This window comes from Rana temporaria, chromosome 8 (assembly GCF_905171775.1).
Source record: "Rana temporaria chromosome 8, aRanTem1.1, whole genome shotgun sequence".
Lineage (NCBI taxonomy): Eukaryota > Metazoa > Chordata > Amphibia > Anura > Ranidae > Rana > Rana temporaria.
This window is the reverse complement of record NC_053496.1, coordinates 135,250,811-135,371,656: the sequence shown is the minus strand read 5'-3', so window position 1 is coordinate 135,371,656 and position 120,846 is coordinate 135,250,811. Positions and strand designations below refer to the sequence as shown.

The 120,846-nt window shown below is 43.3% G+C and overlaps 1 protein-coding gene across 1 annotated transcript; it reads left to right on the top strand.

Annotated features, from left to right (window-relative positions):
• The first annotated feature begins 39,812 nt into the window (after positions 1 to 39,812).
• Positions 39,813 to 119,328, top strand: LRIT1 (leucine rich repeat, Ig-like and transmembrane domains 1). The gene is made up of 5 exons (XM_040320729.1): positions 39,813 to 40,169; positions 71,310 to 71,776; positions 102,538 to 102,843; positions 112,563 to 112,739; positions 118,106 to 119,328. Exons 1-5 carry the CDS (start codon positions 40,048 to 40,050, stop codon positions 118,873 to 118,875), a joined length of 1,842 nt encoding a protein of 613 aa, XP_040176663.1. The 5' UTR covers positions 39,813 to 40,047; the 3' UTR covers positions 118,876 to 119,328.
• Positions 119,329 to 120,846: the final 1,518 nt, after the last annotated feature.

The window sequence follows — 120,846 nt, the reverse complement described above, 5'->3', positions numbered from 1 at the left end:
AGAGGAGAGAAAAAAAGGGTCCAAGGGGTCTGTGCAAAAGAATAGAAATCATCTATGTAGCTTCTAATTGGACAAGATATTTGGTGTTTTGGGAGGGTTGTTGTTTGTTAAATAACAAGCACTGAAAAGAAACACAACAGGAAAATTATAGTCACATTTTTTTTCCCTTTTACAGGAAATAATGGAGTCTGAAATACCCAAATTAAATGGACAGTATACTGTATTTGCCGGTGTATAAGGCAAACGGGCATATAAGACAACCCCCTAATTTTACAGTTGTTTTAAGATGTTTTGCCTGTACTCACCGTCAGTGGCAGCTGGTGCTCAAAATTTTTGGGGGGGCGCAGACGAAAAAAAAAATTGCAGCCTCACTGTGCCCATCAAATGCAGCCACTGTGTCATCAATTGTCACCACTGTGCCATGCCATCAAACGCAGCCACTGTTCCATCAATTCGCACCACTGTGCCATGCCATCAAACACAGCCACTGTGCCATCAATTGTCACCACTGTGCCATGCCATCAAACACAGCCACTGTGCCATCAATTGTCACCACTGTGCCCTTTAATTTTCACCACTGTGCCCTTTAATTGTCACCACTGTGCCCTTTAATTGTCACCACTGTGCCCTTTAATTGTCGCCGCTGTGCCCTTTAATTGTCCCCACTGTGCCTATTGTCGCCACTGTGCCCATTGATGTCGCCGCTGTGCCCTGTAAAGTGACCCTCCCGCCCGGCACTTACCTTTACTGGAGTCAGCCATCCACGTCCCTCGATGTCTTCTACCGCCCTCGATGACTGACAGGCGTCTCAGCCAATCAGGTTACCGGTAGCCAGAATAGGCCAACCTGATTGGTTGAGACGCCTGTCAGTCTTATACAAGGAGCTCATCCCTAGTGCGTTCCTTGTATAAGCTTCCGGGACCCGAGGGCTGTACTCGGAAAAGCCTATCAGGCTCTGATAGGCACTTACGTACAGCCAACCAGCTGCCGTTAATCAGATGGCCGGACATGAGCGCCGACCATCTGAATAGAACAGCGGCAGCAGCGATAATAACATAGATTTGTGCAATGCATGAATCTATGTTATTAGACTCAGTGGCGGTGAGAGCCAGAGGGGGCGGCGCTCCAGCGCCCTCTATGGACGAACCGCCACTGCCACCATTTAAGACGACCCAGGCTTCCGACGCTTCATATTTCTTCCTTCTGGAGCCATATTCTTCTTCATTCTTGCTGGAGTTGGAGCCAATCACAGCGAGCGATGGATTCTTTTAATGAATACAAAGCCTGCTTGGATTGGCAGAGGCTGTAACATCATTAGCCCACGCCTCTCTGACTCTCAAAGCCAATCCGAGTAGGCTAGCAGAGGAATTGGCAGAGGTTGTTACTCCAATCCGAGCAGGCTCTGTATTCATTTGAATATGTCGCTCACTGGAATTGGCTAAGCGGTATATACTGTATGTAGCCGAAGCTACATACAGTATTACCACACATCCAGCAGGCATCCGAGCAGCTGACCCGGCATATAAGACGACCCCTGCTTTTTGGCCATTTTTTTTTTAAGTGTAAAAGGTAGTCTTATACGTCAGCAAATACAGTATGTGAAATAGAAGATGCATTATAATGATATTTTTTAACATTCATTGCATTATAATGATATTTTTAAATATTCATTGCATTATAATGATATTTTTTTTAACTTGTTCTTTGGCTTGTTCCTTGACTATGCTTCTGCTTGATCCAATCACAAATAAACAAAAGATTTCCCAGCACACTTACTACTAACTAGCCTACAAAAAACAACCAAACTGACCTTAAAGCGAAGTTCCGGCCATAATTTCACTTTTTAAATATAAATACCCCTGTAATACACAAGCTTAATGTATTCTAGTAAAGTTAGTCTGTAAACTAAGGTCCATTTTGTTAGGTTGTTACAGCATTTAGACACTTTATAAAATAGAAATTGACTGGGGCCATCTTAAGTGTGGGCATCATGAAGCCAGACTGTATGACTTCCTGGATTTCAGCCTTGCAGATCTCGCACATGCTCAGTGCTGCACAAGCAGTGTAATAGGTTTCAGATCAGGTTTCAGCACCTGTACTGTCCAAGTCACATGATTCTTCGAGACTGGGGAGTGCACAGACTCCTGAAAAGTTACACCCACTACATTCCCAGGAGTCAGTGCGGTGTAGGTTAAGAAGCTTAAGCACCTAGGTGCAGGAAGTGGGAAGATTAACTATTCTGCCTAGCAACAGTACTTTAAAGGCATCTAAAAAAAAAAAAATTCTTAAAGGACTAATGACATTTTTTTAAAACTACTGATGTAATGTTATATTTATGGGTGGAACTTCACTTTAAATAACAGTTTACATTAAAAAAAAATAGGTCCCTTGATGTGGGCATTGTGACTTATGTGCAAACAAAACCCTCTTTTTTGGGTGGCACTGTCTGCAGGTAGCACATGTGTTATGGCCCATAACGCATGTGCTACCTGCAGACAGTGGCACTCATGCCACCAATGCCATAATGTATTGATGCTGGCTGCTGCAGTAGTAAGGAGTAGTAGGAGCGGGCGCGTAAGAGAAGAGACATTCTTCCGTGCCCGAAATAGAAAAAATAGTCCCTTCCAGCTGCCATCTATACGAACGAAACACAGAAGGTAGTGTGCTATTAAAATAAAATAAAACGTAAAAAGCAATGGGGGGGGAGGAGGGGTGGTCATGGTGTCCTGGATAACGATGTTCGATCAGGGCTGTGGAGGTTTTTTTTTCCTACATTAATTAGTTCTCTGTGGAGGTTGCCCGGGCCCCCCTGCTGGCTGGGCCCGGTGCAGCAGGGCCAGTTGTACTGGCCTATCAGCAGCCCTGGGTCAGGCAGCTAAATAATTCACCAAGATTTTAATCAGAATTTTGGCTTGGCAATCAATACAATTAATGCACCCCTTAAATAGGGTGGAAAGATCCCTTTTTGTGAACCACTATCTATCCAGTCCCAGGGTTTTTTCCAATTTCCTCCTTCGTAATGGGAGAAGGTGGGCTAAGATAGGTAAAAAGGTCAGCAGGTTCATAGTGGACCTGCATTTTGTAGAGCTTTCTGTATACTGTACAGGAAGACACCCGCCATATTCTCATTAATGGTTTGTACGTCATGGTTCGCATCATGAATTCTAGGTATGTGACAATAATTTGTTCTGCTTTGGCCAGAAAAATAAGGAGGAGACCATTGTTTTCACTTCCAAAATGTGCTGCACTTGATAAAGAATGTGTTTTTGGGTCCCTCTTGCAAGCTTAATATGACCTCTGACTGTACCTCCATGACTGCAATGCAGCTGAGGACAGTGTTAGTATATACACTTTATTCACCTGCAACTGTGCTCATCCTTGGTATATTTTATCTCTATTGCCCTTCCTAGAAGCACATACTGGTGACATGAATAAACCACATATTGTGGCATTTAAGGCCTCCCAAAAATGATCAATGCCACATTTATAGTTAACCGTAGTATAATTTAACCAACAAACAGGGTTCCGCTCATCAGCTGTGATGGAAGGACATCTGGAACCACCATGGAGCATGGAACAGAGAGTGACGTCATGCCCGGGACGATCTATTGCCTAGGTAACGTGTTTTAGGGTGCCAATCAGCCCCTTTGTCAAAAGAGGTTTGACAAAGGTGGTTCTGGGTGTCCTTCCATCACAGTTGATAAGCAGCACCCTGGCTCATCCACCAATGCAGTTCTGCTACTGCCGCTGACATCCCAGCTCATTGTGAGGTTCAGGTTCTTTTTGTATAGGGATTTGTTTCAATCTCCTTGTGTATCTAGATATTAGACATGTACACACTGAAATATTTCATTTCGGAATTTCGTTTTCGTCAAAAAATGTATGATTTATTTTGTTTAGTTTAAAAAAAAAATTGTCTGAAAATACGAATTAATTAGGGTTGAATCTGTCATTGAAGGCTGACGGTGTCTGTCGAATGTTCTAAAAAGATTCACGGAGCAGCTAAACCAGGGGTCTCCAAACTACGGCCCGCGGGCCACATCCGGCCCGCCAGGCCATTTCTTCCGGCCCGCAGCGTGACTCCTTAGTCCACCTGTTAGTTGTGGAATCTGCGCTGCATATTCGCCCCAGGCAATATGCAGCGCAGGTCCCGCAATCCCTCCCGGCATCTCACTGTGTGTGTTGGCTGCTGGGACCACGGCATCCCAGCAGCCAATAAGGTGTTTAGGGCAGACCCGTTGCCGCCTCCCTGCTCCCGCCTCCCGCCTCGCTGTTAACCAGTAACGAGTGTGCAATACCAGCGGGGCGGGAGTCGGGAGATGCAGCAGGTCTGCACAGCCAGTGACGGAGAGTGGAGACGCGCTGGACACATGCAAGGAGGGGGGCTGATACACTTGAGTGGGGGTGGGTTGAATGGCGCTGATGGGGCACAAACATCTGGGGGCTGATGACTCTGATGGGGACACACGTGGAGGGGGTCTTCAGACCGATTTGGACACAAATTTTGGGGGGCTGATGACTCTGCTGGGGACACACGTGGAGGGGGGGTTGTAGACTGATAGGGACACACATTTTGGGGCGCTTATGACTCTGATGGGGACATACATGTGGGGGGGGGGGGCTGATGACTGATGGGGACATAAATGTGGGGGGGGGGGGCTGATGACTGATGGGACATAAATATATATATATGGGGGGGGGGGGGGTGATGACTCTGATGGGGACACAAATATCTGTGGGGTCTGATGGGGACACAAATGTGGGGGGCTGATGATTTTGATGGGGACACAAATATCTGTGGGGTTTGATGGGGACACAAATGTGGGGGTGCTGGTGGCTCTTATGGGGACACAAACATGTGAGGAGGGGGGCTGATGGCTCTAATGGTGACACAAATATGCAGGCGGGGGTGGGCTGTGATGGGGACACAAATGTGCAGGGAGACTCGGATAAATGATGGGGGGGGCTCTAATGGGGACACCAATTTGTGGGGATAGCCTAATGAGTGATGGGGACACAGAAGAATGGGGACACAGATGAATGGGGAGACTGATGGGGACACAGATGAATGCGGAGACTGATGGGGACACAGATGAATGGGGAGACTGATGGGGACACAGATGAATGGGGAGACTGATGGGGACACAGATGAATGCGGAGACTGATGGGGACACAGATGAATGGGGACACAGATGAATGGGGACACAGATGGATGGGGACACAGATGGATGGGGACACAGATAAATGGGGACACAGATGAATGGGGACACAGATGGATGGGGACACAGATGGATGGGGACACAGATAAATGGGGACACAGATGATGGGGTCACAGATGAATGGGGACACAGATGGATGGGGACACAGATGGATGGGGACACAGATAAATGGGGACACAGATGAATGGGGACACAGATGAATGGGGACACAGATGATGGGGACACAGATGAATGGGGACGCAGGTGGATGGGGAAACTGATGGGGACACAGATGAATGGGGACACAGATGGATGGGGACACAGATGGATGGGGAGACTGATGGGGACACAGGTGAATGGGGAGACTGATGGGGACACAGATGGATGGGGAGACAGATGGATGGGGAGACAGATGGGGACACAGATGAATGGGGACACAGATGGATGGGGAGACTGATGGGGACACAGATGAATGGGGAGACTGATGGGGACACAGATGGATGGGGAGACAGATGGATGGGGAGACTGATGGGGACACAGATGAATGGGGACACAAATGAATGGGAAGACTGATGGGGACACAGATGAATGGGGACACAGATGAATGGGAAGACTGATGGGGACACAGATGAATGGGGACACAGATGAATAGGAAGACTGATGGGGACACAGATGATGGTGACACAGATGGATGGGGAGACTGATAGGGACACAGATGAATGGGGAGACTGATAGGGACACAGATGAATGGGGAGACTGATGGGGACACAGATGATGGTGACACAGATGGATGGGGAGACTGATGGGGACACAGATGATGGGGACACAGGTGGATTGGGACACAGGTGGATGGGGACACTGATGGGGACACAGATGAATGGGGACACTGATGGGGACACAGATGAATGGGGAGACTGATGGGGACACAGATGATGGTGACACAGATGGATGGGGAGACTGATGGGGACACAGATGATGGTGACACAGATGATGGGGACACAGGTGGATGGGGACACAGATGGATGGGGACACAGATGGGGACACAGATGGATGGGGAGACTGATGGGGACACAGATGATGGGGACACAGATGATGGGGACACAGGTGGATGGGGACACAGGTGGATGGGGACACAGATGGATGGGGACACTGATGGGGACACAGATGAATGGGGACACAGATGGATGGGGACACTGATGGGGACACAGATGAATGGGGAGACTGATGGGGACACAGGTGGATGGGGACACAGATGGATGGGGACACAGATGGATGGGGAGACTGATGGATGGGGAGACTGATGGATGGGGAGACTGATGGGGACACAGATGATGGGGACACAGATAAATGGGGACACAGATGAATGGGAAGACTGATGGGGACACAGATGATGGTGACACGGATGTAAAGCCTCATGCACGCTGGAAGTTTAGCCCCGCTGCATGATGCTCCAGCGTTTAGGTGCCAGCAAAGAATATAGGAGCACCATCCAATCCTGCTGTCAGCAGTAAGTCAAATTCTATTCTATTCTTCTTCTGTGGATTTATTTATAAATTATGTTTCCGGCCCGCGAATATGTGTAAAATATAGAATGTGGCCCTCGAAGTAAAAAGTTTGGAGACCCCTGAGCTAAACTGTACCACGCCGCAATTGTACATTTTCGGTCGAATGTTCCGCCTACAAGCTATAGAAGAATTCTAATGTTGTATGACACTAGTAATAACAATATTTATAAATTATTATTACTAGTCAACCAACATTCGAATTCTTTTATAGCCTATGGGCCGAGCATTTGACCGGAAATGTACGATTGCGGTGTCGTACAGTTTAGCTGCTTGTCGAATCTTCTTAGAACTTTCGACAGACATCATAAGCCTTCAATGACAGATTCAATGTTTGTATGTTTTTCGCTGCTTCGTCGAATTTTTGTCGTTCATGTCGAATGGTCTACCCCAATACTGTCTCTCTATGTCGAATCTTTCCTCTCCATGTAGAATAATCTTTGACTAATAGGGTTAAAGTTAGGCACATTCGACCACAGGTTCGATAGACACAGATTGCTATTGTCAGCGTCATGTCGAATCTCCTATCTATATTGAACTGTTGTAGCAACGAAAACGAAAATAAAGCATTTTTTAAGTCGGATCTTCCGGATTTCAGATTCTTTGCGTTCGTTTTCATTTGTTTAAACGATAACGAAAATACCCCAAATTTTGACGAAAATGCATTCGGACGAAAACTAATGTACACGTCTACTGGATATACCCTCTCCAAAGCCAGAAAAAAAATACCTAAGGGATCTTATAATTATGAGAATACTATTATTAGTATTTGGTTGATAATAGACTGAAGATGTGGCAACAGGCTTTTTATAGGTCAGATTGGGTTTTGGTATGTAGTATGTTATAATGTACCTTTTGGTAAGACATTGGCCTGTTGTTCCTTGTGGTAGATCATTATGAACTTTCTACTGTTTGTCATAACCGATCATGTATGATCTATTTATAATCATAATGCAGACTTAACTGTGTGCTCTGTGTATTTTTCTTCCATTCTACTATACAAGCTTTAGCATGTACTGGTGCCATATAAATATTTGATGTTAAAACACTTTTGCACTTATGCTTTCCTAGATACAATGTTTTCTGCCATACAGAATACGTGCTTTTATGCTTTTTCCCACATCATCTTGTAGGCATTATTTAGCCCTCCTAATGTGATAAAAATCTGCTTTACTATGGTGCAGTTTATCATTGTGTATCAATTCTTGTTTATCTTCTATTATATTAGGGCACTAATTATTTATGACAGTTACTATTATAATGTAGGATGTATGTTCTCACAAATACCTTAGCAGATTGGCACTGCTTCAAGCCTGCAGTATCAGTCTCTCGGGTTTACACTCTTAGGCCTAGTACACACGATAGGTTAAACAGAGGACAGCGGTCTGAGGGACCGCTTTCATCGGTCAAAACAGATCGTGTGTGGGCGCCATCGGTTATTTAACCATCGGTTAAAAAAAAGCCAACTTGTTTTAAATTTAACTGATGGATTCCTAACCGATGTGAAAAAAACGATCGTTAGTAGGCACATCCATCGGTTAAAAATCCATGCATGCTCAGAATCAAGTCGACGCATGCTTGGAAGCATTGAAATTAGTTTTTTTCAGCACGCCGTTGTGTTTTACGTTACCGCGTTCTGACACGATCGGTTTTTTAACCGATGGTGTGTAGGTGCGACGGACCATCAGTCAGCTTCATCGGTTAACCGATGACAACGGTCCATCAGACCGATGTCCTCTGTTTAACCTATCGTGTGTACGAGGCCTTATTCAGGTGTTGGCAGAGATAGAGCACACCATGCTCCAAGATTAAATATAGCATACAGGTACCACCGCACACTGTATTCAACTCCAGTGTAAGGTAAATGAATGATAACTTCAGCTTCAGCTCATATGCTGAATCCTGTCTTTCATTTACCTTACATTGGAGTTGAATACCGTGTACGGCAGTGCCTGTATGCTATATTAGGATAAATGTTAGTGGATGCACTGTTGATGCAGCTAATACATTTCTTCAGGGAAAGAACTATATAGCATTCACCTTCCAGTTCATACTGGTGCAATCTGTCACTAAGGAAAATTCCCTTTTGTTCCTTCAAAATTCCTTTTTACCTCACTACAAAAGCATCAACTTTTCAACTTGGGATAGTGTTCATCCCTTTCCACCTAGCATGTCCCTGTCCATTGAGTGTGCCTTATTGGCTAGCATGGCACTTTCATTGGATAGGGCCGGTGGACTGGAGGAGTTTAAGGTTCCTCCAAAAAAAAACAGAAAATGATACCAGAATGGGCACAGCACAGAGCCGAATTAGGATCAAGCAGAGCCCTAAGCCGAATTAGTTTGGGAGGGGCCTTCCAAGCCACCTTCCATATGCATACACAATAATATATAAAAATAACAATACTGGCTTGCAAATTTACTAAAGACTCCAACAAATACAGCAGGTAAAATATGTATTGGACACCACCATTTTTCAAGGTAAATATAATCCTAAAGGTGCCATTGACGTGAAATTGGTAACAACCCATGCAATCCATACATAAATAGAAACCAAAACAAATAAGTTCAGAAATTAAGTTATGTGTAATAAAATGGAATGACACAGGTAAAAAGTACTAAACATGCCAACTGCAAGTTATTTAATACTTCTTGCAAAATCTTTTGTTGACAGCTTCAAGGCTCCTTCTGTATGGAGAAACTGGTCACATGTATTGCTATATATATAAATGACACTATCATCCGTGGTGTGTATATTAGAGAAAAAAGAAAACAAAAACTCGGACTATAAAACATGGAAAGTACAAATCATATATATATAAATGATGTGCTTATGGCTGAGATAAACCATACAAGTTTATACACCAATAATTGTTGACAATATTTGCTAGATAATATAGCTACAGGTCATCATGTGCCACTGTGTTTATCCGGAATTGCTTCATCGGGATACATGAGACCACCACAAAAATATATCTAAAGAAGAACCACAGCCCCTTCCTCCTGCCCCAGAATATAGATCTGGGGTGGTAGGAGGGAATCGTTTTTTTGCGGTCATTCCAACCCCCTTGCCCCCCCCTTTTATTTTTTTACATATAGGACAAGTAGATAATAGTTGCCTATTTTGGTACATTTTGGGATAAGGCCTTCTCCATGCCTCCTTGTTTTTGCTTTTTTGGATGGCATTGGAGAAAGACAGGGAGGGCGTGTCTGTTTGTTGGTTACTTATACACATTGGCCCAGATTCAGGTAGATTTGCCCATTACTTACACATGAGCTGCTCAGCTGAATTTCTCTGCGCTGGGGCAATTTTGCCAAATTGCCACCTGATTCAGGAATCGTTTGTTCATTTAATTTGCTCCTGTTTAAGGCAAAGCTTAGGGCGCAAGGCCGCGCAAGTGAAAGTGGGTGTGCCCCTATGTAAATGAGGATTTTTCGGCTCAGCAGAGGTTTGCGCCGGGCGCGCGCATGCGCAGTTATAGCGCTGCCGTCTGCGCATGCGTCAAACTGCGCCTAGCATACTTTCAGGGCAAATCCTGCTCAGCTGCTTGCACTGAGCAAATAAATAGGAGCAGACTTGCGCAGGTTCTTTGCTGAATTTCATCCTGCTTTTTCCAACCCCCCCTGAGCAAGGAAATTCAGCCCATTTTGAAGAGATGGCACCTCCCAAAGGAACTAAAAAAAGAAAGGCAAACTTCGTGGCTGCGGAGATGGACATCCTAATTGCTGCACTCCAGCAACATAAAGAACTCCTATATGGTGCCCAGCGGGCAAACACCACCATTGCCCAAAGGAGGGCTATCTTTGAAGCCATAGCCCTGGACATCAATGCCCTGGGTAATGAAGATCGTTCCTGGGATGACATCCAGAAAAAAACTGAATGATATGAGGCGCAGGGTCCGGGATAAACTGGCTCTTATCCGAAAACATACCGGTGGCACGGGAGGTGGACCACGATGTAAGATCCGCCTAAATCATGAGGAGGAGCTTATTGCCCAAACTTTTGTGCAGGAGCAGGTGGAGGGACTTGCAGGGTACGACTCCACTGTTGGGAACTTGGGGACTGGTAAGTTATTTTTGTTTCATATCTGCTGTGCATCATGGGAGGGGGTAGAAGTGAACATATTTGTGGGTAGAAGTGAAGATGGAACTATTATTTTTGTTTCATATGTGCTGTGCATCATGGGAGGGGGTAGAAGTGAACATATTTGTGGGTAGAAGTGAAGATGGAACTATTATTTTTGTTTCATATCTGCTGTGCATCATGGGAGGGGGTAGAAGTGAACATATTTGTGGGTAGAAGTGAAGATGGAACTATTATTTTTGATTCATATCTGCTGTGCATCATGGGAGGGGGTAGAAGTGAACATATTTGTGGGTAGAAGTGAAGATGGAACTATTATTTTTGTTTCATATCTGCTGTGCATCATGGGAGGGGGTAGAAGTGAACATGTGAGCAGTGTGTTGCACCAGCAAAATCTTTCGTTTTGGTGTCATCCACAGGTGGTGATGAGGATGATGAAGCTGGGCCGTCTTCGGCTGCGGGGCGACCCACGCCATCCATACCTGAGCCAGGGGTCCAGTCAGGCCCCATGGACATTATGGCAATGCTGGTCCAGGAGGAGATCCTACCGGGGCCAAGTATGGTGGAGGAAGTGGTTTTGGAGGAGGATTCATCCCCCTCCAGGGCAAGCCCCTCCAGGGCAAGCCCCTCCATTGTGGACCCCTCCCCTTCTCCCTCTGTCCGTGCCCGAGCCTCTCCTCCCAGGAAGGCTCTGTCCAAAACCAGGCATATATCCTCCAGCCTCCGTGACGGTCTGCTGGAGGAGCAGGCCCTGCAGACCCGCCATATAGGGGCCATGGTGGGAGATGTTAGACGTCTGGCGGACAGCATGGCATCCACCTCCACCTCTGTGCAGCATGCCCTCACCCTGCATGCAGACCGGGACAAACATGTCTCACAGAGCCTGGCTGAAATAAGTGGCAACTCCAAGGCCATAGTCACCTGCTTGGTGGCTCAGGAGAACGCCCCCGCTTTATTAAGCAGGATGGCAGCTGCGGTGGAGGCCAACACCGCTGCTGTGCAGGCCAACACCGCTGCAGTGCGGGAGGAGGGGAGAGTTACCCGCCGTCATCAGCGGGACACCACCACCCGCCAAATGCGGATGTTGGCCCAGACCAACACCATCCTCGCCCGCCTGGCCAATGCCATGGAGGGCATGCAGCCACCACCTGCGAGGAGTCTGGAAGTAGGGGTTGATGCTCCTCCCCCCCTCCATCCCCACCCCATGCCTCCTCCGCACCACGGAGATTGAGGAGCCAGAGCCGGGGCACCCTTGGCCCAAAGAAGAAATCAAAAAAATGATATAATTTGAACAATTATTATATGCTCAGAATATGAGTTTTATTTTTTTTGTTAGATGCTCAGAATATGAGCTTTTATATTTATTTGTAGTCCCTACACACGGTGAGGAGTGTATACTACAGTGTGACTGGTGTGTGAATGGGGGGGGTGGCACTCCTGCTGGAAAAGGGGTGTCACCCTCTGCCATGTGAAAGGTGTATGAATGGACAGCAACATAATTGGAGCCTTGACGCGGCGTTGCTGCTCCCTAATACCATGGGGTATTGTTGGGTCTAATCCAATTTGGGGTGCATGTGTCGTGTGTGTGCTAGGGACTACAGTGGTGTGCATACATGCATTATACTTGTGACAAGATCAGGGTGTGTTTAATGTGCAAAGAGACGTTCCACAAGACCATTCCGGATTGCTCTTCCCTCAGAAGATCCGGTAGTGTTTATTGGGGGGGGGGGGGGTTGCGTGGTTCGGGGGTAAGGTCATTGCGTAGCTCAATGTGCATGCCCCTTCTCTCAGCAAAATTGTGGAGAATACAACATGCCCCGACGATTTGGCACACAAAGTTGGTTGAATACAACAGGGTCCCCCCTGATTTATCCAGACATCTGAATCGAGATTTAAGGATGCCAAATGTGCGCTCGACCACCGCACGGGTACGTGCATGGGCTTCGTTAAATCTTTCCTCTCCTGGTGTTTGAGGGTTACGAAATGGGGTCATCATGTGAGGTCCCAGGGCATATGCAGAGTCACCTGGAAGGGAAAAGACAGGAGGATTTTAGTCGTGCATGTGCCCCTTGTGATGTCTGCATCATGGGGGGGGGGGGCAGTCATACCTGACACCCATGTCACTCACCAATCAGCCAGCTGTCTCCATACATGTTCTGGTCAAACTCGGTTGGGATGGGGCTGTGTCGGTAAATAAAACTGTCATGGCTTGACCCTGGGTGTTTGGCACGGACATGCCATATGAGGCCATGTGCATCCACAATCACCTGCACATTTATCGAATGCCAATGCTTCCTGTTGCAGTAGATATGCTTGAGGAGCCGGGGGGGCGTAGTGCCACATGGGTACAATCTATTGCACCCACAGTGCGTGGGAATCTGGCTATTTCATAAAAATCACTGATTGCCTTCTGCCGCAGGTCAGCCGTGGTTGGTTTGATAAATTGTGTGCCCATGCTTTTGAGTATTGCAGGGATCACTTGGTGCACACACCTGCTCATGCTGGATTGGGACATCCCCACCACCATTCCACCTGTGCGCTGAAATGAGCCACTTGCCAAAAAATGAAGGGTTGCCACTACCTTCACCAGTGGCTGCACTGCCTGTCCCCGATGGGTCGGGCTGCTGATGTCATCCTGCAGGATTGTTACCAACTCAAGGATGACTTCAGGGCTGAAGCGAAACATGCGATACACCTCATTATCACTCATCTCAAAAAGGTTGTAGCGCCCTCTGTAAATCCTCTCCCGTGCCCTCCTACGAGTCGGCTCAGTCAATAGAATATCAAGAACCATAGCTGCCCCTGGCATGTTGGTGCACAGATGTGAGGTCCCGAAAATGTGGGTGCTCTGCTTGTTCAGCTCGTCTGTCTAGGTGCTGCTGAAGTTGCGCGCTCCTGCAGATGACATTTGGCCATCTTTTGCTAACTTGCCCCTGCTTTTAGCAGGAGCAAGTTTGCCCGGGGAAAAAAGCTTGCGCGCTTCCAGCGCAAGATGCGCATCACACGCACATGTTTCTGAATCATCGGCAGTACCTAATTTGCATATTCGCTGAGGGAATTCCATGAAGGCGCAACTTACACCCGCGCAAAATTGCGCAATAATTGCGCCGGAGCAGCGAGGCTGCGTGCGCGGGAAAATGGCAGAATTTCAGGCTTAACTGGTTTACAGAATCAGCCGCAAATTTGCCTGGGAGCAAATCACTACTTGCACGGCGCAAATCACACTTGCTCCCGTGCAAGTGCTTCTTGAATCTGGGCCATTGTGTCTTTTTTACTTATACAAAATGTGTTTATTCAAATGTTTGCTGCTTTTAAGATCCATTATTTTACAATGCCATCTATTATTTAAGCATTAGGTTTTTTACTTCTTGAATGACATCACGTGACAAAGAAGTTTTTTCTATCTTTCTTGGAATGTCTGTAGCCTTAATTCAAAATTTAAGAGAGCACTGTTATTTAGATATTTGAAAACATATTCTCCACATAAGTTCTACTTTAAGAAACCCATCTTATGGGCAGTAAGCTTTTGGCACTTAAGAAACCTTGCGTGCAGAAGGCTTATCACGCTACATATTCTACGTTCTCTAGAGGGGTCTCGATGTTGATTAGTAAATCTTTACCATGTTTGGTGGAAGATGTATTTTCAGACCCTCAAGGTAAATATGTTTTGGCTTTGTTTCTGCTGTGGGACCAGAGATATATATTTGCCAGTGCATATGTCCCACCTACTTTTACAGGGACTTTATTATATAGTCTCTCAGAAAAAATCTCTTTGTATGGTCCAGCTAAGTTACTGTTAATGGGAAATGTCAATGCTATACTTGAATGAATGAATGAATGAATGACTTGTATAGCGCAACTCATGCGAACTGTATTGCCTCTGGGCGCTTTTTCCAGCCAGAGTCTGCTTGGCTGGTGCGGTCATTTTACCCCGTAGGATCGTGACACGCTTGGGACACACAGATATACATATATATTGACCCTGGTTTGGATAGACCAATCCCTCCTAAGTATTTTTATGGAGAGCTCTCGACCTGGGCCCAGACAGTAGGCCTGGCTGAGGCTTAAGCGATGGAAAAACCCATTAACTAGATCATATTCTTGTTTTTCAACCTCGTATAAGACTGCCTTCCATATAGATCTAGCTTTCATTGATTTGGCTATATTAGCAGACATGGTAGATATTAAATAGATGTTAAATATTTGCATGGTGGGTTATCTGATCATGCTCCGTTAATTCTCACACTTCATCTCCATAATTGTCGGGATCCAGGCCAGTAGAGATTGGGAACCCACTGGATTTCAAATTTAGATGTGGTTAATAAAATTCCTTCCCTTCTAACAGAGTACTGGGAATTTAATGCAAGGTCTTCCACTCCATCAATAATGTGGGATGCTTTTAAGGCCTATAGGCCTGCATGGCCTACATAGGCCTATAGGCCTCCTTTAATATATATCCGTTATTAAAGTGGTTAATAGGGCCCAGTGAGCAAACAGTGATCTTTTGCAGGTCACAGTTGATGAAACAATAGCCCAATATGCTGTGGATCCTTCAGAGGCTAATTTCAATGCTTTACTCCATGGCAAAAGGGCCTTTCATTTGTATATGGCTGAGGTTACAAAGAGGGATCTATATAAAAATAAGCATAAGTCTTTCGAGTAGGGGGATCGTAATGGCCATTTTCTGGCCATGATGGCTAAATGTGAACAGTCTAATATTCCAATTTCGGAAATACGTGCCCCCTCAGGAGATATGGTTTCTACACAGCCCAAAATTCTTGAGATTTTTTGTCAATTCTATCAGAAATTATATACATCCCAGTTGACTCCTGATTTCCAGCCAACTGAGTTAGTAGCTTAGTAGCATTGGCTTGGTTATCAGACAAAGTGAGGGAGACATTTGTAAGCCGGGACCAGACAGCCTTCCAATTTAATTCTACAAGGCCCATGGGGATCTACTTGCTCCTTTATTGGCCACACTTTTCTCGAATTGTTTAAAAGAGGGAGCTTTGCCGGACTCAATGAGCCATGCCCATATAGTCTTAATTCATAAGCTCCCAAAATATCCATCCTCTTGTAGGCCTATTACTCTCTTGAATGTAGATTTCAAGTATTTGACCAAACTTATTTCCCAATGATTACAATCTATGATGTCTAGCATTATTGATCCAGACCAGACGGGGTTCATGGCTGGTAGAGCCACTGATGTGAATCTGCGAAGATTATATACTAATATCGGTTCTAGGTTGGTTGCCTCTCTTGATAAAGAGAAGGCTTTTGACACTCTTGAATGCCCCTTTCTGTGGGAAGTGCTCTGCAGAATGGGCTTTCCAATAGTATTCATAAAATGGTTGCAGGTCCTGTATAGACATCCCACAGCAGTGGAAATACGGGGAGGATTGTCAGCTTCATTTTTATTTTTTAGGAGAATTAGGCAGGGCTGCCCTCTGTCTCCAACCCTCTTTGCTATTGCTATAGAACCTGTGGCAGAAGCTCTTCAAACTTCGTCCAATATTAGAAGGTTGCAGATTGGTTGGTTAGAGGAGAGGCTAGCACTGTATGCAAATGATCTTTTATTATTTTTGAATGATGCTGGACCCTCTCTTCAAGGAGCTTTACACATATTGGATTATGTTTCAACCGTCACTGGACTGAAGGTAAATTGGGCTTGTTGTTCCCAATAGATACCTCGGTACCGTAGTATGGCTTCAAATGATAATCCATTGCAGTGGGTGGAGAACTTCAAGTACTTAGGAGTAATAATCTCTTGCCAAGCCTCTGAATTTATTTCCTTGAATTTCACTCTGATCCTAGGAGATATTGGGTTAAAGCTTAAAGTCATTATTCTTATTGGGACGTATTAACCTTTTAAAAGTGAAAATTATACCAAAAAAAAAGTACCCTTTTAGACACTCTCCTCATTGTCTCCTCAGGCTCCTTTTTTTTTTACAAGATTAAATCAACTTTTTTTCATCTTTCATATGGGGATCAAATGAACCCCCGATATAAATTAACCACCCTGATGCGTCCTTGTGATCAGGGTGGTTTAGCGTTTCTGGATCTACATAAATATTTTTTGGCCACTCGGCTGGTTATGGCCGCACGGTGGTTGAGCCCGGATTTAACCAGCTTCTCCACCCGGTTAGAAGCGGCGATGGTAGGCTCTATATAAGCTCTTAAGGTACTTGTATTTAGGGGGCATAGGGCACCCTACCAGTTGACTGCTTCAATGTTCAACACTATTCAAGCTTGGGAGGCTGGCCTTAGATGTGAACATTTTCCCAAAGAAGCGATTTCTTCAAATGCCCCTTTATGGCTAAATCCTACCCTTCCTCATTTTTATAAATTATCAGAGCCTATCACAGGGACTAAACACAATGTCCAACTACTTTCTCAGGTGGTTACTGATCAGAAAATGTCTCTACACTATCCTCAACTTTTAGCTTGCCTGGTTCTCACTTACAGTATTTAGATATTTACTGCTTTCTCCTGCATTTCATGCCCAGTTTCCACAAGATAATTTAATGGTTACACAATCCACTCTAGAATCAGTGCTTAGGTCTGAATGCATGGAGAAGTCCACCTCCAGGTTGTATTCGCATCTTAATCTAATTTCCCTATTGCCATTGGAGGGTCTTGGGGGGAGGGAAGTGGGTGGGAGACATACCAGATCTGGACATGGAAGATTGGTGGAGTGTGTGGAATTTTCCCTTGCAATCTTTGGTGTCTTTGAGACACCGTATGATCCAATTTAAATCAGCACATAGAGCTTATCTTACACCATCCCGACTTTGGAAGATAAATCCTGAGTGGTCTTCTGAGTGTTGGCAATGTGGAGCAGTTCAGGAGGATTTCTCACACATATTTTGGACCTGTCCACATATAGCTATTTTTTTGTGAAGAAGTGTTAGATTTGCTAAGTTCTATTACCTCTGTTCCCTTGCCGGTTTCAATGTCTGTATGTCTGTTAGGTCTGGTGGAGGCTATTCTTCCTACAGTGTCAGAGCAAGTGTTTGCTAATATTACATTTTTTTATGTGAGAAAAGCTATTGCTTTGTATTGGAAACAACCTTCTCCTACGCTCTTATACTGGAAACAATTGGTAAATAATAATCATCCATTGTATAGAGATACCTACATGAATAGGGGTTGTCCTAGTGAGTTTGATAAAGTCTGGACAAAGTGGCTGGATAAGCCATATACGACATCTAATGCTTATGGGGGGGGGGGGGGGGACTTAAGTTTATTGCTGAATGGTTCATTTGATAAATGGTATTGTTGAGATCTGAACCAAAATATAATTTTTTTTAATTTTTAATTCTTCTAATTTGCTATTTTGAATTGATGGCTACTCTACCATGTATGTAATGTGAGTGGATTTTGAAGCTGCTTTATTATTTTGATTCAATGTGTATGATGTTTTATTTTGTCTTTTTTTGCCAAAGACTTGGGGAAAAAAAGAAGAAGGATAACAACAATATTTAAACATAGTAAAAACAAAAATATTGATCTACTGTGCAAATATAGCTCAACGCCACAGCATCTACGCACAAAAATCCACCCGGGCGGGCACAGAAAGTAGGTCACCAGGATATGGAGCATTAGTATTAACTCACTGGTATACGGTATCTATATGAATGAGGAGGGGACTGTCAGATGACGCATGACAAAAACAGGCAAAAGCTAGCCAGACATAAGGAAAAACAGTGAAAGAAAGCTACTTAGTTTTCCCTAAAATAGGAACCTGTGTGTAACAGGTAAAGGAGGTTCTGATTGTCAGTTCAGATCTATTGTGCTGGAAAGGAAAAGAACTGAGGAGATAGGCTTAAAATATATAAAATATTAGGGGCTAGTATCTGCTATCAATGCAATATGTGACTAATATAATTAATATGACCAACAAAGTACCTCAATAGGGACAGCTCACATATCCATTTTCCTTTAACAAGAGATATATCCATGTACATTTGTACAACGCGAGCCAGGTCCCGAGATAGCCATCAGCTGAGAATAGATCAAAAGCCCAATAATATATCAAAGCCCAAGACACATACTGTAGATCAGGGGCATCAAACTCAATTTCATTGTGGGCCGCACAAGCATTATTATTGCCCTTAAAAGGACTGGTTGTATCTGTAAGATTAGATGTCCAGTGCATCCTCTCCCCTTACATTAGATGTCAAGAGCCACCCCACCATCAGAAGTTGTGTCCGCCACTCTCCCTTACATCACAGTGCACCCCCCTTTCCTTATGCTGCTGCTGGGAAGAAGCTGAATGCATTGCTTGAAAGCAGAAAGTAAGGGTCTGGAGTAGGACAAGAGGAGGGCTTGAGCTCTCCTGCAGCTGCAGCAGAGGTGTGAGGGCCACATGAAATGGCCTAGAGGGCCGGATTCGGCCCGCGGGCCTTGTGTTTGACACCTGTGCTGTAGATGGTTAAAGAAGAGTCATATATAGGGCAGACTGACCAATTATATTGAGTACTACTCTAAGGTAATAAGCTTACTTTATAGTATAGATCCAGGGTCAGTTATAACCAAGGTTATGAAGAAGGAGCTAACGCGCATGCTCTAAAATGTATCACTGCCCCCTGTGTCGCCACTTCTAGGTATCTGCGTTCCCTGTTGGTCCTGACAGCGTGGCTGCCCTTTCTGGATTTCTACACACAGCTCTCCACTGCTGGCCGGTCAGGTTATCATTGGTGGCTGTCACATCCTAAAGGAAACCCTCCTGCTGGATGTCATACACATATACTGTATTGATGAGCTTGTATACCTTACACATCTTTGAAGTGTTTTTCTACTAGAGTGCTCTTCCCTCTTATGGAGTGCTGCTGAGGTGCTTTACCAGACACCACCTCCCCAATTCATACCCTGCCTGGGCCACACCATTAACTTTTTTCATGAGAAGGTCCACCTTACACAGAGCGCCCTATTATCCATGCTCTCTGCCATCATTATTTATGTTACCTGTCTCTTAAAGTGATACCGATGTCTCTTTTCTTTTTAGTTACAAAATGTTATACTTACAGGCCCTGTGCAGTGGTTTTCCACAGAGCAGCCCAGATCCTTCTCTTCTTGGGTCCCTCTTTGGTGCTCCTGGCCCCTCCCTCCTGCCGAATGCCCCGACAGCAAGCAGCTTGCGATGGGGGCACATGAGCCAAGCCATGGCTCCCTGTGTCCATTCAGACACAGCCACGGCCTGGCCCTGCCCTCTTTCTCTCCTCATTGGCTGACTGACTTTGATTGACAGCAGCAGGAGTTAATGCGGAGGGGAGTTCCATGCAGCCAATGCACTTCTGCAACATCGCTGGATCTAGATAGGGCTCAGTTAAAGGGGTTGTAAAGGATTTTTTTTCCCTAAATAGCTTCCTTTACCTTAGTGCAGTCCTCCTTCACTTACCTCTTCCTTCAATCTTGAGGGGGGGGGCAAGCAGGAGTATCAGGACGCCCACTAACACACAGCTCCTTTCTCTATCTGCAAAGTAGAGAGTGTCCTGACTTGCCTGCTCGCTCCCTCCCCCCTCAAGAGGCTTTCTCTACACCAGAAAGAAAGTCTCGCATTACGGTGGTGAGTTACAGACAGAAGAACAGGAAGTAAGGATTTCTCAGAAGAAATTTGGACATTTAAAAGCAAAATTGAAGGATGAGGTAAGTGAAGGAGGACTGCACTAAGGTAAAGGAAGCTATTTAGGGGGGAAAAAATTCCTTTACAACCCCTTTAAGTATCCGAGGGGGCTGAGGGGGGCTGCTGACAGAAGGTTTTTTATGCATTAAGATAAATAAATCTTCTGCCTTTAAAATCACTTTAAGAATTGGACACAGTATTCTAATTGGCCCAGATTCACAGAGAGCGGGCGCACATTACGCCGCCTTAGCGCAAACAATGTACGCTACGCCAACGCAGCGCAGAGAGGCAAGCATGGAATTCACCAAGCCAGTGCTCCCAACGCTGCGCTGGGTTTCAAAGGCGTACGCCGGCGTAGGTTGAAGTGGGCGTGAGCCATGCAAATGAGGCGTGACCCCATGCAAATGATGGGCCGAGCGCCAGACAGATACATATCACGAACTGCGCATGCGCCAAGATGTCGACGCATCCCCCTGCGCATGCTCACAACCACGTCGGAACAACTGCCTAAACTACGCCGGATCACTGCGTACGGCGTGAACGTAACCTACGCCCAGCCAGACACGTCCAACGTAAAATACGCCGGCTTGTGTTCCCTGGTGCAGACCTTTGCATGTCTGCTGCTGGGTTGCACCTCCTTTATGGGGAATAACTTTACGCCGGACATAAAACTTATGCGCACTGCGTCGGGCGCACGTATGTTCGTGAATCGCCGTATTTCACTCATTTGCATATTTGAATGGCTAATCAATGGGAGCGCCACCATGCGTCCAGCCAAAATGTGCGCCCACCCTACGCCGGCGTAGGCAAGTTACGTTGGCGGGATGAAGCCTGTTTTTAGGCGCATCTTAGTTTGTGGGTCCAGCGCATAGCTACGACGGCGCACATTTGCACTTACGTCGGCGTATCTTGTTATACGTTGGCGTTAGTGCTTTGTGAATCTGGGCCAATGAGTTCTAACTCTGTATAGCCAAATTCAGGCCCCTATCCCTTTTCATGGTGATCCCAATAGTGATGTTTTTCAGAAGTGTATTTCCTTCTCCCAGTGCCTGGTCATACTTTTTGTGCATTTTGCAAATATCTGAAATGAGCAATCCCTAATATCTTTCTTCTGTAGCTTTGCCCAACACTGTGCCCCCAAAAACTTTATGAGAGGATTTGTTTTCTCTAGGTGCATTGTTCTGCATTTAGGAACATCAACCTGCAGTTTTCACTATGCAATGCTTAATAATGGTTTTTGTTACAAACACGTGCATTCAATTAGTTCACTGGGGCTAACAAGAGCTTATAAATATAGATGTGGGTCTGAAAACATACATAAATAATAGATTTGAAAATATCAACACAATATGATTAATAAGAGAAAAAAAAAGACACAGGTTGTAGTGCTAGCTAAACAATGTTGGATTTCTCATTACTTTCTGTCCCCATGACAATGGTTAACTAGACAAATAGGGTAAATCTACCCAGCAGGGTCACACACAACCCCTTGACAGGGTTTTTGAAGCATACACACTGTATCCATGGCTTAAAATCAAGTTTTGGTCTTAAACACACTTAATGCGTGCAATTTCAGGGAGCTTTTTCTTTAACCCTCCTGGCGGTAACCCCGAGCGTGACTCGGGGTGGATTTTTTCTGCTGCGATCGGTATCCCCGAGTCACGCTCGGGGTAAGCTATGCAGAGCCTGCAGCGTGCGCTGGCTTACCTTGTCCTGGATCCAGCGATGTCACTGCGCTGTGTGAGCGAGCGGGACCTCGCTCGATTCACACAGCGTCCTCCTGTGCCGCCGATCTCCGTTCCCTGCGACGTTACGACGCACGGGAGCGGAGATCGGCGCCAAATTCAAAAATGTAAACAAACACCTTACATACAGTACTGTAATCTTATAGATTACAGTACTGTATGTAAAAAAAAACACACACCCCCTTGTCCCTAGTGGTCTGCCCAGTGCCCTGCATGTTCTTTTGTATAATAAAAACCTTTTTTTCTGCCTGCAAACTGTAGATTGTCCATAGCAACCAAAAGTGTCTTTTTATGTCAAAAATAGTTTTAGATGAGCTAGAAAACAGCGATAATAAATTATAATCACTTGCAGAATTGTGCAATAGCGATTTGTGGGGAAATTCGTCATACAAATAAAAAAAAATGACAGCGACAATTCTGCAACTGAGAAAATTTCAGTGATTTTGAGTTGATTACATTATTGAATAATTTTTATTAGAATTATATTATTATTTGTTATAATTATTTATAATTATTTATTATATTATAATTTATCATTTTGTTTTTAAAAAAATGTCATACCCGGGATGCCTATTAGATTCTTGTTTGGTCAGATTTAAGTGAGTTATTCCTAAAAATTACAGGCCTACAGTATAAAACGCCAAATTTCCTTGCAAATAATTGTACCGCTTTTGGTACGTAATTCCAGACAGAATCATACCGCCAGGGAGGTTAATTAACTGTAGCTACAAGCCACATACCCCCCACCCTCAACAGATGTCTTGTCTCTGTAGAGCTCATAGTCCCGGATATTCCATTGATGTGTTACCTGCTTTTGAAGAACTACAAGTCCCAGCAGGCACCCCACTTATTACAGTCTGCATAGCAAGTGTGTAGGTAGGGTAACCCAAATTCAGGTGGGAAGATGATGGAAGCAGGGTAAGTCCTTCGTATCTTTTTTAAGTTGATGACAATGAAGATTCATGCATAGAATGCCCTTAATAATTACCTGAGAGCAGCTGGTAAAAGTAAAGAAGGGTTAGCAGATGCATAATTATATGTTGCTGCATGCTTGTCGATGAGTTATTGATGTACAACATTCTGTCCAGTTTGCAAGTTAGATTGTAAGGGACGTTGCTACATTGGCTCTAGTTTTATAGAATTGCACCCTGTTGTGTAACCACCCAGCTTTATCCTTCTGACCAGCATGCTCAGTAAACAATAATTTATTCAGCCTTGTACTGCCCAATACATTAATATTTGTTTCTACATAGTTAGAATTAAAAAAGACAAACACTCTATCTAGTTCATCCAATAGAAAAAAAAAGTATACATATATATTAAAACCACCATATATACAATCCTATACCCAGTTAATCCTGAGAATTGCAAAAATAAAATAAAATAATAAACTGCAAATCTAGGAAATGAAAAAAGCTACTAGTGTCAAAGTGAGAACCTTGGTAACTCTATAAGGGAGGTCCAGATGATAGCCCTTTAGGCCAGATTCACACTTGTGCGTTGCGTTTTGGAGCTCTGTTTTCTTTGCCAAGTTCTCAATCAGCTGTTCAGCAGTTCCTTTGCATTTTAGCTGCGGATTTGATGACCTTGGAGAGGGGAGGAAAGTCTTGCCACTGTTATCATGAGGGGAAACTCCACGACAAATTTTAAATAAAAATCCGGCATGGGTTCCCCTACATGAGCATACCAGGCCCTTAGGTCAGATATGGATTTTAACGGGAACCCCTATGCCGAAGAAACGCCCCCCCAAATCCATACCAGACCCTTATCCGAGCACGCAGCCCGGCCGGTCAGGAAAGGGCCCCCCTACTGAACCGTACCAGGCCGCATACCCTCAACATGGGGGGAAGGGTGCTTTGGGGCAGGGGGTGCCTTGCGGCCCCCACCCCAAAGCATCCTGTCCCCATGTTGATGAGGACAGGGCTTCTTCCCGACAACCCTGGCCGTTGGTTGTTGGAGTCTGCGGGCGGGGGGCTAATCAGAATCTGGGAGCCCCCTTTAATAAGGGGCCACCAGATGCCGGCCCCCCACCCTATGTGAATGAGTACGGGGTACATCGTACCCCTACCCATTCACCTGGTGGAAGAAAAATGTAAATAAAAAAACACTACACAGGTTTTTAAAGTAATTTATTAGGCAAATCCGGGGGTCTTCTTCCGACTTCGGGGGTCTCTTCTGAATCTCCGGCCTCTTCTTCCGCTCTCCAGTGCCTTCTCCGTGCTCTCTGGTTTTCCTCCCGCTCTCCTGTGCTTTCTTCCTTCTGCATTGTTCAAAAGCCGCGCCTCCTCCTCGTCCTGTTCCATGATAGGCGGAACACTCAGTTTCCCAGCAGAGCCTGTGTTCAGTGTTCTGCATATCACGGACATCCTCGGCCTCGGACAAGAGGACGTCCGTGATAGGCGGAATAGTAAACACAGGCTCTTCTGGGAAACTGGGTGTTCTGCCTATCACGCAACAGCATGAGGAGGAGGCATGGCTTTTTAATAATGGATCGCCCGCAGTCTGACTGGCTCTGCATCCTGGCGTAAAAGACGACCCCCGATTTTTGAGGCATATTTTTAAGTAAAAAAGGTCGTCTTAGGCCCGGTACACACGAGCAAACATGTACGATGAAAGCGGTCCGTCGGACCGTTTTCACCGTACATGCCTGCCAGAGGGCTTCTGTACGATGGTTGTACTAACCATCGTACAGAAGTCCGCGCGTAAACACTACGGGGGGCGTGTCCGCGTCGTCGCCGTGGCGACGTGGGCGGGCCTGCCATTTAAAGGCTTCCACGCATGCGTCGAAGTCATTCAACGCATGCGAGGGACGGCAGGCGCTCGGACATGTACGGTAGGTCTGTACTGACGACCGTACATGTCCGAGCGGGCAGGATTCCAGCGGACGGTTTTAAAACACGTCCAGGAATATTTGTCTGCTGGGAAAAGGCCCGGCGGGCAAATGTTTGCTGGAATTCGGCCCGCTCGCGCCTACACACGACCGAACATGTATGCTGAAACTGGCCCGCGGACCAGTTTCAGCATACATGTTTGGTCGTGTGTACGGGGCCTCATACGCCGGAAAATACGGTAACCATTACTATTTATTAATTCATTAATTATTTATCTGATTGTTAATCATTTAGTTTCACTTGCTAGACCAGTTAGCGCTCTTTTGATCTTGTTTGCAACTATACCCATATGTACATGACTTTTGATTCCAGCATTACTTGGTGGGATTTTAATACATTAATTTGTAAACAAAACATTTGTACTTTTTTCCTTTGTGTGTGTTGTAAAACTTACTTTGTGGGTGCTGGAATCAAAAGTCCTGTACATATTGGTAATTTATTTGGAAGTTATTGCGTGGGATGCTAGCATTCTGTCAGGAAAGACAAAATATATCCAGGCGCATAGTTATGTGCAGTCAGAGAATTCCTATTAGCCAGGCCCATTGTCAGGAAAGACCAAATGTGCATAGGTGCATAGTTATGCGCAGACGGAGAATTCCTGTTAGCCAGACCCGTGCTTGTACAAATGCACATGTGCACACACCCGTCTCTAGATTGGCAAGTGGGCTTATTAAGCACCTCTGCTGCACTAGGACTTTGCCTTATGGTCTACAGCATTTTGCTACCTGCTACTTATTCCTAAGCTTGATCTCTTGTTGCTGTTATGCTATCTGTCTGACCACGCTTAAACGCTGCCCGAACCAACCACTGGCTTGCTCTTTGACCACATCCCTACCTGATCCTTCTGCCTATCTGCTTTCTGCTTACCATTGCCAATTCCAGCCTGAACCTTACTACTCTTCTGCCTGCTGCTCTGTTCCTGACGTGCCTGCTAGTTACTGACCTTGCTTGCTTGACTCTGCTTTGTGTCCAGCCTGTGGAGGGCATCTCTGCTCCAACAGCCTGCCAAGTACCTGCTGTCTTCCACCTTCCAGCCTGCCAATTGCTTGCTTCCTGTGACCTTCCAGCCTGCAATGCCTGCTGCCCTGCTTCACGATCCAGCCTGCATCCAAGTGCACACAGACCTCTCTACAGCTGCCACAAGAACTGCCAGGCACTCGTGCCACTTCAGGCTATTGTGCCTCCTGTTACTCAGAGGTACTGAGCTGGAGGTGTAAGAGATCGCCTTTCTCACATCAGACTCCATCACCAGGTACATGACACATTCACAGAAAAATTTGTGATGATGTGATTTACTTTATGTAGAGTATTTTTTTTATAAAACGTCACTAAAACAGGGGTCCCCTAAGGCAAGGGATTCACCTGAATCGAGAAATCTACAAGTACTAAAAGAAGCATCAAATGATCATCTCAAAAGTACAAAGGTCCTTTATTAAAGTTTACAAATATGACAGTAGCACAAAAGGAACCAATGCATTTCAGGAGTCGAAACGCCCCCCTCCTTTATGGAGACTTGGGACAATATAGCAACACATATCTATTGGACTTAAAACATGAGCTCTTTAGTAGAAAACTCAGACAGGAGTGGAAGTTAATATGGTGATACTTCCTGTATCCACAGCTGAGTGATAATGGAAGTCTGTCCTTGACTGACAGGAGAAAAACATTGCATAGTCTTCTGATAGTCTTCTCCCTTCATTTGCATTGCCACTGTTGTCTTTTTTCTCATATGTGAAAGTGGCAAATCTGTGACATAATTTAGTACATGGCTGGTGTATTCTGGACACTTCATTAATGTTAGAGACATAGGGCCAGATTCAGGTAGAAGTGCGGCGGCATAACGTATCGTAGATACGTTACACTGCCGCAAGTGCTTGATTCACAAAGCACTTGCGATGAAAACTACGCCGGCGGCCTCCGGCGTAAGCCAGCGTAATTTAAATGGGCGTGTGCCATTTAAATTAGGTGCACTCCCGCGCCGGACCTACTGCGCATGCTCTGTTTCGTAACTCCCGCCGTGCTTTGCGCGAAGTGACGTCATTTTTTCCGAACGGCGACGCACGTAGCGTAATTCCGTATTCCCAGATGGCTTACGCAAACGACGTGAATTTTTCGATTTCGACGCGGGAACGACGGCCATACTTTAGACAGCAATACATTTGCTGTCTAAAGTTAAGGCACCCAAAACGACGACTAACTTTGCGACGGGAAACTAGACTAGTGGCGACGTAGCGAACGCGAAAAACCATTGTGGAACGCCGTAACTCCTAATTTGCATACCCGACGATGGTTTACGACGCAAACTCCCCCCAGCGGCGGCCGCGGTACTGCATCCTAAGATCCGACAGTGTAAAACAATTACACCTGTCGGATCTTAGGGATATCTATGCGTAACTGATTCTATGAATCAGTCGCATAGATACTCTGAGAGATACGACGGAGTATCTCAGATACTCCGTCGTATCTCCTTTGTGAATCTGGGCCATTGTACTGCTTCTTTTTGGTAGCCCATAAGTCAAGACTCCTAAATACATGTTGAGATTCTGATTCATTCTCTGCTCCCTCACTCCATCACACATATATTGACAAACCTGTAAATCTTACAGACGAAAAAGGGTGGGGGCAAAGGGACAAGTGATGGTGACTGATGCTGACCCTATGACATTCCCTCCCCCGAGGATTAGTGGACTATCTCGGTACTTGGTAAAGAGTGACATACATATTGAAGTAAAAAATAAATAGCTATTTCTCTCTGCATTATCTTCTTTTATGTTTTAAAACGGCTGTTTGAACTACTATGTATGCATAATATTAATTATATTGTTTGCTTTATAGAATATTCCTCTTGAGGAAACTAGTCGAGGCATAGACCAGTCTATATGTTTGTAATAACAGATATTGCTTGGGCGCACCCTGAGTCTCTGTTTTTTTCAATTTTAATCATGTAATTTATGTATAACAAAATTTTATGTAATAAAATAAATTTTTTACTTCAATATGTATGTCACTCTTTACCAAGTACCGAGATAGTCCACTAATCAACGGGGGGGGGGGGGGGGGGGGGGAATGTCATAGGGTCAGCATCAGCCACTGTCCCTTTCCCCCCCACCCTTTTTCGTCTCTATTTCAACCTGGATGATGGTACGTTTTTAAGATTAGCTATTTTGTTTATATGAGGCCATACTCAACATCTTTGCTGTATATGTTACACATCTTGTAATTGTTTTTAATCTTATTTTGGGCAATTAAAGTCTAGTTTTTATTTCACTTAGAAGCACCTTCTATTTGCTTTTTTTCTACTAGAGTGTGCTTCCGTCTTATGGAGTGCTGCTGAGGTGCTTTAATCCATCCCCTCCCTGGACCACACCATTAACTATTTTCCTGAGAAAATCCACCTTACACAGAGTGCCCTACAATCCATCTTCTGCCAACATTATTTTTGTTACCTGTCTCTGGATTCTATATTTTTAAAAATGTATTTAAGTGAGGTCTTAACAACTGGAAACAGTATTATGAATGAGGTCTAACTCTGTATAGCCAAATCTGGGCCCCTTTTCATTTGCTGGTGATCCCATTATTGATGTTTTCCAAAAAGCTTTGGCCAACACTGTGCTCCCAATAACTTTATGAGAGAATTTGTTTTCTCTAGGTGCATTGTTCTGCATTTAGGAACATAAAACTGCAGTTTTCACTACTTTTACCAATTTTTGAACAATGCTTAATAATGTTTTATGTTACAAACACCTGCAGTCAATCAGTTTACTGGGGCTAAAAGAACGTATAAATATAGATGTGGGCCAAGAAACATACATAAATAATACGTATGAAAATATCAACACAATATGATAAATAAAAATTTAAAAAGACACATGTTGTAGTGCCAACTGAAAAATGTTGGCTTCCCCATTACTTTCTGTCCCTATGACATTAGTTAACTGGAGAAATAGGGCGAATCTCCCCAGCAGGGTCCCATATAACCCTTTGACAGGAGTTTTAAAACTTACACACTGTATCCATGGCTTGAAAACATTTTTTGGTCTTAAATACACTTTAATGCATGCAATTTCAGGGAGCTTGTCCTTTACTTAACATTCTTAAAGGTAGCATTCTTAAAGGTAGCTACAAGTCACATCTTACCCCAGCCCTCAACATCTGTCTTGTCTCTGTAGAGCTCGTCCAGGATATTGCATTGATGTGTTACCTGCTTTTGAAGGACTGCAAGTCTCAGCATGCACCCCATTTATTACAGACTGGATAACAAGTGCTTAGGTAGAGTAACCAAAATTCAGGTGGGAACCCAGATAGCAAGAAGAATTTGCCACACATGTGTGGCAGTGTTGAATTGTATGTAAAAAAAGCAGTGCAGCGCTACTAACAAAAATGATGAAAGTCCAAAAAACAAATAATTAATCAAAATGAAGAGAGGATAAGGGTGATTTCTGGAACCTCAATAAGGTGATCGGATGAAGACTCCTTATAAAACAGTCAAGTATCCTTAGATAGAAGTACAAACCGCTCACCTTAGCAGATGGACCTGTGGGTGAGCAGCAGGTCAAATGCGCTGTCCCTCTAATAAGGGGGTATTATAAGATGATAACGGTGCCTCCTCGGTCGATCCTTTTCTTCAAACCGACTTTCAGTGGCGGATGGTCATCTGGTATACTCTCATGTAGTTGAATGGCATGAAAAAGTATAAAATAGACACATAGTGCTCTCCGTATAGTAACCAAAATGCAATAAATTTATTTAAAATAAAAGTACTCACAAAAGAGGCACTATATCCTAGTGCATAGAATATGAGCATATATCGATAAAATACCAAGTAGGTGGCTGTCCTGACATCAAAAATGGAAGCCCCCCGCACGCGTATCGTCCCAAGGTACAGAACTTCTTCAGCGGATGAGTGTTGAATTGTAAGTCTTGTTAATTTGCTGCACATTTTTACTTGCAAGTTGTACACTTGCAGAGCACTTGAAGCACAAGTGCTAGTTGACACTTTTACAATTTGTAGCACATTTGTGTGGCAAGACTCTAGCAAGAGTAAAGTTACAGTGGTGAGTCTACTGAAAGAGCTTTGCAAGTCACAGTGATCCCAGTGGTGGGATGACTATTGCACAACATAACTGAACCAGAGCTTGTAGCAGACTTGCAGAATGTTTGCAAAGAAAGTTGATCTGGAGTCATGCATTGCCGAATTACTGCAATTGTGCTACAAACTTGTGAATCCTGGCAAGTCTAGCAATAGCTCAGCAAGTCATTTTCAAACTTGCAGCTCGATTGCTTGCTATCTGGGAAGATGATGGGGGAAGGGTAAGTCCTTTGTATCTTTTTTAAGTTGGTAACAATGAAGATTAATGCATAGAATGCCATAAATAATTACCTGAGAGCAGCTGGTAAAGATAAGAATGGTTAGCAGATGCATAATTATATGTTGCTCCATGGTTGTCGATGAGCTATTGATGTACACCATCCTGTTGAATTTGCAAGTTATATTGTAAGGGATGTTGCTGCTCTAGTTTTGTAGAATTGCACCCTATTGTGTAACCACTAAGCTTTATCCTGACCAGCAAGCTCAGAAAACCCTACTTTATTCAGCCCTGTACTGCCCAATAAATTAAGACAAACACTCTATCTAGTTCATCCAATAAAAAAATAATATATATATATATATATATACACACACATATATATATATATATATATATATATATATATATATATATATATATATATATATATATATATATATATATATATATATATATATATATATATATATATATATATATATATATATAAATAGATAGAAAAAACACTATATAAACAATCCTAGTTAACCCCACAAAACCCAGTTAAGCCGGAGAAAGGCAAAAAAAAAAAAACATTCAAAATTATGGTCCAGTTTTCTCCAGTTGGGGGAAATAAATTATTTCTTGATCCTCCAGTAGCCAATCAGATGTTCTCTGGATCAACAATATTTTTTGTTATTACCTATAAAATATTTTAAAGAGACTGTATACAAGTAAATGTGATCACACAAGCCAGTCACAACTCTTAAAAATTAAACAGCATCAGTAAACCTTTTAAATGTTCAGCTGAAAATAAAGTGGAAAGGTTTGAATTTATTTCAAGGCCTTCCATTAAATATAAATCTATGGGTGTTGGCTGCTAGTTCTTGAAGAAAATGTTTAAGTTATGATTAGCATATGGCATTGTGCTGAAAAAGCAAAATAGGGGTTTCAGGAAATAATTCTGATTATAATTTAAAAAAGCAAATATGTAACATGGATGTGTATGTGTGGTAAGCCAGAGAGAAGTATTAGACATAGATGGAACAATATTCTTTTGATGCCTTAAATTTTGTCATGTTACAACTAAAAACATAAATGTATTTTATTGGGATTTTATGTGATAGACCAACACAAAGTGGCACATAATTGTGAAGTGGAAGGAAAATGATAAATGTTTTTTTTTTACAAATAAATATGTGAAAAGTGTGGAGTTCATTTGTACTCAGCCCCCTTTGTTCTGATACCCCCTAACTGAAATCTAGTGGATCCAATTGCCTTCAGAAGTCACCTGTGTGTAATTTAATCTCAGTATACATACAGCTGTTCTGAGAAGCCCTCATAGGTTTGTTAAAGAGCCTTAGTGAACACACAGCATCATGAAGGCCAAGGAACACGCCAGACAGGTCAGAGATAAAGTTGTGGAGAAGTTTACAGCACGGTTAAGATACAAAAAAAATATCCCAAGCTTTGAACATCTCACGGAGCACAGTTCAAGCCATCATCCAAAAATGGAAAGCATATGGCACAACTGCAAACTTACCAAGGCATGCTCGTTCACCTAAACTGAGAGACCAAGCAAGGAGAGCATTAATCTGAGAAGCAGCCAAAAGGCCCATGGTAACTCTGGAGGAGCTTCAGAGATTCTCAGCTCAGGTGGGAGAATCTGTCCACAGGACAACAATTAGTCGTGCATTCCACAAATCTGGCCTTTATGGACGAGTGGCAAGAATAACCCATTGTTGAAAGAAAGCCATCAAAAGTACATCACTCTAAAAAAACATCCCCACTGTAAAATGTGGTGGTGGCAGCATCATGTTGAGGGGATGCTTTTCTTCAGCAGGGGCAGGGAAGCTGGTCAGAGTTGATGGGAAGATGGATGGAGCCAAATAAAGGGCAGACTTAGAATTCTGTAAGAGTCTGCAAAAGACTTGAGACTGGGCAGAGGTTCACCTTCCAACAGGACAACGACCCTAAACACACAGCCAGAGCTACAATGGAATGGTTTCGATCATGGGTCTTCAAACTACGGCCCTCCAGTTGTTCAGGAACTACAATTCCCATCATGCCTAGTCATGTCTGTGAATGTCAGTGTGTTACAGTGACTCATGGGATGTGTAGTTCTACAACAGCTGGAGTATAGGGTGCCAGGAGTATAGCTGGAGTATAGGGTGCCAAAATAGCTACTGCTATTTTGGTACCCTATACTGCTTTTTATTTTTATTCACGTGATTTTATGTACATTTTTACTTCAAATAAAACCTTTCAAGGTTTAGTTTGATTTGCACCATCTGGAGCACTCTTTTTTATTTCCATGTCCACGTATATCCTGCCCTTTGCGGCTCGCCATCAGACCTGCATCCATAAGCCACACCCGCTTGGTTCCTGGTTTTGGAGGTATTCGTTCGATTGGATTGATACAGCCACCACCGCCCGGACTGACCATCCATGCAGAGTTCCAGGTCTGTTGAGACCATTACGCCTTATAGACTTGCTGTTAGTAATAACATGTGAGTCCACACCTGTTGGTAAGAGTACCCATTCCATTTACCTTGATGCTTTGGATAATTACTTCAGACAGCCATCTACCATATGAGAAAATATCCATCTATTACTCATTTTTTTGAACTGTGAATGCACCCACTTGTTGGAGTGATCCATTAACCCTTTTGGAGAATCACCATTTGGACTTCATTTATTCACCATTGGTCATGTTTACTTTACATTGACCATCATTTATTAGCGCTGCACTTTTTGTTTCACTATATAAAGGAAGGCCCGTAGATCTGGATTTTGCAAAAGCTTAGATACAGTCCCACATAAACGTTTACTGTACAAAGTAAGGTCCGTTGTCATGGACCATAGGGTGAATACATGGGTTGGAAACTGGCTACAGGGGAGAGTTCAGAGGGTAGTGATAAATGGGGGGTAATCAAAATGATTCGGGGTGGAAAGAGGGGTCCCCTAGGGTTCTATCCTGGGATCAATCCTATTTAACTTATTCATAAACGATCTGGGAGGATAGTATAAACAGCTCAATCTCTGTATTTGCGGACGATACTAAGCTGAGCAGGGCAATAACTTATCTGCAGGATGTGGAAACCTTGCAAGAAGATCTGAAAACATTTTTGAGGTGAGCAACTACATGGAAAATGAGGTTTAATGTAGAAAATGTTTAAATAATGCATTTGGGTGACAAAAATATGAATATACTCACTGGTGGGAAAACCTCTGATTAAAAAGGGGATTAACACCAGAGAAAAAACGATAATTCTCCCGCTCTACAAGACTCTGGTCTGGCCACACTTGGAGTATGCTGTCCAGTTCTGGGCACCAGTCCTCAGGAAGGATGTGCTGGAACTGTAGAGAGTCCAGAGAAGGGCAACAAAATGAATAAAGGGACTGGAGGATCTTAGTTATGAAGAAAGGTTACAAGCACTAAACTTATTCTCTCTGGAGAAGAGACGCTTGAGAGGGGATATGATTTCAATGTACAAATACCGTACTGGTGACTAGACATGTGTGGTTCTTACGAATCGAAATATGTACAAATTTCCGGAAATTCGTACGAATTTCCAGAAATTCGTACGAATTTACCAAAATTCGTACATTCGGAAACATCCTAAATATGAATTGCTATGCTTTCGAATTTCTCGAAATACAAAATTTTGTTGACTGAGGGTTGGAAAAATTACCTTTTTTAATATGGGAGTGGGAGATTGACTGGTACTGGTAGTCGATGGGAGATTCAGAATCAGTCAAAATAAGAAGGTTTGTTAACTTTTCGTAACAATTACGAACATTCGTTATGATGAATAAGCAAACCCAGGAAGTCAGCACATGAATAGTGGAAGTCCCTCATAATGAGCACATCAGGGGCACAGACCCAGGAGGAAGTCAGCACAGCACAGGGATGGTGGGAACCCCTCATAATGAGCACAGCAGGGGTACAGCCCCAGGAGGAAGTCAGCACAGCACAGGAATGGTGGGAGCCCCTCATAATGAGCACAGCATGGGTACAGCCCCAGGAGGAAGTCAGCACAGCACAGGAATGGTGGGAGCCCCTTATAATGAGCACAGCGGGGGTTAAGCCCCAGGAGGAAGTCAGCACAGCACAGGGATGGTGGGAGCCCCTCATAATGAGCACAGCAGGGGTACCCCCAGGAGGAAGTCAGTACAACACAGGGATGGTGGGAGCCCCTCATAATGAGCATAATGAGGCGATGACTGCCATATTGAGAAAGGTATTTTTTGCTTTTTAAATTCATCATAACAAATGTTTGTAATTGTTACAAAAAGTTAATGAACCAAACAAAAATTCATATTCAATCCAAATTGAATTTCGGACACGAATTACGAAACACGAACTAACGGCGTGGGTTACAATACCTTTCTCAATAATGGCAGTCGTAGACTCATTATGCTCATTATAAGGGGCTCTCACCATCCCTGTGCTGTGCTGACTTCCTCTTGGGCTGTGCCCCTGCTGTGCTCATTATGAGGGGCTCCCACCATCCCTGTGCTGTACTCATTATGAGGGGCTCCCACCATCCCTGTGCTGTACTCATTATGAGGGGCTCCCACCATCCCTGTGCTGTGCTCATTATGAGGGGCTCCCACCATCCCTGTGCTGACTTCCTGAGTTTGCTTATTCATCATAACGAAATGTTCATTGAAAAATTCGTATTCAAACCAAATAGAATTTTGGACACGCGGCCCGGGCTACAATACACCTTTCTCTCAATATGGCAGTCGTCGACTCATTATGCTCATTATGCTCATTATGAGAGGCTCTCACCATCATGCTGCACACACTTCCTGCCCTTCCAATGGGTCCTCTAGAGGCACATACGAATCCTTTACCCACTCCTGATCTGCAGCCGATGGCCCAAGAGCAGGAGAAGGGACCTGTCACGTTTTCTCCCAGACTGGGAGATGGATGTGATCAAACTATCTAATTTACCCTCCAAACCAGCCAGAGCCTTTGCAAAGTCATCTTTAGTGACATATGCAGAGGCTGTGGTGTTGAAGGTAGGTACAATGCCGGACATGGTTTCAACTTGATCAACCGTTTCAGGTCTTACAGGGGAGGCAGCTGCTGTGGCTAGGGTTCCCAGAGCCTGACCGCTTTTGAACCCCTTCTCCCTGTTCTTGCCCCTTTCCTTTGGGAATGCATAGTCCTAGGCAGACAGCAGAGGTACTAGTTATCTTGCATCTATTGGGAAAAAGGTGGAAATAAGGGCCGTCTAATTGAGCCACCCCCACTGCGCGTAACTGGAGAATATAAGTGAAAATATAGTGATGTTGATAATAAAAATAAATTAATTAATAAATAAATATATGTGAGCTGCTGCTCTAAAAGTTAAACAATCAAAGTGTAATATGCAAATACAGTGCTACCTGATGTGAAAAAAGGTATCAAATGTGATATTAAGCAGCGCTCAAGAGAATCAAAAAAAAAAAAAAAAAAAAAAACACACATATAATATTGCTAGACTATTAAGTGAAAAATAATGAGTGATCCACCCTCTATGTGAAACAATATATCAGTGTCAAAAAATAGGTGTCAATAATACACCAAAAATAACAGGTTGGCAAAAAAAAATCCATAAACTGATTGTGTGAACGTAAATGAAGTTCATAAATGGAGAACAGAAGAAATCCCTTCACGATCTTCAGACAGTGCTTTCACCACACCACAGTGACTGCGTGATTCCACCACCCATCAGAATGCAAACTCACCACAATAAATGGCCTGACACTCTCGTGTTAAGGCACACAGGCTTTTTAACTGAACCACTCCCCATGATTAAATCAGTATGATGAAACATGTCAGGGCGTGGGTACTAAGTTACAACCGCATACCTTAAACTGAACTGGTCGGGCGTGGAACGGTCCATCTGTCACCAACATAGTCATCTGAAGAGCGACTCCAGTACACCTTCATAGGGCTGTGAGTAAACCTGGGCTATTTGTTGGTCCGCCGTGACCACTGGTTCACCTGGAGGAAAATTTTCATTTGTGTTTACACCGTGTGATGTTTGGATTTAATCACTGCTTATGACAAGAGTCATTTTTGTGAGTGCATCTATTGGGAGATTTTTAGTGTTTTTATTAAAAGTTGTGTTGCAATATCACACTATTGTGCTCTCTCTCTTCATTATACATGTGGCTGTCATCTTGGAGTTTTTCCTTTTTCCAACGGATCTCCATTTATTTAACTGAGTGCTCCAGTTTCCAAAGAGGGAGTTCCATCAACTAAACTGAGTGGTTCAGTTAAAAAGCCTGTGTGCCTTAACACGAGAGTGTCAGGCCATTTATTGTGGTGAGTTTGCATTCTGATGGGTGGTGGAATCACGCAGTCACTGTGGTGTGGTGAAAGCACTGTCTGAAGATCGTGAAGGGATTTCTTCTGTTCTCCATTTATGAACTTCATTTACGTTCACACAATCAGTTTATGGATTTTTTTTTTTGCCAACCTGTTATTTTTGGTGTATTATTGACACCTATTTTTTGACACTGATATATTGTTTCACATAGAGGGTGGATCACTCATTATTTTTCACTTAATAGTCTAGCAATATTATATGTGTGTTTTTTTTTATTTGATTCTCTTGAGCGCTGCTTAATATCACATTTGATACCTTTTTTCACATCAGGTAGCACTGTATTTGCATCTTGCATCTATTGCTGAGCTCAGTCTTAGCAATCTTAATATGCCGCTATCAAATGCCACAGCTCAGATGTTGAACAGATGAGTCTTGAAAATGTTCACACATGGCTTGAATTTATAAAAAATGGCAGTTCGCGCATGCGCCGTAGGGCAATGCGCATGCCGAAACACGTGCACACCGGAAGCTCCTCCCCTGTCTTTTTGTGCCTGCTTGTGGACAAGCAGCGATCCACACAAGGATCTTGGGGGGGAGGAAGGAGGGGGGAAGACTGCTGGTGGGACCAAACTCTCCGTCCCCCTCCTTAGTTAGATGATGAACCAAGAGGGAAGGCAGAACTCCTCCACAAGCACTGCTGACAGACCTTCAACCAGGCAGGCATGGGAAGCTCACACCAGGTATGCTACTTCACACCCTCTAGTGACAGGAGGGAATACAGGCAAGACATCAACTATTCATTAAAACAAGTCCAAAAGGATCTTCTTAACTTACCATTCCCTACTGGAATTAGCACAGTGACCCAATCTTCACCCATCACGGCAGGCTTGGAGTCTTGCCAGACCTTCAAGGACTGGGTCCCCTTTTAATTTATAGGGTCCACTGCCTTGGACCTGTAGAGCACCCTGCCAGAACAACTTGTGGTATAGCAATGTCACCAAGGCACTGGATCCCAGGGCCCAGCTTTCCTGGGAGAAGCGTTACAGGCAAAACCTCATTCTTCAGTATCGAGGCTTGGGTACCATCCACTTTTGCCTTTTGTTTTGGCTTTTTGAATGGATCCGATTGTACAGCTCCCTGGCCCTGGGTAGGGCCCTTCTGGAGAGCATAAAGTAAATCGTGACCAACACCTTAGACCAGGGGTCTCCAAACTTTCTAAACAAAGGGCCAGTTTACGGTCCTTCAGACTTTAGGGGGCCAGACTAGGGCTATTGGGAGTAGAAAGTGTCCAGTGGGAGTAAATAATACCATATCTTTAGTGACAGTGGGAGGACTATTGCCCCATCGTTGGTGTCAATGGAAAGAATTGATGGTGTCAGTAGGAGGAATAGTGCCCCATTGGTGTCAGCAACAAGAATTATGCCCCATTGGAGTTGGATGGAATAGTGCCCCAATGGCCGCATTAAGGCAAGAAAAGGGCCGCAGTTTGGAGATCCCTGCCTTAGACACTGGTGAAAAAACTGAGGTACTCCCCATGTGGGAGGGGTTATTTAGAGGGGGACTTCCAGTCTTGATTATGTCAGTGTCAATCACCTGAAGGTGATCCTATAACCCATGTAGTAATTAATGGCTCTGTGTCCCATGATGTACTGAAAAGAAATGCCCCGTAATATATAGTCACAGTGGGCCATATTCTTATACATCTAAGGCGGCGTAACGTATGTACTTTACGTTACTCCGCCGCAAGTTTAAGTGGCAAGTGCCTGATTCACAAACCACTTACCTGTAAACTTGCGGCGGCGTCGCGTAAAGTCCACCCACGTAAGCCATCCTAATTCAAATGATCCTGGCAGGGGGCGTGGATCATTTAAATTAGGTGCGCTCCCGCGCCGATCGTAATGCGCATGCTCCGTCGGGTAAATTACCCGACGTGCATTGCGCTAACTGACGTCTCACGGACGTCATTTGTTTTGACTGAAACGTAAATGGCGTCCAGCGCCATTCACAGACGACTTACGCAAACGACGTTAAATTTTGAAATTTTGACGCGGGATCGACGGCCATACTTAACATTGAGTACGCCACCTAGGGGGCATCTTTATCTTTACGCCGCGTATCGCTTACGGAAACGACGTTAAAACACTACGGCGGGCAAGCGTACGTTAGAGAATCGGCGTGACTAGTCATTTGCATATTATACGCTGACCGCCACCTAGCGGTCAGCGTAAATATTGCAGCCTAAGATACAACGGCGCAAGCCGTCGTATCTTAGGCATGTTTAAGTGTATCTCAGTTTGAGAATACACTTAAACATAGGAAACGGACTTACGTAGGCGTATCTGCTGATACGCCTACGTAACTTGTTTAAGAATATGGCCCAGTGTCAATATTTGCAAACATCATTTTAATAATATAAAATAATAATACATTCAAATAAATACATTTTTTAATACATTTACACATTTTGAAATTAGGATGTTTATATTATATTGTGTGTATAATAAAAATGCAACATTGTATTCAAAGTTTTTGGTATGTATAATGTACTCTATAATTTGCCGGTAGCACAATGAAAGTGCTTACTTTCGACAAAAGATGAGCTCATTATTGTGCAGTTCTTTTACTGTCGAGTATCAGGCTATGGGAGGGGCGAGAGCTGTATGTGTTAATTACAGCATAGAAAAAGCAGGTCTCCTGCCCTGCAGGGCAGGACTATACCATGTGTCAGATCTGTGTAAATCTTGGATATGGATGGACATTACTACAAATCACTTGGCAGATAAAAGCTTCCTTATATGTATTTGAGCTGTGTAAATAGTTGCTTGACTCAAATTCAGTTTTAAGCATTATTATTTTAAGAGATCATGTATTCATTGTTGCTCTTTAACAATTGTATGTATTATATTCTTTCTAGTAACTCATGGTAGTAAATAGAATTACATTAGTAATGTAAACCTGAGCTAAAACTAGATCCCTTTGGCAATAAAGTTTAATTTTGGAATTACCTGGTAGCCTTTCTGTCTTGAATCTTTTTATCAGTGGAAGCTGCCTGCTGTCATTTTCCCGATTGGCCATGGGTAATTTAGTGTCATTCATCTGCAGCAGCTTAAGCGTACGCTTTCCTATGACATTCCAGGAAGCAATAGGCAGCGACAGGAAAATAACCAAGTCCCCTCACTAATCCCCTATCCTATTTTATCTGATGGACTGAGCTGCGGCTAAAGCAACAGTCTGTGACTGAAAGCAGAAGACACTTAACAAAATGTGACCTGTTACTGCCTGCGGATCTCGACCTGTGCACTGTGGGGTAACCTATGGTTAGTTCACCATGTGTATTTTTCTGGTCATCTTTGGTTGCCTAGTGTTTGGAGGCCTTCCTTTATTTTGCTTCACCTGTCCATCTCAGTGCAGCTGCACTTTTCACTCACTCGGTGAAGGATCAAAGTCTAGGTATGTGAATATTTGTGTTCCCACACTCTTCCCAATCACTTTGTCATCTTTTAGTACATCATGTGTAATCATTATATTTCATAATGTATGTTATTCCTTTCTATTCACGGTATGCTGTTGTTTCCTGTGTTCAAGGGATTAACTTCTGAGCACATTGTAATCTGATTTTAAAGAAACCATTGAATGCTTACTGCACTGCTCGAAGACTGCATAATTAAAACAGTGCTAGCTATCGGGGCATACCCAAAATCCTGATATCGGTGCTAAAAATCGGGGGGATACTCTAAGAAACTGATGTAGAATTGCCTTTCCATCTGTTGTAAAAAGCAGCCATTTTTTTATAGGATTTTTTTATAGGAATTTAAATCATAATTTTAATCTAAAAAAAAAATAACAGTTTTAACGCATAATTAAGGATAAATTACATTGTTGTGTCTTTTTCTCTCCAACAATGGTTCCTAAAAAAATGACTTCCTAGTGTCTATGTTAATTAATTAAAATAATTGTACTCTCTAACATAAATGTTCCTGTTTATAGCCACATTACAGATGGTTTAGTATTGTCTTTGGATGATTTATTTAGAAAAGTTAAATCTTTGTATAACTGTAAAGAGATGACATTACATATGATTTTTACAAGTAAATTGAACCATTCACTTGTTTACCTATGTTTTTTAAGATAAATGAACCCATAGATGTAAGATGATTGTGCCTTATTCTGGAGATTTTAGAAGCAAAGTACCACAGAGGACCCAGGCCAAAATTGGTTACTCTTGGTCATTGGCTGTTTTTCCTTCTAGAAAATAAGGCTGCACTCTGAATGCATTGCCATTCTTGCGTTTGAAATTCCCTAATACATGTAATTGTAATCTAATAAATAAAAACATTGATCGGTAATTAGTAAATGAATGAATGTCTAACATCAATTTTGCTGTCCACTTTAAACTGGCTGTAGCGGGCCAATGTCTCACCAAAAGTTATACTCAGTGATACATCTGTCTATCCTCTCTCTCTCTCTCTCTCTTCTTTTCTGTACTGTACCTGCTGGAATATTCTTCTCATTTCAGACAGAAAAACAAAAGCTATACATGCATGGTGAAAGTCTTTACAGAATATTTAAATATTATCTTTTATACGTTACAAATGATGATTCAATATATCACATTGCACGGTATTACTGGACTATGTATGGACAGCCTAAATATCTTAAAAGCCCTGTCAGTTCATTTTGGCTGCCTGTGTTAAAGTGGAGATTTTTTTTACTTATTTGTTATAGTTGTTAATAAATATCCAAATGTGAAGATTTACAATTATCCCCAGTTTTGGTGACAACTATAAAATGTATATACAACTATTATTATTTTTTTGACAATGCTCACCTGGACAAATAGAGATGGTAAATGTTCCCAGTGGGGACACAGACAGCAATACAAATTTGACAGGGGTTCAAACTCTTCCCCACTCTACCCAAAATTAAGTTTAAAAAGTTTTAGCTCTACATACGCTTTAAATATGTTTAATGCAAAATTGGGTTTAGTATTCTATATATAGAGGTTTGGTATTTATTCATTCTATTTATGTATTTTTTTTTCTATTGGTTGAACTATATGGACTTTTTTTTACCAGACTAACGATTTAACTATGTAAAATACTATTTAATTAACTGATGCTCAACCAGAAATAGAATCTTTTGCAATCAATGTAAACCTGTTCCAAGCCTGTCACAATTCATACTAAGCATATAATGAAAATGCTAAGCAATGAGAGATCTTGCTGAATTTATATGCAGTTCTTAACTTTTCCTGGTGGTTTTGTTCATGACCTCACCTCCCTCTTACTGCAGAGTGTCAGGCTTTTTCACCAACAATTAGGCTTGAGAGACAGAATAGGACAAAACCAAGAGTAACCTTAAGATGTATCTATAACATCTGATTACTATATCTGTGGATATACTGTCTTGGAATAGTTTTTTCTTTCATGTCCATGATTTTTAATAGCCTACTTAAAGCTACTTGCTTTAAATATTTTAATACTATTGTTTTCAATTACTTAGGGCCCATTTACATTAGTGTGTTCTGTTTTTCATTTGAAAGGGCTACCTAATGCACTACAATAGACCACAAATCAAACCTAGCAATCATGTTTGTGTTAGGGTGCAATTCACAATTAATAACATTAATATATACATAAAAATATGTCTCTTATTATTAATGAATCCCGATACAACATTAGGTAGAAGTTTTCAAATACAATTGATTTGACTTATTCTACAGGGAGTGCAGAATTATTAGGCAAATGAGTATTTTGACCACATCATCCTCTTTATGCATGTTGTCTTACTCCAAGCTGTATAGGCTCGAAAGCCTACTACCAATTAAGCATATTAGGTGATGTGCATCTCTGTAATGAGAAGGTGTGTGGTCTAATGACATCAACACCCTATATCAGGTGTGCATAATTATTAGTCAACTTCCTTTCCTTTGGCAAAATGGGTCAAAAGAAGGACTTGACAGGCTCAGAAAAGTCAAAAATAGTGAGATATCTTGCAGAGGGATGCAGCACTCTTAAAATTGCAAAGCTTCTGAAGCGTGATCATCGAACAATCAAGCGTTTCATTCAAAATAGTGAACAGGGTCGCAAGAAGCGTGTGGAAAAACCAAGGCGCAAAATAACTGCCCATGAACTGAGAAAAGTCAAGCGTGCAGCTGCCAAGATGCCACTTGCCACCAGTTTGGCCATATTTCAGAGCTGCAACATCACTGGAGTGCCCAAAAGCACAAGGTGTGCAATACTCAGAGACATAGCCAAGGTAAGAAAGGCTGAAAGACGACCAGCACTGAACAAGACACACAAGCTGAAATGTCAAGACTGGGCCAAGAAATATCTCAAGACTGATTTTTCTAAGGTTTTATGGACTGATGAAATGAGAGTAAGTCTTGATGGGCCAGATGGATGGGCCCGTGGCTGGATTGGTAAAGGGCAGAGAGCTCCAGTCCGACTCAGACGCCAGCAAGGTGGAGGTGGAGTACTGGTTTGGGCTGGTATCATCAAAGATGAGCTTGTGGGGCCTTTTCGGGTTGAGGATGGAGTTAAGCTCAACTCCCAGTCCTACTGCCAGTTTCTGGAAGACACCTTTTTCTAGCAGTGGTACAGGAAGAAGTCTGCATCCTTCAAGAAAAACATGATTTTCATGCAGGACAATGCTCCATCACACGCGTCCAAGTACTCCACAGCGTGGCTGGCAAGAAAGGGTATAAAAGAAGAAAAACTAATGACATGGCCTCCTTGTTCACCTGATCTGAACCCCATTGAGAACCTGTGGTCCATCATCAAATGTGAGATTTACAAGGAGGGAAAACAGTACACCTCTCTGAACAGTGTCTGGGAGGCTGTGGTTGCTGCTGCACGCATTGTTGATGGTGAACAGATCAAAACACTGACAGAATCCATGGATGGCAGGCTTTTGAGTGTCCTTGCAAAGAAAGGTGGCTATATTGGTCACTGATTTGTTTTTGTTTTGTTTTTGAATGTCAGAAATGTATATTTGTGAATGTTGAGATGTTATATTGGTTTCACTGGTAAAAATAAATAATTTAAATGGGTATATATTTTTTTTTTGTTAAGTTGCCTAATAATTATGCACAGTAATAGTCACCTGCACACACAGATATCCCCCTAAAATAGCTAAAACTAAAAACAAACTAAAAACTATTTCCAAAAATATTCAGCTTTGATATTAATGAGTTTTTTGGGTTCATTAAGAACATGGTTGTTGTTCAATAATAAAATTAATCCTCAAAAATACAACTTGCCTAATAATTCTGCACTCCCTGTAGTTACTTTGGTAATAACAGATTAATTTTCATTTTCAGGGTTCATATAGGATAAGAAGGGTAGTTATTTTAACAAAGTTATAGTAATCAAAACCATATATATTTTAAGCATACAGTTATAAATATAGAGTAAATATAATGTATTAGGAAAAAAATTGAAAAAAACTGTTTTAATATCCAATATTAGGCTAAGTATTCTTAGTAGAAGTCCACTTCACATACAATGAACACCTAGCTATCTCTGACATCAAGTGTATATTTAATCATCGGCCAATTTAAATAGTACAGGCTGCAGATGGCTTTACATGAGGATAAAATCATGGGCACATGAGCCAGTTACTAATGAAATCAGCAGCAGCTAAACAACATATTGCGATTAAAAGCAAGTTCATTTATTTACATTAGGGCAGCAGAAGAGAAGGTCAAATCAGCCTAAGATGCCATTATTTCTGATTGCTATTAACCCATTTGGACCTTGCTCTACAGCTGTTTGGGCCCTTAGCCCAGTACATTTAATGTTAGGGTAGAAATTGTCTGCCAGCAATGTTACCATTTTTTTCATGTATTAAAGGTTATACTTTGCTAAGAACTGTATGTGTTAAAAACAGTAAACACATACAATACACCATCTGAAGACATTTTCACTTTTACATTTAGCAATTGTATCTACTATATAATCAGTGAGACACTCCTATTAGAAGCCCAGGTGATTGCCAACACAGATTGGAACCTGGTTCTGCTACAGCAGTTGCTTCAGTATCTGTTTACTCATTTGTAAGGGGTAGTAAGGGGAGTTGTCGCCTCTGTGTAAAGTCATTGCAAACCTAAAGATTGTGTACTTTGCACAAGTGAGTTTAATGCTCCATCTACTGGAAACTAGAGGAAAACATACAGTGTTGGAAGGGGGTAATTTTGTATACTTAAACCGCTTTTGTATACAAAAGGTTCCGCGGTCCTGCCTTTTTTTTTTTTTTGGTTCCTTAAACTCATGTGAAGTTAAAAAAATATTACTCACTTCTTTTATGTCTCTACTGCCCCGCAATCTTTGTCGGCATAAAATCTGACTTTATAAAATGTTCTTCATGCCGTTTCCATTTTGCTTGTGGGCAGCGTGAAGCCCACAAGCAAATGCTTCTGGGAATTCGATCTACCATCATCAAGTGACCTGCTTCAAGGGTCACGTGATGACTAAAATACCACAATATTTTGTGAATCTGTCTTATCACTCGTCTCCTGGGAAGCGTGACGCTGTGCTCCCAGGAGACATTGGGGCTCTTGGAAATGTAATAACATGCCCACTCCCACGGGAGGGATACCTGGAAGTGCCTGGTATTGTCTCCTGAATCAAGGTATTTGAATCATTTAAAAATGTATCGATAGCGGACTTACATGTATTTATTGTGCCGGTCTTAAATCTGCAGTTTCTATTGAGGGTGAACCTCCACTTTAAAGGAACTGGAGAGCTCTATCATAGCTATATGTTTTTTCTGCATGCCAAGGTTTGTTTTGGTATGTACAACAGGGGTGGTTTTTCGTATATTGGAAAAGAGTTTCTACACATAAATTTAACAAACTTTCTGAATACTAATACTGGCCATAAACATGATTGTTCATGAATTTCTATTACTTTCAATCAGCTTTTGGTCATAAAAATGAACAACTGTGTCAAGGCAAACTACTATTACTGCTCCCATTTGAATGATAACATTTAAATGGTTGGTAAAAGGTTGCCTTGGTTTCTTCAAATTAAAGATGGTTGGAAGTTGTTGAAGTTGTCCGAAAATTGCCAAATGGTCTACATACTAAAAGGGGCTCTTAGGGAATGACCCAGATAGCAAGCAATTGTGCTGCAAGTTTGAAAATGACTCGCTAAGCTAATGCTAGACTTGCCAGGCTTCACCAGCTTGTTGCACAATTGCAGCAAGTCCGCATTGTATGACTCCAGATCAACTTTCTTTGCAAACACTCTGCAAGTTCTGGTTCAGTTATGTTTTGCAATAGTCATCCCACCACAGGGGGTCACTGTGGCTGAATTTTCATGCTGTAGACTACCACTGCAACTTTGCTCTTGCTAAAAACTTGCCATGCAAATTTTCTATAAATTAAAAAAGTGTCAACTAGAACTTGTGCTTCAAGTGCTCTGCTGCTAGTGAAAATGTGCAGCGAGTTAACACAGACTTACAATTCAACACTGCAACAAATTTGTGACAAATTATCCTTGCTATCTGGGGAGCTTCTATCACCACACACACTAGAACTTAAAAACACTTAGGGCCAGATTATCGTACATCCGCGTATCTTTGCGCGGGCGTAACGTATCCGATTTACGTTATGCCTCCGCAACTTAGACGGGCAAGTGCTGTATTATCAAAGCACTTGCTCCGTAAGTTGCGGCGGCGTATCGTAAATCGGCTGGCGTAAGCCCGCCTAATTCAAATGTGGGACAGGGGGGCGTGTTTTATGTTAATGTTCTGTGACCCGACGTGATTGACGTTTTTCACGAACGGCGCATGCGCCGTCCGTGGAAATCTCCCAGTGTGCATTGCTCCTAATACACCGCAAAAATGTATTGGTTTTGACGTGAACGTAAATTACGTCCAGCCCCCATTCACGAACGAGTTACGCAAACAACGTAAAATTTTCCAATTTCGTCGCGGGAACGACAGCCATAATTAACATTGGTACGCCGCAATTACGCCACCATATAGCAGGGGTAACTTTACGCCGGGAAAAGCCTAACGTAAATGGCGTAACTGTACTGCGTCGGCCGGGCGTACGTTCGTGAATTCGCGTATCTAGCTGATTTACATATTTTGACGCGTAAATCAGCGTACACGCCCCTAGCGACCAGCGTAAATATGCAGTTACGATCCGATGGCGTAAGAGACTTACGCCTGTCGGATCTAAGGGAAATCTATGCGTAACTGATTCTAAGAATCAGGCACATAGATACGACGGCGCAACTCAGAGATACGCTGTTGTATCTCTTTTGAGAATCTGGCCCTTAGTATCAATGAATTTCCAGATAATCATCACCATTTAGGAATATTCCACATATTAAAATCAATGCACAGAGAGAAAATACACTAATAATCAGTCGGTTACTAACTCTCTATAGTAGGGTGGGCTGCACATAAACAGGGAGAGTACAGCTCTGTTGGGAGAGAAGATGGCCAAAAAGTTAGGTGGAGGGAGGATCAGAGGAAGCAATAGTGGGGCAGTGGATGCTACTGGGGACATAAGCGGTAGTGTAACTAGAATACCTAAACCCAAGGTGAATAGGTAAGCAGAATACAATTGCAGCCTCAGAACAACAAAGCTGCAGATACATGAGGAGGATTTTGACTTCATTGGAATATCAGAAACCCGGTTTGACAGTTCACATGACTGTCAAGGGGTACTCCTTGTATTAAAAGGACAGGGAGGGTAGAAGAGGGGAGGGGTAGGGATGAGCCTGCGGTTTGAGACAAACGCAAGTTTGACTCGAACATCAGGTGTTCGCCCATTCGCCAAAATCCAAACATTATGGGGCGTTCGCTGGAAATTCGAAGCCCGCGGAATTCCCCATAATGCACTGCGAGATCACAATGCATTGATGGCTGTGGATTGGCCAAAGCATCCACCTGAACTGCATACTTTGGCCAACCACACCACACTCTACTGTGAGAGCCATAATTGGCCAAAGGTAGGGTGCTTTGACCAATCATGGCTCAGGGGGCTAAGTCCACGACCCACACTATGTTAGGCTGCTTACATAGCGGCCATACATATTGTAATGAATCAGAGCAGAAAAATTTAGTTTCTAAAGGAAAAATTACATTTCTAAAGACCCTTCAGGTCTGGATATGAAGGGAACATAACCTGCGACAATTATTTTTTTTTAAATGGCGTGGGGGTCCTCCCAAAATCCATACCAGACCCATATCCGAGCACACAATCTGGCAGGCCGCAGGAAAAGGGGACGAGAGAGTGCCCCCCTCCTAAACCATACAAGGCCACATGCCATCGACATGGGGATGGTGCTTTAGGGACCCCCCAAAACACCTTGTCACCATGTTGATGGGGACAAAGGCCTCATCCCTGCAACATTGCCCGGTGGTTGTGGGAGTCTGCGGGCTATCAGAATCTGGAAGCCCCGTTTGACAAGGAGTGCGTTTTGATTAAATTTCTTTCAGCTTGCGACTGCAGCCTTTTAGCGCCGACAGATCTTATGTAACCAAGGGCAGGGCCATTTGGTGATGTAACCAGTGACCCCGCCCCCCTTCTGATGTCATGTGACCCATCAAAGAAGAGATTTTTAAGTTTCTTTTTTGTTTTTTGGTTCGTCTGTGCTGTGATTGAACATGGATTTACAGTAGGGCCCCCAGGTCCCAGCCCCCCTATGTGAATGGGTATGGGGTACATTGTACCCCTACTGTAAATCCATCTTCAATCATAATGCAGACGGACCAAAAAAATAAGCCTTTAAAGTGTTCATATCAGCCTTTAAAATTAGCACTTTTGGTTTTTCATGTTCGTGACCCCTAGACTTTAACAATGTTCACATGTTCTGCTACGAGCCAAACTGGGAGGGTGTTCCGGCTCATACCTAGGGAGGGGTATGCCTGTATATAAATATTGATTTGTTAGTGACCACGAGGGATGACATTACTAATAGGGCAAAGGAGAAGGTGAAATAAGGGTGGCTGGAGCTTCAAAGGGAAGAAACAAATGGGAAATTATTAGTGGGTGTATGTAATAGGTCCCCTAAGGATGAGGAGGAATTGGATCTTCTATCACAGTTAGGAATGACAGCTAGGCAGGGAAATGTTGTTATAATGGCTTCAATTATCCAGCTATCGACTGGAAAGAAGAAACTGCTCACACATCTAAGGCTCGGCTTTTCTTAAATGTCTTGCAGGACAACTTCATGTCCCAATTGATGGATGCCCCAACTAGAAATTATACATAGCTAGATCTACTATTTACAAATAACACCTATTTAATTACAGATGTGAAAATAAGTGACAATTTAGGAAACAGCGAACACAGGGTAATTATATTCAGTATTAATCACAGGAAAAGGAGGACAAGTGAAATACAAGAATACTGAATTTCAAAAGAACCAACTTCTCTAAACTGCGCTCAATGCTACAAGATATAAAATGGGTTCAAATTCTAGAAACAATGACCAAAAAAAAAAAAAACTAAGGTTAAACCTGAGTGGCTTGTGGCTAAACTTTAACATAAAAAGGCATATAAAAGAGAAAAAAATTACCTTTAAAGCATGTAAGGCCAATGGGTAATTTTCGGCATTGCAACACTACAAGCAATGCAGTAAGAAATGTACAGCAAGAGCACAATCAGTGCAGCTAAAATAGTCCACAAGAGACACATAGTGGAGGAGAGTGAACAAAAAAAAAACCCCAAATGTTTTAAATATATTAATAGTAAGAAAATGAGGGCAGAGAATATTGGTTCCATAAAGGATGATCAAGGGAAGTTAGTTACCACTGAAAATGAGAAGACAACTGTACTAAATGCATTCTTCTCCTTTGTTTTTAGAAAGGAAAAGGAGGAGTATAGTCATTAAGACTGTATCATTAGTAAAACGACACCGAATGTACCCTTGTGGCTAACAGAAGTCAGTGTCTAAAAAATAATTGAACAACTTAATGCAAATAAATCACCATGACCAGGTGGGTTACACCCAAGAGTACTCAAAGAATTCAGTCAGGTAATAGTATTAGTCAGACCGTTATCCAAATTTTTTATGGATAGCTTAGGGCTGGAATGGTACCAGCTGATTGGCAAAAAGCCAAAGTGGTACCAATATTTAAGAAAGACAGAGATATATATCTGGGAACTGCGTGGCAGTCAAAAAAACATCAATAGTATGTAAACTTTTAGATGTAAAAAAAGGACAATAGCCGGTTTTTGACAATTTCTTTATTAATATCTTCTTTCCACGCTTCTTCTTCTTCTTTCATTTGGGTTTCTTCTTCCATCTTCCTCTGCTTCTTTCTTGGGTCTTCTCGTCCGCATCTTGACCGGCATCTTCTTCCATCTTCTTCTCCTTGCGTCGGCCTTCTCGTCCCGCATCTTCTTCTTCTTCCCCGGACGCTGCGTGGCTTCTTCTTCCCCGGACGCTGCGCTTGGAAATTGAATTCCCAGCTGTGTGCAGCTCCTGGGACCCCGCCCCCCTCTGACGCCACAGATAAACTCATAAGAAAGTCCTTGTGTGGTACATGTGCGTCAGAGGGGGGCAGGGTCACATGAGCGTCACACGGCGGGGAATTCAATTTCCAAGCGCAGCGTCCGGGGAAGAAGAAGCCGTGCAAGATAAGGACGAGCTTCCATTTGATACGGTTCATGAGAGGGGGGGGCGCACTCTGTCCCCCCCTCTTTTCTGCGGCCGGCCAGGTTAACGTGCTCGGATAAGGGTCTGGTATGGATTTTTGGGGGGACTCCACGCCTTTTTTGGGGGGACTCCACGCCATTTTTTTTAAATTTGGGGTGGAGTTCCCCTTAAAATCCACACCAGACCTGAAGGGCCTGGTATGGATATTTGGGGGGACCCCCACGTTTTTTTTTACGGCGGGGTTCCCCTTAATATCCATACCAGACCTGAAGGGTCTGGTAATTGAATTTGGGGGGACCCCCACGCTTTTTTTGTTTTTAATGAGCAATGACTGTATTCTTTATTGCCATGATTACTTTTAAATTACTTTTTTTTCACTTCAGAAATTACATCTTGTACAGAGACAGTTCTAAGCACGGGAAACATGCACTACTTCACAGGTTATACCCCCCCCCCCTGTATTTTGTTCCTAGGAAATTACTCATGATATATATATTGTTTTAGCAGACACCCTAGGGAATAAAGTGGCGGTCATTTTTCATTTTATTTCCAATGGTATTTGTGCAATAAATTCATGAAAAACGGTTTCATGAATTTAAAAAAAACAAAGCAGGAAAGTTAGCCCAATTTTTAGGGATAATGTGAAAGATGATGTTACACTGAGTAAAAAGATACCTAACTTGTCACGCTTTAATATTGCACACACTCATGGAATGGCGACAAACTTCGGGACTTAAAAATCTCCATAGGCGACGCTTGAATTTTTTTTACAGGTTACCAGTTCAGAGTTACAGAGGAGGTCTAGTGCTAAAAGTATTGCTCTCATTCTAACGCACGCGTCAATACCTCACATGTGTGGTTTGAACGGTGTTTACATATGTGGCGGGACTTACATGCGTGTTCGCTTCTGAGTGCGAGCTACTAGGGACATTTTACGTAATATTTTTAATTTTGCACCTTTTTTTTATCACTTTTTTTCCTATTACAAGGAATGTAAACATCCCTTGTAATAGGACTAGTGTGTGACAGGTCCTCTTTATGGAGAGAGGCGGGGTCAATAAGACCCCACATCTGTCCTCCAGGCTGGAAAGCATGAGATGGGAAAAAACACTGATCTCATCCTTTCAGCCGCGATCATGTTCGTTCAGCACAGTGGTGTAGTGGATAGTACTTTCACCTAGCAGCAAAAAGGGTCGCTGATTCGAATCCCACCCGTGACACCATCTGCCTGGAGTTTGTTCTCCCTGTGCCTGCGTGGGTTTCCTCCCACAATCAAAAAACATGCTTTAAATCGGATCCTGTCTAAATAAGCCCTAATATGCAGTAGTATATTTAGGTTTTGTGCTGCCCTAGGCTTGACTAAACTTCTGCACCGCCTAATAGAAAAATGACCCACACCTTCCTGTCAAGGCCACACCCTGTTTTTTTAGGACACGCCCAGAAATGAAAGAAAAAAGTGTTGATTATAGTTATACTTTAAGCACAAATTTCTGATAATTTTATTGAGAGGGCTAAGCAAATATAACCATGCCAATAGGCCAGGATACAGCATTGCTAATATGTATGAATGTGTGTTAGGGACCCCCACGAACACCACCCAATGTTAAATAAACTATTTTCCTAATTTGCAAATAAGTATCATCTGCTCATTTTTTGGGGATGTCTGCACCCCTGATAGGGTGAAGACACCTGACACATGTTGTCACTTTGTACTTCAAATTCATTCACTTCCTGTCACATAGCCAAACAGGAAGTGAGGGTAAAACCTTACTAATATCTTTTCTTGGGGACACACAGATCAATCTAAATAGTTTCCCTTTATGTAAATTACACTCTAGCATTTTGCTGTGTACACCCCAAATTATTAGGGATCTTGGACTTTGGGGTCCATTTACTAAAGGCAAATCCACTTCGCACTACAAGTGGACAAGCAAGGAAGAAAAGAACAAAAAAAAACTCTGCTTCTACAGGATTGGATGTTAAAACCATCAGTGCTTCCCCTCTGAGTTTCAGCGACTACGCTTCTACTGCAGAGTGGCTTTGCCTTTACTAAACCCCAAACTTACTAATCATTTGGGGTGTACACAGCAGTGCAATTTGCTTAATGGGGACACTAGTTAGATTGACCTATGTGTCCCCAAGAAAAGACATTGGTAGGGTTTTAACCTCACTTCCTGTTCAGCTGTGTGACAGGAAGTGAAGCCAATTTTAAGAAAAGGGACACAAAGCCCTACCCAAAAAACACAAGCAGGGGTTCTAACACTCACTTGGCTTCCCTCAAACACCCACAATTAGAATAGGATTGCCTTGCGCTAGGTTTAAGCACAGTGCTGTAAATCAGCACTTCAAGCCTGTCCGCCAACACACCCCCCCCACCCCCCAACAGGCCATGTTTGCAGGTTTTCCTTCATCTTGCACATGTGCTTTAAAAGACAGTCTGGACAGCAATTCATGATAAGATAAATCCACAAAACATGTCATGTCCGGGGTACTTGACTGAGAACCACTGCAGTAAAAAGGAAACAATACTTACCGCGCTGTATTTTTCCTTTCCTGGTGTCTAAACATGACAGCAAACATTTCATGCATACACACCAGGAAAAGAGCTTCCAGACAAATCACAAATGATTGTTGTAATCAATCAGCCCTAATTCAGCTGCAGCTGTCAAAATCTGTAGCATGAAAAAGTAACAAAAAACAAACTTCAAAATTTGAAAGTAATTTTATTGGTGAACAAAACAAGGAAAGCAAAAATACATAAATAAACAAAAATAAATAAATATAAAAAAAAAAAAAAAGGGTTCATTTAAGACAGTAAACAGCATATGGTTTATGCTTTGGAAATAACACAATAGAGCCACAGACACAGAATTGAAACATTAGTCACAACATCTTGAGAAATATTCAGCAAAATAATGCAGTACAAAGACATCAAAGTGAGCGAACACCGTAAAAAAACAAAACATACATTGACAAAAAAAAACCTTGATCAAAATCATATCTTTTGGCAAAGACATTCTTGCCAGCCGGCCCCCCACACACACAACCTGCCCTTTTTCAAGGGCAGCAGACAAATGCTCTATACGCTTTATATAACATAGGCTTGTGTTAATGATGCAATTGAAAACACATGGACAAAGTTCAGTCTCTACATTGGGTGCGCTTGTAAGTGGGTACACCTGTTAAGGATGTCCTTAGACTCCATGCACACTAGGAGCAGAAAAAACTTCAACGTTTTTAGCTTGAAAAACGTGGCATAAAAAATGCAAAATTAAAGCATATTGTACAAAGTTTAGGCGAGTCTATGAGAGTTTAGTTTATAGGCGTTTTTTTCACTACACTCCCCTCTGCAAAAGTTTTTACTCCCACAACACACCTAAAAAAACGTTGGCACTTGACGTTCAGAAGAGATAAGAGGAGTTTAGGAGAGACTGACGTTTTTACAGCTCCTAAACTCCTCCAGGAAACGCGATAGAGAAGGTTTTTTTTTCCTGCCTCTGAACGTCCCTGACAGAAAACGCCTGTAGCAGTCAATAATGTGCAAAGACACATAGAGCGCAATAGAAGTGCTTCTAGAGGCAGGAGAAAAAAACGTCAAACGCCTGTAGAATCGACGTTTTTTAATTCCAGTGTGCATGGAGCCTTAAATTACTAACCCAAAAAACCATGAGACACAAAAAGCAACATAAAAAATTCTAAGTCCCTGGGCATGCTCAGTTCACCAGAAATGCAGAGGCAGAAACAAACAAAGCTGCAATCGCGGCTGAAAGCATGAGATTTGTGTTTATTTTTTTCCCAATCGCATGCTTTCCAGCCTGAAGGACAGATGTGAGGTCTTATTGAATTATTACGTAAAAAAAAAAAATAATAATTAAAACGCCCCTGTCCCTAGTAGCTCGCACTCAGAAGCGAACACACATGTAAGTCCCGCCCACATATGTAAATGCCGTTCAAACCACACATGTGAGGTATTGACACGTGCATTAGAGCGAGAGCAATACTTTTAGCACCAGACCTCCTCTGTAACTCTAAACTGGTAACCTGTAAAAAAAAAAAAAAACAAGCGTCGACTATGGAGATTTTAAAGTCCTGAAGTTTGGCGCCATTCCATGAGTGTGTGCAATATTAAAGTGTGACAAGTTAGGTATCTATTTACTCTGTGTAACATCATCTTTCACATTATCACAATAAATTGGGCTAACTTTACTGTTTTGTTATTTTTTAACCACTTGCTGGTCAATGACCGGGCCACTTTTTGCGATTCGGCACTGCGTCGTTTTAACTGACAATTGCACAGTCGTGCGACGTGGCTCCCAAACAAAATTGGCGTCCTTTTTTCCCCACAAATAGAGCTTTCTTTTGGTGGTATTTGATCACCTTTTTCTTTTTTGCACTATAAACAAAAATTGAGCGACAATTTAAACAAAAAAAAATATATTTTTTATTTTTTGCTATAATAAATATCCCCAAAAATCTATATAAAAAAATTAGTTTTCCTCAGTTTAGGCCGATACGTATTCTTCTACATATTTTTGGTTAAGAAAAAAACGCAAAATGCGCAAAAGTTATAGCGTCTACAAAATAGGGGTTAGTTTTATGGCATTTTGTTAATATTAATTTTTTAACTAGTAATGGTGGTTATTTTTATCGGTACTGCGACATTATGGCAGACACATCGGACAAATTTTTGGGACTATTGGCATTTTTATAGCGAGGAGTGCTATAAAAATGCATTGATTACTATAAAAATGCCACTGGCAGGTAAGGGGTTAACACTAGGGGGTGAGCAAGGGGTTAATTATGTTCCCTGTGTGTGTTCTAACTGAAGGGGGGGTGGGACTGACAGGACCGGGAGCTGTGTGTTTATACACACAACTCCCGATTCTCGCTTTGGGACCAGGAGCGAGGGGGACGCTGAAGGGGAACTCCACACCCAATTAAAAAAAAAACGGCGTGGGTTCCCCTGCAGTGGCACATCAGACCCTTCAGTTTGGTCTGTATCATAAGGGGGAAATTCTACGCCGAAAAAACAGCGTGGGGTTCCCCCAAAATCCATATCAAACCCTTATCCAAGCACGCAGTCTGGCCGGTCAGTTATGGGGGTGGGGACGAGCGAGCGCCCCCCCTCCTGATCCGTACCAGAGCACGTGCCCTCAACATGGGGGAGTGTGTGCTTTGGGGCAGGGGGGGTACTGTGCCCCCCACCCCAAAGCACTCTTGTCCCCATGTCGATGGGGACAAGGGCCTCTTCCCGACAACCCTGGCCGTTGGTTGTCGGGGTATGCCGGCCCCCCACCCTATGTGAATGAGTATGGGGTAAATCGTACCCCTACCCATTCACCTGGGGGAAAAATGTAAAGTGAAAAAAAAACACACCACACAGATTTTTTAAATAATTTATTAGTCAGCTGGGGGGTCTTCTGCCGGGCCCCCCACCCCCTTTAAGCTCTTTTTTATTCGGGGGGGCACCCGGGCTTCTACGTTTTCTGCCGGGGGGTGGGCCACCCCCCCGGGATTCTCTCCGCTGCCTTCCACCGGGGCCCCCCACCCCCTTTAAGCTCTTTTGGATTCGGGGGGGGCACCCGGGCTTCAACGTTTTCTGCTGGGGGTGGGCCACCCCCCTCTGGGCTTCTCTGCTGCCTTCCGCCGGGGCCCCGGGCTTCGCTGTTTTCTGCCGGAGGGTGAGCTTCTCTACGCTGTGTTCTCTGTTCTCTCTTCTGCCTGTCTCCTCCGCGGGGGCCAGGGCTTTTCTCCGCTGTCTTCTTCCTTCTTCTCTTCCAGCGATGTTGACACGATGAGCTCTCGCGCTGTAATACTGTCGGTGTGCATCGACTTCTATAGGCGTAGGGTGTGGTCACCGGGTGATGCCACCCTGCAACCCCACCCTTTGTGACATCACATTCCCATCATGCCCTGGGAATGTCACAAAGGTTGGGATCGCAGGGTGGCATTACCCGGTGACCACACCCTATGCCTATATAAGTCGATGCACACCGCTCAGATGGCATTACAGCGGGAGAGCTCGTTGTGTCAACATCGCTGGAAGAGAAGAAGGAAGAAGACAGCGGAGAGAAGCCCTGGCCCCCGCGGAGGAGACAGGCAGAAGAGGGAACAGAGAACACAGCGGAGAGAAGCCCACCCCCGGCAGAAAACGGCAAAGCCCGGGGCCCCGGCGGAGGGCAGCGGAGAAGCCCGGAGGGGGGTGGCCCAGCCCCCGGCAGAAAACGGCGAAGCCCGGGGCCCCGGTGGAAGAGAGAAGACTGGGCCTACACCCCCCTTCTAAAAGAGCTTACTTTACATTTTTCCCCCAGGTGAATGGGTAGGGGTACGATCTACCCCATACTCATTCACATAGGGTGGGGGGCCAGCATCTGGGGGCCTCCTTATTGAAGGGGGCTTCCAGACTCTGATAAGCCCCCGCCCGCATACCCCGACAACCAACGGCAAGGGTTGTCGGGAAGAGGCCCTTGTCCCTATCGACATGGGGACAAGAGTGCTTTGGGGTGGGGGCGCAGTGCCCCCCTGCCCCAAAGCACACACTCCCCCATGTTGAGGGCATGCGGTCTGGTATGGCTCAGGAGGGGGGGGGGGTGCTCGCTCATCCCCACCCCCATTCCTGTCCGGCCAGACTGCGTGCTTGGATAAGGGTTTGGTATGGATCTTGGGGGAACCCCATGCTGTTTTTTTCAGCGTAGGTTTCCCCCTTACGATCCAGACCAAACCGAAGGGTCTGATGTGCCACTGCAGGGGAACCCACGCCGTTTTTTTGTTTGAAATTTGGCACGGAGTTCCCCTTCATGGTCAGTGCAAGCTGAAAACAGTTCGGCCTTTCACGTGCGCCGACTCAAGCCGTGCAATGGCAGCTACGCCGCTTTGAATTTACCAAGATTTTCCTGGTGTAGTGAGATGACGTGTGTGGAAGGACAAAATTGCCAAGCACGCATGCGCAGTATGTAAATAAAGCTCCCGAGGCTTTAGGCGCACTTGTGGCGTGCGGCGATGTTTTCAGAAAAAATCACTTTCACTTTCAATTCGGCCAGTAAAACGTAAACAAACACATGTCACTACACTTCCCCACATCACCCCACACCCCCCCTAATAAACTCCCGCCCAAACTTCTTCTATTTACATTTCTAAATGCCGTGCGCCAGGTCTGTAGAGGCGCACCCTCTCCTGGGCGCACTAGGCATTATAGTAACTAAAGAAATATGCTGCTCTGCCGGCGTATTTCTTTAGTAAATGACAAAAAGGCTGTTACTCCTGTCTTTGCTCCATGAATCATGGAGCAAAGGCTTGGTAAATCAGCCCCAAAGTGTATTATATACATTTAAAATATTACTGGCACATATATAAAACTACAAGCTTTCAACATTGAAGTAGGCATATGTAACGGCTACCCACTGGTAGTGAGGGGTATCGGCCTTTGGAGACGTCCTTTTTGCTGACAAGTTATGATATGCAGGTACCGCCGGTATATCCCATCGAACGCCCTTCCAAGAAACGAGACAGGCTACGTTTGAAGGGTCAAGCAGACAGACTTTATTTGGCATATTTCACCTGCTTATATCTGCTTACAACTGTTACAAGAACAATGACAGTTTCCGCCCCCTCCTTCACCCAGTAGGGGGCTTCAACACAGACCCCCTGAAACAATGACATCTCCTTGAATTAATCACTTGACCAGTCTCTAGACGCTTCGGCACCGCAAACCACTTAACATTTTCTGGCCAGGCACATTCCTTTCTCAATAGAATTCAATTAACCTTTAAAACAATTATCACTCACACATAATCCCCATCAGCATACACCTCACAGGGGGGCTGTTACCTACACAAGAGAGAGTTCATTAGCTATGCGAAGGGAACATTAGCATTCAGCAATGAAAGAGACTTGTCCAATTAACCCTTTGAGCTCAGAATACAATGTGGTACATCCAATTGTGACAAGCCATGCAGTTCCTTGTAGTCCTCCCTGCATGAAGATTATGACTGTCCCAGCAGCATGCATATGTCCGTTACAGCATAATTCATACAATTACCCATTAAGACCCCTTTCACACTGTGGCGCTTTGCAGGCGCTATAGCACTAAAAATAGCGCCTGCAAAGTGCCCTGAAAGAGCTGCGCCATTCACACTGGAGCAGTGCGCTTGCAGGGCATCAGAAAAACTCTTGCCAGCAGCTTCTTTGCAGCACATTAGGAGCGGTGAATACAGTGCTCCTAATGTGCCTCTGCCTATTGAAATCAATGGGCAGCGCTGCCGAACCGCCAGCAAATCGGGGGTTAAAAGCGCCGCAAAAACGATAGTAAAGCGCCGCTAAAAATAGCAGTGTTTTACTGTCGACCTGTGAGTGTGAAAGCACTCTAAAACTCAAAACTCCTGCAAGGTTTCGCAGAGGGTTTCTTAAAGGGATCTAAGCAAAAGATGATTGTGTAACACAATATATAGGCTTAATGCCTCGTACACACGACCAGTTTTCCTGTCGGGATCATGACAGCTTTTGGCCGGGAAAACTGTCCGTGTGTATGCTCCATGGCAGTTTTCCTAACAGAAAAAACGCCGGGAATCCTGGCAGGAAAAATGAGAAGAAATTCTATTTTTTCCTGCTGCGATTCCCTGCGGTCTTTTCCCCGGCAGTTTCCCTATGGGAAACACTATAGTGGAGCAGGTTCTCGGTTTTCCCCCCTAGATTCCCGGCTGACTTTTTACCGCCGGAAATCCGGCCAGGGTCCAGGGTGAGGAAGGATAAGACAATTAAGTGAAGGTGAATCCCCCCCCCCCCCCAAAAAAAAATGAAGGAAAACTCAGATCAAACCTAAGGGAGCCCAGTTTTTAGGGCAGGCCTATTCACAAAACATTCCATCATGCCCAGGAGAGAGAAAGTCACCGTTCAAAAAATATATATATTTTCTTTGCAGAAAAATAGCATGGGGTCCCCATATTCCATGGTAGGCTGGCGTCTGTCAGCTGCTGATCTGTAATATTTTAATGAAAACTTTTCCAACATGCTATTGAATGTATGCTTCTGTGGCCAATCAACAATAATGTTTACCTGAAAGGCTTGTCTGTCTGATTTGCTGTTAAAGGTCTTGCCACTAGATGTTTCCTAGATATGCTGTTCTTCCCCTAAAAGGAATGATTTTTATTTTGCATTCTTCTGGATCAACTGTGGGTATAGGATAGAGTACCGTATATTGGATGCTTTCTATTTGTGTGCTTTTTAATTTTATTTTATTGTATGAAATAGATTAATTAGTGTATTTTTTTAAGTCTAACTACCGTATTTTCCGGCGTATAAGACGACTTTTTGCATCTAAAATCATGCCCCAAAAGTCGGGGGTCGTCTTATAAGCCGGGTACCTGTGTCAGACGTTGGCCATCCATCATTAAAAAAGCGCGCCTCCTCCTCAAGCTGTTCCGTGATAGGCGGAACACTAATTTTCCCAGCAGAGCCTCTGTTTAGTGTTCAGCCTATCATGGATGCCTTCTCATCCTCAGCTTCGGCCTCGGACGAGAGGACATCCGTGATAGGCGGAACACTGAACAGAGGCTCTGCTGGGAAAATTACTGTTCCGCCTATCACGGAACAGCCTGAGGAGGAGGCGCGGCTTTTGAATAATGGATGGCCGCCGTCTGACATCTCTGCAAACAGAAGAAGGTAGGGAGATCATTGAGGCAGGGAATGGAATGGCACAGTGAGGCATGTATAGATGGCACAGTGAGGCATGTTACTAATGGCACATGAGGCATGTTACTAATGGCACAGTGAGGCATGTATAGATGGCACAGTGAGGCATGTTACTAATGGCACAGTGAGGCATGTATAGATGGCACAGTGAGGCATGTTACTAATGGCACAATGAGGCATGTATAGATGGCACAGTGAGGCATGTATAGATGGCACAGTGAGCCATGTATAAGGGCACATTGAGGGGTCTTCTTATACAGTGAGTATATCCCAAAACCCAAATTTTAGCTGGAAAATTAGGGGGTCGTCTTGTAACTATGAATAAAATGTGACAGGATAGTGACATATGGTGCTGAGCGGTTCAGCGTTCACTGCAGACATACTTACACTTGGGGTCCACCAGGGTAACACGTCAAAAGGATGGTCTGTGCATGTGCATGCAAATAATGATGTACTGCTTTCCAGAGTGTATCTCTATGCATTGCTACAGTGCTGAGAGGGCAACCCCCTGTGGTTATAATGCAGAAGGGCAACAGCTATGCAGTGGACTTGAAAGGCTGCTACTATCACTACTGCTTACACAGGGATTAGTCAGGTATGTGATATGCATACTAACATTGGCCCAAGCAATGTAACTTTGCAATAAAATTATACCTAAACTTCAGCTTTAAAGCTTATAATATATGGTAGTGATAGGGCTTTAAATACTCAGAAGGTAGGCTGTGCTTCCTGCATGCATCTCAAGGCTGTGATTTTTCAGTTCTTACTGGAGTTTACACATATTTTGTATATTTTATCATTTTATTTAAAAAAAATCAGTATCCATCCAAAAAAATGGCTTGAAAAAGTATTTATGCCCCTTGACATTTTCCACAATATGTCACGTCACGTTACAACCAAAAATGTAAATGTATTTTATTGGGATTTTATGTGATGGACCAACACAAAGTTGCACATAAGGGGCTGGATTCACGTAGATAGGCGCCTTTTTACGGCGGCGTAGCGTATCATATTTACGCTACGCCGCCTTAAGTCAGAGAGCCAAGTGCTGTATTCACAAAGCACTTGCCTCCTAACTTACGGCGGCGTAGCGTAATTCAAATGAGGATGAGGGGGCGTGTTTTATGTAAATGATTGGTGACCCGACTTGATTGACGTTTTTTTACAAAAGGGCGAATGCGCCGTCCGTGTACATATCCCAGTGTGCATTGCTCCAAAGTACGCCGCAAGGACGTATTGGTTTTGACGTGAACGTAAATTACATCCAGCCCTATTTACGGACGACTTACGCAAACAACGTAAAATTTTCAAATTTCGACGCAGGGACGACGGCCATACTTAACATTGGCTAGGCCACCTAGGGGGCAGCTTTATCTTTACGCCGGCGTACCTATTACGGAAACGGCATATCTTTACTGCGACAGGCAAGCGTACGTTCGTGAATCGGCGTATCTAGTCATTTACATATTTTACGCCGAATTTAACGGAAGCGCCACCTAGCGGCCAGCGGAAAAATTGCACCCTAAGATACGACGGCGCAGGCCGTCGTATCTTAGCTAGGTTTAAGTGTATCTCAGTTTGAGCATACACTTGAACTTACGACGGCTTAGATTCCGAGTTACGTCGGCGTATCTACTGTGTGAATCCAGCCCATTGTGAAGTGAAAGGAAAATCATAAATGGTTATGTAAAATGTTTTACAAATAAATATCTGAAAGTGTGGCGTGCATTTGTATTCAGACCCCTTTACTCTGATACCCCTAACTAAAAACTAGCGGAACAAATTGCCTTCATAATTCCCCAATTAGTAAATAGAGTCCACCTGTGAGTAATTAAATCTCAGTATAAATACAGCTGTTCTGTGAAGCCCGCAGAGGTTTGTTAGAGAGCCTTAGTGAACAAACAGCATCATAAAAGCCAAGGAACACAACAGGCAGGTCAATGATAAAGTTGTGGAAAGTTTAATGTAGGGTTAGTCTATACAAAAATATCCCAAGCTTTGAACATCTCATGGAGCACCGTTCAATTCCTTATTTTCAAAAATGGAAAGAGTATGGCACAACTGCAAACCTACCAAGATATGGCCATCCATCTAAACTGACAGACCAAGCAAGAAGAGCATTAATCAGAGAAGCAGCCAAGAGGCCCATGGTAACTCTGGAGAAGCTGCAGAGATCCACAGCTCAGGTGGGAGAATCTGTCCACAGGACAACTATTAGTTGTGCACACCATCCCCACTGGGGATGGTGTCTGGCCTTTATGGAAGAGTGGCAAGAAGAAAGCCATTGCTGAAAGAAAGCCATAAGAAGTCCCATTTGCAGTTTGTGAGAAGCTATGTGGGGGACACAGCAAACATCTGGAAGAAGGTTCTCTGGCCAGATGAGACTCAAATTGAACATTTTGGCCTAAAAGCAAAAAGTTATGTGTGGTGGAAACTAACACTGCACATCACTCTGAACACACCATCCCCACTGTGAAACACTGCGAAACATGGTGGTGGCAGCATCATGTTGTGGGGATGATTTTCTTTATCAGGGACAGGGAACTGGTCAGAGTTGATTGGAAGATGGATAGAGCCAAATACAGGGCAATCTTAGAAGAAAACCTGGTATGCCCTGTACACACGTTCGGTTCATCCGATGAAAACGGACTGATGGATTTTTTCATCAGATATCCGATGAAGCTGTCTTTCATCAGTCTTTCCTACACACCATTGGTTAAAAAAACGATCGTGTCAGAACGCGGTCATGTACACCACGTACAATGGCACTATAAAGGGGAAGTTCAAATCCAATGGCACCACCCTTGGGGCTGCTTTTGCTGATTTTGTGTTACTGCGTGTTAGTAAAAGTTTGGTTAGAGCCGATTTGCGCTTTTCAGTCTCTGTGCTTTTCAGATCATTTTCTGGTGTTCAGTTCCTGCTTGTGGGTTTGTATTTGTCTTTCAGTGCTTGCAGTCAGGTCGTATCTGTTTTGCAGTGCATTCCTGTCCACTCGTTTTCTGTTTTTTAGGTCATTCTTTATAGGCCTTGCTGTTCCTAGGTGCGTTCTGTTTAAAGTGCGTTCTGACCAGCCGACCGGTTTGAAGCCATGTTGGAAGTACGTTCTCAATCTCGTTTTCGTGCTGTGTATGGGCTTGCTTCTGCAGTTCGTAATGTTACCCGTTCTGTGGCCGTGAACAGGGCGAGGAGGAGTTCATGGGCCAAGAATTGGTTGGGCCAGTGTGACCAATTCTCTCATATGCCTCTGCTTCGGGAAATCCAGGAGAATAACCCTGATGATTTCAGGAACTTTCTCCGTATGACGGACTCCGTTTTTCACCATCTGTTGGATATTTTGTCCCCCTATATCACGAGGCAGGACACTGTGATGCACCAAGCCATAAGTTCTCAACAGGCATCTCCCCCCAGGCGCTTGGAATCATCATCCCCGAGATGTGTTCTGCCATAATCCAAGTAATGCAGAAGACTATATTAAAGTGGAGCTCCACCCTAAAGTGGAACTCCTGCTGATCAGAAATGTTCACCCCTCTGGGGTCACATTTGACACCTTTCAGGGGGAGGGGGGTGCAGACAGGCATTTGCACCCAAGGGCAGACTGCGTGCAGGACATCACCTCCCGTTCCCCCCGTTGTGTTCTGGGAACACTCGGCTCCCAGAGCACAGCGGGAGCCAGTCAGCAGGCGCAGCGCAACTCGCGCATGCGCTGTAGGGAACTGTGCAATGAAGCCGGAGCGCTTCACTTCCTGGTTCCCTCACCGAGGATGGCGGGGGGCAGCAGAGTGACAAGCGATCGCTCGTCCTCTGCTGCGGACGGCGCGGGACTCCAAGATAGGTAAGTGTGCCGATATTAAAAGTCAGCAGCTGCAGTATTTGTAGCTGCTGACTTTTTTAATATTTTTTTTTTCAGCGGACATCTGCTTTAAGGTAAGTTTTCTCCTTAAACCACTTCTCTACTTTGGGTGTTTTTCAGATTTGGTGTTTACAAGACTAAAACTGTTTTTTTTGCTAAAAAATTACTTAAAACCCCCAAACATTATATATATTTTTTCTAACACCCTAGAGAATAAAATGGCGATCATTGCAATACTTTTTGTTACACCATATTTGCGCAGCGGTCTTACAAGCGCATTTTTTTTGGAAAAAATTCACTTTTTTTAATTAAAAAATAAGACAGCAATAAATTTGGCCCAATTTTTTATATATTGTGAAAGATAATGTTACGCCGAGTAAAATGATACCCAACATGTCACGCTTAAAAATTGCGCCCGCTCGTGGCATGGCGTCAAACTTTTACCTTTAAAAATCTCGATAGGCGACGTTTAAAAAATTCTATAGGTTGCATTTTTTGAGCTACAGAGGAGGTCTAGGGCTATAATTATTGCTTTTGCTCTAATGATCACGGCGATAACTCACTTGTGTGGTTTGAACACCGTTTTCATATGCGGACGCTACTCACTTATGAGTTCGCTTCTGCGCGCGAGCTCCTTCGGGACAGGACGCTTTAAAACATTTTTTTTTTCTTATTTTTTTTTATTTATTTTATTATTTTTTACACTGGAAAAAATAAATAAAAAATTGATCACTTTTATTCCTATTACAAGGAATGTAAACATCCCTTGTAATAGAAAAAAGCATGACAGGTCCTCTTAAATATGAGATCTGGGGTCAAAAATACCTCAGATGTAATATTTAGACTTGAATGCAAAAAAAAAAAAACATGTACATTTTGTCATTTGAAGAAATGACAACAAAAAAATGTCTCTTTAAGACGCTGGACTGGACTGACGTTTTGACGTCACTTCCGCCCAGTAATACTATGGGGACGGGTGGGGGCCATCTTGCCCTCACTCGTATCCCCACAGAGCAGGCTGAAGCACCCGATCGCCTCCGCCGCTACCGACGGCTCCGGTAAGTGGCGGAGGGCGCGGGAGAGCGGCGGGAATCCGCCGTGGAGACCACCGTTATCTTTTACAGGACCGCTCACACTAAAGATGGATACCTCGGTTGTGGCAGCAGCTGCTGCCGTTACCGAGATATCCATCTTTAAAGTGCCGTCGTATATAGTCGTAAGGCGGTGGGGAAGTGGTTAACATCACATTCTTTGTCTTTGATGTATGCTAATGTATTGTATTTCTTTCATCATTCCCTAATTACCATAATTGTAATATGCTGTGAATGTCCAATTTGTCCCCATGCATGCTGTAAGCTTTCAATGCTCCTTTTTTGGCCTACATGCATATTTCCCTTCACTAACCTCTCCAGCATGCTATCCTTGGCCCAAACACACCTAGCCTAGTTTGTTTGAAACTTGTTTTTTGTCTGCTCCATTGTAGTTCTGCCCCCCCCCCTTAAAATGTGTCCCAATGTCTTGTTTCTCATTCCATTTCGGCAGAGTGCTAGTTTTTTTTTTCAGGGCCCAAACTCAGCTAGAACACCCCCCCCTTAAAATGTTTATTGGGCCATCAGAGGGGTGAGGAGTCTGATAAGTGGGCCTATTTTATTTTTGGGTTGAAATACTCATTTAAAAAAATGTTATACTGATGTTGGACAAGGATGTATTTTTGTAATCTGATTGCAATGTTTATGTGCAAAAGTACATTTTTTTTGTTTGACTCCACAGTTTTCTACGCCACAGGAATGGCAGACTGTGGCATCCCATTTTGCTCAGCGGTGGGACTTCCCTAACTGCGGAGGGGCAATTGATGGGAAACACGCCGGCATAGTGCCGCCACCCCTGTTCGGGGTCCTACTATTATAATTATAAAGGTTTTAATAGTGTTGTGTTGATGGCGGTGGTGTCAGCACAGTATGAATTCATGTATGTGGACGTGGGGAAGAATGGCCGGATGTCCGATGGTGGAGTATTCGTGCAAACTGAGTTTGCTCAACATCTCCAGACTGGTGGCCTGGCACTGCCACCGGATGAAGATAAAGTGGAGGGACTGCCGTTTGTGTTTGTCGCGGATGAAACTTTCGGGCTGGGACCAGACCTGATGAAGATGCACTAATTTTGTTGGGCAAAATGAGGATTTCGATCCTGATCCCATGCCAAATGTCAACATGTGCTATCTGCCATCATGAGGGATCAATGGATGTGTTTTGGGGTACAAACCCTTCCTCTCAACTACTTGAGTAGCGAGGAAGGGGTTGCACCCACAAAGCACAGACATAGATATCCTGTGATGGCAGATAGCACATGTTGACACACTGTGTGCATCTTCAAATTTTGGCTTGTGGATTATCCAATGCAAATTTGGGCACAGAACACAACATATACTATTCACCCCAACATGTCAATGATGTTTTTATGTTTTTGTTCAATGACATTCATCCTATTCCTCATAATGTCCATTTCAATACTGCATTCCATTATTTCTTGTATCACGATTTTTGCACTAGCACTTGAGAAAGGAGTACTAGTAGTTGCTGTGTTCATCCCCTAAAAAAAAAAAAAAAAGGGTTTATTAGAAATATGCAGGCCTACATCTCTTTACCTGAAGCTGTGGTGACAGACATTGACCTGTTGTGCTGATAATCTCCACTCCCCCTTCTTCCACACCTCCTTCTTCCACACCTCCTTCTTCCACACCTCCTTCTTCAACCTCTCCTTCTTCAACCTCTCCTTCTTTCACATCTACCTCCTCCACATACTGAGGTTGGTGGTGTTTAGCATGTTTGTGCTTCCTTGCCTCCTCCGAAGGATGTCCTCCCAGTCTTCTATTCCATAATAAAATGAAACAAAAGGTATACTTAGCACACAGATATTCGAGGGCAGAAAATGAAAACATTGCTTGGAAGTGGGGTACAATTGTTTGTTTTGGATCATTCCTAAAATCATCACGTTTTTTTCCCAAAGTTTCCCCAAGCTGGAATACTGACGCTTTTTGTCAAAGTGACACACATGGAGGCACCCCAAAGTATCCTTTGTGTGAGACCCTAAAAAGGTTGTTTTGGTGGGCCACACAAGTGCTCCTGAGTACAGATGTGTAACCAGCTGCTTAGTATCCTCTCCTTTACACTGAATGAATCAGGTTTGCATTTCACATTCTAGTAAGTTTGAACAAACACATCATCTTGACAACAATGTTTATAAACGTTGTTTTATGCCAAATAGGCATGACCATGTGTGGTTTTCCTGGATCTAGGGAAAACATCGGATTTTGGAGGAACGATGTTTACTACAAACGTAAAAATACTACACTTTGGCCACTAACCTGAAAGTTGCCATGTTCAAAAGTACAACCAGGCCATGCAAGCACATGGAGAAAAACATGCAAATATCAAATAAAGAAATTTGCAATAAACATATGAAAAATACGTACTTTTGTCAATATTTTTCTTGATCTTCCTATACTGCTCAGGCTCCCGCAATTTCAGGTCAGACCACCTTTTACGGAGATGCTCCTTGGATCTCCTAACCCAAAATTTTTGGTAAAGACTCCTCGCCACTTTGTCCATTATTTGGGCCTTCCTCAGGTTAGGGGTGTGGTATGGCCCATGATCCCCATCGTAATCTTTCCTCCGCAGTATGTCCACTATCTCCACCATCTCTTCAAGTGACATATTCGTGGCTTTGTATCGTCTGGGCCTGGATCAGGACGTTCCCACCTCTGGGCTTTCCTCGTTGGTATGGGGTATACCACGCACATGTGTTACCGCCATATTGTCGTTTCACACTGAGAAGGGGCATGGAATAGAGGAAAAAGTCCGTCATGGACAGGCAAAGAGGGCAGCGTTTCACAGGTCTAGATTGTGATAAGATTAGGGCAATTTAAGCTGACCTAGTGTTTATATGTCTTTTGTTTGATCTTCTAGCAATTATTATGGATAAATTGAGAGAGCCAGACAACATGATCAGGTTCATCGACAAATACAGGGAACTGCGCAACCTCTGGGAGATAAAGAACAACCAGTATCACAACAGCGTTGTAAGAAAGGCAACAATTGAATTGAGCAATTAGCCATTTATATGCAGACATGGATCCCAGAGGCAGATTTCACCATGATAAACAACAAAATAAATAACATGAGGAATGCTTATAAGAAGCAATATAAAGAGGTCCGCGCTTCGCTGAGATCATGAGCAGCAGCAGACAAAGTTCATGTGCCCAAGCTGTGGTACTACAAAAAATCTGGACGATCAGATAGAAGCCAGAGAATCACTTCTCAGTCTTCCCTCCACCCTTCCCTCCACCGTTCCCTCCAGCGTTCCTTCCACTGTTCCCCCCACCCCTGCAGAGGGTGCCGAGGAGCAGGCTGAGATTGAAGAGCCAGATCTGAACATCTTCAGTCAGGTATAGTAGTTTACAACATATTTCTTGGCCTCAAATTATTGTTGGTTTAACAAGATGTTTTTTTAACCAAAATGAAACATTTAAACAAAAAAAAATGGTGTAGCCAGAAATGAGTGTGACAGGGAATGGATGCCAACTGCAGGGGTTAGAATGAGAGTCTGTTCAATTTCGATAATAACATTCTAATTGCAACAGTCATGAGCTTTAAAATGTGTGTGATTGATGAAGCAAAAAATAAAACCATGTCCCTTTTTTATACACAGGAAGAGCTACGCCAAGAGGAGGAGGAGGCTCCAGAATGTGGCAGCCAGGAGGAGAAAGGGGTGAGTGGCAGACAGGAGGAGGCTGGGCCAAGTGGCAGTCAGCAGGTGCCCAGGTCCAGTGGGAGAACTGAATCACAGGTACCTCCCCTCCAGATGAGAGCGAAAAGACCAAAGCGCATGTCCCAGTTGGAGGAGGAGTCTCTGCAGGTTATCAGGGACACAGCTGCCATCATGAGGGCCCCCCTCAACCCTGTAGAGGGCTACAGCTGCTACCTGGCAGACCAACTGCAGAGAATGGAGGAGGGACAATGGGCCCTGGCTGAAGATATTTTTGCCACTGTGATTCAGAGGGGAAGAAGGGGCCTGCTGACTGAGACCACACACCTCAGTGACCTGGCCCATCCTTCTCCTCCTCCTCCTCCTGCTGCCACATTCTCACCACCAGCGCCACAGCCTGCAAGGGGCAGTGGAGGGAGCCGTGGAAGGAACACTGCAGGGAGCCATGGAAGGAAGGCTACAAGGAAGACCAGAAAGTGATTCCCTGGCTTCAAGCTGATCTGTCAGAAAACGGAGGTTGTTGTTGGAGTACCACAGCTTGGGGACATGTATAACATCTGCTGCTGCTCCTGATTTCAGTGATTTGGGGACTAGATTGTGATCCCAATTAGAGGGACTCCTCATGTTATTTATTTTGTTGTTTATCCATGTTGTCTGCTTTTGGGGTCCAAAGTCGGCATATATTTGGCTGATTGTTCAATTGTTGCCCTTCATCTTAAATTTTTTGGACCAGAATAAATGGAGATTTAATTTAAGTTAAATACTTGTCTATGTGTTTTTCTGGTGAATAGCCATAAAACATTTCAGAAATACAATGTGTAATTAACAAAGGACACAACCTCCTTGGGGGGGGGGGGGGGGGAGAGAATGTTGTTGTGATAAAAAAAAATCATATCACCTGAAAATATAAAAAAAGTCAAAACCAAAAAAAAGGAGATGATGTTATGATTATGGAGATCTGGCTTCGAAAAAACATTATTCATGAGATCACAAGCAAAAATTAAAAAAAGTCAGTATGTGAGAACTCTAAATAACATCAGCAAAACAACTTCTTTATTCTAGCATTAGAATGAAGAAAACAAATGCGCTGCATTAAACGATGCAAGATTTTTAGAAATGTAGAATGTGCCATCTCCATAATGAACGCTAGTTTTACCAGAACGAGCGCTCCCGTCTCCTAATTTAGTCTGAGCATGCGTGGATTTTTAACCGATGGACGTGCCCACAGACGATCGTTTTTTTCTATCGGTTTTTTAACCATCAGATAATTTTAAAACAAGTTTTAAATTTTTTCACCAATGAAAAAAAAAAACGATGGGGCCCACACACGATCAGTTCATCGGATGAAAACAGTCCGTCAGACCGTTTTCATCAGATGAACCGATCGTGTGTACGCGGCATTAGAGTCTGCAAAAGACTTGAGACTGGGGTGGAGGTTCACCTTCCAGCAGGACAATGACCCTAAACATACAGCCAGAGCTACAATGGATTGGTTTAGATCAAAGCATATTCATGTGTTAGGCCCCGTACACACGATAGAATCCATCCGCAGATAAATCCCAGCAAATGGGTTTCTGCGGATAGATCCTATGGTGTGTACACGCCAGCGGATCTGTTTCCGCGGAGAAATCTCCTCTGGGATGGATTCCAGCAGATCGAATATTTGTTGTGCTGCACAACATATCCATCTGCTGGAATCCATTCCAACGGATGGATCCGCTCGTCTGTACAGACTTACCGGATCCATTCGTCCAAAGGGATTCCCCGCACGCGTCGTAATGATTTGACGCATGCGTGGAATTCCTTATATGACAGCGTCGCGCCCGTCGCCGCGTCATAATCGCGGCGACGGCGCGACACGTCATCGGCAGAGGATTTCCGCGCGGATTTCAATGGGATGGTGTGTACACTCCATCCCATCGAAATCAGCGGATATCTTTGAGAGGATTTATCCGTGGAAACGGTCCGCTGGACCGTATCTGCGGATAAATCCTCTCGTGTGTATGGGGCCTTAGAATAACCCAGTCAAAGTCCAGACCTAAATCCAATTGTGAACCTGTAACAAGACTTGAAAATTTCTGTTCACAGACACTCTCTAGTCTCCATTGAATCTGACAGAGCTTGAGCTATTTTGCAAATAAGAATGGGCAAAATTGTCACTCTTTAGATGTGCAAAGCTGTTAGAGACATCCCCAAAAGACAGATGTAATTGCAGTGAAAGGGGGCTCTACAAAGTATTGACTTGGGGGGGGGATGGGGGGGGGGGGGGGGTTGGGGGCTGAATACAAATTCACGCTACACTTTTCACATGTATTTGTAAAAAAAATTGAAAACCATTTATAATTTTCCTTCCACTTTACAATGAAGTGCCACTTTGTGTTGGTCTATCATATAAAATCCCAATAAAAATACATTTACCTTTTGGTTGTAACATGACAAAATGTGGAAAATTTCAAAGGGTATGAATACTTATTTAAGGCACTGTATCTGCTTATGAACATTTAATAACCTGTATGGATTATCAGCTCTGTTTTTGGTGAAACTTGACTAACCTATTGTAGAAAATTGTGAAATAGAAATATATAAATTAATTGTGCGTGGTTCTTATTTATCATCCATAACAATATAACACACGATTTAGTGTTATTTTTTTTTTCCTCAAAACAGGGCAGTTCTTTGTAATGATCCTGAGATGACTTCAACACCGGTGAATATTCCGACAGACACATTTAAACTTCGAATAGAAAAGACATCTATCAGGCGTGTGCAAGGAGATGCTTTCCATCTACTCTCAAATCTTGAGTTTCTCTGGATGCCCTATAATTCAATTGTAGGCCTAAGTGTAGTGACATTGCGAGGTTTGCGCAAGTTGCAAGAACTTAGACTGGATGGCAATGACCTCACATCTTTTCCATGGGAAGCCCTAGCCAGCACACCACGATTACGACTGTTAGACTTGCACAATAATGAATTGTCATCGATACCTAAAGATGCTGCACGTTTCATAAAGAACATTACTTACCTGGATCTGTCTAGTAATAAACTGGTTACACTCCCTCAGGAACTAATTGCATCCTGGCTAAACCTCCACTCTGCATCATATTTTTCCAGTGATCACTCTACATTAATCCTTGGTAAGTACAGTCTTTATATGAAACTATAGCACAAAGGGAACCAAAAAGAATATGTTCTTACAAAGATATTTTAAAAGTCTTGCTGTGTGGATAATTCAATAGAAGTGCTGAAATGCAAACATTTCCTTAACCCCTTCCCGACCGCCGCATGTACATATACGTCGGCAGAATGGCACGTACAGGCACATTGGCGTACCTGTACGTCCCTGCCTAGACGTGGGTCGGGGGTCCGATCGGGACCCCCCCCCGCGACTTGCGGCGGTCGGGTCCCCTCGGGGAGCGATCCGGGATGACGGCGCGGCTATTTGTTTATAGCCGCTCCGTCGCGATTGCTCCCCGGAGCTGAAGAACGGGGAGAGCCGTATGTAAACACGGCTTCCCCGTGCTTCACTGTGGCGGTGTATCGATCGAGTGATCCCTTATATAGGGAGGCTCGATCGATGACCTCAGTCCTACAGCCACACCCCCCTACAGTTGTAAACACACACTAAGTGAACACTAAATCCTACAGCGCCACCTGTGGTTAACTCCCAAACTGCAACTGTCATTTTCACAATAAAGAATGCAATTTAAATGCATTTTTTGCTGTGAAAATGACAAAAATCCCAAAAATGTGTCAAAATTGTCCGAAGTGTCCGCCATAATGTCGCAGTCACGAAGTCAGTCGCAGTCACGAAAAAAATCGCTGATCGCCGCCATAAGTAGTAAAAAAAAAAAATTTATAAAAATGCAATAAAACTATCCCCTATTTTGTAAACGCTATAAATTTTGCGCAAACCAATCGATAAACGCTTATTGCGATTTTTTTTTACCAAAAATAGGTACAAGAATACGTATCGCCCTAAACTGAGGAAAAAAATATTTTTTATATATGTTTTTGGGGGATATTAATTATAGCAAAAAGTAAAAAATATTGCATTTTTTTCAAAATTGTCGCTCTATTTTTGTTTATAGCGCAAAAAATAAAAACCGCCGAGGTGATCAAATACCACCAAAAGAAAGCTCTATTTGTGGGGAAATGACGCCAATTTTGTTTGGGAGCCACGTCGCACGACCGCGCAATTGTCTGTTAAAGCGACGCAGTCCCAAACTGTAAAAACACCTTGGGTCTTTAGGCAGCAATATGGTCCGGGGCTTAAGTGGTTAAGAAAATGCTGGTGGAGCGTTACCCCCTAGAGGGCCGCTGGATATTTTTCGGGTCCTGCCATTACCCCACCTTTCACCGTCCCAATACTAAGTCAGATGTGAGCGCCAATCACTTAGGCCCGGATTCACAAAGCACTTGCGTCGACGTATCTCCAGATACGCCACGTAAGTGCAAATATGCGCCATCGTATCTGTGCGCTGTACCCACAAACTAAGATACGCCTAAAAACAGGCTTAATCCCACCGACGTAACTTGCCTACGCCAGCGTAGAGTGGGCGCACATTTACACTGGCTGCATGGTGGCGCTGCCATTGATTAGCCATTCAAATATGCAAATGAGGAAAATACGGCGATTCACGAACCTGCGCCCGCCCGACGCAGGCTACGAGAGGTGCGCGTAAGTTGTACGTCCAGCGTAAAGTTAAGCCCCATAAAGGAGGTGTAACTCAGCAGCAGACATGTAAAGGTCTGCATCAGGGAACAGAAGTCAGCGGTTTTTACGTAGTTTACGATGGACGTGTGTCTGGATGGGCATAGATTACGTTCATGGCGTAGGCAGTGATCCGGCGTATCTTAGGTAGTTGTTCCGACGTGGTTATGAGCATGCGCACGGGGATGCGTCCACGACACGACGCATGCGCAGTTCGTTCAACGCACTTGTCTGGCTCTCAAACCATCATTTACATGGGGTCACGCCTCATTTGCATGGGTTTGCATGGCTCACGCCCACTTCCACCTACGCCGACTTACGCCTTCGAAACCCAGCGCAGTTTAGGCAGCATTGGCTTTGTGAATTCCATGCTTGCCTCTCTGCGCTGCCTCGGCGTAGCGTACAGGAGATACGCTACGGCGGCATAAATGTGCGCCGCTGTCTGTGAATCCGGCCCATAGTCTTTTTCCAATGCTTTAATAAACAAACTTCCAGTAGTAGAGGGATGGAGGGTTAGGGGAGATTTGGATACCTTATTGCAGATCACTGAAGAATTTCTTGGATCCAAAAGACAAACAGCTTTTCTGTCAACGGATCTTTGCAACACCCGGATAGGCCTCTCACACCGACCTAGTATGACGCACGGACAAGTCTCTGCCACAGACTTAGCGATACATGGAAACTCCTGGATAATCCCCTGCCACAGGATTGTTTAGCCAGTAGTCAGTTAGTTGTAGAACAGTAGGTTAACTTGAGTGCGTCCTCCAAACGAGTCACCAGGCCCTTCCAGAGAAACCAACCTTCCGCCCAGGTCTCTCCAGCAAGGTCCTCCCCTGGAATCTTCTCAGTTTGCTTGGCTTCTTCCGCGCAGGCAAGACAGCACAGGACCACCTTCAGTTAAGTAGACCCCAGACAAACTCCTGGGCCTATCCGTAGTAACACAGCCTCTTGCCAGCAGGCCCCGAGGTAAAGAGAGAGCGACACAGCCTCTGGCCAGGAGGGCCATGAGGGAAGAGAGAGATCACATGGCTTCTGTCCCTTAAATATCATCTCCCAGAATGCACAGTAGCGAGAACACTCCCACTGGGCTGTTTCTGGGGAAAGAATAGTCAATGCACTTCAGCTTGCTGTATTTCTCACACTGGCCTGTGGTAACAGTGACACCTACTGGCAATAGTGGGAAATGCGCACAACACAACCAAAGTTGAAACAGAAGCTAATTTAGCTTTGTGCAATAAATCTGAACTAAATACTAAATTTACAACATAGTCCCAGTTCCTTAGGGACAGGGCGCTACACTGGTCTACACCTGCTTCATTGCTGGCCACATATCTAATGTTCTAGGTGTTCTTGGTGGATGAGATAGTCTGAACTTTAATGCATTCCTTTCACAAAGATAAACTTGAACAACTACTTAGGCCTTCAGGGCTGTGAGTAGGGTCTTGAACAACATTTTTACTAGGTGTTTGAACCTATCTGTTATTTTCTGTTTATCTATTCAAGCAACACTGTTGACATCATTTTATGTTACCATTCAAACAAAGGTCCACGCCCGCTCGTGGAATGGCGACAAACTTTTACCCTTAAAAATCTCCATAGGCGACGTTTAAAAAAATTCTACAGGTTGCATGTTTTGAGTTACAGAGGAGGGCTAGAATTATTGCTCTTGCTTTAACGATCGTGGCGATACCTCACATGTGTGGTTTAAACACCGTTGTCATATGCGGGTGCTGTTCAAGTATGCGTTTGCTTTTGCGTGGAGCTCGTCGGGACAGGGCGCTTTAAAAAAAAAATATTTTTTCTTATTTATTTTACTTTATTTTATGTATTTTTACACTGCTTTTTTTTTTAAATAGGTCACTTTCATTCCTATTACAAGGAATGTAAACATCCCTTGTAATAGAAAAAAGTATGACAGGTTCTCTTAAATATGAGATCTGGGGTCAAAATTACCTCAGATCTCATATTTACACTAAAATGCAATAGAAAAAAAAAAAAAATGTGATTTGAAAAAATGACAAAAGAAATGGCCCTTTAAGAGCTATGGGCGGAAGTGACGTTTTCGGTAAGCGGCGGAGGGCACGGGAGAGCGGAAGGAGGGGGACCCCTCTCCCACCGCCGATAACAGTGATCTTGCTGCGAATCCACCGCAGAGACCACAATTAGACTGGACTAAAATTAAGTAGCAAATTGTAAAGCAGGAGAAAATCAGAACAGGCTAAAGGGCAGCAGGAAAAATGTTTGAGCATGGGTTAAAAATGATTTTATTTACTCAGCATTTCTTTTTATGGGATCACAATGGGTAGAACTAATTAAGAGGCAGAAGACATAGGGTCAATGTAAACTGCTGTAAGGATCTTTGTTGCACTCAGCCCAGTTCTTTTTCATTTCACTTGAATTCCACCGCTTCCCCAAAAATACAAATATAATATTCACTTTCTTTCTGCTCCCCAATTGAACTTTTCAGCTCCCAGTCAACATAACTGCCAGAATCTCTGTTGTACCCAGCCCTTTATAGTTCATTTTCATTTCACTTGAATTCCACCCCCTTACTTTCTTGTTAAATAAGGGGGAGGGCAATGGCGCTTGCTAATAATCAAGATAATAACATAACAATACAAACAACTAAATAAATTCCAGAATCCTGCTGTGGTCACAATCCAAATGTTCAATCAATTTGAGCCAGAAAATTTGTGTCACTCCTGATCAATATCACCCACCATCAATCATCAGGATGAAAAAGGGGGATAGACTCGAGTGATGTTGTTGTAAACATAAACCACTTGGGTGATAAAAAGATATCACCAAGTATGTGATGATAAAAATCAATACCGTGAGAATGAGTTGAAATAACTCAATAGTAAAAAAAATTATATAATCTCAACCATATGCCATAATATTAAAATAAATATGTGAAAAAATAATATATGCAAAAATTATAAAAAATATATAAAAACTTGAGTCTCTGTGCAAACTCCACAGTCCACACTCCAAGATATTGTGCAAAAATTTAAAACCACAGATGAGGACGGATGGTAATAAGCACCAGGGCCGGTACAAGGCAGGGGCGGAAGGGTCGGCTGCCCTGAGCGCTACCATTTGCGGACAGGAGGGGGGCGCAGGTGAAGTGCCGTCAGTGTGCTTCACTGTACACACTAGCCGGCGCCACTAGTAGTCATCTGTAACTTACTACTGTTATGTGCTGAGTGCGCTCCTGCACCCAGCACAAGCCTACACAGTCCACACCAGCCATACCTGTCAGCGCTGCTCCTTCTCTCCCCCTATGAAGGGGATTTGTAGTCCCGTCCCAGCAGCGTGACATCACTCACAGCCGGAGGTGGGATAGGAGGAGAGAAGAGAGCTGCTGCTGAAACTGCTGGAGGAGCCGCTGAGGAGGAACCAGCAGAAGTTCAGTAAGTTCAGTGTGTGTATATCACCAGGACTTTCTTCACCTCTGGCAGCCCTCTCCTCTCCTGGCTTTTCTGTGTTAGCTCTGGGCACTCACTGCTGCTGCCCTCGAGCACAATTCTGCTCCCAGCACTGTAAACTAGTGATTCCAGAGGCAGCTCGTCCCTGCTTGCTGCCACTACTGATACATTGCAGCATGAAGCCGAGGAGCTCTGAAACTCCTCCTCAGCTCTGTGCTACAGGCAGCAGGCAGAGCTCTCTGTACTCAGCTGAAGTAAGAAAAAAAAGCCTGTGCATACCATAGAGAGTGGTGGTCGTCAGAAGAGGTGAGGGGCTGCCAAAGCCTGAGGTGCAGAGAGGAGTGCACTGTAAGGGAGGGGGAATATGTGCTGAGAGAGAGAACAGTGAAAAGGGGGGGGGGGGTTAGCAGAGAGAAGAGCTGGGGGGATGTGTGCAGAGGGGGGATCTGGGGGGATTTGTGCAGAGGGGGGGATCTGGAGGGATTTGTACATGGAGGAGATCTGGGGGGATTTGTGCAGAGGGGGGGATCTGGAGGGGTTTGTACATGGAGGAGATCTGGGGGGATGTGTGCAGAGGGGGATCTGGGGGGATGTGTGCAGAGGGGGGATCTGGGGGGATTTGTGCAGAGGGGGGATCTGGAGGGATTTGTACATGGAGGGGATCTGGAGGGATTTGTACATGGAGGAGATCTGGGGGGATTTGTGCAGAGGGGGGATCTGGAGGGATTTGTACATGGAGGAGATCTGGGGGGATGTGTGCAGAGGGGGGATCGGGGGGATTTGTGCAGAGGGGGGATCTGGAGGGATTTGTACATGGAGGAGATCTGGGGGGATTTGTGCAGAGGGGGGGATCTGGAGGGGTTTGTACATGGAGGAGATCTGGGGGGATGTGTGCAGAGGGGGATCTGGGGGGATGTGTGCAGAGGGGGGATCTGGAGAGATTTGTACATGGAGGAGATCTGGGGGCATGTGTGCAGAGGGGGATCTGGGGGGATGTGTGCAGAGGGGGATCTGGAGGGGTTTGTACATGGAGGAGATCTGGGGGGATGTGTGCAGAGGGGGATCTGGGGTGATTTGTACAGAAAGGAGAGCTGGGGAATGTATGCAGAGAGGGGATCTGGAGGGATTTGTACATGGAGGAGATCTGGGGGGATTTGTGCAGAGGGGGGATCTGGAGGGATTTGTACATGGAGGAGATCTGGGGGGATGTGTGCAGAGGGGGATCTGGGGTGATTTGTACAGAAAGGAGAGCTGGGGAATGTATGCAGAGAGGGGATCTGGAGGGATTTGTACATGGAGGAGATCTGGGGGGATTTGTGCAGAGGGGGGATCTGGAGGGATTTGTACATGGAGGAGATCTGGGGGGATTTGTGCAGAGGGGGGGATCTGGAGGGATTTGTAAATGGAGGAGATCTGGGGGGATTTGTGCAAAGGGGGGATCTGGAGGGATTTGTACATGGAGGAGATCTGGGGGGATTTGTGCAGAGGGGGGATCTGGAGGGATTGGTACATGGAGGAGATCTGGGGGGATTTGTGCAGAGGGGGGATCTGGAGGGATTGGTACATGGAGGAGATCTGGGGGGATTTGTGCAGAGGGGGGATCTGGAGGGATTGGTACATGGAGGAGATCTGGGGACCACTGCTGCTGCCCTCGAGCCCTTGAGCACAATTCTGCTCCATAGAGACTGGTGACCGTCAGAAGAGGTGAAGGATTGCCAAAGCCTGAGGTTGTGCAGAGAGGAGTGCACTGTAACGGTGTGGGGGAATATGTGCTGAGAGAGGCACAGATAGTCACAACGGCGACGATAATTGGGGGGGGGGGGGCGCAGTTTGCCTCCTTCGCCCTGGGCACCAAATGACCTTGTCCCAGCACTGATAAGCACTTACTAAATGTATAAAATATAATCCACTATGGCAATAATAAATATATCATAAAACATATACATAAAGTGCAATAATCAGTGCTTATAAATTAATAGCAATAACTAGCCTGATCCTGGTCTCCAAAATAAATAAATAAATATATTAGTGCAATGTGCAATAATAAGAATGGGAATGAATAAATATAATGGTCGTTCAGTGCGACAAAAAAAAAATATTGTGCAATCAAAGTCACTGTGTGCAAATCCACAAAAATAGTCCAAATAAAGTGAAAATAATCAAACAATCAGTGCAGGTTGGGTAAAGGTGCACCAATCCACAATCCACCGCAAATAGTGCTCCAAGTGCCCTTGTCTCCCCAGCCTCTCACCTCAGGGGGCTTATAATAAAAGCTTTGTATGATCTCCACTGGCTCAAATTGATTGAACATTTGGATTGTGACCACAGCAGGATTCTGGAATTTATTTAGTTGTTTGTATTGTTATGTTATTATCTTGATTATTAGCAAGCGCCATTGCCCTCCCCCTTTTTTATCAGTTATTATTAGTGTGTGAGTACTTATTGGCGTGGCTGCTGCTTAGTGTTATCTATATTTTTAATCTTAGTTTATTATTGCTCTAGTTAGTGTGGTTTGCGCATTAGTTTCCCCCATTATTCATTACTTTCTTGTTGCTTTCCTGTTAAATTTTTAAGATCCCAGTTATACAGCAATGGGTAAGGGGGACAAGAAAACACCACTCCAGATGAGTGAATCTAGGTGAGCTGGGATAAGGACAAGCTACGGCTCGTCTGCCATGCAAACTATATGGAAAAAGAAATAGCTGCACACCAAAGTGCCAACAAGGTCCTTTATTCTTCTACTTTTATTATTCTTCTACTTGTAGTATTCTACTTTTTCTATGTCTCACATATACAACTGAGACATAGAAAAAGTCCTGCATACTCAACGCGGATTTCAACGGAAACGCCACCTAGCGGCCGCCGAAAAATTGCATCTAATTGCATCTAAGATCCGAAGGCGTACGAAGACGTACGCCTGTCGGATCAAGTCGAGATGCCGTCGTATCTTGTTTTGGGGATTCAAAACAAAGATACGGCGCGGGAATTTTGAAATTACGCCGGCGTATCAATAGATACGCCGGCATTATTTCTTTGTGGATCTGCCCCACAGTCTCTTACATATAAATCCACTGCATTCTAGTCTAGCCAAGCCTATACCTGACTGTAGGTATATATACAGCCCCCTACAGGGATGGACTGGCCATTGGGACTACAGGGAGTTTCCCGGTGGGCCGATGGCTCAGTGGGTTGGCTTCAGTGACAGCGGCCTGGGAGTTTCTCACTTCTGCCTAATCTTGTCCCATGAGGGGGGGGGGCACCAAACTGATTCTTTGCCCCCAGGAGAAATAATGTCTAGCTTCCCCACTGGTACTGCCTATAAGAGTACCAGCAATTCTACTCTAATAAAGTAAAACGGCTAGTGAAGGGGGAGAGGTGGCTTGGGTGGCCGGGGGGGTGCGGGGGTTGTCCGGCCATTGTGGGAGAGACCTGTCAAAGTGGGCCAGTCTGGATGAAGTCCAGGGCCAAATTTTTGTCCCAGTCCAGCCCTGGCCCCCTATATATATATATCCAATGCATTCTAGTCTAGCCAAACCTATACCAGACAGTAGGTATATATACAGTCCCCTACATATATCTCCACTGCATTCTAGTCTAGCCAAGCCTATACCTGACAGTAGGCTAGTCTTGGTGTACGTGTTCAAAGACACTTTCAGGCAGGCGACTCAGTGATCTGCAGTGCATAAAATATATATATATATATATATATATATATATATATATATATTAGTGCTGTCAGTTAAACGCGTTATTAACGGCGTTAACACAAACCCATGTTAACGCCGTCAATCTTTTTATTGCGCGATTAACGAGGCGGCGTTCGGGGGTTATACCGGGATGATGCCTGCAGCGGCAGGCATCATCCCGGTACCGTTGTTTAGAGCGGGCAATCGGCTATCCAAACATAACAACCGATGCGGCTAAAAGCCGCTCGGTTGTTATGCCGGAGGAGCGGGAGGGGACATCCCCCCCTCCCGCCGCCTTTCGCCGCTCTGACCGGGCCTCCCGTCCCACCGGGAGACCCGATCCTCCATCCGGCGCCTTCTGTGTCCAGGCAGAGACTGACACTAAGCCGTAAACGGCTTTGATTCAGTCTCCGCATTGAAACCACGGAAGCGGCGTCATGACGTCACTTCCGGGTTTCTCGGCTGCCAATGGCGCCGGATTTAAAAAAGTACACAGTATTCAGAATCGCTGTTTTTGGCGATCTGAATACTTTGAAGTGCAAAGGAGGGCTCGGAGGTCTTTTAGACCCCCGATCCCTCCATAAAGAGTACCTGTCACCACCTATTACTGTCACAAGGGATGTTTACATTCCTTGTGACAGCAATAAAAGTGATCAAAATGTAAAAAAAAAAAAAAACACAATTTAATATTATAAAAAAATAAAAATAAATAAGAAAACAAAAAAAAAAATGTTTTAAAGGGTGAACCTCCTTAATCGCGCGATTAATCGTGAGTTAACTATGACATTAATGCGATTAATCGCGATTAGAAATTTTAATCGCTTGACAGCACTAATATATATATATATATATATATACAGGCTTGTATATATATATATATTTATATATATATCCACTGCATTCTAGTCCAACCGACTGCATCACACCGCAGAGCTCCGCATTTGCAGGGCGCTGCTGACTGCGTTTTTCCAAAAGTTCTTTGGTGTGGGCCTTTTTTGAGACGTGTGTATCAGATCACACCTTTGCTGTTTGCAACATATGTCTGAAGCGTATCAAGCGCATCCAAAACAGCAGCCGCTTGGGCACCACATGCTTGACCAGACATAAGTCAAGCTCCCATGCAGTCCATTGGCAACAGTACTTAAAAGACCCACACCAAAGAACAAGACCTCTCCTTTCACCTAATCAGCTGGGATCTTCCCACTATACCTTCAGTCCTCTCAGAAACCTGCACTCAGAGGAATGAAGGTGTAGAATTAGGTGTCCCAAGCACTTGCGGGCAATCTGCTAGTGGTACACCTAAAGCCCATTGAAGCAAGCAAATTTCCCTACCCCAGTTGGTAAACCGTCAAAAGAAATTTGGCCCCAGCCATCAACATGCCCAGCGGCTGAATGCTAGCTTGACTAAATTGCTCGCACTACAACTGCTGCCTTTTCAGCTGGTAGACTGCCCCCTTTCTAGAATTTGTGGAATGTGCGGTACTTCAGTGGCAGGTTCCCAAATGCAATTTTTTTCTCGGAAGGCCATTCCGGCTCTCTACTGGCATGTGGAAGGCAATGTCCTGGCTTCGTTGGACAGGACGGTCAGCAGTAAAGTGCATATTACCGCTGACTCATGGTCCAGCAGGTATGGACAGGGATGTTATCTTTATTTCACGGCACACTGTGTAACTCTGCTGAGAGCTGGGAAGGATGCAGGACAAGGTGCAGTATTGTTGGAGCTTGTTCCGACACCACGCCTCCAAAATGCTGGTAGTGGTGATTCTGCCACACCTCTCTCCTCCACCCCCTCCTCTTCTTCCTCTATGGCCTCTTCCTGTGCAGATTTGTCCTCGGAACCAGCAGTGCTCCGTAGGCATTCTAGGGGCTATGCAAGCACTCAGGCAAAAAGATGCCATGCGGTGCTTGAGTTGGTCTGCTTAGGGGACAGGAGCCATACTGGGGCAGAGATTCTGTCAGCTCTGCAGGAGCAGGCTCAGAGGTGGTTGACACTACCAGCCCGCCTCAGCCAGGAAAGGTTGTTTTGCAACAATGGCACCAACCTCCTCTCCGCCCTCCAACAGGGACACTTGACCCAAGTGCCCTGTTTGGCTCACATCCTTAATTTGGTGGTGCAGCGGTTCTTTTGCAGATACCTGGGCCTACAGGATCTCCTAAAGCAGGCCATGAAAGTCTGTGGGCATTTCCGCTGGTCATATAATGCCACTGCTCGGCTGGCTGACCTCCAAACGGAATACAACCTGCCCAAGAACCGCCTCATCTGAGACATGCCCACCAGGTGGAACTCAACATTGGCAATGCTTCAGCGGCTGCACACACAGGCACCAGGACAGGGTCAGGGGAGCTTGGCTTTTTTTCGCCATGCCAGTGGCTCATGATCAAGGATGCATGCACTGTCCTGTCACCATTTGAGGAGGCTTCAAGGATGGTGAGCAGTGACAATGCATGCATTAGTGATACTGTCCCTCTTGTCTACCTGTTGAAGCACATGCTGCATGGAATAATGGACAGGGCACTTGAGACAGAACAGAGGGAGAAAGAGGAGGACCTCCTTATCTCTCAAGGCCTCCTTTATCCAGACAGTATTCCTGCGGACCCACCAATCTCACAGGAAGAGGAGTAGGAGGATGAGGATTGTGTAAGCATGGAGGATGAGCCTAGCACTCAGCATCAGCAGTAGTCTTCAAGGGATCGTTTTCAGTCCTCAGAAACCCATGGACTTGTATGTGGCTGGGAGGAGGTGGCTGCAGATCATGTCATCCTTAGTGACCTAGAGGACTCCGTAGCTAATGCCTCAGCAAACCAACCTGGTTGGCCTCCCTGATCCTGCAAAGCCTGCGAAAGGACCCTCAGATTCATGGTATCGAAGAGAGGAATCATTACTGGCTGGCAACCCTTCTTGATCCACGTTACAAGGGTAAGCTGCAGAACTTATCCAGCCGTCGCAGAGGAAGCAGAGCAGTTAACATCTTCAGGAGGCCTTGCAGAAAGGTTTGTGCAATGCGTTTCCAGAGCCTGGGAGGTTACAATTTCCTGGTCTCCCTGGACAACGTGTTGCTGAGGCTTCGGTCAGTCACAGAAGGAGCAGTGGAGAAGGTAGCCGTCTGACCAATGCGTTCAGACAATTTTTTAGTCCGCAGCCCCAAGGTCTGATTGGTTCCAGCAACCATCGCCAGCGTCTGATTTACATGGTGCAGGGATACCTAGGGGCAAGATCAGCCTTGGAGACCTTTCCAACTGAAAATTCACTGTGTTACTGGGTCTTGAGGATGGATCACTTGCCAGAGCTTGCACAGTATACAATTGAGCTACAGGCCTGTCCTGCATCCAGCGTTCTTTTGGAATGCACATTCAGTGCTGCTGGAAGCTTTAGGCCAGATCCTCAAAAGAGATATGCAGGCGGATCTGCTGTTCCGCCTGCGTATCCCTGTTTCTATCTTTGGAACTGATCCACAGAATCAGTCGGGTATGCAAATTAGCACTTACGGAGATTCACTTCATTTTCTCCGTAAGTATTAGTTTGCAAACGCAAAATTAGGGCTGCTTTTACAAAGTGTAAAGTTAGTACACCATGTAAAAGTAGACCCTTCTTTCCCGCGACGCTGTTATTTTTTTGTTTTAATTTTTTTTTTCCGCCGTATCTTTTTTTTTTCCCGACGGAACTTTTTTTACCCGGCGCGATTCACAAAACTCGGCGTAACGTAAAACCGTGCAATGCACGTCGGGAAAATGACGTCGTGAGCATGCGCAGTACGGCCGGCACGGGAGTGCGCCTAATTTAAATGGGACTCGCCCCATTTGAATAGGAACGCCTTGCGCCGGACGGATTTAGGTTACACAGCCGAAAATTTCTAGGTCAGTGCTTTGTGAATCGGGCACTTAGGTAGAAATTTTCCGGCAGTGTAACTTAAATGGGAATTTTTAAGTTACGGCGGCTGGCTGTGGATCTGGCCCTTTGTAACCGATCACAGAGTGTCCACAGACTTGGTTGATCGTCTCACCTTCATAAAAATGAATTAGTCTTGGATCACCAGCTACCAAGCACCTGATGCTGATGTAACTGATTATTTTTTTATGAATGTGAGATTCCCTTAAAGACTGCCTTTGCTGATGCTAAGTAACTATCCTGTTATGCTGAGTGACTATCCTATTCCTCCTCAATGTTCATGTTGATAGCTAGGGATCATTCCTGCGCTCAACTAGAGTATCTGTGAGGGATTGCAGTGTTGTGGCACCACCACCACTGCCTAAGGCACAATTTTTCTGCCCCTGTTTAACACGGGCGTGTCATTACAATTTTTGCTGTAATATTTTGCAGCTGGGCTCGTTCCTGCAGTATCTGTGAGGGGTTGCAGTGTTGTGGCACCAGCACCAATGCCTAAAGCCCAATTTTTCTGTCCCTGTTAAACAGGGGCGTGTAATTACAATGTTTGCTGTAATATTTCACAGCAGGGCTCGTTCCTGCGCTTAACTAGAGTATCTGTGAGGGGTTGCAGTGTTGTGGCACCACCACCACTGCCTAAGGCCCAAATTTTTCTGCCCCCGTTTAACAGGGACGTGTAATTACAATTTTTAAACTAATATTTCTAATATTGTTTTTTGCCCTCCTCTGGATCAGCTGTGGGTATAGAATTGGGTATATGGGATTGTACATTTTTTTTTATTTTTATGGTTGAACTGGGTGGACTGGGTGTATCTTTTTTCAACCTAAATAACTATGTAACTATCTATACACAAATTACCAAATCATATTAAAAACATTTGTTTTAATTTTATAATCACAAAACATAAACAAAAAGATTCTGACCAATGAATGATTGCAATCTGTACAATTAAGACAACAATGTAACACATTTGAAATGGATAAGATTAATTGCATCTTAGATGTCAAATAAATTTGGTCTATGCATTTTGCAGACAAAGCCACTTCTTCAGGACCTTGGACATTATTATGTCAAATTTGTCCAACACAGATGGAAATACTCTACAAAAACAGCTTCAAATATACACGCAAAGAAAAATAACATCCATCACAAAATAACAATGGAAACAAATCAAATGTACACAAATATCCCCCCCCCTCCCACACACACACAAAAATGGTCTAAAACACTGCGGAAGGGAGAAAAAAAATGTATTAAAGGTTAATAATTAAATAGTTTACCCACAATAATACTATGCATAAAATTCTCTGACTAGTGGAAGCAATGTGCCACTTGACTTGTGGGACAACTCTAGAGCACAAAAAAAAAAAAAAAAAAACACAGACATGGGAAAATAGCAGACTTTGGCAGCAACAAAATCTTATGTATGGAATATAATAACGAGGATAAAAAGGATTAAAATAACTATTACATATCAAAATATGGATTACCACTTTTAAGCAAAAATGGATCTTGTATTTTGGGGGAGGGGGCGCAAAAAACAACCAAAAAATAATCAATATTTTTATTATGAATTGGTAATTTGTGCATACATGGAAGTTCCCAGTTGGCATCAGCAGAGTCCCATATATTTGAAGACGTTTTTAGGGGCCTTACCATCAATTGTACTTTATTTAATTATTTTAATTATTTTATCTTTTTTTATTATTTTTACTGGTAATAGCGGTGATCTGCATTTTTTAGCAGGATTGCGACATTGCGGCAGACAAATCTGACCCCAGTGAGTGACATTATTACAGTGATCAGTGCTAAAAAGTGCACTTATCAATGTATAAATGACACTGTCAGGGAAGAGGGTGATGAATGTGTTAACTGTGTTCCCTGGGTGAGTTCTAACTTTGTGGGGGATGGGCTTACTGGGACAATGGAACAACACAGAGTTCGCTGTTCCTGATCACTAGAAACAGCAGATCTCAGTATTGTCCCATGTCAGAATGGAAATCTGCCTTGTTTACATAGGCAGATCCCCATTCTACCTCTCTGTACCAGGTGCGTGTGTGATGCCCACTGTATCTTATGCACGGACTGACATACAGGTACGTTGGTTCGTGCAGCTGGGCCTCCCTGCCGCATTATATGTGTGGTGCGCAGTCCATAAGTGGTAAAACAGGATCTCAGTCTAGCAACAGGAATGGAAATCCTTATTATGGTTTCAGCAGCTAGATAGATCTGAAGACTTTCACTTAAATGGAAATAACAGATTTGAATAGACTTATCCTTCACACTCTGAGCAATTAAAGGGGTTGTAAAGGTTCCTTTAAGCTAGTGCATTGTTGGTTCACTTACCTTTTCCTTCCATTTCCCTTCTAAATGTTTTTTTCTTTGGAAAAGTTAAGTGCACTAGCTTAAAGAAACCTATTTAGAAATTAAAAAACGAACCTTTATAACCCCTTTAAAATTTGATCCGTTACATAATCTCAGCACTGCATATCTAAGCTCAGCATTGATTTGATTAAGGCATTTAACCTCCTTAGTACTGCACGCCGTCAAATGACGGCAGGCGGTATCCCCTGTTGTTCTGACAGGACGTCATATGACGTCCTGTCATTAGAAGCTGCTAGGGGGCGCGCGCGCACCCGTCGCATTACTGGGAACACTGTGCGCGTGCCCGGCGGCCGCGATGGCCGCTGGGCACCCGCGATTGCCCGGTAACTGAGCGGGGACGTGGAGCACTGTGTGTAAACACAGAGCTCCACGTCCTGTCTCTGGAGAGGAGACCGATCTGTGTCTCTTGTACATAGGGACACAGATCGGTCACCTCCCCCAGTCACCCCCCTTCCCCCACAGTTAGAACACTGATCAGGCTACACATTTTTTTTTTATAAATTCTTTATTTTCTTAATTGCATTATTATTATACAGCAACATACATGTATACATTAACATTTCCCTTCTACCTATACAACAGAATCTCCTTTCAACATTTATCAGGTAATACCTTCTTACCTCAGCTCCCTTACATTTTTTTTTTTCACCCGATATCCTAATACATTTATGTTATTATTTCTTATCACCAATGCAATATATTTTCTTTACCTAGGGTGATACCCCAGTCACCTCCAAACCAAAATCTACACAAATAAATAAATAAATAAATACAAAACAAAAAAATAAAAAAAATAAAAATAAAACACAGATTAGCATCTTGAACACTAGGCTCCCCCCTACCCACCCAGTCCCCAACCTATCTACCTACACACTTTGTTCTCTAAATTTAATATATGGTGTCCATACCTCACAATATTTTTCCTCTTGCTCTCTCAATATCATAGTTAAACTTTCCATTTGCTGGATCTCCGCTATTCTCCCAATCCATTGTATTTTAGTTGGCGCTATCACACTTTTCCATAGAGCCGGGATACATGCTTTTGCTGCCGTAATCAAGTGCCTTACAAGAGAGTTTTTGTATTTTTCGTTAGACATAGGGATATCGTGAAGCAAAAAAGCTGATGGATTTTCTCCCAGAGATACCTCTGTGATTTCTAGTACCGTTTCTGCTACCATTGTCCAAAATTCTTTTAGTCTGGGACATTCCCAAAAAATATGAAATAAAGTGCCCTCTGCGTTCTGACAGCGCCAGCATTGATTAGATACTTGTGGATATATCCTATTCAGTACTACCGGAGTTCTGTACCACCTAGTCAAGATTTTATACCCCCCTTCCTGATACTTGGTTGCCATGGATGCTTTATGTGCAAATAACAATATCTTCTTTTTCTGTGCCCCCGTAAAACGAATACCCAGATCTCTTTCCCAAGCTTGCAAAAAGGCCAATTCTTGAGGGGCTTCTAAGTCTGTCAGCAACGCATAAATAACTGAAAGCGAGTGTCTAAGTGGCTCTCTTTTTAAACATATCTGCTCAAACCCAGACGGTGTACGTATTCCTTCCATGCGTTGCCTAAGTGACTGTAGGAAAGCATTGAGCTGTGTTCTCCTAAAAGGATCTAAAACCTCCGAAAATGTTCTTTCTATCTCTTCCCTCGTCATTACCCAGTTTTCTCTGGAAAAATGCATCAGCCTCCCAGTTCCCTGGCATCTTAATTCTCTAAAGTTTTGATCCGTCAATCCCGGTTCAAAGCTTGGATTTCCCAGGATTGGGATCATGGGACTTGGATGTATCGACATCTTTGTTTTCTTAAATATTTTTTTTGTTATCTGGATAGTAGCCCCAATCGTGGGATGTCTCTTCACCTCGTGTGGTATCTCAGCTTCTGGCAGCCACACTATACCTTCTAAGGGTATAACCGTCATAGTTTGTTCCAACTGTATCCATGGCTTTGCCTCTTGTACTGTGCACCAGTCCACTACCCGTGTTAAGTGCGATGCTTGATAATAGCTCACCGGGTCCGGGAGGCCTACCCCTCCTCTTTCTTTAGGTAGAGTTAGAATGGCTCTACGTACCCTCGGGGGTTTTCCTGCCCAAATAAATCTTACAAATCTTGCCCTTAGATCTTTCAGAAAGCCAGCAGATAACTTAACGGGTAGGGTCTGGAACAGATATAATATTCTCGGCATTATGTTCATTTTGATGATATTTATTTTTCCAAACCAGGTAAAAATTTCTTTCTCCCGCTTCTGGAAATCCAATTTAATTTGCCTAATCAGTGGTGCAAAATTGAGTTCGAATATACGGTTAAGGTTATTTGGTATTTTAGTCCCCAAATAGCTTAAGTGGGATTCAGTCCATTTAAAGCTGAAGTTATCTGTCAATTGTTGCTTTAACCTTCCATTCATTTCCACTCCCATTGCTTCGGACTTACTGTAGTTTACTTTAAAATTGGACATCTCCCCATACCTCCGTAACTCGGACAGCAATGGGGGCAGAGATATCACTGGTGAAGTTATAAAAAACAGTAAGTCGTCGGCATAAGCTGCCACCTTATGTTCCCTCCCTTTTGTTCTAATTCCCTTGATATCTGAATTAGCCCGTATTGTTCTTAAAAAGGGTTCTACGGTGAGAATAAATATAATGGGTGAGAGTGGACATCCCTGGCGCGTTCCATTGCCTATCGGAAAGGATTCAGACATAACATCGTTCACTTTCACTCTAGCTCTTGGGCATGAATATAAACTCATAATCCAATTTAACATCCCTTTTTTTAGTCCTATATGTTGTAAGACTGCTCTCAGGAATGTCCACTCTACCCGATCAAATGCTTTCTCCGCATCTGCGGATACAATCACTAACGGTTTCTGCTGGGAATGTGAGAATTGGATGGCGTTAAGGACCCTTTGTGTATTTTCCCTCCCCTCTCTACCCGGGGTAAATCCCACCTGGTCTGGATGTATAAGGTCTGGGATAAATCCCAGTAACCTATTTGCAAGTATCTTCGTTAAAATTTTAAGATCAACATTCAACAATGAAATTGGGCGGTAACTGGCACACTGGGTTGGGTCTTTGCCTGCTTTCGGAATTAAAGTTATGTGTGCCATCAATGTCTCTCCTCTCATCTCCTGTCCTTCTCGTATAGAATTAAAAGCAGCAAGGAATTTTAGTGCTAGCCTTTCAGAGAAAGTTTTATAGTATAACAACGTATAACCGTCTGGGCCTGGTGATCTTCCTGGCTTTAATTCTTTCAGCGCTTCTAGAAATTCTTCTAATTTAATTGGGCCGTCCATATTTTCTGCCTCCACTTCTGACACCCCCGGCATCCCTGATGTTACTATGTACTCATTTACTTGTTGTTCCCTACTTAGAGCATGGTGTTGGCTTTTTATATTGTACAGTTTCAAATAATACTCCCTAAACGTCTTTGCTATTTCCTGTGATGATTTAACTAGGGTATCACCCTGAGTTTTTATATGCTCAATATAATTCCTCGCCCTTGTCTCTCTTAGCGCATTTGCCAACATTCTACCCGGTTTATTTCCGAATTCATAGTATGCACGCTTACATCTAGTTAATTTTGCCCTCGCTCTCTCCGTCAGTAAAACATTAAGTTCCTCCCGTAATCTTATAAGTTTGTCCTCATTCCCTAAAGTTTGAAGTTTCTTATGCGACCGCTCCACCCCTTTGATCTCCTCAATCAGCGCATCTAATTTTGCCCCGTAAATTAGTTTCCTACGTGCGCCAAGTGAAATAAGGATTCCCCTTATATAACACTTATGCGCTTCCCATACGCACAAAGGACTTATTTCTTCTGATGTGTTGACTTCAAAGTAAGATTCGATTTCCTCTGCTGTTTGATTCTCGTACTCTGGATCCTTCAGGAGCATCTCATTTATTCTCCAATGCCATTCACGGGGAGTTGGCTCTCCCAATTCCAAGATGCAGTTAGTGGGTGAATGATCTGATATCGTAAATGAACCTATCGAGGCCTCCATTACACACGACAGGGCGTTCTGTGATACAAAAACATAGTCAATTCTGGTATACGTCTTATGTCTCGATGAGAAAAACGTGTAGTCTCTGTCGTGTGCATGGAGGACCCTCCATGTGTCCATCAACTGTAAATCCTGTAACAGTCCCTTCACTTTTCGTATTTTTCTATATGATAAATGAGATACTCCCTTAGAAACATCCAGAGCCGGATCCAATACCAAATTCAAATCCCCACTCATTATCACCCATTATCACCATCCCCTCCTTATTCTGATGGACCGTATTCAAATATGTTTCCAGTGCACTGACTTGGTTTTCATCGTCTCATCTTTCACTATCTTACACTCTTTCCACTTGATTGGACACCAAAATAGATACCCCATTCGTCTTTGTAGACTGGGATGCGCTATGATATACCGTAGGAAATTTACGATTTCCCAACTTCGGAATTTTATCATTTTTTAAAATGTGTCTCCTGTAAAAATATTATTTGGGATTTCAATCTGCTTAGTTCTGCTAGGAGTTTTGAGCGTTTCTCTGGGTTATTTAACCCCTTTACATTGTATGAGGTAATATTTAGCTTGGTCATCTTCCTATTTTACTTCTGACTATTCCTATTGGTTGGGGACTGAGTAGGTTATCAGCCGGAGAGCCCACTGTACAAAACCAAAAAAAAAAAAAAAAAGGAGAGCCGCACACTCCGGGTCTGGCAGAGAATCCAACCCCACGGATATTGTATTCTCTAATTAGTCACAGGTCTTGTGCCACTGCAAATTGACCTGCGACCCGCGGTCTCATATAAAAAAAAAAACACACAAAAAAAACACAAAAATGTAAACCTCTCTGACTTCCCCCCCACTTGGAGGAGAGACGCTAAGATTGGGAGTAGTGAACAAGCACAGCCATGATCTGAGCCTTTTTATCTATAACCCCCGTACACCCCACATATAATCCTGTATATCTAACACATCTTCTTTCATTACCCCTGTTCCCCACTCCTATATTACACATTGCTCAGCCAGTGGTATCCCCTTTCTTCATACCTTTCCTAGGTTCCCCTCTTCCCCATCTTTCTCTCCCTTTCCCTCCCTTCCCCTCCTCTTCCCTCCCCCTCTTTCTCCCGTTCTCCTTCCCTTCACCCCCCTTCACCCCTTGCTTATCTCCTTCTTTTTATAGTTAATCTGTATTCTGTCTACTGTAATAGGTATGGAAGTCAAAGGAGAAAGAGCACGGGCGGGAGCGCTCTATGCTTCTTACACCCTCGTTCCGGGGGTCTGTCCTCTTATACCACCCTCCCTCCCTCCCTAACAAAACAAACAAACCAAAAAAAAAAATACAAAAACATTCCCCCCCCTCTACCCCCCCCCTGTGATTCCCAAAATATTATATTAAATGGTAGTCTATTAATGGTGATTAAATAAATAATTTTAATAAGTATTATCAGTAATTGTTAAATAGGTATATACCTACCCTCCCCATGCATTATTTAGTGTCCCTTACTTCCATATTATATTGCATCTAATGTGTCATCCCCCTGATGATTCCCTCCATTCATATATCTGACCTACTCCACTGGTGAAAAAGAAAAAAAAAAAAAATGGAAAGACTGTTATACCTTTTCCTGTGAATCCCTCTATTCCCTTCCCTTATCCCTCCCCCCCCATACCCCTGTCACCCCCCCCCTACCCACTTCTATTTTTAAAGAATTTTAAAGTGATCACACAACCCACACAAAGAAAAACAGAACCATGTTATTGATATGACCCTTTAACCCGGCCCTCCCCCCTCCCTCTCCTTTCCATACTTCATATGTGACACTCACTCATGACCCTATTAACCCCACACCCTCCCTAAGTCTTAAATTGGAGATAGAGAGGAAAACAAAAAAAAAACTGTCCATAAATTAAATTCACCAAAAAAAAAAAATATATAAAAAAATAAATACAGGGGGGGTGCCCAGCATATCACAAGGTTCTATCATGGCCTCTTAGCCCCTACTTAACCGGTTTATTTATACGTCCATATTATGCCTAAGCCTCTCTTCTCCCCCATAACCCATCAAAAAAAAAAAAAAAAACCCTAACAAAAAAAAAAAAAAAAGGGGGGTACTCCAACGATAGGTCCTAGAAAACCCGGAAGGGGAGAAAAAAAAAAAAAAAAAAAAATGGGGAAAGAGTTCCTTTCTTGTCCGGCCAGCTGTCTCACTGCTCCCACTGCTCCTATTTGTTCCAGCTGGCATATTCGGTCATTGTTGGTAGTTCTATCCAGTTAGGGACCTCTATCGGATCAGATTCCAGAAAATTAAAAAGGTCTGGGAGTTGCGACGGTTCTTTCATACTGAAGGTGTGTCCCCCCTTTTTAACAATTACAGCGAATGGGTATCCCCATTTATATGTGGCCCCTCTAGATAGCATATGCTCCAGCAACGGTTTCAGCATACATCGCCGAGTTTTTGTTTGTCTGCTAAGATCTGGAAATAGTTGTATCTCCCCCCCGAATACTTCACTACTCCCTCTTTCCATGCAGCCCTGAGGATGTCTTCTTTTACTCTAAAAAAATGAACTCTGCACAGAATGTCTCTGGAATTGCTCTGCCCAGAGTGGCGGAAAGCCGGCACCCTGTGCACCCTATCCAATTCGATAGGAGTATCTGTTTTTTTTTTTAGTAATTGATTGAAAATGTCCGTAACTACTCCTCTAAGTGCTGGACCTTCCATTTCCTCTGTGATCCCCTTTATCCGGATATTGTTTCTCCTAGACTTATTTTCAAACTCTTCAGATTGCAACTGTAGGGCTATTATATGCTGTTGCTGTTTATTCAATCTTTTCTCTGCAATTTCAAGCCGTTTTTCCATTAAATTTTGTGTTTGCTCCAAAGACACCGTTTTGACTTCTACCGCTTCTACTTTATTATTTACTGCTGCAATCTCCTCTCTCATAGGACCAGTTATACTGATAATTAACTGCTGGATATCGTCCTTCGTGGGGAGAGCTTGAATAAGATTTTTAAGCTGGTTGATATCCTGCTCTATCCCCTTCTCTGTTAGTTGTAGTCTAGATATATTGAGGGGGCTAGCGGATACATCTTCAGAAATCCCTGAGGACATTGTGAGGTCTCTTTCCGCAGCCTCCTTAACTGACCCAGTACCTATTTGTTGGGCAACCACCTCTGGGATCATTGCCGGTTGTGTCTCTTGTAATGTCGCCTCTGGAAATGGTTCCTGTGTCACGGCCAAATTTGTGCCCGTATCCGCTGCCTGTTTCAAATCTCTTTTTACCGTCAGGTATCTAGTAATATATGAGTGCGTTGGTGTCGTTGGCACTCCTGTGTTCTTCCCCCGCCTCGACATATATATCTGAGGTTTTTATGGGTATCGTCCCAACTTCCACAGCTATATGGGGGCGCCCGACTGGGTATTACCTGTACCCTCCGCTGGTCTACTGAACCCAGGTGTATATATCCCTATTTTATGTCACAATATGCAATGGTACACAGTCTTAATAGCCTCTGCCTATCAGGCAGGTTTATAATAGTGACACAGAGAAGACGCTGGTTTACTTTTGCAGCAATGCTTATAGTCTTCCACAGGTTATGCTACTCACTAACCTTGCGGTCTTCCGACCAGTCGGCGAATCCGTTCCTCCTGCTAGTCCAGCGTTAACACCGACTGGTCTGCTTCCCCTGTTGGTTTGCGCCACCAGACCGACCAATAGAGCACAGGGACCGTGCGTCCCCGGTCCCCGGCACAGCTGCTTCCACAGTCCCGCTAGTCCCATGGCCACGGGCTCCCGACCGTATCCAGCGCCGCCGCCAGCCACTGTCAGCCAGCCTGCCCCACGTGCCGATTCACAGTACACTCTGGAGCCGCCCACAATCTACAGAGATCCACGCGTCCCGCAAGCCTCAGCTCCTGGTCTCCGCTACGGGAGGGCACGGTAAGAGATCTCACTGCTCTGCTGTGTTTCGGGATTGCCAGGGATACGGCGCTGTTAGGTACTGTAATAGCTACAGGATTTTCACAGTCTCCTAGACGGTCTCCTACGGGGGTGTACGGTGCTAGTCCTTGGCTCCGATCTCCTCGGCTCTCACACCACCATGCTTAGACCACTCCCCCTACAAGCGGAAGTCAACTCAAATCTGCCCAGGCTACACATTTAACCCCTTCCCCGCCCCCTAGTGGTTAACCCCTTCCCTGCCAGTCACATTTATACAGTAATCAATGCATATTTATAGCACTGTTCACTGTATAAATGTGAATGGTCCCAAAAATGTGTCAAAAAATGTCCGATGTGTCCGCTATAATGTCGCAATCCCGAAAAAAAAATCGCAGATTGCCGCCATTCCTAGTACAAAATAAATTTAAAAAAAAATCATAATTATGTACCCCTATTTTGTAGGCAATATAACCAACCAGTCATTATACGGTTAACCTTCCTGGCGGTGTTCCCGAGACTGACTCGGGGTTAGATTTTCCTGCTACGATCGGTAACCCCGAGTCAGTCTCGGGCTTGCCTCGCTAGATCCACAGGCACTTTTTACTTACCTTGTCCCTGGATCCAGCGATGCCACCGCGCTGTGTGAGCGAGCGGGACCTCGCTCGATTCACATAGTGCCTCCGTGTGACGCCGATCTCCGTTCCCTGCGACGTTACGACGCACGGGGACGGAGAACGGCGCCAAATTCAAAAACGTAAACAAACACTTTACATACAGTATACTGTAATCTTATAGATTACAGTACTGTATGTAAAAAAAAACACACCCCCCCTGTCCCTAGTGGTCTGTCCTGTGTCATGCATGTCATTTTATATAATAAAAACGTTTCTTTCTCCCTGCAAACTGTAGATTGTCCATAGCAACCAAAAGTGTCCCTTTATGTCAAAAATGGTTTTAGATCAGCTAAAAAACAGCGATAATAAATTATAATCACTTGCAGAATTGTGCGATAGCGATTTGTGGGGAAATTCGTCATAAAAAAAAAAAATAATGACAGCAACAATTCTGCAACTGAGCAAATTTCAGTGATTTTAATTTGATTACATTATTGAATAATTTTTATTATAATTATATTATTATTTGTTATAATTATTTATAATTATTTATTATATTATAATTTATAATTTTGTTTTTAAAAAAATGTCATACCCGGGATGCCTATTAGAATCTTGTTTGGTCAGATTTAAGTGAGTTATTTCTAAAAATTACAGGCCTACAATATAAAACGCCAAATTTCCTTGCAAATAATGGTACTGCTTTCAGCATGTTTTTTCGGAAAGAATCATACCGCCAGGGAGGTTAATGCGATTTTTTTTTTTTTTTTAAAACAAAAATATGTAGGAGAATACGTATCGGTCTAAACGGAGATACATTTTTTTTTTTTTTTTTAAATGGGATATTTATTATAGCAAAAAGTAAAAAATAGTGTTTTCTTTCAAAATTGTCGATCTTTTTTTGTTTATAGCGCAAAAACTAAAAACCGCACAGGCGATCAAATACCACCAAAAGAAAGCTCTATTTGTGGGGAAAAAAGGACGTCAATTTTGTTTGGAAGCCATGTCGCACGACCGCACAATTGTCAGTTAATGTGACGCAGTGCCGGAAGCTAAAATTTAGTCTGGGCAGGAAGGGGGTGTATGTGCACAGTAGGCAAGTGGTTAAGCTACATCGCCTTAAGTTAGCGAGGCAAGTACATGATTCACAATGTACTTGCCTGCTATGTTATGGCGGCGTAGCCTAAAGCGGGCGGGCGTAAGGGCGCCAAATTCAAATGTGTGTAAGGGGGGCGTGTTTTATGTTAATAAGGCTTGACCTTACGTTTTCGAAGTTTTTTGTTACTGCGCATGCGCCGGGCGCCTACATTTCCCAGTGTGCATTGCGGCTAAGTACGCCACGCGGGCCTATTGAGTTTGACGTGGACGTAAACAACGTAAATCCCGATTCACGGACGACTTACGCAAACAACGTAAAAATTTCGAATTTCGACGCGGGAACGGCAGCCATACTTAACATTACTATTCCAACTAGTGCCTAGCTCTAACTTTAGGCGGCCTATCTCTAACGTAAACGGCGTAAAAGTACTGCGTCGGCCGGGTGTACGTTTGTGAATCGGCATATCTACTCATTTACATATTCTACACCGACCGCAATGGAAGCACCACCTAGCAGCCATCCGAAATAATGCAATCTAAGATAGGACGGCGCAAGCCGTCGTATCTTAGATATGTTTAAGTGTATCTCTGTTTGAGCATACACTTAAACATAAGTCGGCGTAGATTCTGAGTTAGGTCGGCTTATCTACTGATAAGCCGGCCTAACTCTTACTGAATCTACCTATATGTGTTATTTTGTGCACTGTGGAGACTTGTACTGATCCATAGTGGTTTATTCTAATCGCTGCAATTAACCCAAATTAAAAATAAATCCCGCATAATTCCATTAACACGAAGATGTCATTACTCTGCTATAAATTATGCATGGTCTTACCAATACAGTTGCATAATATTAAAACCCCAACTCCAAAGAGTGTTTTTTTAGTTATTTGAGTGTAGATGGATTTAAAATGTATTTTAAAGTGTTACTGAACCCAGGACCCTGCATTCACTATATCTGGTCTCCCACAGTATGCATAACATAGAAATGTAATCATTTTAGTAAATATAAACTGCTAAATACCTATTCTCAACAGCAGTTAGAGCAGTCTTGTGACTTCTGTCAGTGTCCAGCCGAGCACTGGTTAAAACTTGTAGAAGGAGTTTTCTGGCTGTCCTATTAGACTGCAAGACCCCTGACCATCTGTCTGGACAGCTCTGATTGGCTCTGTGCTGATCACATGCACCCTCCCAAGAAAAAAAAAAGAAAAAAACTCTCTAGCAATACACACCAAACTGAGCATGTGCAACCTGACTCCATAGGCTCTGTATTACCGGGAAATGATCAGGGTCAGTGGAAAGAGGGGATAATCAGAGATGCCAGGATCCAAAACAGCCTTTTTATACAATGCCCCTTAGATTCAACAGTGAGGCTGCGTACACACAGTCGTTCCAAACCGATGAGAATGGACCGAAGTTCAGTTTCATCGGTCCAAACCGACCGTGTGTATGGCCCATCAGTCTGTTGTCCTTCGGTACAAAATTTTAAAAACACTTTAAAATTTAACCGATGGACCGCTGATCGATCAGTCCAAACCGATGGTTAGTACAGAAAAGCATCGGTTTTAAACCCGCGTATGCTCAGAATCAAGTCGACGCATGCTTGGAAGCATTGAACTTCTTTTTGTTCAGCACGTCGTGTGTTTTGCGTCACCGCGTTCTGACCCGATCAGTTTTTGGAACGATGGTGTGTACGCACATCAGACTGTCAGGCCACTTCAGCGGTGAACCGATGGAAACGGCCTGTCGAACCATTCTCATCAGTTTGGATCGACCGTGTGTACGCAGCCTGAGTGTAATAAGCATGCTTTACTGCATATATATACTGATTTTACTGTTGTGGGTTTAGTAACAATTTAGGTTTTTATTGTAGTCATTGTTCCTGTTTTACCCTTACTTTCTGTCTATTTTATAAATGTTAGAACAGGAAGGGAGGGGAAATTTCACCAAAAGGGCACAGATATTTTTAAACAATGTGCTGAGTGGGGAAGAATTAGAATATCTGTCTGATTTATATTGACTGTTTTGTTAATCAATATGACTGTGGATATTGAAACAGTTATATATACAATCCCAACATATAGAATACAAAGAAACACTGCAAACACCCAGAAAACATACATAGCTCCCAACTGTTCCTGATTTCCAGGGACTGTCCCTGATTTGGAGCAATGTCCCTCTGTCCCTCATTCCTCCTCATTTGTCCCTCATTTTGGTCTGATCTATATAGATGTACTGTATATTAGGGATGAGCCACACCAGAACATGCGAACAGGCAAAAAAATGTGTTCAAACACACAAACACCGTTAAAGTCTATGGGACACAAACAGGAAAAATCAAAAGTGCTAATTTCAAAGGTTAATATGCAAGTTATTGTCCTAAAAAGTGTTTGGGGACCCGGGTCCTGGCCCAGGGGATGTGTATCAACGCAAATTTTTTTTTTTTCGAGAGCAGTGATTTTAATAATGCTTAAAGTGAAACAATAAAAGTGAAATATTCCTTTACATTTCGTACAGGGGGGGGGGCTCTAAAGTATGCATGTAAAGTAGCGCATGTTTCCCGTGTTTAGAATTGTCCCTGCAAGTGTCATTTCTGAAGGAAAAAAAGTCATTTAAAACTACTAGCGGCTATTCGTGAATTGTCGGTCCCGGCAATACAGAGAAAAGTAATTGAAAAAATGCCATGACTTTTATCTGTATTGCCGGGACCCGACAATTTATTAATAGCGGGAGTAGTTTTAAATTACTTTTTTTTCCTTCAAAAATGAAATTTTGTGCAGGGAATCAAAATAAAAAATTGCGTGGGGTCCCCCCAAAAATCCATACCAGACCCCTTATTCGAGCACGCAACCTGGCAGGCCACAGGAAAAGAGGGGGGAGACGAGAGAGCGCCCCCCGACCAGTACCAGGTCACATGCCCGCAACATGGGAAGGACGCTTTGGGGGTCTGTGACCCCTCAAAGCACCTTGTCCCCATGATGATGGGGACAAGGGCCTCATCCCCACAACCCTTGCCCGGTGGTTGTGGGGGTCTGCGGGCAGGGGGCTTATCGGAATCTGGAACCTTTAACAAAGGGGACCCCCAGATCCCGCCCCCCCATGTGAATTGATAAGTGGTATAATTTTACATAAAAAAGAGTCACATTGTTAAAGACCACACAGACACAGCTGTATAAGTCCTTTATTAGAAAGAAAAAAATTTAAAAGAAAAAAAAGATTCCAGCGATTCCAGCGATCTCCACTCCAGCGATGTCTCGATCTCCACTCCAGCGATGAAATCCATTCTCGGTATCCAGCGATGGGTGATCTCCACGCTCCAGCGATGATATCCAGCCAGGAACACGCACACGATGCTGACTCCACCGGAGACACCACGGGAATGACTGCGGCCAGCCTGACATCTCTTATGTAGCTGAGGGCGAGGCCACCCGTCATGTGACCCCACTCCCCTCTGACGCAAGGGGAAATTTCAGGCTTTCCCATTGACGTGGATGGGCGTTTCCCCTTGCGTCAGAGGGGGTGGGGTCATGTGACGGGTGGCCCTGCCCTCAGCTACTGTCAGAAAATGGTACTCACCAAGGCCGAGATGCAGAGAGCGGCTCACTCTTGCGACTAAGCGCACTCCACCCCTGGAGATGAGACAGAGGGTGGATGGCACAAAGAGGCACAAGCTACCAATAGGCTAAGCAGGACTTGCATGAGCCGCTCAATGGTAATGGACTGGGGGGAACCCTTGTCATTTTTTTCAATTACTTTTATAGCCACTAGTAGTTTTAAATGACTTTTTTTCCTTCAGAAATTACACTTTGTGCAGGGACAATTCTAAACACGGCAAACATGTGCTACTTTACATGCATACTATAGATACCCCCCAGATACAAAATTTAAAGGAATATTTCACTTTTATTGTTTCACTTTAAGCATTATTAAAATCACTGCTCCTTAAAAAAAATGCAGTTTTTAAAACTTTTTTTTTGCATTGATACATGTCCCCTGGGGCAGGACTCAGGTACCCAAACACTTTTTAGGACAATAACTTGAAAATTAACCTTTAAAATTAGCACTTTAGAATTCTCCCATATACTTTTACTGGGTGTTTTCCCGCGGCTTTTCGAATTTGCCGCGAACACCCCAAATTGTTCGCTGTTCGCCAGTTCGACTCGAAGCTCATCCCTAATGTATATTAAATGCACTTTTTATCTATCAAAAAGTGTTTCCCAAAGCAATAGAAGAAGTAAAATCACTGCTCAAGGTGGGTCTGCTATAGGGTCATACACAGGTGTAGGATTCCAAGGGTGCTGGCAGTGCACTAGGCAAGCATTGGCGTAAAATGAAGGATGGATGGCCGCACTCCAAACCAAACAGGTTGTCTTTATTTAAACGAACAGCAAAAACATACCAGATCTGGTATGTTTTTGCTGTTCGTTTAAATAAAGACAACCTGTTTGGTTTGGAGTGCGGCCATCCATCCTTCATTTTACGCCAAAAAGTGTTTCCCAGTGCTAAATCTTTCATCTGATTTCTAAATTGCTACATTTGTAAATGCCAAAAGCAAATATAAAGGAATGGTAGTAATAAAAAAAGCACTTGTGGGTTTAACCAATCTTGTTTTTTTGTACAATTCTCCTTTAAGGGGGCGTGGCAAGGGGTGTGACCTATGCCTGCATACTTTTGCCGATAGGTGTCCCTCATTCCCATCTCAAAAAGTTGGGAGGTATGAACATAGTGAATTAATACTGTGTCAAGATAACATCAAAAGAATAAAAATTAGAGAATTATGTCCAGAATATTTAACAAAATTAGAGATATCATGGGAGATTTGTACAGCTACAAAATCTCCCAAACTTGCAATTAATGGATATGGTCTTTTATGTTAACTCCTTCTCACCTGCAGTCTGTATAGTAACATTCTCCAGCATGAGATGTCATCCTGAGAATATATTAATAAACATTCTCTCTCTTAAAAGCAGGGCTCAAGTCCTGCGGGAACACTTTTTTCACAGCAGGAACGCAGTTCCCTTTGCAGGACTAGAGCAGCCGAGAGCAGCCGAGCCGCCCGAGCCAATCCTTTACTAAGCAGCGATGCCCAGCTAGAGTCACTGCAGGGGCAGGCGAACCTTAGTAATCCTTTATGTTACTGGCCGCTTCCTGTATATGGATTCATCGGGGAGTGTGCAGGTATTCCGTCACTTCCTCGATGCCGCAATGTCTCCTGGGAGGTTTTGTCATTGTTCCCAGGAGACATTGCGGAGGTCTGCTGCGAGTTATCACGGGATTTAGAAAGAACTTGCTTAAAGGCAGACCTCCACAATGTCTCCTGGGAACAATGACAAAAGCTCCCAGGAGACATTGCGGCATCGAGGAAGTGACGGAATACCCGCACACTACCTGATGAATCCATATACAGGAAGCGGCCAGTAACATAAATGATTACTAAGGTACAGTGGATCAAAAAAAAAAACATGAGGTTTAGTAATTATGCACATGAGCGTATCATATATATATATATATTTTTTTTGGTGGAGGAGTGGATCTTGGGTGGGAGTTCCCACACTTTTTTCCCCAGGACTTAACCCCTGCTTAAAAGCCACTAGCTGACACTTTGTGTGGCTAGTGGCTTTTAATCTAAGCTGTTACTGACAGCTCAGATCACCACTGATGATCAGAGTGGCCTCTCATCGTGATATTACTGTTAGTTATGACATGTGATCACATGCATGCTTGAGGCTTGTTTGATAAAGTAGGACTTCAGCCTGCAGATGAACCTTGCAAACTTTAGGCTGCAGGGGGATTTATTAGCGTAATTGTCAGACACTATTAAATTATTCAAAAATAATAATACATTAGAAAACTGAAAGCAAAAAAATATTTCTGTATATTTTTGCTCATTTGTCAGCAAGTAAAAGAAACAGAGCCATGTCTTTATTAAAACAGTGTACACGATAAATGTTCTTTAAAAATATAAAAAAAAATGGGTATACACATTAGTCATAGAGTTATAGTCAAGTTAACCAATACAATGCTTCTTAATTAGACCTAGTCATCTTGGCATTAATTGACTCTGGTCACATAAGGATTAAAGCAAAAGTAATGTTGTCATTGTACAAACTGCAAAGAAAAACAATATTTATTTTAACATATCTTCTAAAATTTTACAGGTTTGCAAGATAATCCTTGGTTGTGCGACTGCAGTCTTTATGAAATGGTTCATTTCCTCAACTTCCCATCCCCAGCTGTGGCATTTATAGAACCACGGCTGAAGTGTTATTCACCACGCAGCCTTGCAGGTGTACAATTTAGTCAAGTGGAACTGCGAAAGTGTCAAAGTCCAGTAATTCACACTTCTGTAGCAAAACTCAAGACGGTCATCGGCAGTACTGTTCTGCTACGGTGTGGTACTATGGGAATCCCAATACCTGAACTGAGCTGGAGAAGAGCTGATGGGAATCAAATTAATGGATCAGGTAGGATCACTAAACATTTTTCAATTGCCCTAAGCTTATTAGGTTCATTTTTTTTACAGTGTGATACATTTAGTGTCCCTTAACATGCAGGTTAAAGTTTAAATTTGGCTATTTCTATTAATTTGAAAAAATGCCCCTTCACAGTTTCCAAAACAAAAATGCATCTATGGCTGCAATACATACCTTCAACCTAAAGTAGGCAGCGTGCAACACCACCTACAAGGAACTTCATATGCCCCATACACTTTATTCACAGTCTCAGTCAACAGGCTAAAGCTGTTGCCTGGAGTACATTGTACTAGTGTTGCTCACGAATATTCGTATTGCGAATATTCAGCTCGAATATGGCATATTCGAGTATTCGCGATATATTTCGAATTTTGCGGTGAATATTCGCTATTCCGAATATTCGCATTTTTTCAATTTTATTTTTAAAACAGATCACATCCTATCGACGTCTAAAAGCATTGCTGGTATGATTAGAGACCCTGGGCCGAGTAGCTAAGCTGAGGCGATCCTTTTATGTTGCCGAATATAAAAAAAATAAATTGCGAAATTTCGCTAATGCGAATGCGAAAATGATTGCGAATTTTCGATAACTGTGGTAGGAGAACTCTGATTGTCTCTGATGCAAAAGGGGGGGGGGGCTTTGTGTATGTTTCTGTTATGAATATTTGTATGTTTGATATTATTTTTTTTTGTAAGAAGGAAAAAATTGCGCATACCTTAAAAAAAGGGGAGAATACAGCAGCAACTCAAAAATGTTATACAACATAAATTAATACAAGACAGAAAATGGAGTCGCTCTACAAGAATAAAAAATATGTCTAGTGACAAGACATGTGGGCAAATTATAAAATAAGCAAGCGCAAATAACTTGTGAAATACACAGTGAAACAAATATATAAAGAAATATAGTCCCAATAATAGAAAAATAATCTTTCATAAAAATGTCTTTGATATGTGAAGTGAAAAAAAGTCCAAAGCATGCAGCATGAACGTGTTCAATCTTCAAGGTGTTTGATTGACAAACGGCTGTGACAGATGGATAGAGTAAAGAATCACCACCAATGCAAAACACTTTTTATTTTCTATTGTAAAATATCACAAATATTCTGAGCCAATCAGAGTGCTCCTTCCGCATTTGCCAAATATTCGCAATTATTTTGTATTGTAAAATATCACGAATATTCTGAGCCAATCAGAGTGCTCCTTCCACATTTGTCGAAATTTCGCAATTATTTTGTATTGTAAAATATCACGAATATTCTGAGCCAATCAGAGTGCTCCTTCCGCATTTGTCGAAATTTCGCAATTATTTTGTATTGTAAAATATCACGAATATTCTGAGCCAATCAGAGTGCTCCTTCCGAAATTTCGCCATCAATATCGCATTTGCATTTTGCGAAATTTCGATACAATATCACAAATATTCTGAGCCAATCATAGTGCAAAATATCACGTATATTCTGAGCCAATCAGAGTGCTCCTTCCGCTGTTGTCGAAATTTCGCAATTATTTTCGCATTCGCAATAGCGAAATTTTGCAAAAATTTCATTTCGATAAAATATCACGAATATTCGAATTTAGCGAATATTTCTCGAATTTTCGGCTATATATTCGTGATATATCGCGAAATCGAATATGGCGTATTCTGCTCAACACTACATTGTACTTATTTTCATCACTGAGGTCATACTGTGAGTGCAAGACACACACAGTACAATGATGTTGAGAGCTGCTTCTGTGTCTACATCATTACACTGTGATGCACTCACCACTGGGAGAGAAAGAGGACTTTGCTTGTCCTGTGACAGTCATGAAGACATCCGAAAAAGGTAAGTAACCAAAATTCATACTGCTAAGAGGTCAACCGTCCACCTTGGGTTTCCATTGCTATTATTCTATTCTAAATCCATGGCTCTTATGCCCTGTACACACAATCAGAATTTCTGATGGGATAAAAAAAGATGTAATTTTCCGTCGGAATCCTGTTCAAACTGTCTTGCATACACACTGTCAGACCAAATTGCGACTGTCCAAAACGGGGCAACATAAAACACTACGATGAGCCGAGAAAAATTAAGTTCAATGCTTCCGAGCTTGCGTCGACTTGATTCTGAGCATGCGTGTTATTTTCTCTGTCGGAGTTCCACACCGACGATCGGAATTTCATGTTCTTTTTTTAAACTCTGACGGAAAAAAGTCCAATGGGGCCCACACACGGTCCGTCTGACTTTTTTCCTCAGAAATTCCAATGGTGTGTACAAGGCATAACCCAGTAAAGATGACCAGATGGAACTACTGTCATAGCAGCCCACATGGCTGCTATGGGCCTCAACCTGAGCAGGTCCCAGTAGGGCACCAAGAATTAGGAGGTCTGTCATAAGCAACCCCTTCTCAGCACATTTCCTTCTTTCCACTGCAAGAGAAGCCACAGAAAAAGGAATAGTCTAGAACTGTGTTATCTGTCCCTGTGTTTATTTCAAAAGAGCAACTCAGGCTGTCATGGTCCTGGAGTTTGGGAAGTAATGAAGTGATTGATGGAAAGGCCGTTGACTGTGAATTAAAGCGGGAGTTCACCCGAATTTTTTTTTTAACATTAGATTGAGGCTAATTTTAGTAAGCAGAATCGGGTTTTCTTTTTAAAATGAATGCAGTACTTACCGTTTTAGAGATCGATGTTCTCCCGCCGCTTCCGGGATCTTCGGGACTGGGCGTTCCTATTTGATTGACAGCCTTCCGACGGTCGCATACAGCGCGTCGCCAGTTGCCGAAAGAAGCCGAACGTCGGTGCTGCTCTATATGGCGCCTGCGCACCGACGTTCGGCTACTTTCGGGAACTCGTGACGCGCTGTTTGCAACCATCGGAAGGCTGTCAATCAAATAGGAACGCCCAGTCCTGCAGATCATACCCGGAAGCGGCGGGAGAACATCGATCTCTAAAACGGTAAGTACTACATTCATTTAAAAAAAACCACCCGATTCTGCTTACTAAAATTAGCCTCAATCTAATGTTAAAAATTGATATTTTGGGTGAACCTCCACTTTAAGTTTATGGGGCATTTAAAGTTCCTTGTAGGGAGCTGTATAATAACACATAACTAACTCCTACACCCTGTGCTCTAGGCTGTACGTTGAACAACCCTGACCCCTGCACTCTATTCTGATTTGTTCATTACTCACTTCTGATCCCTTCACTCGGTGCCCTGGGTTATACCGTACATATTAGTGACCACTGAACATTATATGATTGGCTATAGTCATCACTGCAATGGAAAGAATAATACCACCATCCCATGTCCTTTTTCACATGTCACGGTAAATATGATGTTGTACAAAGGTGTTTTTTTTATGTTGGAGGCCCTTTTAAATTCTGCTATAGGGCACAAATGACAATTTTCCATGCTCTTGAACTAAGCTTAATATGAATGGCATACATTTAAAATAATATAAGTCAGTATGTAATTATCCTTTTACTAGGGAAAAAAGTATAATTAAATAACATGACCGAATAGCTGGAGTAAAATGCTTTAATTAATTTTCTTTTGTTTTTATTTATATTTAATTGTTAAATCTCAGATATTCATATACTTATAGTATGAATGAAATACAGTTTGAATAAAATGTCATGTACTACTAATACAGGTTTACTGCTATTATTTTAATTGTTAGCCAAAGATACTAAACTTTGAAACTTTATCACATTTAGATTTTTTTTAACCTTTTAACTGCTTCAGCCCCAGAAGATTTTACCCCCGTCCTGACCAGAGCACTTTTTACAATTTGACACTGCATCACTTTAACTGACAATTGTGTGGGCCTGTAACGATGTACCCAAACACAATTTGCGTCTCTTTTCCCCCACAAATAGAGCTTCCTTTTTATTTTTTTGCGCTATAAACAAAAGAACAGCGACAATTTTGAAAAAAAAAAACACAAGGGGGGTTATTTAATAACTTTCAGTGTAATTTCAAGCACACTTTGTACTTGTAGTTTGCACTTGTAGTGCAAAGTGGATTTGCCTTTTGTAAATAACCCCCAATATCTTTTATTTTTTGCTATAATAAATATCTCACATTTAAAAAAATAAATAAATATTTTTTCATCAGTTTAGGCTGATATGTATTCTTCTACATATTTTTGGTAAAAAAAATCACAATAAGCGTATATTGATTGGTTTGCATAAAAGTTATAGCGTCTACAAATTAGGTGATAGAATTATGGCTTTTTTTTATTATACATTTTTACTAGTAGTTTTTACTGCGATTTTTATCGGGACTACAATATTATGGCAGACAGATCGGACACTTTTGACACATTTTTGGGACCATCGACAATTTTACAGCGATTAGTGCTATAAAAATGCACTGACTACTGTAAAAATGTCACTGACAGGGAAGGGTTTAACACAAGAGGGCGATCAAGGGGTTAATTGTGTTCCCTCTGCATGTTCTAACTGAAAGGGGGGGATGGGACTTACTAGGGGAAATGACAGATCGCTGTTCATACATTGTATGAACTGACAATCAGTCATTTCTCCCCCAAGAGAACTGGGATCTGTGTGTTTACACAGATCCCGATTCTTGCTGTTTCACGAGCGATCGCGGGTGCCTGGTGGTCATCGCGCCTGCCGAAAACTCGCTTCGGCTCCGGGGGCGATCAGCGGGTGTATGCGTGCGTGCCTTCGGTGGCGCCCACGCACCCCTAGTGGCCACAGGGTGAAGCAATGTAACATAATGTTGTTTCGGCCAGCCGAGCCATGTTGCCGCAGAGGATGGTCGGGAAGTGGTTATTGACCACTTAACATTTGGTGTCCTTAAATTACCTTAATGTATCGTGCATTTCTGAATTTTTAACAATTTACAGTACGTATATGTGTTCAAACACAGGAGGGGGGTACATAAATGTATATATGGGTGTGGCTTTAACATCCACCATTTTTCCACTATAATTGCTAACTAAGTACATACTTCCAGCTGGGGAAAACTAGCCTGTAAAATAAAAATGTTGCACTCACTGTTTTCACAGTCGCGGGACACAGATTGATAATAATTAACCTACAGCAGAAATGGACTCTAGACACATAAAAGTACTGGAGGCCAGTACTGGAAAAAGAAAAATGTCATGGAGCTTTGGCCGGGAATCCCGACCGTGTGTATGCTCCATCGGCACTGCCTCGCAATGTTGCCCATAGGTAAGTAGTAGATCTGGCGAAAAAAAAAAATACTGGAATCCCGATGGGAAAATAGAGAGCAGGTTTTCTATTTTCCCACCGGGATTCCCGGCTGTTTTCCTGACAGGAAAACTACAAGGAAGCATACACATGTCCGGTTTTCCTGGCCAAAGGCTCTCCTGGCAGTTTTCCAGGCTTAAGGCATAGAGGCCTGGTGACAAAAAACCCAAGAAAACTCACTGCCCTAATAGAATGAGCTTTTACGGGAAAAAGAGGAACCCACAACTTTAAGACCTCTGTGGCTAACCATAAGATAAACAGAAACCAGGACAGGTGGAAAAGCAGAGGTGCAGGACTGCGCAGAGAAAACAGTATAGTTAAAGAACTGGGAAAATCTGTGCTAGTTGGCTGATTAGAGCCAGGATTCCAAGATTTGAGAATCTGATTTTAATATATAAGCAGCTGTTGATAGCAGAAACATCTTCTAAAAGAACAAAAAATATTAGCCCAAATAAAAAATGTCCTTGTGGACACTATACAATGAGCAGAATTCAGGTGGAGGGATGTGGCCTTTTAATTACTATTTTTATTAATTTTACATTTTTAAATACATTTGTCACAGTGCAAAGAGTTGCCTTTGTTTACAGTCCCAGAGATGTAATAGAAAAGTGAGTCCTGAAATTTCCCTACCAGAATATTTCCTCTTACCTCTTGTTCTGGTCACAATACATTTTTGGATTTTCCCCTCATTTTTAATTTCTTTGACAATTGTCTTCAGTACAAATAGAGTGTTTATCTCCCCAACAGGGACTTAAATAAAATCTTGGGAGGGTCTAATGCTTCCCTGTATTATCCAAAAAAAAAGGTTTTGCCTAGATATACTGTATACTCTTAACAAGTTGCATCACCTAAGGTATGTTTGTTAGATAGAGTCAACCCCAAAATCATCAACATTGTTCGAGTCATCCCAAAGTCATCATCATCATCCATTTTTTTGGTTCGGGGTTCCCTTTAATATTCATACCAGATCCAAAGGGCCTGGTAATGGATGGGGGGGGAGGGGACCCCTGCCGTTTTTTTCAATGACGTTGATCTGTATCTCTGGGGACCCGACAATTCATGAATAGCGAGTAGTTTTAAATGACTTTTTTTCCTTTAGAAATTACATTTTGTGCAGGGACAATTCTAAACACGGGAAACATGTGCTACTTTACAGGCATACTATAGACACCCCCAGGTACGAAATTTAAAGGAATATTTCACTTTTATTGTTTCACTTTAAGCATTATTAAAATCACTGCTCCCGAAAAAACGTCAGGTTTTAAAACTTTTTTTGCATTGATACATGTCCCCTGGGGCAGGACCCGGGTCCCCAAACACTTTTTATGACAATAACTTGCATATTAACCTTTAAAATTAGCACTTTTGATTTTTAATGTTCATGTCCCATAGACTTTAACGGTGTTCGCATGTTTAAACACATTTTTTGCCTGTTTGCATATTCTGGTGCTAAACCGAACGGGGCAGGTGTTCGGCTCATCCCTAGTAGAAAGTAGGAGTTCCTCGCATTCTCTGCTCCTATCGCTGGATGCAGAGAAGGCGTTCGACAGAATACACTGGAGATTCCTGAGGGGGGTTCTGAAAAAGTTTGGCTTCAACAGCTTTATCTATAGTGCTATCATGGCTTTGTATACACAGCCCTCAGCCCGGGTGTACATAGCAGGTGTAATGTCCACTCCGCTCTCAATAACAAATGGTATGCGCCAAGAGTGCCCCCTGTCACTGCTTATTTTTAATCTGATGATGGAGCCTCTGGCGGCATACATCAGGGCCCATCCGCAGATTACAGGGATAGCTGTGGGACCCAGGAGACATGTCATAAGTCTGTTTGCAGACGACATAATTCTAATACTTAGCAAGCCCGATGTGTCTCTGGCCGCAGTGACTGAGGCCTTGCAAGAATTTGCCTCGGTATCTTATTATAAAGTAAACGAAACTAAATCGTATATATTAAACATGGGTATAGGAGCTGAACTGAAGTGAACTCTACAGAGCAAGTTCCCGTATGTATGGAAGGATCAGGGCATTAATTACCTTGGGGTGACCTTGACCTCTAACCCTGATGACCTGTCGGCAGCCAACTATTTACCTTTTTTAGCTTCTCTTAAGTCCAAATTACAGAAACTATCCCACTTAGAATTATCATGGCTGGGTAGGTTGGCAGCCTTTAAAATGTCAATCTTACCTCAACTGCTATATCTGTTTAGAACCCTGCCCATTCCTCTGCCTAACTTCTTTTTTAAAACACTGCAATCTATCCTTAATGGATATCTATGGCAGGGAAAGAAGGCGAGGTGCGCTTTTGGCAAATTGATCAAGACCAGGTCGGCGGGATGGATAGGTCATACTCACCTACAGGACTACTATTTCTCCTCCATTTTGGCTAAACTCCGACAGTGGATGGATCCTTGCTCCAATGCACTGTGGAGGGAGCTGGAAGGAGTGCAGATTCCGGGGGGAACTTAAAAGATTTCTTAATGACAGCACATCACAGTAGAGCCCTGGATAAGAACCTAGCACCTCCCATACTTGCTTCGCTAAGAGCTTGGGCGTACTTACGCACTGCACATAAGTGGGGGGGATCGTTGGTCCCTTTTCACTTACCTATCACTGCAGTTCACTATATAGTCCCAGATATCAAGCTCTCTGTGTGGAGAGAGGGGGGGGGGGGTCGCTTTGCTTGAGGACTTACTCCTCAATTCCCAAATGCGGCCGTTCCAGAACTTACAACGTGAATTTCACTTACCCGCGACCAAAATTTTTAGATATACCCAGTTGTCACAACTAATGAAGAAAAATGCACAAATTCTAACCCATATCCCGGCGTCAATAGCTCAATTCTACCAACAGTACGAACCTGCGGGAGATGCACCAGAAGATACTCCTTCGCTGGTACCTCACCCCACACAAATTGTCTAAGGCCTTGTACACAAGACTGAACATGTCCGCTGAAACTGGTCCGCGGACCAGTTTCCGCGGACATGTCCGACAGTGTGTAGGGCCTAGCGGACATTTTTCCGGCCTAGCGGACAGGTTTCCAGCGGACAAAAGTTTCTTAGCATGCTAAGAAACTTGTCCGGTGGAAACCTGTCCGTCGGACCTGTCCGATGGTTAGTACACCTAACCATCGGACCGAAATCCCCTGCATGCGTCGAAGTGATTCGTCGCATGCGTGGAAGCATTGAACTTCCTGGTTTGCGCACATCGCCACGTCACCGCGTTTTCTGTCCACGGGGAATTTGGTCTGATGGTGTGTACACACATCAGACCAAAACCTCCCAGCAGACATGTCCGATGAAAACGGTCCCCAGACCGTTTTCATCAGACATGTCTGGTCGTGTGTACAAGGCCTAAGATATTCCCAGATGCCTCTCCAAGCTGCTGGAGACTCTGCGGAGATAGAGGAACACTGATTCACATTCTATGGGGCTGCCCTAAAATCTACCCACTATGGGAACAAATTGGGAGGATAATAAACAGCATCTCGGCCCTCGGTTCTCCTCCAGGTCCCGGCATGGCCATTCTTTCTTTAGAGTTAGATGGGGTTCCTAAATTGTACCAGACTGTGATCGCACATATACTGATGGCTACTAGACTAGTCATTCTAAGACATTGGAAAAATATTGAGGCACCTTCGGTCTCAGAGGTTATAGGCACAGTACAAATACATAGCACTTACGAAATACTACATGCTTCGGCAATGGGTAAATATGAAGAAACGTTAAATATATGGGCTCCCTGGCATGCTTGGAAACAGGTCATGTAATAAACCGGAGTAATGCTTTTGATGTTTTGATACTCAGCCAGCCACTACCTGAGGCTATATGACTAACAAGGGCAATTGTTCTCTTTGTTTTTAATTTTATGTTCTTCTATGTTTTTTCTTTGGTTATAGAGTTCTGTGATCTAATTCATACAGATAACTGCGTTACCACCTAATTTCAGTGTGGATATACTATCCACCCAGGGTATAATTAAATGCAAAATATAAGTGTAATGTCATTAGCTTTACTTGGCCCCACTTGTATTTCTGACTGCCAAGCCCTATATACCCTACATTGCTCGATTTGTTATATTGTCTATCTCTCATTTCCTGCAATGTGTACCTGTAATTACACTTTTGAAATTTAATAAAACAAATTGAAATTAGAAAATAGGAGTTCCTAAGGAAGTGTTACATGCTCCTGGTCCATGTTTGGATACTCAGTTAATTAGACATTTAATGTATATATCATTTATTGTATGCATCAATTTGAAACAGTACTGAGAACTACATGTAGAGTTCATTGAAAATCATTTTTTCTTTTTGTCATGCATTATACCAGATTTCACTAGTTCTGAGATCAAAATTATGGCTCAAGGAAGGAGCTATGGAAAAGATTGATTTCTAAAAATGGAAATGCTCTTTACTCTTCTGCATTTTACACATTCTTTTGTGTGTTTGTTTGTTCATTTATTTATTTATTTATTTTTACATTTGCAGTTCACCAGGAAATATCTAGTGATGGAATGGGTTGGTCCATGTTAAATTTGCCCACTGTCTCCTACAAAGATTCTGGAGAATATATCTGCAAGGCTAAAAACATTCTTGGAATGGCAGAGGCATTTATTTCAGTTTTTGTCACTGACTCCAACACAACTGATGAGCCAAATGACAGCGGTAAATGGCACTAAAGTTTTATATGTTGAGCAGGCTATGTAAATAATGGGCTTCTTGGCTAGAATTAAAGTCTGTATTATTACCCAAGTTAAGGTCACTTCATGTTGTAAACATAATTGTGTTATTAAAAACATATCTTGGTTTGCAGTATTATACAGTGCCTTGAAAAAGTATTCATACCCCTTGGAATTTTTCACATTTTGTCATGTTACAACCAAAAACGTAAATGTATTTTATTAAGATTTTGTGTGATAGACCAACACCAAGTGGCACATAATTGTGAAGTGAAAGAAAAATCATAAATGGTTTTAATTTTTTTTTTTACAAATAAATATCTGAAAAGTGTGGCGTGCATTTGTATTCGGCCCCCTTTACTCTGATAATCCTAACTAAAATCTAGTGGAACCGATTGCCTTCCGAATGCCACCTAATTAGTAAATAGAGTCCACCTGTGTGTAATTTAATCTCAGCATAAATACAGCTGTTCTGTGAAGCCCTCAGAGTTTTTTTAGAGAGCCTTAGTGAACAAACAGCATTATGAAGGCCAGGGAACACACCAGACAGGTCAGTGATATCGTTGTGGAAAAGTTTAATGTAGGGTTAGGTTAAAAAAAAACATCCCAAGCTTTGAACATCTCATGTATAACTGTTCAATCCATCATCCAAAAATGGAAAGAGTATGGCCCAACTGAAAACCTACCAAGACATGGCCGTCCATCTAAACTGACAGGCTGGGCAAGAAGAGCATTAATCAGAGAAGAAGCCAAGAGGCCCATGGTAACTCTGGAGGAGCTGCAGAGATCCACAGCTCAGGTGGGAGATTCTGTCCACAGGACAACTATTAGTCTTACACTCCGCAAATCTGGCCTTTATGGAAGAGTGGCAAGAAGAAAGCCATTGCTGAAAGATAGCCATAAGAAGTCCCTTTTGCAGTGGAACATTTTGGCCTAAAAGCAAAATGTTACGTGTGGCAGAAACTAACACTGCACATCATTCTCAACACACCATCCCCACTGTGAAACATGCTGATGGCAGCATCATGTTGTGGGGATGATGCACACCACACTTTTCACAGATTTATTTGTAAATCAATTTGAAAAACATTTCTCATTTTCCTTCCACTTTACAATTATGTGCCACTTTGTGTTGGTCTATCATATAAATCCAAATTAAAATACATTTTCATTTTTGGTTGTAACCTGACAAAATGTGGAAAATTTCAAGGGGTATGAATACTTTATCAAGGCACTGTATATACTCAAGCCTAGGCTCGTACACACTATAACAAAATTGGGCAAATATTTTCATCTGATGAACGTTCATACGATATTCGTATAGTGTGTACACAACATTCAACAGTCGATTCAGACTTTTCGTATGGAAATTCCCGAAGGGACAAATGTTTCTTGTACCGTTTTTGTACGAGTTTCGTACAAGAAAATTCAGAAAATACTGCGCATGATCAGAAACAATAAACAACCAAAAAAAGCTTTTGTACGAATTTTCATTCATCGGTTCTGATTTGCTGTGAGGTAAATCAGACAATTGTTCTCCCAATTTTCTTATAGTGTTTACCCCACAAGGATAGCTCAGGGCTCTAAATTTAGAGACAGCTACCAGTATAGGATACAGAAGGTCTCACCCGGGGGTCAGAGAAGGTCCAGCAAGCAGCCAGGAGACAAAGGGTCTCACCGGGGGGGTCAGATGGACTCCTATCAGGGTGTCAGAAGAACCCCTATCTGGAAGCCAGGATTGAGCTTTGCAACAGGGTGTTGCAAATAAAGGCTAAGAGAGCCAAGTGAGGCAGGAGAGCTGGACAACAGTCAGAGGGACTGATAATAAGAACAGGAGGGCTGCCAACAAGGGAGCCAGGTGGATCTGTATTTTCATTGTTCATATTGATGTGGAAGAACCCCTGAGTGGGCAACTGATGTGTATGTGAACTTTCCATTTTGTTTAATAAAAGTGGTCTGCAATGCCCTTACATGCAGTTTTGACTGACACAACTCATTGGAAAAGGACCTGCCACATGAGTATAATCTTTCCAATACCACAATACATATATAAAAAAAACATTATAAATACTTTTTTCCAGCTTTTTCATTTTTATTTTATAAGTGATCACATTCCCTTAGTTCTCAGCTGCATACGGATCTTAGAGGGATAGGGGACATAAGCGGCAGTACAATGATCTTTCCAGTGAATGGCTGTGCAAGAGGGGGGGGGGTTGGCATGTCAAGTCTGATCATTGGAGGAGAGCAGCCTGAGTTCTCAGCTGACCATGCTGTACTCTTATGTCTAGTGTAGTCATTTTTTAATAGCAGAGGGACTGGCAGAGACACCAGGTATTTCACACAAAGGAAGCAATGCAACAAGAACAGGATACATTTTCATACAAGTACTTGGTACAGCAGGCACATATTAGGAATATAACATTTTGGGTCGATATATTCTTTAACACAAGACACTAATTGTTGTTCAGCATTTTAATTTCTCAAGGCCTCAGTTTAAATTCTCACCCCTTCCACAGAAAACAGAATGCACTGTGCCCAGCACGAAATATGTTAAGAACCCATTCCTATTTCCTATTGGCTATTTTATTGAAGGCAAAATATTTTTAACATCTTGGTGAGTGGCATTTCTGTTGCTGGTACAACTGATTGTTTTAGTGGAGACAAGTAACATAGAGAGGAAAGGGGGGACTCCATAGTGTAGTAATTCAAATAAGCATTGATTTATTCAAAGTAAGAACTTTGAGAAAGTGACGTTGAGCATTCATGCAACGCGTCACTGTTCAGAGCTGCGGTGACATCACTTTTGGCCGCGTCCGAGTCCGGAAGTTGGAATACAGTTTGTAATATGCTGTTTTATGATCATCATAATTGTAAGTATTTTACTACACTATGGAGTCCACCCTTTCCTCTCTATGTTACCTGAGCATCTAAACTGGAAACCTGATTGTGGTCGATCGAATAGGAAAAACGATCGCTCAGTCATTTGGAGGTTATCAGAAAGGCTTATTTTTAAGCCAGATGAGGTGAGAGGCTGGGGGAAACGAGGGCACCTGCAAAAGATTGAAGCACTTTTTATTGGCATTTGGAGATTATTTCATCTTAGACCCCTTTCACACTGAAGCGTTTTTACAGCGTTTTAGCGTTAAAAATAGCGCTATTAAAACGCTCATAAAACGCTCTCCATGCATCTCAAAGGACCCTTTCAAGCAGCAGCATCTTTGGAGCAGCTTTTGGGCGCTGAAAAAACGCTCCAAAAACGCCCCTCTCCATTGAAATGAATGGAAAGCAGGGCTCAAGTCCTGCGGGAACGCATGGGAACGGAGTTCCTGCACTTTTTTCACAGCAGGAACTCAGTTCCCTTTGCAGGACTAGAGCAGCCGAGAGCAGCCGAGCCGCCCGAGCCAATCCTTCACTAAGCGGCGATGCCCAGCTCGAGTCACTGTCAGGGGCAGGTGAACCTTAGTAATCCTTTATGTTACTGGCGGCTTCCTGTATATGGATTCATCGGGTAGTGTGCAGGGATTCCGTCACTTCCTCGATGCCGCAATGTCTCCTGGGAGCTTTTGTCATTGTTCCCAGGAGACATTGCGGAGGTCTGCCGCGAGTTATCGCAGGATTTAGAAAGAAGCAAGTTCTTTCTAAATCACGCGATAACTGCAGACCTCCACAATGTCTCCTGGGGACATATACAGGAAGTAACATAAAGGATTACTAAGGTACAGTGGATCGAAAAGAAAAAATGCGGTTTAGTAATTATGCATATGAGCGTATAATTTTTTTTTTTTTGGTGGGGGAGTGGATCTTGGGTGGGAGTTCCCACACTTTTTTTCCCAGGACTTGAACCCTGATTGAAAGCGCTGTAAAAACACCTTACCCTTTCACACTGGGGCGTTGCACTGGCGGGGCGTTGAGAAAAGTCCTGCAAGCAGCATCTTTGGAGCAGTTTTTGGGCGCTGAAAAAAACGCTCCAAAAACTCCCCTCTCCATTGAAATGAATTGAAAGCGCTGTAAAAACGCCTTACCCTTTCACACTGAGGCACTGCAAAAACGCCCTAAAACGTTAGGGTCTTAGCAGTGCTTTACCAGCACATTGGGATTGCAGATGAGGCTTCGCTCGAATAACGCTCGAAAAACGCCCCAGTGTGAAAGGGGCCTTAAAGTGGATTTTTGCATCTGTGCACTTGGATTTTTATTCACATCGTTTGGATTGTTTCAGAAATCTACCAGCACAGAGATCTTTTCTGGCACGTTTTTTGGAAATTGCTTGCACGTGACATAAGACTGTTTTACACTGAACGTTCTTTTGCACATATACTTATTATTAATTTTATTTTTGTTTTTAATTTTTACTTTGCACAGTATTGTTGCAAATTTTTTTGTTCGATTTTAGCACTCTTATTTGCATTTGCTTATTTGCACAGAAGGAACTGAAGTAGTATTGTTCATTTGCACTTTATTTGTTTACATGCGCTAAGGGAATTGTTGATTTACACAGGAACATTGGTTATATATTAATTATTTATATTTGATTAATTTTAGTAAGCGCCACTCCCCCCCCCCCCCCCTTGAATAATTTTATTTGGTGTGTGAACACTTTTTTTGTTGTGGCTGCTGCTTGTGTGAGCTTATGATTTGTACACCGTTGTGGTTTGCGCAACAGTAACCCCTATCATATAAAGCTTAAAGGGGTTGTAAAGGTACATTGTTTTTCCCCTAAATAGCTTCATTTACCTTAGTGCAGTCCTCCTTCACGTACCTCATCCTTAAATTTTGCTTTTAAATGATCGTTATTTCTTCTGAGAAATCCTCACTTCCTGTTCTTCTGTCTGTAACTACACACAGTAATGCAAGGCTTTCTCCCTGGTGTGGAGAAAGCCTCTTGAGAGGGGAGGGGGCACCCACTAACACACAGATACTTTCTCTATCTGCAAAGTAGAGAGTGTCCTGACTTGCCTGCTCGCCCCCTCCCCCCTCAAGAGGCTTTTTCCACACCAGGGAGAAAGCCTAGCATTACAGTGTGTAGTTACAGAGAGAAGAACGGGAAGTGAGGATTTCTCACAAGAAATAAGGACATTTAAAAGCCAAATGAAAGGATGAGGTAAGTGAAGGAGGACCGCACTAAGGTAAAGGAAGCTATTTAGGGGAAAACAATGTACCTTTACAACCCCTTTAAGCTTTATATGATAGGGGTTACTGTTGCGCAAACCACAACGGTGGGGGGGGGGGGAAATTGACCTGTACAACCCCTTTAATATGATTAATATTTGAACCTTTTTCTGTGCAATGTAACCTTTAATAGTTTCCTTTTAGCTATTGGCACCTCTACAGTTTATCTTATCTTTGTTTTTGCAGGCAAATATGTATCTGCAGAAGGGAACAATGGAATGCAGCATTTCAAATTTAGTGGCCCCCAAATTCAAGACAGTAATGTTCAGAATATAAATCCTAATTTAGTCATAAGACCAGACACCAAGGATTCTGGCAATATTTTATTGAGTTCTCCCACGAAGCAACCAGAGACTGAACGATTGGTAAGAGGTGTTAAAGTTATTGGCGATACTGACCACAGTGTGTCCCTTGCATGGAAAGCTCCTCTTGCCAAAAATGTGACCGTATTTAGTGTTTTATATGCAATATTTGGAGAGAGGGATATGCGGAGAATAAATGTGGAGCCTGGCAAAACCAAAATCACAATAGATGGTCTGATACCACAAACAAAATACATTGCATGTATTAGTGTGAAAGGACTGATCCCCAAGAAGGAACAATGCGTTATCTTTTCTACTGATGAGGCTGTTAGTGCCGGTGGCACACAGAAACTGATAAATGTTGTGGTGATTAGTGTGGCCTGTGTGATCGCTGTCCCGCTAACACTGGTGGTCTGCTGTGGAGCTTTGAAACGACGGTGCAAAAAGGGATTGGTCCGAAAATCTAAAGACCTTCAGGATTCCTATGTGACATTTGAGAGTCTTTCCACCAGTAATAAAGCAAAGACAGCTGAAGGAGAATACCTGACTAGACATAATCCAGATGAATCAAATAGACTGCTCTCTGCACGATCAAGTGTAGACTCTGAGGCCATTCCAAAAACTGATGAACAGCCAAATGAATTCTTTTGTTGATGGCTATTACAGGACATTTTCAAGTTTAAGTGTGTATGCTCAGTTTGTATACAGACACAATGAGCATCAAAAAATAAATTCATTCACCATGTGCCAGAATTTGGGGTATAAAAACTAGTTTTATAAATTGCCATGTTTAAGTCTAGATATATGCTGGTTCAAAAGTAACTTTCTTCCAGGTAAGTGACCTCAAGAAATACACAACATTATCCAGCTGTATCTATGGAGCACACATTTTATATTTAGCATTTTTGGTTCCTTGTCAAATGCATTATGGAAATGTTCAAGTAAGATGATGAGCGAGTGAAAAACGTATATAGTGCAACACATGCAAACTGAATCGCCTCCATTTCCTGAGTAAACTTATTGACCTCAGCAGAGATGGGTTTTGATCTTTCTTCTGAAGGCCAAGTGGTTCACCTCCAATCTGATGGAGGTTGGTAGAGCGTTCCACAGTCTAGGTCCTTGGACTGCAAATCTTCGTTCTCCTTTGGACTTGTATCTGGCTTTGGGTATCTGGAGTAGATTTTGGTTGGTGGATCGCAGAACGCGGTTGGGGTTGTGAGCTTTTAGTTTTTCGCATAGATATTGGGGGGCGTTTCCTTGAATACACTTATGCGTTAGGCAGAGTGCCTTGAAAGTGATTCTGTCTTTTACTGGCAACCAGTGAAGGGATCTCAGAGAAGATGAGATTGATTCCCATGTTTTTTTGCCAGCCACTAGTCGAGCGGCTGTATTTTGAACGACTTGCAGACGAGCGATTTGGTATTTGGGGAGTCCGAGATAGGCCCTGTACACACGACCAAACATGTCTGCTGAAACTGGTCCGCGGGCCAGTTTCAGCAGACATGTTCGGTCGTGTGTAGGCCCGAGCGGACAGGATTCCAGCAAACATTTGCCCGCCGGGCCTTTTCCCAGGGGACAAATATTCCTGGACTTGTTTTAAAACAGCCCGCTGGAATCCTGTCCGCTCGGACATGTTCGGTCGTCTGTACAGACCTACCGTACATGTCCGAGCGCCCGCCATCCCTCGCATGCGTCGAATGACTTCGACGCATGCGTGGAAGCATTTAACTGGCAGGCCCGCCCACGTCGCCGCGACACCGCGGACACGCCCCGCGTATTGTTTACGCGCGGATTTCTGTACGATGGTTAGTACAGCCATCGTACAGAAATCCCCGGGCAGACATTTACGGTGAAAACGGTCCGGCGGACCGGTTTCATCGTACATGTTTGCCCGTGTGTACACGGCTATAGAGGGCATTTGCATAGTCAAGTCTGGAGTTTATAATTGTTCCCACCACGACTGCTATGTCTTCTTCAGTTTAAAGATGAGACAGTTTAAGCTTGTACGTTTTACTTGCTGGGGGGGGGTATTTTCTCTGAATGGGCAACGTTATAATGACTCTGTAAAGTGATATTAAAGTCAAATTTTAAAATAAATAGCAAACCTATTATACTTACCTGCTCTGTGCAGTGTTTTTTCAAAAAACAACTCTGATCCTCCTCTACTCAGGTCCCCCCTTCTGGCCCCTCCCTCCAGCCAAGTGCCCTACAGCAAGCAGCTTGCAATGGGGGCACCTGAGCAGGCCCATTCCTGAGCCGTGACTCTGCATGTCCATTCACAGAGCCGCAGATCGACCCTGCCCCCTTTCTCTCTTCATTGGCTGTGATTGACAGTAGTGGCAGCCATTTGGAAAATGCGGAGGGAGAGTCTTTGGAGAGCCATGGCTCTTGTGCACATCGCTGGAGGAAGATCAGGCTCAGGTAAATATTAGAGGGGCCCCCTCAGGCTGCTACCTTCATTCATAGAATGCAATAGGGTAGAAAAACCTTCAGCCTTTCCAAATACTTTGGGCCAGATTCACAAAGAGTTACGCCGGTGTATCAGTAGATACCCCGACGTAACTCACAATCTAAGCACGTCGCATGTTTAAGTGTATGCTCAAACTGAGATACACTTAAACCTAC

What these genes read in the sequence shown, in the direction of transcription:
- LRIT1 (XM_040320729.1), top strand. Translation starts at nt 40,048, where the DNA reads ATGTGTATTTTTCTGGTCATCTTTGGTTGCCTAGTGTTTGGAGGCCTT. An exon ending in GGTGAAGGATCAAAGTCTAG is followed by an intron (nt 40,170 to 71,309) that starts GTATGTGAATAT and finishes TCCTCAAAACAG; the next exon opens with GGCAGTTCTTTGTAATGATC. An exon ending in TCACTCTACATTAATCCTTG is followed by an intron (nt 71,777 to 102,537) that starts GTAAGTACAGTC and finishes AAAATTTTACAG; the next exon opens with GTTTGCAAGATAATCCTTGG.